Below are 121075 nucleotides of genomic sequence, written 5' to 3' on the forward strand. Positions count from 1 at the left end.
GAACTGGGCGACTCAAACATTTTCCTTCATGTTTTGCATTTTTATTTTGTAGTTTTCTTAGATTTCTATCTTGTACTCTTTCTACTCTACTCTATCTTTTAATACAATGCAATTTTCATTCATTTTTGTTGCTTTGTTATTCGTTTCTATGTCCGAGTAGTGTAGTAAAGTTTCTAGGGATGGGATAGATGATTTTGTGTTCTTGATCGGTTAGGATGCCTTAGTTGATTGTAAATGATTGATAGATTTCCTTCTAGGTTGGTGTTCTTAATGCTGTCAACGGACCGAGAGGTTGAGATTAGATCTAGGGCGTTTACAAATGCTACAGGCCGAAAGGAGTAGATAAAATGCTTGATTTATCCAATGCTAGAGGTTTACTTGACTCTGAGTAAGAAATTAGATGAGTTTAAGTTTACTGACAATAATGAATCGTTCTTAATGCTTGCTTGTTCATATCGCTAGTGCGACAGTGTGGTAATGTGTTCAAGGTTGATTGTTGTTAGTGTGAGAGTGTGTTGACAAGGTTTTAGAGGTTCATTGTCTAGGAAATAGTTCCTTGAGGCATGTAAGGCATCCGTACTGGTCTAGAATACTTAGGATTCGATTACCCCCATCCTTAGGAACTTTCGTATTTTATTTGTTTACATTTTCTTTAACTTACTCGACTACCTACCCGATCAGGTACACGATAACCTGCATCGAGTAATACCTCGAGCTGTTCATATCTCACTTGCATACTCGATCCTGTACTCGATTGCTTGCATCGAGTGCTTAGGTCGTGTGGTTTCCTTGTTTATATTCTTTTCTTTTAATTATTTTAGGATTGTTAGAATCAAAAATCTATCTGCTTGGCTTGACTTGTATTGTACTGATCATATCCTTCCTGCTAGCAATAGACAACCATTTGGATTGATAACCCTTTGTACTACAACTGCATAGGGAATTGATACCCTAGGTGAAAACCTGTCTATCACGGCGTCAGACATGCTCTCCTGTGTTTTGCTTGTTTGTTTCTTTTTCGTTAGTTCCGGCTTGTTTAAAGAACCGAACCTCCTTTTTGTTTCAATTTTGGCTTAGCGTAGCAAGAGAGGGTTCACCGGGTTAATTTCTAGGCTCTCCTTGATAGCCCCTGCTGCAGAGCCTCTTTCGGTACTTCCTGGAAGTTTCTTCTATCAATTTTTTATTTGGCTCTCAGCCTCTGTTGTTGTGGCTATCATTTCTCCAGAAACTTCTGGTATTTCTTCCTCAGAAGTTTCGTCACTGTTTCCAATAGATCTGTGTAGGATCGTGGTGAGTCCATCCAGAATTTTGGAGTCTCTCTCGGTGAATTTGAATTTCTTCACCTCCTCCATTTCACCCTGCCAAAGATTGTATTTTTATCGATCTGATGTTCATCGTCGGGGATTTTCTTGATGCGCGCCAGTTTAGAAGGCTCGACACCTCGGTCTTCCTTCTCGGCATGTGTTTTGCATGTGTCGTTCCAGATCTCCCTTCTCACGCTTTTAGCAAGGTCCTCCCTTCTCAACAGTCATATCTCCTGAAGTTCAGGGTGCCCCTAATGAAGCTATCAGCTTCGATCGAAAGTTTCCGGCACTGTCACGCCCAATCGAAAGTTTCCGGAGATGATGGACGTTGCATCGGTCGATGCAAGGAGTGCATCGGTCGATGCAAGGAGTGCATTGGTCGATGCAAGGAGTGCATCGGTCAACACAGGAGGCGTTGCATCGGTCGACACAGGAGGCGTTGCATCGGTCGACGCAGCTAGGGATTTAGAGGTTGCATCGATCGACGAAAGGAGTGCTTGCTTTTGTGTTGTTTGTCTTTGTTTTTTTTCTTGTATGTATAGCCTAATAGATGGGAGGATCGCCTCACTAAGTATATGTGATAATACTCATGCATCTCAACTGTTGTTTGTGGTTTACAGGTATGTGTCGTGGAGTCATGGCGATGAGGAGGAGGATGATCTAGGGTCTTGGTTATGTGTTGTTAGTCTTGATTATATTATTAATATTGAAACCTCTTATAGAAGCATGCTAGGTTGTTGGATATAATGGTTAGGAATGATATTGTGTTGATGATATATATTGGAGATGAGTATGGTTATATGTATTACACTGTGCATGTTATTGGTATTATGGATGGTTAGTGATGTTCATGTTGTTAGTTTAATAAGTAGTATGAGATGCTTAATTATATATTATAAAAAATAGATCGATTTGTTTTATATATATATATATATATAGATATATAATGATTAAAAATAAAAACAAATTTCTAATGCACCAATAAGGTGAGAGACAAAATTCAACATAGGAGAGCTGCATCGCTAAAACTACATTTAATGACTGAAAACTTAACAGCAACAAAAGATACTTTAGAGAAGTAAATTGTCGGTGCTGCCAGTGTCGCTGAAAAAAAAAGAATAGTGACAATTATAGTAGTTTCTACGACTATTTTTACGAAAACGCTGAGTTACTTTCCACATACCTCACGAACCCAATTATGAACACGAAAATTTTGCTGGCCTCCAGTAAATAGTTTTTTAACTGTTGCATTATCTCCTTTGAAGGTTACTCTCACATATCCGCGTATCCAAGCTTTTTGCATTGCAATGATCAGGGCCTGAAGTTCTACTTCCAAAGCACTATCACATAACTTGTCTTTGTTGTGTCCAGATGTTGCGTAGAATCCTTCCGAGTCTCTAATTATCCAACCTGCTTGTGGTGTAGTATCCTGTCGAAATTGGCTATCATAATTACATTTAACATAATTATCTTGAGCTCTTGTCCATTGGGAATGTTGTGGTCGTTGTTGTCGATGGCTCTGGGCAGTTTCTGTATCATTAGACCAGCAGTTAACCCACTCTTTTGCTTCATTGACCGCTTTGAAAATATCTTGGTGCCAAGTACTTTCCTTCTTTTGGTAAACTAAGAGTTTTCTACTCTTCCATATTCGCCATAAGGTCCATATAGGTAGTTGTCATTCAAGCGTGGTGAGATTCTGGTTGTTGTAGCAATACACTATACCTTGAAATTTATCCTCAAACCTAGTTAACAAACTGGTGATGTTTCTGTTAAGATTTTGACTTCCTCTTCAAATCGATTGGACATAGTGGCAGTTGAAAAATAAGTGTTCTGTTGCCTCTTCATATTGACAACATCTCTTGCATTGATAATCTGAAGTTATCCTTCTATGCCTTAACTCTGTACCTGTTGGTAATGCCCTTGAGAGCATTCACCATAAAAAATGTCTTAGTTTTGGAGCTATTCCCAGTTTCCAAATGGCTGTTTTGAAACTTTGGAGGCCTGGAGGTGGACGTAATTCCTCATCTTCATGCATATGTGTAGCAAAACCAGTAACTAGATTTTACTGTATACAGGCCTGAATCATTGTACTGCCAACCAAGAAGATCTGGAGAAGGTAAAGGGCTCAAATGAATTCTATGTATAAGTGCTACATATTCATCAACGATAACGCTTCGTATTAGATCCATGTTCCAGGTTCTCCGCTCCAGCGTGATAAGGTCTTTAACCTGCAAATAAGTCATGTCTATCCCTTCTGTACCTGTTGGTAATGCCCTGGTTGGTAACCAGGGATCTACCCAGACATTAGTACTAGCACCATCTCCATTCAAAAAGCGCATACCCTGTTAAATCATATCTCGACCCTCTAGCAAAGATTTCCAAATAAACAATGGGTGATTACCAGATCCAGCAATAAATATATTACCATTCTGATAATATAATATCTTGCTTTGAGGAATCAAGTAAGAAGACTTGTTGGAGCCTGTAGTATTCGCCATATCTGTTTGATTAAATTTTTCTAGATCTCAAAATCCTAATCCTCCTTCCTTCTTTGGTAATAACAATCTCTCCCAAGAAACCCAATGCATCGATCGTTTGCCTGGAGTTTTACTCCACCAATAGTTTGCCAAAATACTATTTATCTCTTAACAAATGCTTTTAGGGAGTTTAAAGCAATTTACTGTATAGACCGGGAGAGCCATTACCACTGTTTTTAGGAGAATTTCTTTACCTGCTTCGGATAGATAACGATGTGACCATCTTTGAGTTCTTTGTTTGACCTTGTCTATTACATATTGGAAGATTTCCTTCTTTTCCTGCCTATATGTTCTGGCAAACCCAAATATTTACCACAACCCCCATCATTGAGCGCCAAAAGTGATAGCTGATTTTGAGAGATTGACAGCTTGCCCCTAAGTTATTTTTATTTGGACTTTTAATACTTAATTGTTTTAGATTGAAATAAAAATACACCAAATAATAAAAATGTGTCATTTAAAACCCAAAACAGTTAGTGTTGTTATTTTCATACCCACGATTTTTCAAAAAAAACAAAAATTCCTATTTTACCCTAGTTATCCAATTAATTATTAATTTTAATATAAAATTTTTGGTTTTCTGTTAACCATATCAAACCGGGAATGAACCCTGGTTTACTTCTTCCTCTCTTCTTCATCCTCCTCTCTCTAATCGTCGTCGCTCCTCCTATGCTACGCCTACCCTCGATATTAGATGAGAGAGATTACTAAGATCAAAACATTGCAAGATGAATATACATAATGGCTTTAATCAAGTGTTACAAATTTCCCCAAATTTTCTTATAAACTCGTCAATTTAATACCTAAAGTACTAAAGCAACAACGAAAAAGGGAAAAAAAAACCCAAACAGCAAATTTTATCAGAACAGCAAAAGCAGTATTGTTAAAAGAAGGAGGGTAGAGGTATATCGTTGGGTTAGTGTCAATGCTGGGAAGTAGTTACTTTGTTTCGTTTTTCATCAGAACTCAAAACAAATCGTTTTTTTTTTAAGAAAAATGTATGTCTGAATTTTGTTTTTATCTTTAAAGTTTCTGATATTTTGTTGGTAGGAACTCGGAAGAGTTAAGTTGGGTTAGTTTGATTGGAATAAAGGACTCGTTGGTGAATTTTTGTTTTCTTACACTTTGATTTTGACTTTTTTATTTCGGCGATGCCAACGTTGGTTATCACGGCGAGAGAATGCTTGACTGAGGAAGCTGTTTGTGCCTTAGACAATGTTGTTACTGTAATGCCCCACACCAAGACTATGCCCGGACAATCAAACTGGCGCGGAAATGTTCGACCCGACTCTAGTACAGTTAGCATCAAGGAGTCCAGCCACCCTTCAGTCAAGTTTCCAAGCGTGACTGGTGACTTAGGCCATCCTAGGGTAAATAGAATTAGATTTTGACCGTTAGATTTAGGATCAGTTTGTTAAGGATCGGAAAGGTACGTTCGATGGTCGGAAAATCATTTGGTCCGGCCGTGTACCGTGTACGGTCAAGATGGACGGCTATGGTACGGCCAAGTAAGCTGCTTAAGGGGATAAATCGCCCTACCTTGTGGATAAGGACGGCCCTTTGGCTGTGTCCGGTCGTGATTGGTCCGTGCCATGAAGCTTATCCATCCGCCCATGCTTATCCGATCATTGTTCTTATCTTATCCATCCGCCCAAGCTTATCCTGTCCCAAAACGACCCTATATAAACCCCCTACCCACGTCCCTCATTCTTCATCCAACACCCAAAAACCTCTAGAGCCCCCTAGGAGCATTAGCCCGCGAAGGAAGCTCTTGGAGAACCTTTAGCCGCCCGCCTTAGCTTTGTGAGTATGGTCGCGTGTGATAGCACGCGAATAGGTTTTTAGTTTATTATTTTATTATTATAATATTTGTTTATTTTATTACTTATTTTTAGTTAAGTTATTTAATTATTTACTCATTTATTTAATTATATAATTAGCTTGAGGTTAGGTAGTATTACTTAGGATTATTTAGTAGTATTCCTATAGTGATAGGAGTATTATTCTTGGGTTATTATTATTGATTGCTTGCATTATTGTTATGCTGCTTGAGTGATTATTTGTTATAGCGGCGCGATAGTATAGCCGTGATGATGGACGGTTAGTCGCATTACCGTTATGCCGTCCGATTGCTTGCTTGCATATTAGTTACTATAGTTTAGGTAACTAGGATTAGCCAAATCATGAGGATCCCGCCGTCTGCTGTGCGTTGCGTGTAACTCTGCAACGTGATGGCTTACGAAGGTTTCAGAGCGGGTCATGCCCGGCCGGACGCTACATGACGATGTAGTATGAAGGAATGTATCTTTTTTAGACTTTGTGTCTAGGGGTGGGAGACATTGCCTTGGGAGATCATGGATTCGTAGATGGTCATACTAGGATTATTAAGAGTCTAGCTAGTAGTATTTATTTATTGTTCTTTTGCTTGTTGTTTAACGCTGCCTTATTGCGTTATTTATATTGCTTGTGTTTGGGGAATTGGGGTTAAGGTATACTAATATTAGAGATCCCGGACTCACTGAATAATCTTAGATTACTCATGATGCTACCGTATTTGTTATTGCAAGTGACCAGTAGAGGGTTGTTTTAGAGGGAAGCTGGACGTTAGGAAAGCCAGTGTAGGTTTTCTGCCTTTTTGTAAAATATGTTTTCAAGTATATGTATGAATAATTTTTTGGGGATTAGCTCCGATCAAATAAAACATACGTCTTTTGGTAATCTGTTTATGCTGTATCTGATATATTATGTATAATAAAGATGTTTTATATTTGGAGTTGGCTCTTAATGATTATGGTCTAGTCCGGACCGTCCAAACATTCACTCATGGTAAGGGTTGGCAAGCCTGGACCCATGTTCGAGTGGGATGGCCTCGCGGTATGGATGACTAGGGAGACTGAATTCGTTTCGGTAGCCTCGGTTGTCCGTCTGCGAGTGTCATCACGTAGCATCTTTGGTCGTCCTATATATAGAACGGTTTGGGGGTGTTACAGTTACTGTGGCTCATCGTAGGAGCCATCACGCTGTTTCTGCTCTTTTAGCTATGCCTTCCTCGATTCTCCAGGAAGTCTGCGTCTCACGCGCCGCTAGAAGCACTCCTTACGCGATGATTAGAGAGAGGAAGAGGAAGAAGAGATAAAGAAGTAGATATATGGTTAACAGAAAACCGAGAATTTTAGAGGGGGTTATTGGTTCTATGATTTTAATGGATTTGGAAATCCAGACAAAAATCATGTGTTATTCAATCATTGAATTTAAAATACTTATCAAAATGATGTGTTATTGGTTCCATGATTTACAAATACTTGTTAAAATCCCATGTTATTCATTCAATGATTTGTTTTTGGATTTCAAAATCCACATTATGTTTTAAATGGATTTGAATGGATTTGAAAGTGTAAAATAGAAGGATTCAAATCCAAGGATAAAACATGTTATTTCAAAATCCATGTATTTTGATTTCTAGAATTTACAATTCCATATGGATTTATAAATTACCTCTCCAATAACACCCCCTTATATTAAAATTAATAATTAATTAGATAACCGAGGTAAAAACTGGAATTTTGATTTTGTTAAAAAATCGTGGGTATGAAAATAACAACATTAATTGTTTTTGGTTTTAAATGACATGTTTTTATTATTGGTGTATTTTTATTCTAATCCAAAAGCATTGGGTATTAAACGTTCAAATAAAAATAATTTTGGGTTTTTTTTGGCATTTTTCTCAAAGAAAATATCCTAAAGTAACATTTTTCTCAAATCGTGTATAACAACTCATTATCTAGATTATTACATATAAGATATTAGATTTTTTTCCCACAAATTGAAAATATATTGACTTTAAGGAAAATCATTACAAAGAGTATCAAGGAGCCAAATGTGCAACACTGTTACATTATTTCTTTGTAAAAGTAAAGGTAGCATGATGCAATTTTGATGCCCAAAATATTATTTCTTGTAGAAGATTTGGTAGTGAGGCGTTCAAGTGTAACCCATTAGCCATTTTGATTAAAGTCTCACAATGACCCTCAAAAACAATAGATGTATATCCTCTGATCCAAGCCTGTTGTATAGCTACCAAGAGTCCTTTAGTTTCCGCCTCTAGTGGGGATCCTGCATAATTTATTCTACCACTCCCTACATAAGTGGATCACCTTGATGGTTTCTAAAGATCCATCCGCATGTTGCTTGTCAGTATGATTGTCATAACCTGCATCAAAGTTGCACTTCAGAGTCGGATGTATTGGGGTTGGGGCTGACCAAGAGTTTGCATTCATGTTTGAGATGAGATTCAGAATTGGTCATTTAGGTGTCAAAGTAGTGATCCATTCTTTAGTTTCAGAATTTTCCATTAAAACAGTCTTTGTTGCACTTTCACGAAAGTTATTAAAAATCAGGTTGTTTATGGCCTTCCAAACTCGTCATAACAGCCAAAAAGGTAAGAGGGAATCAAAGGTATTTGTGTGTTGTGTTGAAAGGGTTATGATTTCCTCAGCATCAGAGGATAGTTGGTTTAAATTTAATAGAGTTGTGTTTGATAACCTCCATACCATTTGAGCGAAAGGACATGTAAAGAGAGCATCTTGTATTGTTTCATCTGTTTTGTGACATCTTGGACATATATAATCAATGATCATACCCCTTATGTGTAGCCTATTTGTTGTCGGTAGAGATCTTGAGACAATACGCCAGAAAAAATGTTTAATCATTGGTAGAATCCGCAGTTTCCAAATCTTATTCTTGAGTTCCACAGAGACATGAGGTAAATCAGGTACCAAACCAAGGTCAAATGGATAATGAGTTAAAAACCAATATCTAGATTTTACATTGTAGTCACCGGAACAAATATAGTTCCAAATTAGTTTATCTTATTTTTCTACTAGATAGAGTTTTGGAGAAGCTCCTGCTCTGCTTGTGGTACCATTGTGGAAATTTTATGAATGTCCCATGAACGAACATTACCATGTTTGGAGATTAGATTATTAGCATATTTTCCTCTATCTCTATCACATGGCATTCTACTGTCTTCTTTTTTTTTTTTTTTTGCCTTTAAACACTTTTTGAAAATTTTTGTCTATCTATTTAATGAACCAAATATATATCTATAGTTTTTCATTCCACCATGTTTTCTTTTTAAAAAAAAAATTTGTCAACTTCATTCCGCCATGTTTCATAACGAGATTTGTTAATTTTCTGAAAATTGGTTTTAATTTGGTGAAAATAGACCAGATTGACACAAAATTGAAAAAATATTGCTAGATTGACACCCTCCCTTAGAGCAAAACTAGATTGACACAATGTTATGTTTAAATTACCAAAAGGAAAACTAAAACTGAAATAGGAAATAAAAAATATCAAATTAAATACTAAATAAAATCTAATAATACAAAAAAACATAAAAACAAAACCCGACCCTCAATTATTTTTTTCCTTTGTTACCACCGAGAACTTGTTTCTTCCGCCGGCAAAGAAACAGTTTTACAGTCAAGATAAAAAAAATTCGGCCACTTTGGATGATTGATTTTCGGATTCGGTGGTTGTTGATATTCAGATTCGGTGGGTGGTTGATTCTAGGGAGTAGTTGGCTCTCGTTTTCCGCCGGCGAAATAAGAACCGTTTTCGGTTCCTGTTGCGTTCGATTTTGTCCAGCGGTAAGTTTTGTGTTTTTTTCTTTATAGAATCGATTACTCAGTTGATTGCAATTGTAGATTAACCTTGATTTTTTTTTGGGTCTTGCTATTCAATAGTTTTGGTTTCCACTTCAAGCTCGTTTTTTGAAGTCTGATTTGATTTTGTCGTGGAACCAATAGCTTTGGTCGGTGGTTCTTCATAAATCCAGCGATTTTGCACTGTAATCACCAGTGTTCTCTGCTCCAGCCAGATACAGACGCCGGCGGTGAGTTGGATCGTTTATCCCGGCGGCGAACCAAGAACCGTAGTGGCTTCGGTGGTGGCTGAAAAATCTGCGGCGGTGAGTTTTTAATTGAATTATTAGAATAATTAACAGAATTATTACTTGCAATTATCGATTAACTCTGTTTTTGTTTTTGTTTTGGGTCTTGATCTTTAATAGCTTTGGTGGATCCTCAAAAGCATTGGTGGGAAGGATTAGGCTTCTTGTTTTGGGACTTGATCCTCAATAGCTTCATAAATCCGGTTAGTCTTTAAGATTACATTTTTCTGGAATCATCCCTGTTTTTATTTTCGGTCTTTAGTTATTGAAGAATTTGGTCTCGAATTTTATGTATTTTTGTGTCGATTTGTTGATTTTTGATATATTGCTTATCGGATTCTCTTTCACACCTATTACCTTCTTGATTTGAATTTTTTTTTTGGATTAGAAGTATAATCAGTTTGTGAAGAAACAGTTTGTGAAGTTTGTCAATCCGATACAGTTTGTGAAAGAGAATCTGTATCGGATTTCACTGTATACAAATTCTCTTTCACAAACTGTATCGGATTGGCAAACTGTATCAAATCCGATACAGAGAATCCTTTTAAAACTGTATCGGATTTGTCCTTCAAGATACTACTAACCTGTATCGGATTCTCTTTCACACCTATTACCTAAATGAGAGATTTGTTTCATCGATGCTTTGAAGTATTTGTTTCAATTACAATTTTGTGTTATCTCACATGTTTGCTACAGCTATTCAATCAAGTATTTATCATCTTGTTTGCTACATTTTCTTATCATTTGATTCTGATGCAGGAGAAGGTTCTGAAACCTAATCCATTCTAGCTTACAAGTTATTTCTAGATATTTTCCTGTTTTCTCTTTCTATTAGGATTCTAGTAACTTTACTTATTTTCTGGGAATTTCCTATTCTATGTTTTAGCTTTCTCTATATAAAGAACCTTAGGTGATATGTTTTAGACACAATATTATTATCATTCTTAGCAATCAAAGTTTTAGAGTTTATCTCTTTATCTTTCTGGTGGATTCCAGAGCTTTCTATCAAGATCAACGCTTGTGATCTTGATTTTCAATCTAGAGTTAACGCTTGTTAACCTAGTTCATTCCGACTGCGTCAAGTGGTATCAGAGCAGGTCTTCTCCTACTCTTTTTGAAGCTTTATCGGCCATGGGTGATCAACCATCAACCAAAGCAGATATTGAGGCTTTGGGAGCTTTGCTGACAGCGTTGACTAATCAAGTTGCGGCTTTACCCCAACAGATTGCTAACGCAATGCAAGGAGGAGGAGAACGAAGGGAACCAAATCCAAACCAACAGGTTGGAAACAATCCGGTCATTGAGGAACCAGCCCGAGTCCAGCAAGGTGGAAACAACCGCCAGCAAGGTGTAAAAAATAGACAACAAGGCAGGCAAAATCGTGTTGTTGTTGTTGACAATTCCAGCTCGGAGGAGGACTTGGAAGAAGAAGATGAAGAACAAGGGAATCGAAACAATCATGATTACCGAGTGAAAGCAGATATTCCATTGTTCTATGGGACTATGGGAGTAGAGGAATTTCTGGACTGGCAAATTGATGTTGATCGGTTCTTTGATGTTATGGGTGTCCCGGAGATTAAGCAAGTCAAGATGGTGACAATCAGATTGAAGAAGACTGCTGCTGTATGGTGGGATAAACTAGTTCTCCAAAGACAAAAACAGAGGAAGGGTCCAGTTAGAACATGGCATCGAATGAAACAACTGATGATGGAGCGTTTCTTACCGGAAGATTACGAACAGATTCTCTACAAGATGTACATTGATTGTGTTCAAGGAAACAGATCAGTGACAGATTATACGGCTGAATTCTTACGTTTCTCTGAACGTAATGACTTGAATGAATCAGAAAATCAGAAGGTGGCTAGATACATCAGTGGTTTAAAGGGGTCTATTCAAGGAAAGATAGGGTTACAGACTGTATGGACGGTGCAAGAAGCCTCAAGTCTAGCTTTGAAAGCAGAATTGATGGAGAAATCATCTCGGGGATTCTCAACCTTCAGGAAGCCCTTGGTTCAGAACAGTTTCGAACCAACTGGAGAGAGAGACAAGGATTCAAACACGGGCAACAAAGGAGCTAACAGGGATCCAAACACTAGCAACAAAGGAGCTGGAAGTTCTAACAATGGTCCTAATAAAGCTCATCAAAATAAAACACCAATCCAAAAGCAGAGTAACACTTATGCGAGACCATCCATCGACAAGTGTTTCCGTTGTCAAGGACAAGGTCACAAATCAAATGTTTGTCCGAGTAGGAGGACTACAGCTTTAATGGAAGAGGAGGATGACGACTTCGCAGGGAATGAGGAGTATGAGGGGGTCGAGTTTGCTGAAGAGGAATCTGAAGAGAGGATAAGTATTGTACTCCAGCGACTCTTGCTATCATCCAAAGAAGAGGGACAACACAAGAATCTGTTTAGAACGCAATGTTCTATTCAAAACAAATTGTGCAACGTGATTGTCGATAACGGTAGTTCTGAGAATTTAGTTTCTCAAAAGCTGGTGGAATATTTGAAGCTACCCACAACTCGTCATGCAAAGCCGTATGGTCTTGGTTGGGTCAAGAAAGGCTCCCAAGTGAGGGTTAGCGAGACTTGCAAGATTCCCTTATCTATAGGAAAACACTACAAAGAAGAGATAATTTGTGATGTTCTTGACATGGATGTTGGTCATATTCTCCTTGGGCGTCCCTGGCAGAATGATAACGACATCACGTATCGAGGACGAGACAACGTGATCATGTTTACGTGGGGAACTCATAAAATTGCTATGGCTCCTGTTCAGGATTTTGGTAACAAAGCGAAGGAAAAGAAGTCAAGTTTCTTGATCTTAACGGAGAGCGACAAAGAGCTTGATGAAGCTGTTAAAGAGACAAATTGTTTCTATCCAGTGGTGGTCAAAGGGTTGATGAGTGCTATAACAGAAGAAACTACAACTCCACAGGAAGTGTTAGAGATTCTAGAAGACTTCAAGGAGTTGACTGCAGATGAGCTACCTAATGATCTACCTCCTATGCGTGATATTCAGCATCACATTGACTTGATTCCGGGTTCGAGTCTACCAAATCTTCCCCACTATCGATTGAGTCCTAAGGAAAACGAAATTGTAAGGGAACAGATTGAAGATTTGTTAAGGAAAGGGTTAATCCGTGAGAGCATGAGCCCTTGTGCTGTACCGGTTCTTCTCGTTCCAAAGAAGGGTAACCAGTGGCGAATGTGTGTTGATTCTAGGGCCATCAACAAGATAACAATCAAATATCGATTTCCTATCCCTCGATTGGAAGACATGCTTGATGAGCTGAACGGATCAAAGGTGTTTTCAAAAATCGATCTTCGAAGTGGGTACCATCAAATTCGAATCAGGCCTGGAGATGAATGGAAGACTGCTTTTAAGAGCAAAGATGGATTATACGAGTGGTTGGTGATGCCTTTCGGGTTGTCAAATGCTCCTAGTACTTTCATGAGACTAATGAACCAAATTCTCCGTCCTTTCATTGGGTCATTTGTGGTGGTTTACTTCGATGATATTCTGATCTATAGCAAAACTAAGGATGATCATTTGGAGCATTTAAAACAGGTTTTGCAGGTTCTACAAGAAAACCAGTTGTACATCAACTTAAAGAAGTGTAAATTCAGTGCCAATAAGCTGTTATTTCTGGGTTTTGTCATTGGTGAAGAAGGAATTCAAGTTGATGACGCCAAGGTGAGTGCCATAAAGGATTGGCCTGTCCCTAAATCAGTAACTGAGGTATGAAGTTTTTATGGTCTAGCTACTTTCTATAGAAGATTTGTGAGAGACTTCAGTACCATTACAGCGCCTATTACTGAATGTTTGAAGAAAAGGAAGTTTCAATGGGGTCCAGATCAAGACAAGAGTTTTGCATTAATTAAGGAGAAGCTTTGTACTGCTCCAGTATTAGCATTGCCGGATTTTGATAAAGTGTTTCAGGTAGAGTGTGATGCAAGTGGCGTGGAAATAGGGGCTGTACTGTCACAAGAGAAGCGACTTGTAGCTTTCTTTAGTGAAAAAATAAGTGAAGCACGTAAGAAATGGAGTACTTATGATCAGGAGTTCTATGCTGTGTTTCGAGCCCTAAGACAATGGGAGCAGTATCTGGTTCAACGTGAGTTTGTTCTTTTCACGGACCATCAAGCTCTCAAGTTCCTTCACAGCCAGAAGATGGTCAATAAGATGCATGCTCGTTGGGTAACTTACAGAAGTTCCCATTTATCATCCAGCACAAACCGGGAACGCTTAATAAGGTTGTGGATGCCTTAAGTAGAAGGGCTTCTCTACTCACTACTTTAGCACAGGAGGTTGTCGGTTTCGAGTTTTTGAGGGAGTTGTATGGACAAGATGTTGAGTTCCAGGAACTATGGATCAAGTGCAGTCAGCAGCATCCTTCGGCAGATTTTCATATCCGAGAAGGTTACCTCTTTAAAGGAGATAGGCTATGCATTCCATGTTCTTCCTTACGGGAGAAGTTGATTCGAGAATTGCATGGAGGAGGCCTTAGTGGTCATTTGGGACGGGATAAGACTATTGCAAGCTTGGAGGAAAGGTACTATTGGCCGCATCTTCGGAGAGACGCTGGAGCTATTGTTCGAAGGTGTTATATATGTCAGGTTTCAAAGGGTCAAGCTCAGAATACAGGTCTTTACATGCTGTTATCTGTTCCTGAAGACATCTGGCAGGATCTATCCATGGAGTTTGTGTTGGGATTACCAAGAACACAACGAGGTGTGGATTCTGTGTTTGTTGTTGTTGACAGGTTCTCTAAAATGACACACTTTATTGCTTGTAGGAAGACTGCAGACGCAAGCAACATAGCCAAATTGTTCTTCCGTGAAGTTGTACGTCTCCATGGGGTTCCTAAATCCATAGTTTCAAACAGAGATACCAAGTTTCTAAGTCACTTCTGGATAACATTATGGAGGATGTTTGGAACAAGTTTAAAACAAAGCTCTACAGCTCATCCCCAGAGTGATGGACAAACCGAGGTGACAAAGAGGACGCTGGGTAACATGATCAGAAGTGTATGTGGTGATAAACCGAAGCAGTGGGATTTAGCTCTACCACAGGTTGAATTCGCTTACAATAGTGCTGTACATTCCGCAACAGGGAAATCACCATTCTCTTTGGTGTATACCTCTGTCCCGAAGCATGTGGTCGATTTAGTTCCATTGCCAAAAGCTCCCGGAGTTAGTGCATCAGCTGAGGCTTTGGCTGAAGACATTTTGGAAACTAAAGAAGCAGTCCGAGCTAGATTGGAAGCAGTTGGACAAAAGAATAAAAGAGCAGCAGATAAACACCGACGGCTCAAGGTTTTCAAAGAAGGAGATGAAGTGATGGTGTTTCTCAGGAAAGAAAGGTTTCCCATTGGTACTTATCGCAAGCTTCAGCCTCGCAAGTATGGTCCATTCAAGATTCTGCAGAAGCTCAATGACAATGCTTATGTGGTGGATCTTCCAGACAACATGAACATCTCTCATACGTTTAATGTGGCTGACATCTATGAGTATCATGGGGATGGTGTTCTTTATCCAAATGAGAACTCAGGGTCGAGTTCTTTGGAGGTGGAGGAGACTGATGCAGGAGAAGGTTCTGAAACCTAATCCATTCTAGCTTACAAGTTATTTCTAGATATTTTCCTGTTTTCTCTTTCTATTAGGATTCTAGTAACTTTACTTATTTTCTGGGAATTGCCTATTCTATGTTTTAGCTTTCTCTATATAAAGAACCTTAGGTGATATGTTTTAGACACAATATTATTATCATTCTTATCAATCAAAGTTTTAGAGTTCTCTTTATCTTTCTGGTGGATTCCAGAGCTTTCTATCAAGATCAACGCTTGTGATCTTGATTTTCAATCTAGAGTTAACGCTTGTTAACCTAGTTCATTCCGACTGCGTCAGATTCTTTCTTTTTTTGTATGATAAACTGAAGGAATCATCTCTTGAAGTGTTTATAAAGTTTGCTGAATTGGAATACACATGGGCTGCGCAGAGAGTTCATTTTATATTCACACATCAGCTGAGAATCAACAACATTCATGAGGTTTGGTCTTTGATCGATGATAGGCCTATTAGATTTTCTTTAAATGAGTTTGCGGAGATAACAAGCTTAAATTGTGATGCATTTGACCCTTTAGACAACTTTGATGTTGATCACCATGATTTCTGGAAAGAAATGAAAATACCAACAACCCTTGATGGTCCTATGTGGAGTGAGTTGGTAAAGGTGATTGATTTTAACAAAACATGGGATTTTGATAAGAGGATGATGGTTGGTAGGTTATGTATGTTGTCAGTATGCGTACATGTAATTCATCATACATCTAGAATCCCGTTGGCGACCGCTAAGAGAGTTTTAGATCCAGTTGCTTTTGAAAAACATCCATGGGGTCGGGTGGCTTTTAGTAGTCTAGTGAATTCTGTTAAGATGGTTGACTATGACAGAGATTCGTACACCATACACGGCTATGTTCATGCTATGTTGATTTTGCTGTATGAGAGTGTTACTGGAATTAGAGAAAGTTATGGGTTTAGAAGGACATAATCGAGTGGTGTTCCACTTCTTGATTGGCGATCATCACGAAAACGTATCAACTTCACAGACTTCATCAAAAAAGAGAAGGATTTGCACGGACAGGTTAGTAGTTTGTTACTCTTTTTTTTAAAAACTATTTTTTGACATGAACAAATAATTTGTGTGAATTTAAACTTACTTTATTCATTGCTTGTAGGTTCGTGTTAGGCATATGATTCATGTTTCAGAGGAAGACATGTATCCTCTATGGTCTGACTCAGATGAGCATACGGATCCACACCTAGACGAGCTAATTAAAGATCTCATTCATAACCGTTTGTCTCTAGATGCTTGGAGTTGTGGCAAGACAGTTGGTATAAGTTCAAAAAAGAAGAAAAGAAGTGTTAAAGCTGATAAGGTGAATGACAACAGAGGGTGCAATCCTAAGAAAAAAAGATGGACAGATAGTGATCCTAAATGTGAACAAGGAGAAAATGTAACCAACATGGAGGTAAGGTTTCGTTTTCCTTTACCGTAATTGATTAACATTTTTTGTCTTCTCTATTATGATATTAATGAAAATGTTATTGTAGGATGGTAAGGATGACAAGTCAATTTCTTTGGACATTTGGACGGCGATTGAGAAAATGACTGAGACTATTTCTGACTTGGGCAAAACACTCAACAGTCAAATAGATGCTTTGGAGAGTAAATTTGAAACATTCGTTGTAAAAAATGACGGTGTTCAAAGAGGAAATGGGTGAGATGATTAAAGCATTGGAGAAAGAAAGAATAGAGCCAAAAGACGCTGATGTACGGAATGATTCCACTTCGCACACCATTAACGATGATGAGGGAACAAGTAAAGCACCTGTAAGTTACATTTTCCTTTACTTCTCATGTTCTGTTGTTGTCTAAAAACTTCTCATGTTCTATTTTTAAAAAAGCTTACCACGTCGTTTTATTCTTTTACTTCTCATTTTCTGTTTTGTTAAAACTTCTCATGTTCTGTTTTTTTAAAACCTTATCATTTTTTTTTTACATGTTCTGTTCTTTTAAAGCTTCTCATGTTCTGAATTTTTAAAACTTCTCATGTTCTGTTTTTTTAAAGCTTCTCATGTTCTGAATTTTTAAAACTTCTCATGTTCTGTTTTTTTTAAACTTCTCATGTTCTGTTTTTTTTTATTTCTCATGTTCTGTTTGTTAAAGCTTATCATGTTTCATTACTTCCCATGTTCTTTTTTTTTTTTGTTTTAAACTTATACGCTTCTCATCTTAATATCAAACCTCTCATGTTCTGTTTTTTTTTCTTAAACATATCCTTTCTCAATTTTCTTACCTCCTTCTTTGAATGTTCTGTTTGGTTGCAGTCATGGATTGTTGAGATGAAGCAGACATCACAAGATGAATTTCCAGTTCAAAGGGTGGTGAGGAAGGTTTACACTATAAAGAATAAGAAGAAAGAAGAAGATGAGATATCAGAGAAACTTCCTCTCTTTGAAAAGAAGGAATCTGTGAAGGTTGAGAAGAAGGAAACTTCCAAGAAAAAGAAGATAACTGGTCTTGCTTCTGACGATGTTGAGGATATTACTACCCAAGTTCAGAAAGCTAAATTGAAAATAGCTTCCAGTTCTGAAGATACATGGTCCAACAAGGAGGATCAGTTGGTACATAAAAAACTTGAGGTGACACTAAACCACCTTGGAGAGGCTTTGACGAAGTTGGATGGACCTGGACCTTCGAAGACTTCTAGACGTGTGCCCCAGTTGGCAGAATCGCAGAAGTATCCTTACCTTGGTAACTCGACAGTCAAGCAGATCATTACAGAGGGTGATAATGTGTTAGGCGATCATCTTGAGCCTGCAGATGATGAGAAACATCAGAGACTTTTGGATTTTCTCAGCCTTGATAAGTATACATCAACAACTCTGAATAGTTTATAAAAGTTACTATCATTATCTATATATGTACTAACTCTTTCTTATATTCATAGGGAAGAGCCACTTAGCACCAGCAACGCAGCTGTGAGATTCTATTGGAAAATTATGACTCCAAGGAAACATTGGCCAAGCTTTGACTATGGATGGTTGACAGACCATGTAAGTTTATTTTTGATAATTTAGTATAGGCGTTTATTCAATACTATATTTTCGCTTATTCTAGTTTTTATTTTTTGAATGTAGCACATGGGTTGTGCAATGGCTATGTTCCGGCGAAGATATATGCGTGAGCCTTGTCCGTATCATAAACAACGCATAGCTTTGTGACACCAAGATCTAATCACTACATGGAAGAATGACTACATGCAGTTTGATATGGGGCCTAAGAATTTTGTGTTTCGGGATTTCTATGTGAAACACGTTTTTGGTGAATATCCTAAGTCAGCTACGAACAAGAAGTGGTGGATTGATGTGGATAACTTATACACTGGTCTTTTTGTCAATGAGAACCATTGGGTGGCTTTGGATATTGACTTGCGGGGTAAGAAGATTCACATCTATGATAGCATTTCAACCATGGTGAGTGATGATCAAATGGCCATTGACTGTTTGCCTTTAAGGCGAATGATTCCAGCGATGTTAAGTAACATGATTCCTGAGACGATCTGTAAGAAGAGTAGAGCAATGTTGGAATTGAGAAGGGTGAAGAAAAATGTTCCTCGGAATGAAAATCCAGGTGATTGTGGTGTGTATGCTCTTAAGTACATTGAATGTTTAGCTCTTCGGAAAACATTTGATGGGATTTGCGATGAGAACATGTTGGCTCTTCGGATTAAGCTTGCAGCGGAATTATACGACGAAGTCAGAGAATTAGCCATACCAGCTAATATGACTGATTCATATCCTCGAGCTAAAGCTATTATCATCCCTTCCTTAGTTGATGAGTCCTTGTAGACTATTTTGTTTCATTGCCTTACGTTTTGTAATAACATTATCATTGTAGACTATTCTTCTTTTGCATGTGAATTTGAACGTGAATGATGATAATATAACTTGTAGACTATTTCTCTTATTTTTCCCATGAGTAAAGCATATACTCATTTTAAATTTTAAATTGTTACAAACAAAAGAAGTGGAGAATATAAAAGAACTTTGAACTAAAAAGAGTTCTATGTCAATGAAAGCATCGTCATTTTCAACAAAAATATAAAGAGAACTTGGGAAGATAACAAAAACTAGGAAATTATAGAGTACATGTCTTGCGATTATGTCCTACTTGGTTGTAATTACCACATGTGTATTGTTTTCCTGGCTTCTTCTTTTCCATTGCAATTTCCAATGCCGATTTGATTCTTGAATTCTTTGGTCTACCTGGTTGTTGTTTGGAATCGGTGGTCTACATACCTTCGTTATCACATGTCCAGGAACAGATTTATCAAGCTCCCTTGGCATGATGGCATTCTCGTAGGAAGCGTGAATGTAGTGTTTCCGATAATAAGGATGACTCATTGAAATGCGAGAAATGTTTCTGAATTCACCGGCCACAATTGCATGTGCACAAGGGAGTTTCTCCAAGTCAAACTTGCGACACGTACACTTTTTATCTTTCAAATTGACAACATGCAGAGATGTTCCACTTGCTAAGAAAGGATGAAAACGAACAGACCTGGAGAATTTTCTCTACACCACGAGTCAAGTCTGTTGTCATCTTCAATGCATCAGTCCTTCTATCTGAAAACCACCTAGTCATCATGGACCTTATTTCTTCCAATAGTTGTACAATAGGAAATCTCCTATCATGTGACATGACCTTATTCATTGATTCTGCAATGTTGCTTGTAAGCAAAGTTGTACCTATCACCTGGGAAATGTACACGAGGTACTCATGTAGTGTTGGATTCATGGCTTCTATCTGATCAAATGTGGTTTGAAAGTTGATCAGTCTAAAAGCATTTGCCGCCTTTTTAACCAAAGCAAATTCTGCTCGACCTTTAAACCGAACCAAAATATTCTTGTACATATGGTATGTGCATATTCCCCTACTAGACTTCGGATAAACCTTTTTAATAGCTTTCCCAATTGATTTGTGCCTATCAGAAATAATGGAAAGGCTTTCATCATCAGGTATCACACAGCTGAGTTGCTTGAAAAGGCATTCCCATGATTCATCATTCTATGTATCAACCACGGCGAAAGCAATAGGAAAAATCTGAAAATTGCCATCTTGAGCTGTTGCTGTCAATAGTGTCCCTAAGTATTTTCCTTGTAAAAAAGTACCATCCACAACAACCACTTTCCTCAAAAACGGAAATCCATGTATGCTTGCACCAAATGCTAGAAAACAGTACTTAAATCTTTTAGCTTCATTAACATCGAGCTGTGTAAAAGTTCCAGGATTTGCCCTTTTTATCATATACAAATATGTAGGAAGCTGCTCATAACCACTCTCTGGACTACCCCTGACCAACTCGCGAGCATGCCTTAACGTTTGATATGCTTTCCAATAATCCATCTATCATCAACAAATATTTTTTTTCATTGTTGTGAAAAAAAAAACAGAATAATGCTAATGCTAAACAAAATAATCGAAATAATGCTAACTAAATGGAAAAATTATACCTTGATTCGAAAGCATTTATTTAACGCTTCAGCAACATGCATTGGCAGTACTTTGGGACCAACTCCACCAACAAAGTCTTTGTACAACTCTCCTACAATATGATGATCTGCTTGTCGGGCACGTGTAGAGCACTCTGTTACAGAACATGTATATGCTGAAATAAACACACGCACCTCAAACTTTGGAAAGTGATTTAATGTTGCAGCTCTTACCCTCCACTTGCATCCTTTAACCCAACACTTGACAATCAATAGTGTTGGTCTCGATTTGTAAACAAAATAATCAAACCTTTGTACCAAGGTTAGTATCTTCAACCGTGTTTCTAGGTGCTCCTTTGTATCATAGATTTGCCCAACAGCCAAATTCACAGAAGACAAGTCTACTTTTGAGACGTCAACAGGTTCCTTATTTTCTTCAATATAAAAAGATGAACTCCTTTTCTTCATTGGCAATTTATGATCCTCTTCTTCTGGTGGAATTCCATACAAGGTAAACTTCTCATCTTCAGAATCTGTTCCGTCAGAATCATCACAATAATCAAATCTACTATCATCTTCATCCATCTCTTCTTCATTTGTGTTGCTGGCCATATCAAGATACTCTTCTCCAACCTGATCATTTTCATCTCTTCCTCGTTTCGTACCTTTGTGATTCAAATCAGTCTGTATTTTCTTCTTCACTTCAACACAAAGTCGACCTGTAACCCTTTCCAATTGTCCCAGAAAAGTGTGCAACTGACGAGAATTATCAATAATAACTGGTGGTGTATCACCGGGTAAATTCTGCAATAACCTCTTCGAGATCTTGTAACTCAAGACAACATCAAATACCTTGTTATCCAGCCTATAATCCTCATATACCATTCCAATGCAATCATCAAATCTGCTTTGATCATTACATTGTAGAATTTGTGAACCCCTTTCATTATCAACAACAAACAACCATTTGTTGTTGTCAAAGATCCAATTACCACAAAGAATCACCTGCTTCATATTCTCTTGGTTGTGTAACGATCACTCTTAAACGTGAAGGAAGGGATGAAAAAAAAACCACCTTAAAAGGAAAATAATAGAGAAGTCGATTATGAACCCCAAAAGGAAAGAAAGCATGATTAAATCCACATTGGAGAGGAGGAAGAAGGAATTTATGGAAAAATAAGATGAACCCAAAAGAGAAAAAAATTTCAGTCGATATAGGGGGAGGGGAGGCACGATACAAATGAGAAAAAATAAGGTAAACCCTAGATTCTCGCCATATATGGCAACTGCTACAAAATTATGTCGCTTAACTTAAAAAAAAAATATGTCACAAAAGGCACTAATAAATCTGTCATTACCCTGAAAAAAAACCTGTTATAAAAAAATCTGTTATCAAACTCGAAATAATAGATTTGTCATTACAGATAACAAATTTGCTGTCACTATATCAACAAAAAACAAATCTGTTATCATTGTATTTATATATAATAAATCTGTTATCAAGCAGCAGATTTTTTAGTAGGAAAAAAAAAACTGTCATAACATAAGAAAATCTACCATAACGTACATTGTGCATGTGGGTCAATATAGCAATTTTAAAAAGACTTTCGAAAATCTGTTATCAAACAACATATTTTCCTTCAATCCAAAAATCAGTCATAACTTTAAAATAATCTATCACCACTAGATGTCAAACTAGCAATTATTTTTACGTTTATAAATCTATCGCAATGTGACAGATTTTTTAAGTGAAAAATAAAACTGTTACAACAATCATAAAAAAACTGCCACAAAATTCTAAGAAATTTGACTAAAACAATGAAAATCTGTCATGACTTTATAAATAAGTCTGTCGCGTTACAAAAATCTGCTGTTCATAAAAAATTTGTCGTTACACACTTCAAATATATCTGCCATAGAAAACAAATCTGCCGTCAAACTCTGCAAATTAATCTGCCATCTAAAATAAGTCTATCAAAAAAAAACTGCCATCGACAATAAATCTGCCACTTACAAATTAATCTGCCATTATTTGTATGGCAGACTTTTATAAAAAAAAAAAAAAAAAAAAAAAAACGAAATTGCAGGAATTTTTAACCAAGGGTGATGTGATCGCAGGACGCGACCTCGGCCAAGAAGACCAAGACGCGCCGGATGCGACCAGGGCAACCTCTTCAGACGCGGCCAAGGCTCCAACAATCCTTCCCGGAGCCACCACACGTTCCAAGAGCTCAGCAAAGGTGGCCAAGCAGCAGCTCAACCTATTTGTCCGAACTTTCATCCAACTTCAGCCATCCCATGAAGACTCCGAAGGCTCAGTCCGCTTAGTCTTCACTCTTACCCAAGGGTGAAGACGATTAAGTCGTTAAGCAAGGAAGTGTACTCTATTTCCTCACTCCGGGTTTGTCCCAATGGGTTTACCGGAGAAGGATTTAACGAGGCATGGAGCTAAACGCAAAACGCCTAGAGGCTAAGTTGCTTCACGTGCAAGGCCAAGGCGGTTATCTCTCTTTCCCTCTATTTTTGGTTTAATTTTGAACTTGAGAATATTCTCTTTTGATCCTTATGAACGTTGGAGAGTGTTTGTAGCTAAGTGTGTTAGTCAAAAGGTGGCGATGTGTTCTCTTTGTAAAAGGGACACGTCAAAAGGACGATGTGTGGATCAAGATGAATCCGCGTGTCCTTAAGCTCCTATCTAGACCTAGCCCTTGTTCCTTCTTTAGACTTGTATGAAATTAAAACTTTTCTTCAAGAGAGATTCTTGAAACTTATCTCACTCTTCTCTTTCTTCAATCCGGGATTGAATCTTGAGAAAATCCTAACAAGCCTCGAACCGGGTTCGGCCTTGTTAGAGACCGTATCAAGAGGAGAGCCAAACCTCTTGTGTCGTCTCTCGATCCATTTGTATTTCTCCCTCACTTCGTTTTCCCATTTTTTCCCCTTCGCAACCTCGAGTCCTCTTTCATAAGTTCTCAAGTTCTCCACTAAATCATTTCAACTCGTCTCCACCATCGTTCCATCGCAACCGCTCTCTCGCTCGTTCCGCATCCGTACCATCCGATCGTTCCGTCCGTGGCTCCTCGACGTATCTCCCTAACGGCCCGTTTGAATTCCTTCAAACTCTGTTTCCCTCGCTTGATTCTTTCCTAGATCCGAAGCCTAGGACCTTTGCCGAGGAAAGTTCTTCCGTTTAAAAGTTGGCCGAGAGCTCAAGCCACGACCGTACCGCAACCGTAACGTGACCGCGTCTCCGGGTCACATCAGCTTGGTATCAGAGCTTCAAAGCTCCTACGAGGTTGTTTCTTTCCAGAACTCTCTTATTTCCAGAGCTTTGAGTTTTTAATAGCAAAGTTTGCGTCTTTTAGTTCCATAGGACTCGTTGTTTGTTTGGTTTAAATTGGTGTATGTTTGGGGTTGTTCTTCGTTTTACTAGGTTGTTAGATTGCGAGTTTGTTCTTCGTGTTCATATCTCTATTCGTTCTTGTTCTTGTGAGACTACTTTTAGATCGATAAAGTTAGGAGCGTGTTCTTGTTTACGTGTTTTTTTTCCGGCCATAAAGTAGTCTTGTCGTCTTGCACTTTTACTTATACTTTTGCTTTATTTGTTTTAGTCATAGGTTTGAATGTGTCATAGCTGTTTTCAATCATTGTTGGTGAAACAAAGTTTTGTGTGGTCCTCTTGAACGAGTTAGACTCACGTGTGTTTACTTTTGTGATTATTCTTTTTGCAAGGTTTAAATTCAAAGTTTCACCGCAAAGCCGCACCACGTCACCAACGACCAGTCCGTACGATGGCCGAAGAAGTTCCACCAGCGCCTCTAGAGATTGGCGTCACCCTCGTCGCATTACGCACCGGTCTAGAGCAACTTGCCAACCGTCTCCCGCTAGGCAACCATGACGAGAGCCGGCGAGCGATCAATCCGATGAGGACTTTGAACCGAGGCCTAGACGATGACACGCTATGATGATCAAGACGATGAAGCTCCAAGATGCCACGAGCCGAACCACAAGATGATTCCACCCACGTTCGCGGGCAAGTCAGACCCCGAGGCCTATCTTGAATGGGAGAACCGTATGGATCACTTATACTCGTGTCATGCCTATCCGGAGCTGCGAAAGGTCCAATACGCGGTGGCACAATTCACTGATCACGCTCTTACCTGGTGGGATCGACTCGAGGCTGAGAAACGATGCAACCGCGACTGACCTATCACTGTTTAGGAGTTCTTGAAAGCGGAAATGCGAAGGCGCTACTTGCCTCCATACCATCACCGCGAGCTCCAGAAGAAGTTTCAGCGACTTACGCAAGGCACACGAAACGTGGAGGAGTATTACGAAGAGTTTGAACACTTGCGCAACTGATTGCAAGTCGATGACTCCGAAGAATCACTCATGGCTCAGTTCTTGGATGGATTGCAAGAACGCATTGTGCGCAAGGTCGAGCGCCAACCCTATCTTTCCTTTGAAGAGTTTTTGCATCTCTCGGTGCAAATTGAGACTCAAATCAAGAAGAAGAGCGCCTCTGCGCCTCGTGGCCGAACTCAAGGAGTTACGAATTGGACTCCTAACGCATCGCCATCGAACCGATTGCTAGAGAAGCCAAAGGCGACTATTGCGGACTCGAGATTTAAACCAAGGGAGCCGGCCACCAATGAGCGCCAAGATCCGCGACGCAACACCACCGACGTCCGGAGCCGTGACATTATGTGTTTCAAGTGTCAAGGGAGAGGCCACTACGCTCGTGACTGTCCGAACGCACGGACGATGATACTGACCGAGGCCAGCGAGATCGAGTCCGACGATGAGGCCACTGAGGTGAATGTGCGAGGAGAAGCCGAGCTGGAAGAAGCTATTGCGGAGCCCCAGGTTGGAGAACTGCTAATGATACGCTGCATCTTGAACGCCAGCGTAGCGACTGACGACGCCAACCAACACGACAACATCTTCCACATGAGATGCACTGTAAGTGGTCGCGTTTGTGGCTTGATAATAGACGGAGGTTCTTGCACTAACGTGGCAAGTTCCAGTCTTGTCAAGAAACTTTCTCTTGAAACCACAAACCACCCCCGTCCTTACCGCTTGAGATGGTTAAATGATAAGACCGTGATCCATGTAAAGGAACATGTCACGGTCCCAATCAGTGTCAGCCCATATAAGGATCAAGTCCTATGTGATGTAGTGCCAATGCAAGCTAGCCACCTCCTATTGGGGCGTCCATGGCAGTTTGATAAACGCACCACGCATTGCGGACACTCTAACCAATACTTTTTCGTTCATGATAACAAACGTATTTGCTTGAAACCCTTGAGCCCCACGCAAGTTCATGAAATGCAAGACAAGTTGTCTAAAGATTCGAACGACAAAAAGAATTTCCTATGTCAGTATGGTGATGTTAGAAAGTCCCTTAAGGACTCAGCCCAAGTGTTATTGATGGTATTTCGAGATGTGTTGCTTTCAGGTCTCGAAGGTTCACTAGATGCCTTACCGGAGGTGATCCGCGACGTCCTCAAACGCTACGCCGACATGTTCCCGGAGGAGCTTCCAGAAGGCTTACCACCGATCAGAGGCATTGAGCACCAGATTGACCTCATTCCAGGCGCATAGCTTCCCAACCGACCAGCCTACCGTGTCAACCCCGAAGAGGCGAAGGAGCTTGAACGACAAGTCAAGTAGCTCATGGCGCAAGGCTACGTTCGAGAGAGCTTGAGCCCGTGTGCCGTTCCAGTGCTCCTAGTCCCGAAGAAAGATGGATCATGGAGAATGTGCGTTGACTGTCGAGCCGTCAACAACATCACCATCAAATACCGCCACCCCATCCCACGCCTCGATGACATGCTAGACGAGCTTAGTGGCGCCAGCATCTTCTCGAAGATCAACTTGAAGAGCGGCTACCATCAAGTTCGTATGAAAGAGGGCGACGAGTGGAAGACGGCCTTCAAAACAAAACAGGGTTTGTACGAATGGCTGGTAATGCCAATCGGTCTTTCTAACGCCCCCTCTATTTTTATGCGTCTTATGAATCATGTGTTAAGGTCGTTTATTAACAAGTTCGTAGTTGTTTACTTTGATGACATACTTGTCTATAGTTCGAACTTATCCGAGCATGTTGAGCATTTGAATTCGGTGTTGTTTACTCTCCGCGAAGAGCAACTCTACGCAAACTTGAAAAAGTGCGTGTTCGCTGCTGATCAGTTGGTCTTCCTAGGCTTTGTTGTTTCCTCGCAGGGTCTTAAGGTGGACGAGGAGAAGGTTCGCGCGATCGAGGAATGGCCTACACCAACGAACATCACTCAAATCCGATCGTTCCACGGCCTAGCGAGTTTCTACCAGCGGTTCGTGAAAGACTTCAGCACCGTGGCTGCGCCTCTTACCTCGGTGATCAAGAAGAACAGCGAGTTCCACTGGGTCGAGGAACAAGACAAGGCGTTCGCTGAACTTAAGAAACGTCTCACTAACGCACCATTGCTTACCCTGCCCAACTTCAACAAAACTTTTGAAGTTGAGTGCGATGCATCGGGAGTCGGGGTCGGAGCTGTCTTGACTCAAGGAGGCAAACCGGTGGCATATTTTAGTGAGAAGCTTAGTGGAGCTACGCTTAACTACCCTACGTATGACAAGGAGTTATACGCCCTCGTTTGTGCCATGGAGGTTTGGCAACACTATCTATTGGCAAGAGAGTTCGTGATTCATACTGATCACGAAACTCTAAAGCATCTCCGCGGTCAGACAAACCTCAAGAGACGTCATGCGAAGTGGTTGGAGTTCATTGAGTCGTTCCCCTACATCATTAAATACAATAAAGGCAAGGAGAACGTAGTCGCCGACGCCTTATCAAGGCGGCACGCACTGATCACCACAATGGACACACGAGTGTTGGGTTTTGAAAGCATCAAGGATGCCTATGCGGGAGATGCTGAATTTGGAGATTGCTTCCAGAACCATGGGAAGGGAATCTACACCGAGTTCTACCTTCACGAGGGGTTCCTGTTCAGAGGTCGACGGCTGTGCATACCAAATGGATCTATCCGGGAGTTGCTTGTTCGAGAAGCTCATAGTGGAGGTTTAGCGGGCATTTTGGCATCACCAAGACCTTGGCCGTGCTCAAGGAGCATTTTTCCTGGCCAAAGATGCAAAGTATGGTGGAGAAGCACGTCGGCCGTTGCACTGTTTGTCGCACCTCCAAGTCGACAACTCACCCGCATGGCCTTTACATGCCCTTGCCCGTGTCCACCGCGCCATGGATCGATCCCTCCATGGATTTCATCCTCGGCCTACCCCTTTTGGTGCATAGAGATAGTATCATGGTGGTTGTTGATAGGTTCTCGAAGATGGCTCACTTCATCCCATGCCACAAGAACAATGATGCTGTGCAATTGGCGAATTTTTTCTTTAGTCAGGCCATAAGGCTTCATGGCGTTCCGCGGACCATCATATCCGATCGGGATCCCAAGTTTCTTGGCCACTTCTGGCGCACTATTTGGCAATAGCTCGGGACGAAGCTCCTCTACTCCACCGCGGCTCACCCTCAGACCGACGGCCAAACGGAGGTCGTCAACAGATCAATAGGCGCCTTACTCCGCACAGCTATCGCAAGCAATAAAGACTCCTGGCTCGAGTGCATCCCGATCATCGAGTTCGCGTACAATCAAGCGGTGCATTCGGCCACGAAAAGGTCTCTGTTCGAGGTCGCATACGGGTTCAAGCCATTGACGCCACTAGATCTCCTCCCTATACCACCAAACAAAGCCGAGAATCAAGACGGAGCTGCGAGAGCCGAAATGGTCAAGGCATTACACGAGGAGGTTCAAGCCAATATAGAACGAAGGAACAAGCTGTACGCGCTCTTTCTCAACTGGGGACATAAACCGATGTTGTTCAAGCCTGGTGATTGGGTCTGGTTACACTTAAGGCCGGAGAGGTTCCAGCAAAAACGCAAGGACAAGCTCAGCCCGCGAGGAGACGGCCCATTCCGAGTCATCGAGAGGATCAACGACAACGCCTACCGACTCGAGCTTCCAGGTGAGTTTGGTACGTCTACCTCTTTAATGTCACTGACCTCGTTCCGTTTGATGTAGGTGAAGACGAAGATGTTTTGGGGACAAAACCTTTTCAAGGGGGAGGGAATGATGTGATCGCAGGACGCGACCTCGGCCAAGAAGACCAAGACACGCCAGAGGCGACCAGGGCAACCTCTTTAGACGCGGCCAAAGCTCCAACAATCCTTCCCGGAGCCACCACACGTTTCAAGAGCTCAGCAAAGGCGGCCAAGCAGCGGCTCAACCTATTTGTCCGAACTTTCGTCCAACTTCAGCCATCCCATGAAGACTCCGAAGGCTCAGTCTGCTTAGTCTTCACTCTTACCCAAGAGTGAAGACGATCAAGTCGTTAAGCAAGGAAGTGTACTCTTTTTCCTCACTCCAGGTTTGTCCCAATGGGTTTACCGGAGAAGGTTTTAACGAGGCATGGAGCTAAACGAAAAATGCCTAAAGGCTAAGTTTCTTCACGCGCAAGGCCAAGGCGGTTATCTCTCTTTCCCTCTATTTTTGGTTTAATTTTGAACTTGAGAATATTCTCTTTTGATCCTTATGAACGTTGGAGAGTGTTTGTGGCTAAGCGTGTTAGTCAAAAGGTGGCGATGTGTTCTCTTTGTAAAAGGGACACGTCAAAAGGACGATGTGCGGATCAAGATGAATCCGCGTGTCCTTAAGCTCCTATCTAGACCTAGCCCTTGTTCCTTCTTTAGACTTGTATGAAATTAAAACTTTTCTTCAAGAGACATTCTTGAAACTTGTCTCACTCTTCTCTTTCTTCAATCCGGGATTGAACCTTGAGAAAATCCTAACAAGCCTCGAACCGGGTTCGGCCTTGTTAGAGACCGTATCAAGAGGAGAGCCAAACCTCTTGTGTCGTCTCTCGATCCATTCGTATTTCCCCCTCACTTCGTTTTCCAATTTTTCCCCTTCGCAACCTCGAGTCCTCTTTCATAAGTTCTCGAGTTCTCCACTAAATCATTTCAACTCGTCTCCACCATCGTTCCATCGCAACCGCTCGCTCGCTCGTTCTGCATCAGTACCATCCGATCGTTCCGTCCGTGGCTCCTCGATGTATCTCCCTAACGTCCCGTTTGAATTCCTTCAAACTCTGTTTTCCTCGCTTGATTCTTTCCTAGATCTGAAGCCCAGGACCTTTGCCGAGGAAAGTTCTTCCGTTTGAAAGTTGGCCAAGAGCTCAAGCGGCGACCGTACCGTAACCGAACGTGACCGTGTCTCCGAGTCACATCAAAGGGTAATATTGACTTTTTCTAACAAAACAAAAAAGGGTATTTTCGGTATGAAACTAATCCAACTGACCCTCAAATTGGGTTAAAATCTGGAGAGCTCTCTACTCTCCAAAGATTAGTCTCATATACTCTTGTTATAAAAAATAATTTTGTTTTCATTTATTTTAAATTAGAAAATAAGTAAAAGACTCTGAAACCCTCTACAAATTATGTTTATTACTCATCGAGCCACACGACCTATGAGCCACAAACAACACCAAATTCTTCTTCTTCCTTCTATTTGGTACAATCACGAACAAGCCAAATTTTTGTAATTGAAATCAACTTATTCTTCTCGATTTTGTGTATAACTTTGAACAAATCCAATTTTCTGTAAGTTGAAATCGATTTCTTATTTTTGACTGTGTAGAATTCGATTGAAATAAGGGAAATTATGTAAATAATTTGACTGAAATTAGAAAATTTATGTATAGAATTTTTGTCAACTCTGTTCATTACAATTCTGTAGAATCCAAAGTGAATGGAAGTGCTAATCAATTTTGTTTGAAGGTTTGTGGAAGAGAGTAGTGACGAGAACAGAGAACCTAACTTAGGTGAAAAGTCGAATCAAACCCAATATAATTCTCTGAACCTGATAAATCATAGAGGATGGAGATGGAAAAGAAGGAGAAGATGTGGTGGCAAAAACTGATTAGTTATAAAACGTGAACAACTAAGTAAAATTTGGTATAACTATGCTGATGTTAGTTATAAAATTCAGAAACAAAAATGTACAACTTGGTACAAATTGGTATAACTTTATCTAAGAACACCATGCTCCAATCACGTGCGTGATTGCATAACTCCAATCACTTTAGAGAGGTTCTACTCGAGTTCAAACCTCCAGAGATGTGAATCAATTTTCCATGTTAATTTGATCTTCATAATCATGAACATGTTGAACAATTATACCAATTTGTACCAGTTGTACAAACTAGTGATGAATTGAATCTTAAAATCTAGAATCGAAAATTAAACTGAAATTTTATTAATCATAATAATTACCTAACCCATAAATCTTTTTCTCTCTCGTCCTCATTGTCTCTCGTAAATAGGAAATGATTCTTATTGTCAAAAAAAAAAATATGATTTTTTGTTTTAAATGAAATTTTAAAACTTAAATAATATGGGGGAGAGAGGAGGTCAAACCACATTTGGTCAAACTGTGCCATCATAAATTCCATATGGCGCCGCATAATAAGTACAATTGCCAGGTGGCGCCGCAAAAACAAACATAGTTATTCCAAGTTTTCAAGTTGTACTACCTTATACATAGTTGTACTTTTAGAGATTTTTGTGTATAAATCAGTTATACTTGTATTTAAACTAAATTTTTACAGTTGGACCAAAGCTTTTACTAATTTGTATAACATTCTCCATTTGTTCATGCAAACATATGTGTTAAGACTTTATTTTTGTGTGTTTTGCAATGCAATTGGGTTAATAATAAGAAAGTCATCGTAAAACTATAAGATATTTCTTGGATACAAATAAATTTAGTGAAGACTATCATTTTTTAATATGTTTTCTTAGTAACTTTTTCATACCAATTTCAGTTTATAAAGTGAATATGAAGATTTTTAACATTGTCTGACAAATTACAGTTAATAAAGTACATATGTAACTTTTTAAAAAATAGTCGTAGTTGTAATATTAGTTGTACCAAGTTTTACAAACGGAATGAGAGCAAATACATGTATAGTTGTACCATTACAAAACCAAATTTTACCCAGTTGTACAAAATCATAGAGTACAACTACATCGAAAATTACACTAATCTTGAATCTTATATTGGCTACCTCCCTCGCTCTGAAACTAACTATCCAAGTTTTCCCATGGCTTCTGTTTATGCGTTCGAAAGGTTGGTCACTGTTTTTTCCTAAGAAATTAGAATTAAAACTAAATTAGAACATAATAAAATACCAGTTGTACCTATAGGAATATTAGTTGTACCAGTTATATCAAAATTTCAGTTATACCATTTTTTCACAGTTATACTCAGTTTTCTAATTTTATTATGTTTGCAAACCCAGTAAATTTTCGAACCAAGAACACTAATTTACATACGATCAGCCACTACAGTCCATTCATATGTCTTAATCGAGCCATAATAGATGGTTCTCAACCCAATATGAAATCCATTAATTATCAACACAATTTTCAAATCTAAATGAAATCTCTCCAAATGCAACCCAAAATCGATTGAATACTCTATGGATATAAAGGGATTTAAGCTAAACGTAGTAGAAAAAAAGGATATCTGATTTGTAGATTTGATAGCTTGAGTTTCAATAATTGAAAACTGGATGCGAGAGAACGGAGAAGAAGCGACGATGGAGCCCAATTTTTTTTTATATATAATCAATTCAATTAAAAACTGGTTTAAAGAAATGGTTTCAATCGGTTTGGTAAGGGCAAATTTAGGAATTAAAACTTTCATTAAAAGTATGAGAGTAGAGGAGACTAATGAAGAGTATTCAGAATTTTTCTTTCTTAGAGTAGAGGAGACTAATGAAGAGTATTCAGAATTTTTCTTTCTTGGAGAGTAAAGAGCTCTCCAGATTTTAACCCCTCAAATTTTAGGAGCTAATCTAGCAATTAACTGCTCAATTTGGGTCAAACTAGTAATTTTCCCTTTAATTTGTGGGCAGAAAATGAAATTGTTGTTTCTTATTCGCTGTAGATTTGTAATGCTAAGTCGAGAATGTATTCACTCCTGGAGATTTAATGGTCCTCTCAATCCCCTATATAATAAAATAGAAGTATACATTTTTTTTTAATTATATAATTTTATAAGTTGGTGACAAAATAGGTTATACATTAAATATAGGTTGGTTACAAAAAAACGTTATAGATTAATTGGTTAATCCGTGGACTATATAAATACACACAGATTCATAAAAATATCTTCTAAAGAGAATATTCCAATGATTTATACAATTTCCTAAATAAAGTTTTTAGTGTTCCATGTATTGTTACAAAATATATACTGTTAGGCGTAATTATATATTCTTAGGCGTAAAAATGAATAAAATCTTGGCAATTTATCACACTTAATCGTGATTTCTGAGATCTAGAAAATTCTGGAAATTTATAAAATGTTAATTAGTGACATATCAAATTCCGATTGGATGTTTAAAATCCTATGTGGACGCTTTAACGAGCTTATAGGTTCTACTTTTATTTAGTATAGATTTGTAATCCATTCCCATCTACCATTGGGACAAAACAAAAATAATAATTTCACTATATGAATTTATAAATAAATATTTATTCGCCTGAAACCAGGGAAACCTATCAAGTAACAATTTCACTTACTAGTTAGGACTTGGGACTTAGGATTCGTAGCCTTTGAATTGATATATGAATATTTAAGTGTGGATTTAGGGTATTTGTTTTTATATTTCCCTAGTAAAAGGATACACAGATGCCCAAGTTTGGTAATTCGAATCAAAGGTCGAAGTAAAGAATAACTTATGAATCTATGTTAATTTCATCTTTGGCATATTAAGATGCTTGCTTGTTTGTCTCTAAAGAAAACTTCCTGCATAACTCTTGATTACTTCTGGATCTTGTATCAATACAATCAAGTAGCGACAGCAAAACTGTTTGTTCTTCCTCTCATGGTATTTGCCATAATCCAAACAGATGTCTACCCTGCATTAATTACCCAGTTCATGTCAGTAAGAAAGACTGCGTCTGCATATGCTACTTTTTAAGACTATTTTTATTTGATTCTGTGGATTCAACTTGCGAGTATAGCACTGTTTGATCTGATACTTATATCAAACATGTGGTTTATTCTGCATACCAAAATAATTTAGAAACAATCAATTGCAGGCATATCGCTTTCCCAAAAGATCGAATCTTATGTGACAGAGGACTCGGAGATTCTAATACAATGATCTAGGAGGTTTTATAGTAGTTCGTGAAGTGAAACCGTCATTCAGCAGAAGGGATAAAATTTCTACAAGTTATACTCTACATCTTAAACCAAAGACTACTATAAACATAAACTAGTTCCATGTCACGTTAATGTCATCTTTTCCCCTAGCCAAAGATGGCTTTTGTGGATTATTCTGTTCAAATAACCCTATTCCATACCAAAATTTAACCAAAAACTAGCAGAAGTAAAAGATAGCCAGGAAACTGCAGGAATTTAGGACACAGCTTTCATGAAACTGTAGGGTTTGACATGACATATAAGAAACATGGAAAAATTGCCTGAAGAGTCTTTGACCAACCATCCATCATATAAACCAGTGGATCAAAAAGTAAGCCACCCCAACTTCAACAACATGAGCCAGAGAACCCAATGAGTCGGTTCACAAGAGTTTCTATGATTACTCGGCTGTTCTGAAAAGAGATCTAAATTCTAGAGCAGCAACTTAGCTATAACGTTAAGCAACCTATTTCTGTATTTTATAAGTAACCTATAAAACATCAGAAATATATGTTGTTAGCATTTCATCGACTGAACTCTTCAGATTAAATTTATAATGCTCCATACTATTTTCTCATAGCAAACCCGGTTGAGTCTGCCTTTGGCCTAATTCTGTTCAACAATGACACCCCATTCCAAAATTTGACAAGACACTAGTAGACATAGTTTGCTCCAACAAAAAAAAATACTAGCAATGTTCATGGAGGTGTAAGTGAACCGATCGTTAGCCTAACAATAAATTTCTACAATGATAGACATCACTAACTGAAAAAAAAAAAAACTACGAACCTACAACAGTTCCATGCTAAGTCCTTGACTCTTTCCCCTTAGCCAAACCCATTAGACTATGCTTATTGTATTATTCTTTTCAAAGCATTACATTCCATCCTTTAATTTTGACCAGAAACTAACAGATCTAAAGGCAAGCCAGGGATTCATAGAAAAAATAGCACACACAGCTTTCATGAAAACCAATGGGGTCTTTTTAGCAACCGTAAATCATATAACCAGTGGATCAAAAAGCAAGCGACCCCAACGTCTAGAACATGAGGCAAGACCTTCATTTCTATGGTTCCTCACGTTACAAGCTACCTCTCCAGTTTCCAAAGAGTTCTGCTCAATTCTAGATCAACAAATATTTACCTATTATGCAACCCTAAATCATAAGTAACCTATGAAATATCAGCTAAAGAATATGTTATTATCAGTCTTTCATCAAGTCGATCTCTCCAGATAAAAAAATTTAACAACTTCCAGGTAACTCACATTAATGGAGATATCACTAAGCCTAGGAAGATTATACAATACAGCAACAAAGTAGCAATTACAATTAGGCTCTTATGGCTTCATGTTGTTTCATATAGTAAAGAGTAAAAGCTTATTCAATCAATTACCTCATTGGCTTCCTTCTCCTCTAGCTAATTGGCTGGAGTTTTGGAGCTCCTAAACCCTTTTTTAAGCTCAGTAACTCTCTTCATACAAGCTGCCTTGGTCTTCCCAGGTACAGCAGCTGCAATCTTCTCCCATCTCATAGCTGCTTCCTTAGGAAAAGCTTTCAGAGCATTGAGCAGTGCAATGTCTTCTCCATTACTCCAAGTTTCCTTATTAGCTTCATCATCATCATCACCACCAGCTCCAGAATCCTCGTCAACCAATCTAGGATCCGAAGCTTTCCTATTCTTCAGAAACTGAGCATAATCATCACTCTCATATATCTTCTTCTCTCCGATCTCTTTGGCTTTCTTGATCACATTCTCTGTCTTGTATCTTCCTCCGAACGCTGAAGCCACCACTTCCCATCTCCCAGGCTTACCAGCTGGATGCTTAATCAACTGCTTCTTCAAAAGCTCGATTTCTTCTTCACTCCAATCTTTGGTTTCATTCACAGATCCACTCTCCTTAGACTGCGGAGTCGCCACTTTTCTCGAAGCTTCCGTCACCGTAGAAGCATTCTCCGGCGTATTGTCTTGCTTCGTCGTCCCTTTAGATCGTTTATTCACAGACTTCCTCCTCGATTCGCGTTCGTTATCAGTCGATGACTCATCATGGATCTGCTCTGGCTCCAAGATCTGGCCATAACCGACGCGAATCTTACCACCGGTGATCGAGCTAGGAGCGAAAGGACCGACGAGGAAGGAGAGGGCAAGCCATAGGAGAAGCGATTTGGCAGGCTCGGATTCGAAGTAGAAGAAGGAGAGAGACAGTATGATGAGAGAAACAGCGACGGAGATTGATATAAAGATCTTGTTAGGGATTTTAGGTTCTTCTTCTTCCTCCGTCGTGTGAGAAGAAGAAGAAGGACGAGATTGGAAGACGAATCTAGGCCTGTCTTCGTCGAAGAAATCCATTGTTGCTGCCTCCGTACTGTTTAGAAGGAAGCTGATAACAAATTGAAATTTATAAATTATAAAACGTTAGAAGAAATATAAAAAAAATAAATCTCTGAAATGAGTTTTATTTGGGCTTTTGGGTACTGTAAAGCCCATATTAAGATTGGGTATTTCTGTAAAGCCCAATTGTTTATATTTTTTTTTAGTGAAGCAGAAGAGGGAACCTTAATTAATTAAATTTTAGTGGAAGCGTGTCAATTGACTTAAAAGCTTGGTAGATAGAGCCAACATCACACGTAAGATTATGCCACTAATCATGCTCTCGAGCCTTGTTGTGTTCAACTACGCAGCAATTGTAGAGAAATCACACGTTTGTATCTTTATGAACTTTTATATTTAGTTTATTTTATATTGAAATTATTATATACAATCAAAAACTGGTTATATTGTTGACCAACAAATGGAAATAATAGGAGCCAGAAAAAAGGAAAGGTAACATAACGAAAAAATAAAAATAAAAAAACTTGTAGGAAAAGTCAAGGCAAGTATTTATCTTCTGTTACAACTTTAGAATGGAAAGCTGAGAATAAGTTAACGTTAAGGAAAAAAAGCTACTTAAAGATTAAAATATACGATAATCATACGGTTCAGATTGAAGATGATGTCAGTAAAAACAATCCACGACTTTTATGTGAAGAAATACTGTAGACCGAGACGCAGGAGATTGTAGCTTAGCACTAACGAAACACGACCATAAATAAATGGGTGAATAATATATTATTTATTAGCTGAGATATTATAAAGTAGGGTTTATTATTTTTCTTGTTTTTTTTTTTGTTATCACGAGAACCACACACAAATACGCGGCAAAGAGAGAGAAAGAGAAAGGAGAGAGAGAGAGAGAGAGAGAGCGGTGGAGTTTGTGATAAGAGAGAAGCTCTGGATACAGTCTCTTCCCGTCGTCGGAGACGGAGTTTATGCCTCTTGGCTGTTGAGGTAAATATCGAGGTCGCCGTGTCTTTTTGTTGTTGTTGTTGTTTCTCGTGGTTTGACTGATGCGATTTTGATTCTCTTCTTAGTTCTATTGTTTTTGCGCTCAATCATATTGGTTTTGATTTGGTTTGGGTGTTGTTGTATGATTGGAGTCGCGTGAGATCTCGGATTTGAACGTGTACGAATTGTTTTTTAGATTGATTTTTTTAGGGTTACGCTTTTTTTTTTGGGTTTTTTTTTCCTGTTATGTTTCTTGTGTTGGATTGTAAAGCTTTCTTCTTTCATTCAGATCTGTGATAAATTGAGTCTATGGTTGGGCTGTTTTTTAATTTGGTGGTGTACTTAGGAGTTTAGACATTGTGAAATTTTCTCAGGTATCATGAATTGGGGTTTACTCTGTACTTATTGATTACAGTTTGGTTTCTTAGGGTTTCATGTAGATTTATTACTTTTGCTGGTACTGCTTGGAGTCTATTAGAACTGGATTTCATTGTTAATGTGTAGGACAAGTTCTAGATAAAACATATTTGGATGATACCTTGAATGGGCTTGCGTGCTTATTGGATTGTTTTTGTTCCTTTTCTATTCTGTACATAGCTCGTTGCACTTCTAATGTTGTTTTTTTTCTTCTTCTTTTGGTCAGGTTATATTAAGCTTCGTTTTTAGTGGATTTTCTTCTTTTGAGATATGGAACAAGACTACATCGGCTCAGGCTGCTACCAGTATCGTTTTTTTTCAATGCAAGAAGCACTCGATTGGCGGTTTCTTGCACGCACAGATTTCCTTATTGGCTCTTTCGTGAACTGCACCTAGTGGTCAGACCTTCTGCGATCTTTACGGAAGGTGTGATGCAAATTTCTGATTCAGGTATGTCTTTTTGGATTAAGCTGCTGACACTTGCATTTTAGCGTACACAGCTTTGAAGTTTGAATAGATTAGATGAGTTTTTCTGAGTTTACAAATTGTCTTTTTGTGAAGTATTTTGAAGGGACCTAGCGCTGTGGTAAAAGTAGAATATATTTTCCCTATCTTAATAGGGAAATAAGAGATTTGTCAGATTTCCTTAAGATTTTTTTGGAGTGTGAATATAAAATATGGAAATTTGGAGAAAATGAAAAAACTATTTCAAGAATTTATGAAAAACTCAAAAAGGAAACTTGAGGATAAGAGTTCAAAAGCACGTCAAATAAGTCAATACTTATGGTATCTTTCTTTGTTGGACAATTGGAACCTGATGTTTGTATGCTATCTTTGTTTCCTGCAGGGCTGATGTTTGCAAGTTATCTTACCTTCACATAGTCCTAGAGTGTCATCTAAATCTGTTCCTGCAGTCATAAACTAGTTAGTCCCTCTTCCATATCCTGTTCTTATTAGAGCTGGTTAAAGAAGGATGTTTCAGTTTTTCTTCAAGTTTTGACTTTTCATAGCTGTGCCTTTTCCTCGAGTCTCTGAACCCCTTGAGTGAAATGTTGTGAGCGTTGCTTTCGTCCTGTTACCCAGAACATTACTTTTTGTTGGTGCGTCTTCCAAGTTCTCAGTATGCTTTTTCCTTCTCTTTTAAAGTCTTTCGTTTGCCTTGATGGTCAACCCATTGATACCCAAAGTAAATAACGGTTGGTCTACCCTGCGGGAGAATTATTGATCTTGCTGCCATACAAACAACTGGAAAGTTTAGTTATAGACATATATATCAGAAGTTCCCCACAAATAAATAGTAGCGGCTACTTTGCTTTACCTAGTGACAATGGAGAGGTAAGTTCGATTTCTCTTATCTTTTCTCTAGTCTTTGGCTTCTGTCCCCTCGATTAATGGTTTGTGTTTACTTCTCGATGCCTTATGCAATTGTAGGTATACGTTACTCAAAGAAGTTGGTGACGGAACTTTTGGGAATGTTTGGCGAGCAATCAGTAAACAGACGGGTGAAGTTGTAAGTTTTTTTCCATTGGGAGATAAAGACTTGTTTAATATGTTCTTTTTTCTAGGATACTGAAGTTTTCTATGGACAGGTGGCAATTAAAAGAATGAAAAAGAAGTATTTCTCTTGGGAAGAATGTGTTAATCTAAGAGAAGTGAAGGTAATGTATCTCCTTCACTGAAATGTTTCTGTCTTTTTAACTGTATGTTCGCTGACTCCTCTCTTTTCTCATTTTAGTCGCTTAGCAGAATGAATCATCCAAACATTGTGAAGCTGAAGGAAGTTATCCGGGAAAATGATGTCCTATACTTTGTGTTCGAGTACATGGTATACTTCTGATTGCTTTATGTTTAATCTTATTGCCAACACTTTTCCTTTTCCATTGCTCTTAAGTTTTTTTTCCCTTATCTATCAGGAGTACAATCTTTACCAGCTTATGAAGGATCGCCCTAAGCATTTTGCCGAATCTGATATCCGAAATTGGTGCTTTCAAGTCTTCCAAGGCCTTTCTTATATGCATCAGCATGGATACTTCCACCGTGATCTTAAGCCAGGTAATTAATAGCCTTGAGTTGCCAATCAACATCAGCTCATGTGCTGTGGAGATTTGTATTAGTTTCAGGGCTTTTCATCGCAGTCAATTTTCATTAGTCCTGTCACTAAAACATTTGTAAATTTTTTCTATCTGATGCAGAAAATCTATTGGTCTCGAAAGATGTCATTAAGATTGCTGATCTTGGCCTGGCCCGGGAAATCAATTCAAGTCCACCATACACAGAATATGTCTCTACACGCTGGTAAGATTAACTTTCCTGATTGCTCTGTTCAATACTTCAGAAAATCAATGTAGGTGTAGTTCAGTGATCCCAATGCTGATAGTGACAGGCACATATGTGGATTTGTGCCATATCTCTTCTCTTCCTAATTCACCCTAATTCTGTTCTAAACTTCCCACAGGTACAGAGCACCTGAAGTACTACTACAGTCATATGTATACACGTCAAAAGTTGGTTAGTCTTCCCAATATACCAGTAACAGAAGTTTCTGTTTAATATATTGTAATCCAGTGCTTAACAATGGGGTAATTTATTTGTGTTTCAGATATGTGGGCGATGGGTGCTATTATGGCGGAGCTGTTGTCTCTTCGTCCTCTTTTTCCTGGAGCTAGGTATTTGTCAATGGTTGATTGAATTTGTCTGGATTAAACAATGTTGCATATTTGAATGCTGAACCACTGAGTTTAACTGTCACCTTTTTAATATATGCAGTGAAGCAGATGAGATATACAAAATCTGTAGTGTCATAGGCAGCCCAACTGAAGAGACATGGTTGGAGGGGCTGAATCTTGCCAGCGTTATCAATTACCAATTCCCTCAGGTATTTTTTTCTCTATCTCTAACATATCTAGGAAAGAAAGCGTCATTGATTTTACATTTAAGGTTACTAGTAACAATCTGTTTGTTTATCTTGCAGCTTCCCGGTGTACACCTATCAAGTCTGATGCCATATGCTAGTGCAGATGCGATTAACCTTATTGAGCGCCTTTGCTCGTGGGATCCCTGCAGTAGACCGACTACAGCAGAAGCTCTGCAGCATCCATTCTTCCAGAGTTGCTACTATGTTCCCCCATCTCTCCGGCCCAAGCCGTCTGTACCGAGAGGGTCTCTGGATCAGCAGCAGTCTGTGAAGCGGTTGCCAGCGGCTCCGACTTATAATGCTAATAAGCCGTTGAACACTTACGTTGCTCCAAAGACGAATGCTGCTTTGAGCAATGGTGGCAATAGTTATGTTGCTCCACAGATGAATGCTCTTTGTAGCAATGGTGTCAACAGTTATGTCGCTCCAAAGACGACTGCTCCTTTTGGCAATGGTGTCAACAGTTACGTTACTCCAAAGATGAATGCTGCATTTGACAATGGTGCCACCAAGTGGAAGTTGGATATGGCGAATAATAATAACCAGAACACCGCATGGAACAACAAACCTGTGAGAAGTTATAATGTTAAAGACGCAAAGTATAGACCACCTGGAAGGAAGAGTCCTCGTAAGTAACATCACGTCTTTTTTCATTTTTCTTTCATAAAGCTTGTTTATCATCTGAATGAATGAATCGAAATGATGCAGTTGCAGTATCTACAGACAAGAACTGGGTTTCTTCTCGTGGAGCATCAGAGACTGCAAAAGCAACAATGGAAGCAAGATGGACTCAAAGTCGTAAACAACAACCGGCAATGAAGGCAGGGTGGATGGGAGAAAGTGGTGACATGTTCCTCCGACCTACACAGCCTTCAAATCGCTACTCTAGGAGAATCGCTGGTTAAGCCCAAAGACTCTTACTTATGACTCGAATAAGTTACGAACCATAATCATCTCCATCATCACCATCATCATTTTGCTTTTGATTATCATCATCTACCCGAGAGTCCAATCTGAAGACTACTTATGTTGATTTTCCCTTCTTTTGTGTTTCGTTCTTTTAAATCTCTCTTGTTTGTTTGATAGAGCTTCCGTCTTCATGACGTGACTATTATGTATGGAGTATTATTTACCAGCTTGCAATAAAGCTCTCGACATTGCACCAAATTTTCGATGTTCTGGAATCACATGTTTATATATTGGTTTTGGATTTTTTTTTCAAGTGTTACAGATTCGTCATCTACTATTTAATTTGACTGCTTCGGAGTGTTCACTTTTTGCTTATCCTCTTATGCTACGAGTGCAGAGGGGACTTGTTTATCAGCTCTTCTATGCACTTTTTACCACTTAGGATTTTTCCCATTCGTTTGGAGCGCTGTTTCATATATCTTCCAGACACTGTGAGAATCAACTCAGGCTAAAGACGATGGATCTCATGTTCCTCTGGAACTGGCTCCGCCAGATTTTCTTCCCTTCCATTTCTCACCCTCCTTGACTTTCACATCGAGCTTCTCGTCTGTGTCATCCTCTCTTCTCCCATCTCACCAAACACAATCAGATACATTCCACCGCAGATTTGAGAGAAGTGCATAGAGCAGAGCAGAGCATTTTGGAGCATACAGAAGAAGGCTTAGAAGGGTAGATCCAAAATATATGGGATTGTGAGGAGAGGGTTTGAGAAAGGATGGTAAGAGTTTTGGCTCAACCAAAGCATCTTTGCTTTCTAAAAAGATGTGCATGAGAACGTAAGAGATCAAATTCAAGAATTACCAACGATGCAAATCAAAATACTTCTGAGTTATATATCCGTGGAAATACAACAGAATACAAATTCATGTTAGTTCTAATGGATGCTCATGACTTCCATGGACTAATGACTCAGAAATTGTGGCGCATGGTACATGTACGTAGCTTAAAATGACATAATTCTCTAGGACACATAGAAAAAAACCAGCTGTGCAAAACGAAGGACAGGCTGAACATTTATTCTCACCACTCATAACACCGTCTGACCGTCATACCCTGCTACTGAAGTGAGTAGATGTGGTTGTAACGGAAATCTTAGATCTCGCCAGAAAAGGCTGAGGTTTGACAGAAAGTGCTTCGAGGAAGAGGAACGACGATTATATGATACAAATTCAGTAATACTTCTTACAAACATAGCAATGACCATCAAGCGATGTTTCATCTCTAATCGCCTGAATCACGAATACATAATGTTGAACAAGATATAAAATGCAGTACACTGGAAAATAATTTGTGTCGACAATGCTTCTCAAGAGCAAATAGGTTGAGTGACGTATGAAAGTATTGGGGTAAAGCATCTACCTTGATACCGTAGTACAATCATGATGATCCAGGCATCGTGTATAAGTCCACCTCAAGCATGCATCCAGCATGTAAGGAAACACAACACTCATAGCAAATATAAAATCTTACGCCCTGCTCTATTTTTCTCTCACATTCTTCGCACCAATGAGTGATCCCGCCACTTATCTCCTTCCCATAAATGAGAACGTGCTTATCATACATATAAATTGCTCTCTGAGGTACAGTTGCACACTTGAAACACAAAGTAAAGTCACAGTCAATGCAGTTGAATGTTTCATTCGTGGAACAATGTCCGGACTCTTCGCAAACCGAACAAATTCTTTCCTCTTCTGGTTTGGATGTAAGGAATAATGGATGCATATGACTGTCATAGTATAATGGCTCAGACATTACAGCGCACTGCACATGTAGCCGGAAATCACATTCTTCTTCACTGCACTGATAGAAGTAACCAGCTGTATACGACCAAGGACAAGCTGAACACGGTTTTGTTGGGTTTATAACACTATCGTATCCTATCACTAGCGTGAGCAGATGTGGATGTATCGGGTGATGTATATTGCGAGAAAGATTTGCGCATGCTTCGTGGAGAAGGAAATGATCACATTGAAAACAAGAGTATATATTACCAGAAAAGGTTGGCCTGACGCATGCTTGGCAAATCATATTCTTGTCGTAACCTGTATACGTGTTGAAATCTAGTTTCAAATGATGATCTTGATGAATGAAATGTTGTATGATACCATCGCATATCCTCTCAAACGGTGCAACTTCTTTCTCTTCTTCTTCTAGCTCTCCCTCAAGTTCGACACCATCCCACACATTTCTCCGCGTCGCACATTTTGCGTGAGCCGCAAACAGACAATCTTCTTTGGTGCAAGAATAACCCCCATAGTCATTGTCCATCTTTCTGCGACAAACGCCACAAGACCAATCTCCTTGGTCAAAAGAAGGAGTAAAAGAGATACGATGATGATGGCGTGATATCCTTATGACATGTGGTAAGCTGGTACATTTTTTATGGATCGCAAAGCCACAAGGTGAACATATATAGAAAGGACTGCTTGAATCAGCCAAGGCGCAAACGTCGCAAGTTAAGGAAGTGTGTCAGTGTCTGTGTCTTGGAAACAGGGTAAGTGTATGCTCATGCCACTTTGGATGGTCTATAGATAAGACTGGTGGCTTCTCCACACAAGCAAGATTAATAGCCAAATCACAAGCTGAGCAATAATAAAATAGCTCGTTGAGATATTTATCACAACAATAACATTCCCTCGTCCTGCCATAGTGATGCGACAAGACAAGCTGAAGAGAATGTTTTGGATGAAGATTGTGTTTGACCTCAGGGGAAGCCTTGTCATATTCTTCATGGTTCTCACCATTGCACCCACGGCAGAAAAAAAGGGTAGCATCTTCTCCAACTAGCCTGAATTTCTCCCAGTTTAAAGGTAGACAGTTCCACTTGTCATTGCTGTTGCACGAGACTTGTTCAATCACATGAAACTTTCCATTTTCGAATCTTACTTGTATTTGAGGGCATAACGAAATAAACTTCGTTGACTTTGAATACATAGATATGACGAGGGAAAATATTTGATGGATGAGTGATTCAAGCTCGGGCTCCGGCTTGAGAGCCAGAGTTTGTCCAACCATTGTCATGAACTCTTCTGAATCATGGACCATCTTGTGCTGCGAATCGAGATTTTGAGAAATGAATGATATGAGCTTCCTTAGCGGTTCCGGCTGCAAATCCAAATCCATAGAGTTGAAGATGGAGACTGATTGAGTGATGAGTGACATGAGCTCTGACTCCGGCTTCGGCTGCGAATCCAAACCCATTGAGCTGACCAGAGAGATTATTTGAGTTATAACTGATATAATGACCTCCGGACCCGAATCTTCGAGAGAGGCTAGTTGAAAAAAGAGTGATATGAGCTTTAACTCATGCTCCGAATTCGAATCCATTGATTTGCCGAGAGAGATTATTTGAGTGAACAAGAGAGATATGAGATTTTTTTTTTTTTTTTTTTTTTTTTTTTTTTTTTTTTGACGTATGAGCAGAAAGCTAATTGTAAATACATACAAATATTTTCTATAACCACATCATAATATATTTGAAAAATAACTAATACATAAAAATCAAGAGACAATCTCATCAAGACAGGCTATCCGAATTCCAAAGTCAATGATCATCAATTTAGAGATTAAACAAATCAACAGTACTACTACATTATTATTAAAGTTGGTTCTACACTAATATAAAAAGTATTAAGCCTATGCAGCTTTCACATTTTCTTCAAATTTAAAAAATCAAGATCATTGAATGATCTTCCGTTTTGTTTTTGCCAACGCACTGAACAATCAGTTCTAAATTTTGATGGTGTGATGAAAATCGACCTTAATTAGTGCTCTCCCTCCACACATACACAGTACACTCGCATAACTGGATTAAGTAAGTCCAGATCATCCTATTAAGTGAAATTTCTTCGTTTTACAAAACTTAGATTTTTTGTACTAACTATTGTTTAATTTATTTGAACAAGACAACAATAGAAATAGTATAAAATTCGAATTACTTGTCTTCCTTTAGGAGACGTGGTAATATGTAACCTCCACGTGAGAGCAGATAAGAACAGCAATAACTCAGGATTATACTATTGCTAATTGCTTTATGTATTATTAAAATATAGTATGACTTAAGATTTATGAGACTACGAGAGCATTTTCGTTGCATACTTTTTAATGGATATTTTTATAGTTTTAAGCTAATTAAAAAAAGAATTAATAAAATTAATAATGGAAATGTTTTCCTATTACATGTAAAAAAAAGTGTCTTCATTTTTAATATTAATTGATATGGAAAATATTCATTTGAGGTTTAGGGATAACCGGATAAGAATGGTCTTTGTTTATTAATATTAATTGATATGAAAAAAAGTGTCTTTCTTTATTCAAAAAAATTGAAAAAAAAGAGAAATGAAGAATCGAGATGATTACTGAATTTCCAGACTTCCAGTTCCAGTCTTTGTTTATTCCAAAATAAATAGACCAACGTGCTCAAGTCGACGAAGACTTAAATGACACTTTTTTTTTTTTTGTTGGCAATAAACTTTGTATTAACAAAGATTAAGATACATTGTTCCATGATATTACACCTATTGAAATGGAAAAATGGAAGTTGAAGCTTTAAAATTGGCGGTTCTTCATGTTAGTTGATTGAGTTACAACAATGTTAAGTTTTGTGGAGATGCAGAAGTACTATACAAAAAGATAGGTCAGTTCTCCATTGATCATCAGCAACACCATCAAAGTGAGCATTTTCCTATAGCTATTCAGGTGCAGGACATTAAGTGGGGTGTATTCAACTTAACATTTTAAGTGATTTGGATAAATTTTACAAATTATCTGTTATGTAATCATGGATTTTAAAAGGTCTATTAAAATCCACTGTTATTGAACTAATGATTTAAAAATATACTTTAAAATCCACTGTTATTGAACTGATGATTTAAAATTTTAATTTAAAATCCACTATGGATTTGAATTTTAATGACTTTTAGGAATTCTGGAGGATTTGATAAGGCATTTGTTTAGTTAAAAATACAGAAATCTAAATCTCATAGTTTTAGGTGGGATTTAAAAAAATTTTACAAAATTTCATATCAATTTTTCTAAAATCATCAAAATCATTTAAAATCTCATGAAAAATCAAATCACTTGAAATATTAGATTGAATACACCCCCTAAGAGTATTGCCCAATCTTATAAAGGGATACATTTGTTAAGATACCACGTAATTTAAAAGACATTATAAATAGGGAATGTGATCTTTGTTATGAATTTTTATAAAGTAATAGTATAATTTTAAAGGATACGAAAATGATAATAAGACCGATAATTTAGAAACATTTTATACTTCAAGAAAGTTTTTTTTTCTTTAGTAAAATCATTCACCGAATTCAAATAATTAAGTTTTCAATCAAAAGTCAAAACCACGTTCTTTATAATTTCTTGATAAATAACTCATTCTTTTTTTTCCGTCAAATAAGATATTTATTTATGAATTTAAAAAATCATGATACAATTGGTCTGATAGCCACATAGGTGGTGAAAAACAGTCAGTATAAAATGAAGATAAAAACAACCATACTTTGCAAGTAGATGTGCTACTTTATTACAACTTCGTTTTGCAAAAACAAATTTAATGTGTTGAAATTTGGAGGCCCAAAACATGATATCCTGATAAATTCCACCGATAGATATATCATATGCCTTTCCATTTACAATGTTTGTGAGTTGTTCACAATCTCCTTCAAAGCAGATATCAGTTAGTCCCCTTATCCATGTTTGTTGTAAATGCCACAAGTAGAGCTTTACTCTCCGCTTCTAATGCAGTATGTGAAGATGTTAGAGATGTGGATCCCCATCCTAGCGATTCACGAGTTGTTATGTCAAACCTGGCATCGTAATTACACTTGGTGAAAGGTGGAGCAGGTCTTTTCTAATTTCCAGCTCTCATATCTCGCATGTTTGGATGTTGCTGGACTCTATCTTGTTGTATATGTTTGAGCCATTCTGCGACATCAGCTTGTGTTCGTAGTATTATAGAGATAGGACAATCAATGTTAGCATTGAAAATGAAATTATTTCTTGATTTCTAAATGTGCCATAGCAGCCAGATAGGTATTAACTTTTGAGTGTTATCATATGTACTATCTAGTTGGAAATCTAAAATTTTTGAGATATTCTCTTCGAAACAATTTGATGGTCTAATCAAACAGTTAAGAGGAATCTTTGCCCTTTGCCATATTACTTTAACCTTTGAACATTCGAAAAAGATATGATTGATTGTCTCATTTTCGTGGAAACAAAATGGACAGACAGGAATAACTCATTCAATACCTATTCATTACTCACTCCGTTTCAAAATATATGATGTAAAAACTAAAACACGTAGATTAAGAAATCTTTACTTTTAACAAGTTCAACCAATCAGAAACAATACTGCCTAATATAAAATACTAAACTAATGTAAAAGTTGCATAGAAACTTGAAAACATCCTATATTATGAAACAAAAAACTTCTCTAAAACATCTTATATTTTGAAACGGAAGGAGTATATAGGAATTTTGATGTCATGTATTTTTTAAACAAAGAGCTCAAACGCATAGCTAGCCTTCAACTACAGAAGCACCAAACTAAACATAAACCAACCAATTGTTTCAAGTATTGTAGTATTCATTTGTGCGTTTTAAGCAATTGAGAAACTCTTAAACGCTTAAGGTTCCTTCTCTTCCCCTCTGTATCTTCTATCTTTTTTTAGTTTAGTCTAAACGCGTAGACATTTTCTGCATATTGTATACTAGATTAAGACTTGTGCTCAACCACGGGTTGAAATTCATTTTATTTATATTGTAATTTTATATAAGATATAATTTTTATTTATATTGTAATTTTATATAAGATATAATTTATGTGATGGTTTGAAAAAACTAAAAAGACACTTATTTTGTTAATGATTCTAGATAAGTACTCGTGCTATAACACTGGTTAAATTTTATTTATACAAAATTTTTTCTATATTTTATATTTTAAAATATAAATTTAATATGTTGTATTAGTTTATATATGTGAAGTTATTTCAACAATGTATATTCTACATCATGACTTGAATATCATTATAATACATAATTTTGTAAATTTGGTTCAAAAAGCGAGTTATTATATTATGAGTAATTTAATATATTGTTATACTTTTTTTTTAATATACTTGGTTTCTTGAAATTCTTTCATATTATTGACATTGCTATAACAAATCAATTTAGAGTGTTTATAGTTTCTAACTTTTATATCAAGTTTCAATATTTTAAAAATATTTCAAAATAAATTATTTAAAGTTTATTATATTATATAAAACTATAAAATTCAACAAAAAAATATGAAATTGAATTTAAATAGTCAAATTTTGACCCATTACTCAGTAAAATTTTTAATTCAATAGATATTATTTTTAAAGAATAATATTACTAAATCTTGAATATTTTATAGATTGAACAATTTATATTTGTTTGAAAAAATTCAACTTACGGTATATCCAGAAATAAAACTATTTTTTTAATTATAATAAATAATATGATAATTTATTTGTTTCATAAAATAGACTCGTATATAAAAATGAGAGGTGCAGTATAATGATAATTAACAAATTAATATGTTAAGTTAGATATCAAAAGATTTTAATATGGATGAATAATTTTATAAATTAATATGGTAAGTTAGATATCAAATGATTTTTTAGAATATTCTCTTTAAGATTTTTGAAAATAAATTATAGTTGTACACACTATTTTAACTTGTAACCAATTAATTTATCAATAATTAATCTATAACCTATTTGTAACCAACTTATTAAAATTATATAGTCTACAAAATAGTGTTGTGTACTTCCGTTTTATTATAAAAGAGATTGTCTAATTCAGTTTTTTTTAAGACCACAATATAAACTAAGAAAATATGCAATTTTAAATAAAAACTGTAGAAAAAGGTTATTTTGTAACTTTATTTGAATTGTTCACCAAATGGTTTTTTAGCCAAAAAAAATGGCATATCCATCAACTCTCGTTAGTTTTTATTTATTTTAGTTAATACCAACAATGCCGGAAAATCCATTTTTAGTGTTGTTGATTTTCTTTGTTTCTTTCTTCTTTTCTGACGACTTTTTACACACTGGAACATGATTAACGAATAAATTATAAGAAGACAATCAGAACAAGACCTCCGTTAAAAAATAAGTCAAACCTGAGTGGAGACAAGGTGAACATGGGTGAGGCAATACCGAAGGAAGTGAAGGATCTGTGGGACAAATGGAACATACGTGGTCTGGTGATTCTCAGTCTTGCTCTTCAGACATTCCTGGTTCTTCTCTCACCAAACAGAAAACGAACTCACCGTCGTTTTTTCCGGTTGCTCATTTGGTCGGCTTACCTTCTAGCCAACTGGGCAGCAGAGTACGCCGTGGGACAGATCTCAGATAATCAAGGAAGCGAACCGCAACCAAAAAACACAGATCTCTTAGCTTTCTGGGCAACCTTCCTTCTCTTACACCTCGGTGGTCCTGACACTATCACAGCTCTTGCCATTGAAGACAATGACCTCTGGCTCAGGAGCTTGTTCGCTCTTGTTTGCCAAGCAGTCGTCACTCTGTATGTCTTTCTTCTCTCAATACCAAACAATCTTTTGGCACCCACATCGCTCATGCTCGTAGCCGGAGTCATCAAGTATGTAGAGAGGATACAAGCATTGCGTGGAGCGAGTCTTGAAACATTCAAGAACTCGATGCTCGAGGATCCTGATCCTGGACCGGATTACGCAAGGCTCATGGAGGAGTTTTCAGTTAGGAAGATGCTTAGAGAACCTACCCAAATAGTTAGGATCGAGGAGGTCGAGAAAGGTCAACGACCCAAGGTTTTAGTGAGACCACCTAACAAGCTGACCAATCTTGAGGCTGTCCAATACGCTTACAAGTACTTCAATATCTTCAAAGGTCTTGTGGTTGATCTCATGTTTAACTCTCAATCTGAGCAGTTGAACAACAGCAAAGAATTCTTCCTCTCATTAAAACCAAAGGAAGCTCTGAGGGTTTTAGAGGTGGAGCTTAGTTTCATCTATGGCACTTTTTACACCAAAGTTAACATTCTCCATACCTGGATTGGAATATCTTTCCGGTTCATGGCCTTAGCATCACTTCTGTCATCTCTCTGCATTTTCGCAACGGCGAAGAAATCTGATTATAACAGATTCGATGTAGACCTAACGTACGTCTTGCTCATCAGTGGAATAGCACTTGATTTGGTTGCAATATTCATCTTCTGTGTCTCTGATTGGACATTTGCAAGATTTAAGAAGCCAAAGGAGGATGAAGACGGAAACAGCACCCTGTTCGGTACAGTTTTCAACTGGATCCTCAGTTTCAGGAAGCTCAAGTGGAAGGCCTGCGATTGTTCCCACAGAGTAGGAGGCAGCAAATGTAAGGTTCTTGATAGAAAATTCATATTTCGCAGATGGTCTGAATACATATATACATATAACCTGATTGAGTACTCTCTTGGACTAAAATCTTCGACCATCCACAATACCGACGGATGGATCCACAGATTCTTTGACGCTTTCATTCAATCTTTGTGGATTGATGTTGCCGTCAGATATACCATCCGAGGGATCAGCTTCTGTTTCAGAAACATGAAACATGAGATTGATCTTGCTCGCAGTTGGTTGAATGAGCTCATTGTTCAATCTTACACGGACAACAGGAAGCTGTATTATGCTCTTTCCCCTTTGAAGCTGTTTTTGAGATTCTGGTTTGGTATCCCTGTTATCTACTATGTTTTGGACTTCTTCGGCATCTCTGATCAGCTCAACCGGGTGATTTATACATCAAGTGATCGTATAACCAAACAAATGTGGGAGTTCATATTTAAAGAGGTTAAGCGAAGATCCGAAGCTGCTGATAGGGCAGAGACTGCCAGTGATATATACTCTACAAGGGGTGAGTGGGTGCTGCATGACATACTTAATGAGACACTCCGCATGAAACTTCTGCGCTACGTCACTCAAGCAGACTATGATCAGAGCATTCTTATGTGGCATATTGCCACTGAGCTCTTATACAAAACAGAGAAAGCAACATCAGAGAATGAATGTAACCGGGAGTTCAGCAAAATCCTTTCAGATTACATGATGTACCTCTTATTCGTGCAGCCTGCTATGATGTCAACGGTTGCAGGAATCGATAAGGCAAGTTTCATGGAAGCTGTAGCAGAAGTTAAGAAGACTGGAGAAGCTAAAAAGTTCTTGAAGAGGAAGGACCGTGAAGATATAGACCTAGAGAATGTCTGCAATGGGATTTTATCTTCTCTTGGGGAGTCAAGGGAAAGAAAAGGGAGGAGACATCAACGCAGGAATGTGCTAGCTGATGCGAGTAGACTAGCAAATGCACTTAAGCAAATAAGTGGGAGCACGAAGTGGATGATAGTGAGCAATGTGTGGGTGGAGATGCTTTGCTATGGAGCAACTTACTGTGACCCCAAACAACATGTAGCCCAACTAAGCAAAGGAGGTGAATTCATCAGCTTTGTTTGGCTATTGATGGCTCATTTTGGCCTCGGAGACCAATTTCAGACCACAGAGGAGAATGCTAGAGCCAGACTCATTGTGGCCAAGTAAAAACTCTACTATGTTAATTCCTGTGTTGTTCCTTATTTTTTACCCTGTCGCGCAACTTCAGCCTTTGCAGTCATATTCTTCTCTAACCTGTCCAATGGGGGCAGTTGGTTTTGTTGCTGAATAATTTGCGGTGTCTGATGATCACTGTAACCAGTTTTCTTCAACTCCTAAAGATTTTAAACAGCAAAACTTGATCAAAGAAGATAGTGGGTGATGGTTGAGCTGTAATTGTATATTATATACTGTAGCTGTAGGATATTTTTTTCTGTAACTCTTCTAGCTATTGTAAATTATTGGTATTGGTACTCTATAACAAAAACATGATTAAGAATTGAATTGTGTTGATTATAGAAAATAAAAACTGGTTGTAAAGTTTGTTATACCAAATGTCAATAGCTCAACTTGTAAGTATCTCAGGCAAAAAAACCCAGAGTGGCTAGTTTGTGTGGAACTTGGGAGATGGAACCATATAATATGTTTTAGTCTCGGGTCTCATCAATTATATTAAATTAGAAGTGAAAACATCCCACATTCAATTTCAGCAAAATTTTACCATTATACCATTAATGAAATTGCCCTTCACGTTGAAATATTTTGCCCCTGCACGTAAAATTACCTATTTTTCGCATTAAAAATAAATCAAAAATCGGATTAGAAATAATCTAATTGCATAAAAAGTTAATTGCAAAAATAGAATTTGCTAAATTAATCCCTAAATTTCCTGGAAAACATCCTTTTACAACTATAGTTCTGTTTTATACTATAAATTCTACAGATTTGAGATAATTAATGGGCTTAGATTGTTTATAGATTAATGGGCTTCTGCAGGAAAAAAAACCCGTAGACAATACACCTCCTCACTGGAAACCCTAAAAATATAGGTCATTCACAACAATAAATATAATCAATTGCTTTCACCATAACTCAACAAAGAAAAAGAAAAAAACTCTCTTCTCTTGAATTTATAGTTTTATCAATTTCAATAATTCTTTAATCATGTTCTCAAATTTATATTTGTATTCCGATCTTGATTTTTTTATGATTCATCGACTGATCCTATTTATTTTCCTGTTCATATAGTGGTTTCTTAGAAAGCAAGATCCAATAATCATAACGCTTTGGTTGTTGTTGGTTCACCTTACAAAAAGGTATAATATTGTGCTTTTTTGGTTGAGGTTTTACGTTTAATTCTTTAATCATGTTCTAAAAAAAAAACTCTCTTCTATTGAATTTATATTTTTATCAATTTCAATAATTCTTTCATCATGTTCTCAAATTTATATTTGTATTCCGATCTTGCTGTTTTTTATGATTATCGATTGATCCTATTTATTTTTCTGTTCATATAGTGGTTTTTTGGAAAGCAAGATCCAAAAATCATAAAGCTTTGGTTGTTGTTGGTTCACCTTACAAAAATGTATAATATTGTGCTTTTTTGTTGAGGTTTTACGTTTAATTCTTTAATCATGTTCACAAAAAAATTTATTTGTATTCCGAATTTCTATTTTTATGATTAATCGACTGATTCTTTTTATTTTCATGTTCGTATAGTGGTTTCTTGGAAAGCAAGATAAATAAATCATAAAGCTTTGGTTGTTGTTGGTTCACCTTACAAAAAAGGTATAATATTGTGCTTTTTTTGTTGAGGTTTTACGTTTAATTATTTAATCATCTTCCCAACATTTTTTATTTGTATTCCGATTTTCTGTTTTTATGATTAATCGACTCATTCTTTTTATTTTTTTTGTTCGTATAGTGGTTTCTTGGAAAGCAAATCCATAAATCATAAAGCTTTAGTTGTTGTTGGTTCACCTTTCAAAAAAAGTATAATAAATATGCTTTTTGATGAGGTTATAAATTTAATTTTTTTTATTATGTTCTCAAAATTATAATAACATTCAAAAAAAAAAAATTTCTTCAATCGAATATTTATAATATATTCTTATATTTATCTTCCATCTTTTTTAAAAAATATATTGCATATGGATCTTATTATTCTTTTATTTTCCTGTTAATGTAACAGATAATATCGATAAATAAATTTGTTTCTAATTAATATCAGGTATTATTTTATATAATCGGAATGATTAACGTGTTAAATTATTTCTATTATATATAATTTCTTTTTCATAAGTTGATTACACTTGGATTGCCATATTTGCAGGATAACTTTGATCGTTAATAACCATGTATATTTTTGGGAATATAGAAACGAAATTGTTTAATTTTTATCTTTAGCTTAAATTTCATGTAGATTATTTAAATAATCATGTTATATGAGAATTGATAATAATTCTATGTTTTAATTATTACTTTTCTTTATAAAAAAAATATTGAACAGGTTAAACCTAAAGAATACTACAATGAGGATGGTCCTGAGGATGATGTTATGATTCCTTCGACGACTACAACAACTAAATTCTCAGATTGAATTATATTCAATACACAAGCTCTTCAAGCCAAAGAAATCGCTTATGCTGAAATTTCAAACCCATCTGTTTGGTATCATAAAGACATGATGTGGAAGCCAAGATCAAAGAGAAGACAATTTTTTCACCCTACAATATTCCTATAATATTTGTTTCTTTAATTTAATCTAATTTTTTAATTGTAACATTAAAGGTTATTTAATTTATTAACAATAGAATTATTTATTTTATGACTTTTGTATAATAGAATCTTAAATTTTTTAATAAAGCTTGGATTTATGAAAATATTTATTTATAAAGGTTTCTGAAAAAGTTCTAATTTATTCTATAATAGATTAATAAATTATACATAAATGAATGACGAAATAATCGTGTATATAACTTCAAATTTTTGAAATTTGGTAAATTTAAGACGATAAATATATGTAAGAAAGTTCAGTGTGCATGTGCACGTTGTTAGCCGAAAGGTATCCGGAGCTTACTCTTTGTTTTTTATTTCAAAAAAAAGTTTAGTGTGCACGTTGTTAGCCGAAAGGTATCCGGAGCTTTCAACAAGCACCAGACGCCCAATTAAATCTAAAGATCATAACTAATATAGTTTGGTCAGTTACATATACATATTAGACAACTCAAATAACTGTTATATACCTTTATTTGTAAAAATCATACTGGCAAAAGATAAAATTTACGATTCAAATAAAATTTACAAATTTGAAATGATAAAGATGGAAATAACTATTGTTGAAAAATAAAATTATCATATCTCAGAAAATATATATATATAAATATGTTATATATTATTACTTTAAATGGATGATTATTTGTATTTATTATAAACTTAAAGTGATAAAGATGGAAATAAATATATTTTGGTTAGTCTTTTATTTAGATTTTATATAATCGATAGATTAGGATGTAAGTAAGTATTGTTTAAATCAGTAAATTAACATATAGAAGAGATATATATGTTATATATTTACACATATCTATTATTATAAATACACAAATTTTATATATTTAGGAATATATAGCAATCTCTTAGGTTATATATATAGACGTCGGTCAGAGCTTATGATTGATTACAAATCTCAAATATTTTCCAAGGTTCTTAAAAAATTCTTCATTCAATGCGTTTTAAAATCTAAATTTGATTATAATTACTGGTTTCGTTTAGTGCAGGTTATAATATGGTCATGTATTCTCTAACTGATCGTGTTTCACGTTTGAATCCTTCAAAATACGAATGGAAAAATCTTATTGTGATGATTACTTGGTCGGTAGGTTACATTTGCTCCATATTTTAAAATCTCCTGTAATTAACTTCTAATGTACTATGTACTATTTTGATATGAGTTTACGTTATTGGAAAAGTAACCAATGTTGGGTAATTCAATACTTGGGATCATATAAAAGACTCCATGGTTCCAAATAACGGAAATAATTATGAGCTTAGATCACAAACTGATCATATTCGTCAGTTGGTAAAGATGTGTACAAGGAATTTAAAGATGCCTGCTTTGCATTGGGATTATTGGATGATGACAAAGAATATATTTTAGCTATAAAAGAGGAAAGTACATGATGTTTTAAGCCGTTTTTAAGGAAGTTGTTTGTCATACTATTTCTTTCAAAAGGTATTTCAGTGCCTCTCGATCTCTGGGTCGCTACAAAAAATATATTATGCAAAGATATTTTGTATTTGCAAAGGAATCGTACGAACAACCAAAGTACATATATAGTTATTTTATATAAATATATATAAGAAAATTTTATGATATATTGGTGTACACAGACGTTTACGATTATTATTCTGATCATAAATATGTCAACTAAAATCAAAATACTCTATAATGCAGGTCTAATGTTAAGTCAGGATCAGATAACAAACTTATGTTTAGCTGAGATTGAAATGATTATGCGGTCTAATGGAAGCTCTCTGTCAACTATTGTGAATCCTAAACTAGACCAATCTATGATGAATAATAATGAGAATAGGCTTCTCATAGATGAGAGGAACTATAAACATGCTGACCAAAGAGAGGATCAAAACAAGTTGTTACGTATGCCAACCGATGAGCAAAAAAGTGTCTTCCTAGAAATTATTGATGTGAATTGAAACAATAGAGGTATATTTTTTGTTCATGGATTTGGTGGCACTGGAATTATAAATTATAAATGTCTGTAGGTGCACCGTGTCTTGAAAACACTTTGGCCTCTTCGAAGATCTTCATAAAACCAGAGTTTGAAGGACTGGAGCATCACCAGACTATGTAAGATGTAATTATGTATATTAAAACAAGTTTTGTATGATGTTAAAGTAAAATTTCTTAAAACATTTTATATTTTTACAGGTCTAAATTTGCTGGACGTTATTACATAAACCATGTGATGAAGCAACAAGGTGAAAGCTTAGACACTCAAATGTAAAGAATGGGATGTTGGCCGTTTATTTTTACTCATTTTGAATGTCTAAAAAATTTAGTATGTTTGTATTAACCGCTACTTGAAATCCAACTTTGCATTACTCTCATCTTTATTTTGTAATTGAGATAATACATTATAATATTGAACTATTGGAAATTGCTTACGCTTTTAAAAATTTTGAATTTACTTATTGAATTTCAATATCTGTTTACTACAATTTAGTTGTTTATTTAAAAGACTCAATTAATATTTACATTGAGAGTATTATTTATTTTTAGTAAGATAAACCTTAATGTATATATGCAAACACAAAAAGTACTTAATAATCCAATAAAACATTTTAAACTTTTTCAAAAGATAAAATACTATGTTTAAATATGTCAATTATTACATGTTAAATCAGAAAATAACATATCATGAAGTAACAAAACTGTTGTTGTTAAAATCTTATTACCGCGCATAAAAGCGCGGGTACCTCCCTAGTAAGTTGTATAGAACTTGCCTAGAATTTTTTAGTTATTCGGAAAAAAAAAAAAAAAAACAGGTTTTAAAATTGTGGACAAATATATCTTAACAGAGATAGGGGACATTAAAAAGAGTGTCGGTAAGATGATGTTACAATGCCGACCAGGAGCGGATCCACCTTATAGGTAGGTTGGGCACGTGCCCCACACTGATTTTTAAAATTTTGCTACTAAGTATAGGCATAGCACATAAGACTCTTTGGCTTACTTGGATAATTAACACCTTATGCAACGTTTTGGTTGTAAGTTCGAATATGTCGTTGAACACTTGATCTTATTACATTCCGTATTTTCTTTATTTTTTCACTTTTTTCTTAAATAAAATTATAGGCTTCTGGCTATATTTTATTTTCCTATTTCCAGCTTAACTTTAACAAATTTAAATTCATATATTTATATTGTATAGGATACATATAGCTTACTGAAAACTGTAACATTTTATAGTGAATTGTAAGTTTGTAAATGTGTATTTTTATAGTTAATAAATTAAACTCGTTTGAGCTAATCTTGTATTCTGCTGGTATAATAATAAATTAAACATATTTATAGTATATGTAATTAAGTATATTTATAAACCAATTTAAACAATACTTTCAAAATTTTGGCTTATTTTCAGTTTAATATATTAAAATACAATATATATATATATATAGTTAAAAACTTACAATAATGTTATTAAAATATATATTATTTTGATATCAAAATATTTATTTATTTAATAGTATATAATATAAAATTAGTATTATTAATTATAAGGTGTTTTGTGCCCCATACATAAAATAATTCTGCATCCGCCACTGATGCCGACTGTCAATCAGCACACAAAGCTTCAGTCACACGGAGAACAAAGTATTCGAAAAATTAGATGGGACTATGAAGATGCATAGTACTGTGTATGAAGATCTAGCTCCAGCTACATATACGACCTTCACTCTTGTGATGATGATGCCACTTCGGGCTCAGTCCTGCAAATACACACGCAATGTAAATTGCTATGATCGATGAAGCTGAAATGAGACAAGCTTTGGTGCAAGACGACTTGCAAAAGAGATAAAAATATGATGCAATTGATTTTTGGCAGTTAGTGTTTGTAAGTGTTCATCTCCTGATGAGTTCTGAAGTGTGTGCTAAAACGTTAGAGATACAAAATATTGCTACAAAAATATTATTTTTCAGAAGAGAGGGATTAATGGTCCTAAATGTTTACTAAGAGAGGTGATATAGAGTAGAAAGTTGCAACTTACCGAGTCTTTGGAAAATCCCTCCAAGTTTGGGCAATTCTCGAATTTCAATGTCAGGTTGGTGAGACTTGACAGTTCGACTCGTTCAACAACTTTCTCCAGATTCTCACAATGCTTTACACTTAAGACTTCTAGGCCACTAGGCATCTCCGAGAAAATCGTTTTGATTTTCGGGCAGCAGTCTAAGCTTAGGTTCTTCAGATTCTCCAAGTTACCAACAGAACTTATAGTCTCCAATGATGCAAGGTTTGTAATCGACAAAGTCTCCAGTGATTTCAAATGTTCCTCATCCGCACCATAGAAAAGGTCTTTTATGTCAGTGCACATCCTTAGCCAGCAATGCTTAATGGATTTAGTCTTGTTAAAGATAGATGTGAACCTTGTAGGAGTACAGTCCACAAAAGACACAAACTCAGCAGTTGCTAGTGCATCCTCATCTAGCTCATTAGTTTCATTAATCTCCATGACTTCCTGCTGACTTGCGGAAGCAAAACGTTAGTAAATTTTTATATAAATCCCTGTCTATGGAGACTTGGAGAAGACGTTCCTTGCTTTCATCTCCCATCTCAGTACAATCACTGGCGCGAGGTTCATCTGATTGAATCTCTCTTATTTCTTCTGAGATTTCTTGGGATGTAACAACTGCATCACAGGAGCTGGCATTCTCACTTGACATTTTGTTCCTTACTTCGTTCCAATCCTTACCTTCAAAACGCTTTCCATCTGCCAGAATAATACTCTTTAGACAATAGATTCTAGTCTCTTTTGGCAAATCTGGTGTCTCCACTTTGGTTCCAAACAGATTCACTTCACGTAGGTAAGACATGTCCTCAAATGATCCCTCAATCTTCTCCAGCTTGGTACTGCCGGAAACATCAATGATTTCAAGATTTGTGAGTTTCTGGATGTTTGGAATATCATATAGGTTGATGCAATCCCGTAGGAGAAGTTCATTGAGACTAGACAGCTCCTCGATGGTGGTAGGCAGCTCTCTAAGATTAGTGCCTGACATATTAAGAATTCTGAGTTCCTACTTATCCTCAAAGCATACTTCCAACATTTTCACTAAGCTAGAAGTGCCAGAAAGATCAAGAATTCGGAGACCTGACAAGGGCTTCAGATTAGGCAATCTTCTCAATTTACTACAGTTTCTCAACAAGAGCCGAGTCAAGGAGTGCAGCTTTTCGGCCACCTCATTGTCCTGGAACATTGGTAGTCGCTCTATTTGGCACTCCGAGAAGTCAAGGAGCTGAAGTTTTTTAAGAAGATAAAAGTTTTTGTTTTTGCTTGTGTTTTTCCTGTCACCGTATGTGTTGTCGAAGCATGTTTGAAGCCCACGAGCACCAGAAATATCAACAACCTCAAGCTCTACTAGTTCTTGTATGTCTGGCAAATCTTCCAATAAAGGACAGTCCTTGATGATGAGACAGTGAAGCTTCTCCAGTTCAGAAATACTGGAAGGGGAAAATTTGATCTGAAGCCCGGAGAGATGAAGACTTTGAAGATCAGTCATTCCCTTAAAGAAGTCGTCAGAGATTTGCATCAGGGAGCTAGCACCAGAAACTTCAAGAGCAGTTAGCTTTGTAAGAGCCTTAAGATACTCTATATTTTGTAGTAGGTCACAGTCCCTGATCACAAGAACTCGAAGTTTCACTAACTTTGATAAAAGAGGGACAAAAGGTTCCACTGTGGGTTCAAAAAGGCCTAGTATCTCAACATCCTTTAGCTTTTCAAAGAAGTCTTTTGGAGTTTCACGACGCAAACGGTTTCTACTAATCAGAACTGTGGTAATTTTGTCTCCTTTCCTCGTTGTTTGGACTGCTTCCATGATGTCATCCAGCTGGTTGATTTTCCCAAGAGCTTGTGTCCTGTCACTACCACAAACTTTAGCAAGTGCGATACGAGATCTGCTTGACAGGCCACGACACCGAAGATCTATTAAATTCTTCATTGCAACCTCTGGCATAACTACATTGTCCTCATGTATCTTCAGAAAACCACGATCTAAAAGCTCCATCAATACCTCATGGCCTTCCATATAGGCCTCTGTTACAGATCTAACAGGATCGAAGTAGCCTTCAAGAATCCAGTGTGCGATCAACTCTTGGTAATAAACACACCCACAATGCTCAAAGAAGCTCAAGCTATGCCAGAAGCAGTCAACAATAGAACTCTTCACGGTGTCATCTGTTTGTAATAACTCATATGCGAGATGTAGAATAGGATTAGCTCTTTCACGTTCAGGATCAAAAGAGGAGAGAACTGCCAATAAAACCTCCTTTTGCTTTGGAGGAAGCTGATCAGAGAACTGAAGGTTCCGAGAAATGTAATTTAGAGACTTGGCTAGCACAACGACTGCAGCCGGCAAACCCATGCTCCTTTTCACAATATCAAGCTTCGAGAACCAACCATTCTCAAGGGATTCAAGTAAGTCATATTTGATCAGGGACTTGAGTAGTTCCATCAAATAACTATCTGTAAAGAAGTTGCATAAAATCTTTGACGCATCAAAGGTGTGGGGGTCAAGTAAATCCCGTTCCCCATCCGTTGCATGGGACTCGACCTCTTCATCAGATTCTACTTCTAGGGAATCGATCTCCCCATCAGACTTAGCATGTACCTCCTCTGTGGCATGAGAGTTCATCTTTTCATCAGAGTTTACTTCCAACTCCTCGGTGGTATCAGACTTAGTATCTAACTCATCAGTGGCATGGGGTTTCATCATCGCTATAGAGTCTCTTTCTCCTTTTCTTCTGGTGAGAAGAATCTTGAGAGGTCGGAAAGGTGCAAGAAAAACTTCAAGTTCCAATTCTTCCATCACTTTTTTTTCGTTGGTCACGCTTCCTACATCATCCAAAACCAAAAGGAGGTACTTCTTTCTTTCGCCGCCCTTGGCCTTCTTTTTCAAAAGATTCTTTGTTTCAGCCTTTTCCTTCTTTTTCCTAATTTTATCATGAATCTTGTCCTTCAACCTCCCCAAGTCTTGAGTATTCTGATCCTCTTCCTCATCTTCACTATCATCATCTTCACTCTCTTCCTTATCAAGAAATACCGAAAGCTGAGAAGCTATATCCTCGTAAAGGGACGACACTTCATCAAAATCTTTATTTAAATTCAACCAGAGAGAAGTGTAGCATGAGCATGACTCGTCTTTAGGTGCACGCTCGAATATCTTGCGAGCCATCCATGTCTTGCCTATTCCAGCTTCACCAACAAGTATGACTCTCGAAACATCATCATTTTCTAATGAATTCAAAATCTCTTTGCACGCACTATCTACTGCACCTTCCAAGTTAGCACTATGTGAAGAAGCCATCACATCACTGGTAAGCAAAACAAGGAAAATGAGATATGCAAAGTCAAAGTGGAAACATGATCAATGTATCGCTCTTTCCAAAGAAAAAAAAAAGTTCTCTAGTAAACCTAGAAAATAGAAACCGTAGATAATCCACAAACTCATCTGGAGAAGAAGATGAAAAGTCTAAAAGTATAACAGAAATTAATCAACATATAGTATGTGTTTGGTGTGCGAATACACACACGCATCGTCGGAGAAAGTGACGAACCTTGTTGAAGCAAACTGGACAATCGCCATTGTTTCTCTTAGTTGCCTTGATTTTGATCAGTCCTCCTCACATTTTACAGATTTTGAATTTTAGTTGAGCTTAGGAAGAAGTTTAACTCCCCTGATGTGCAATCAAAATTAATTTTAGGCTGATTGTAATATTATCTAATTTCCGAACAGAGTTAAAATAATTAAATTCGAGTATATATTTTTGGGTTGAATTAAACCATTTATTAAATTATTATCTATAATATTTATTTTTTTGTGAAAGAAGTGATCCTTGATAATTTAATATATTATTCATCACCATTTGCTCTTCTGAGTTGATTTATTATAGTTGTTAACAAAAAAAATAAAAAATAATCGGAAATACAGAACATGATAATAAAGTTTTATGTTATACAAAATTATAGATAAAGTTTGAGTGTAACACATAGATGTACACATTTATCTCAACTTCAAAATCAATTGTTTTTGGTAATCAAATTTTATAACATTTTTCAAGAAATCTTATTAATATTATAAAGTAATATATATATATATATATATATATATTTACTCATTTGAATTCTAGGAATTTTTTTTTGTCAACAAATTTATAAAATTTACTTAAACAAGTCAATTTTGAAGAACATTGTAAATATATAAACTTAAAAGCGGTTTGGTACGTATATTCCATATCAAATTATCCGCTTTGATATTAGTTTGAAGATGTATCAAAAAGTTTTAAAAAAAAAGTAGAGAATTCTAGGACAGTATAAATATATGATTTTAATAGATTTTTCGTTTCTGTTCGCAGCGATTTTATTTTTTTCTTAAATTTGAATATTAGAGAAATTATATAATTTTTTTATTGCATGAAACAGTTTTTGTATTATATTTTTGAACTGCAAATAATTTTTTGGAGATGCTAATTATATCTATACTCGCAAATCGCAATTGACTCCAACATTATTGTAGCATCTCTCTAATTTACATCATCAACATTAAGATAATAACCATAATTTATTGTAAACTTCAACTTCTGAACATATCATGTTGACAAGCAATAACTCCGGATTCACAGCTGCTAACAACATGTAAATATGGATTGGGATCATTTTATAAGGTCTACGGCCTCGAGTCTTTCTTTATTCGCCGGCAATCAGTAGAGAGCAGACAAGGACATCAATAACAATTGTTAATGGCATTAATATATCAATACATGACTTGAGATTTATTAGGTCTATGCTTTCGAGTCATTCTTTATTCATAAGAAACAAATTTTGAAAAAAAAAAAAAAATCGTGATGGTTAGCTGTTAGTGTTAGGTTTTGACTTTTGATTAAAAGAATTTGATTGACAAGTTTGAATAAAACAAAAAACATATTATGATTCCAGTACTGCTGGCGAATCTAGAACAATATTATATATGGGACATAATATTTAATTTTTATTAATTTGTACATGATCTAACTATTATATGCATATGAAAATATTTTTTGATTAAAAATAAATAAAATTGACATTTAAATAAATCATGCCAACTAAACAAAAAAAGAAGAAGATAATGTACCTAATTTAGTAAACTATTTGAAGAATAAATAGCAAATAAAAGGAAAAAGACACATATCCTCTCTCTTCTCTCTCTAAATTTTCCAGAGAGAGAAACTCTCAACTAAGGTTTCTTCCGGCGGCTGTTATGTTCCGACACGGTTGTCCGGTGGGTTAACCGTTTCATTCCGTCCAACACCGGTTCCTTCTGTGGGGGGTTGGATCGGATTTTGGCTCCATCATCGACCGTTTTCTCTAATGGTGGTGGACGGCTCTGTTTCCGGCATGCATCGGCCTCCGCGGCGATTTCATGTCCGGCTATGCTTCCGGCATGCATCGGCCTTTTTGGCGATGTCATGTCCGGCTTAGATTCCGGCGTGTGTTGGTCTTCACGACAGCGTTGTGTCCGGCGGCTACTTCTTTTTTTAAGTCTCTTTGTTTTCCTTTTGTTGTTGTGTTTTTAGGGTTTCTTTTGGTTTGTTTTTAGATCTACCCTCTTTGAAGATTGAAAGTTTTTTCCGAAGAAGAAGAGTAAGATTTGCTTCGATGGAGTCTTTTTCTCAGCTAATTGGAACTCGCCCTTTCCTGTGGGCGTAGATCGAGAGTTTTTTCTGTTGTTCGTCGGTGATTTCAGCCGGAAATGAAGTTTTCCGGCGATGCTTTCCGTTGCCGGTGACCAGAGACCTTCAGACTTCTACCTCTTCGTCTCGCAAGCTTCTCTTGTGACATGTGTTATGTGTTTCAGAGATTCTTTCTTCTCATAAGGGTTTTCTAATTGGGCCGGTGGGCTTTCGTTTTTAGTTTGTTTGCATCATAGACTTGTTTGTAGTTGGGCTTTCGTTTTTAGCTTTTTGACTGTAATTTTGGCCTGTTTACTTGGCTTAATAAAATAAAGACACTCTTGTGACAAAAAAAAAAAAAAGGAAAAAGACACAATTATATATTTATAAGTATAAACATAAACTATAATTCTTAAGTAGTTTATGCACTACCGTCTAAAGCATTTGTCTGCTCCTGATTATGAACAAGTATCAAAATGTGATACTACTATTTTGCGATTATTAGCGTCTAGCAATATTTACACACATTATTTATAACGATTTAGACTACTTCGAATTGCTAGATTTTCAACTCTTTTTCGCCAACGTTTGTGGTAGCAGATGGTTGCAAATGGTTCAATTTATGTTTAACTAGATTTGGACCCGCACATACGTGCGGGGTTGATTTTAAAAACTAAATTTACTAACACATTTATAATTTATTACGTACATGCGGATTATGTTTGTAAACATATTTTTAATAAATGTTATTAACATTCATAATCCAAACTTTTTTTGTATCAGTTTAGTATTTGATTTATTTTTAATTCGGTTTAGACAAAAAATGATCAAATTTGTTTTTGTTATCAGTAAAAACAATTATATTAAAAAATAGTAACAGAAAGATGGTATGTCTAATTTAGGACATAAAATCCATCATATCCTGTATATGTCTCATAACTATGGTTAATTTTTTTTTTAATCTATTATAGAGCATAGTTTAATATTTTTTCTTTTTCTTTTGAATATTTTTTTGACATTTTTGTGTTAGATAAATTGAAAAATATGTTACATAATATATTGGAAGCATTAATTTATTTTAATTCTAACATGATCCTGGATTTTGATTTTTGAAAATTTTTAATCTCATCTTATTCCTCCTTCCATCCCGTTTCCGTCCCATTATTCTTTTCTCATTTCCTCAAAATCATGTTCCTACATATTTAGCACACAAACACGTAATATTTTGATTCAAAACAAAATAAAGTATTTGATGAAGAAAAATAATTTCTTTGAAACATTCAGTTAATAGAATCACACATACATGCCGTGTCAGTTAACATTCTTTTATCTCTTGTTTTGTACATGCTTATGCTAGATAAGCTGAAGAAAAAAAAAACATATTTAAAATACTGTTGTTTTACTTTAGTTGTAACATGTTTTCGGATCCGCACATTTATGCATTGATAAAATGATAAGTTATAAGTAGTTTCAAACGTATGTATATCTTAATTCAGTATCCAAGATTTAAACATACTGTATATATGTAATACATATGTTTGAAATCATAATATAAAATCATAAATATTGTTTACAGATATCTCACAATATATAACCAAATTATATTTTTATACATATATACAATTTTGTATTTAATTGCTCGATTTTAATAGATACCAATTTAAATTATTTCTATAAACATTTAGATGATTTTGTATATTAGGTAACATCATAATTTCTTGTTTCCGGATATATCTCAAAATATAAAATCAAATTAAATAAGTTTACATATATACAATTTCGAAATTAATTGCCCAAATTAAACATATACATAAATATCAAAATTATTGTTTCCTTAAATTGTTTACGCAAAACTACTTATCTTTTTTGAATTTTATTGCAGATGCTTGTTTCGATTCTGTTTGGATACGAGAGTATGAAAAACAGCTCTGAACTGTTAATACATGATCCGAACAGAATTAATCCAGGGCATATAGGATCTATGCATTTTTATTATCAAATTTACTTTAATGTCCCTTTCGTATTGTATGCTTTTTAATTTATTCAAGGTCATTTTATGTCATATATTTCAGAATTCATTTTGCCTTGTAAATAATGCTTCCCTTTTAATAGTATAGATTATATTTACCTATAATAGTAATAAAAATTCATCTAAACAAAAATTTAATTCTCTTTAACACATATTATCATATCAAATTCTTAAATATTATATATCTATATATATAAAGTTATCTTTCCTCACTCCTGGTGCTGCCACATCAGCCACTCTCTTATTAAATTTTCCACACAACCCACTAAGCAATTCCTATTTCTTTAAAAACCCAGTTACATATTTCTTTAAAGCCCAGTTCATTAGTAATACATTTTTTATACGCTCGAAATAAAACTATTCTCCATGAACCTCCACTCCGCCGTCAAGAATACAAACGAGAGAACATAACTGGAAGTATAACAAGAATACAGACGATTGGAAAAAAAAAAGTCCACCACTTACCATGACAACAAAAACATAACATACAAAATCAACATATATTGAAGAAACTTCCCACAAACCATCTCAAAAACAGGTCTAAGAGTATTACGACCACCAGGAGATAGACATATGCAAAAAGGTCTTTAGCTTCAGGGACACCTAGATCATAAAAAGAAAAAACAACTCAAACGACAAAAAGACAAACACTTACAGAGGATCAGGGAAACATAACTGAAATTCAATTAACAGTAGTCGCCACAATTGAGAAAACCATTACCAAACAGAAAAAAATGTAAGAGATACATACACCATTAGTTGAAGGAAAAGAAGCTGAAATTTAAGTTCCACATTTTGTTCACACTAGACCTAAATTGAATGACTTACTAAACCAGACACAAAAATATACACCCAAAAATGTTTTTTTAAAAAGCATCATAGAGGCGAAAATTTAATTTTACAACACACAATTCACATCCAATCGAAACCCACACTATGCCGAAACAAAACTTAAAACTAAGATCTCAAAAACAATAGATAAATTAATTAGGAAATGAATGGAAGAAAACAATTTAAAAAAAAAACAACAGATTTCTGCACCAATTAACATTTAACTGGAATGAAAACATCAGAGGAGAACCAATTACCCCCTAGGATGCGAAGCGAAGAGGAAAATATCCAAATACACCAAATAAAAAATAAAGTTTGTGCATCGATGAAAGGGATGAATGAAGAAGGATTAGAAGCATCAAGGAAATAGTTTCAAAACTCTTACTGTCCTGTACATTGGAAAAATGACTTCTCTGCTATCCGTTCACGAGACATCATATTTTCAAAGGGAACAAAGCCATTCACACTTCAGTGACATGCCACTAAATACCCAACGGGCCAATACAACTTTAAGGCTTGCAGAAAATAAGTCCCAACGGCAGAAACACAAAAAAAAAAAAAAGAATGAAAACATAACTGTAAGTAATTGATATTTTTAAACATTTTTAATCAAAAACCACTAACTAATCACTACAAACACAAAAGCATTGACAAAAAACTACTTGCACAAGTTAGTAACTAAATAATAAAATAATTAAAAGATTATCTACAACCACATATAATAAAACCAAATAACAGTCAGACGACAAAACGACAAATAATTTTAATTAAGCACAACTAACGACTAAAGCGACACAACAACTATTACTATACAAACTTAACTTCTAATTCTATATTTTTTGAAAAGAAGAAAAAGATCATGTAAATTTATTTTTAAAAAAATGATTACATTATACTAGCTGAAAGTACATTAAAAAAAAGTAAACCAACAAAAGAGCAAAGGAAAACATACAAACAACATAACCAGATAGAAAAAGGAAAAATACATAACCATAAAACAAATTAACAAAACAACCGAGAAAAAAACACCCTCATCTAACTTCCGCGCGTAGCGCGGATCAAATGCTAGTATATATATATTTACATTTACTCATTTAGTAAACTAACGTATATTTACAACTAAAACTTTCTTTCTTGGTATATATACAATATGTTTTTGAAAATGTTTGATATTAAACCGCTACTGTAACTGTTGTCAACCAATTTATAAAGTTGTCACAAATGCATTTGTATTCAATTTTTAAACTAATCGCTAAAATCGTATAACAATAACAACATTTAAATCAATTTTTTTCTGAAAGTGGCCAAGAGATTGAATGTGTTGCTGTTGGTTCGGTTTGTACTGCATTTCTTGAGGAGGGGAAAAATTGTTTCTTCCCCTAACTATGCTAATCAACCAATAATGTGTACTCTTCTGTTTTGGAGGATCTCTGTTTACGAAGGTACTGTTCAATATTTAGTCTCATATACCACTCAAAATATCATTTTCACTTAAATTCTACTTTGTTAGGTATGAAATATCTGATGTCTCAGTTACGATGCTCAAAGGTCATTCTTGAAGATGAAATGGCTGGAATTAATACTGGCGATATGCTATAATTTCATTAATTTAATAAATTGAAAAATAGTATAATCAAAATTATGTGGGAAGTTTAATCTTGAATTATTCAATTTTTACAGACGTTGGCTAGACGTTGATTTCAGTGATGAAGACAATGAAGATGAAGATTGATTTTGTGGTTCGAGCAGCAAGCTATAGTTTGTTGAAACTTTGGACATGAAAATTCGTCTTAATTTATTTAACTATGTTTTGTAATGATTATTATTAATTTTATTAAGTATTTTACTAAAATAAAATATTTTTACAAGTAGTCTCACTTGATTCTAATTAAACTTTATTCTAAATTTTGACAAAGAGGAACGAAGGTTTTACTCTCTTCCTTTATAAACATGGCCAAACGAATTTAATCTACCAAGAGGCTTCCCAACGTCGAAAGCGCTTGTAGTCCATCTCTTTTGTGCAGCCTCTAATGCCTCCTGACACAATAATCACAAAGATATAATCCAATTCCCCTCTCAGAAAACAATTTAACAATCATAAGAAACCAATCTGTCTTGTATCACATCTCCAAATTGTAACCAAGTTTAAACGAAACAAGAATATTTATGAGATATCAAACAACCCAATCGACAATCCCAAACACAAACGAACAAGGAAGAAACACGAGAGATAGATAAAGAACAACACCCTAAAATTGAAACATATTCGGCTAAAGAACCAAACGAAAAAATAAGGAATCAATGAGATCAAGAATAAGCAATTGCGAGTACCTTTTCTAATTTGGCAGCTGTGGATCGAGTCGAAGATGAAGACGACGAGGCGAGATCCCTTTCTCAAGTTTATTCAGCGACCGATCTCGATAACATCTCATAAAGAAGAAGACGACGACGCGAAATCATTGATTCTGGAAAACGATCAAAGGTTCGCACAATTTTGATTTCGATTTCGTGTTTCATCCTTTTGATTGTATCGAAAGAGTTTTGATAGTGAGAAGCGAAGGAAAAGAAAAAAATATTAAAAAAAAAACAAAAACAAAACGTAACCAATAATTTAGTGACACGTGTGGTGTCTCTGAAGATCTAAAATGATCTGGGCAGAGATCTGTGTCTCTGTAATATTGAAATTAAAACTTTATTTTTTTATTATATTAGTAAATAAATCAAAGACATACTGAGAGTATGTGCATTGGGTTTGCTCTTATATGCTCTCCTAATAAATGTTGATTGGATGATAAAATTAAAAAAACTTCTTCATATGCTTTTCCAAGACCTAAATATGTAGCTTTTACTAACACATTAACACTAGTGCAAACTGGAGCTTAACCAAACATATTAAGTGATTTGTGTAAAAGTTACAAATCCTATGTTATTCATCATGAATTTTAAAAAGTCTCTTGAAATCCACTGTTATTGAAATGATGATTTTAAAATCTACTTTAAAATCCACTGTTATTCAAAACAGTTTGTGGATTTGGATTTTAATAAGTTGTAGGGATTTTGGAGGATTTGAGAGGATTTGTTTAGTTAAAAATACACAAATCCAAATCTCATGGTTTTAGGTGGGATTTCAAAAAATTTTACTATAAATCATATCAACTTCCCTAAAATCTATCAAAATTTCAAATTTTCTAAATCCCATCAAATTCTCCAAAATCATTATTTCAATACACCCCCTAAATGATTTCTCTTTCTACTAACTGAATAAAAAATTAGCTTTTAGAAAACAAGAAAATGCAAGTGCCACCGATCATTCTACCATAGGCACTTGACCTTCTCTTTATTTTTAGCCTCAAACATATATGACTTCGACTGAAAAGCCGTCCGATGTACTCTCGTCTCTCGGTAAGAGCTTCTTCTTTTGTCCCCCATCAAGCTTTGATTTGTGATGCAAATCGTTTTGGAAGGGTAATAAGATATGCTTTATAGAAATCACATGATCGATGATTTAGGTGATTAGAGTTGGGGAATGAAGAAACAATTTTTTGTTCACCTTACCAACTGTTTATGGTTTTTTGAACAATCTGTTTAAAATTGTTAGCATAAAAAAAACATGAATGAGAGCTGATAAAGGGAAATTACATTGACTTTTTGAATTACTGGAATGGTTCGTTTGCTTGGCTCTGCATTAAATTATATCTCTAACATTAATATTTGGGAATTTGGTTGTTTTTAAGGTTTGCTAGAGCTGATAAGGAGTCATGAGCCGCAAGGAGTTGAAGCGGTCAGCTACTAGTACTGTTGGAAGTACAATTGATTCGATCATCAACATTGTAAATAAACTACATTCAGCTATTCAACTTCAAGATACTAGTGATGAAGGAGTAAAAAGAGAACATACTCAAGAGCATGTGTTACCTTCCTCTAAGAGCATTGATGTTGAGATTCGAGGGGATCAAGAAGAAACCTTGGTGGAGACGACGCAGTAAAACAGTTTGGAAAGAAGCAAAAGCGCGCCTCCTCAGATTCCCCCGCCTGACGATCTTGTGAATCCGATTCGTAAGCTACAGATTTCTCTTCGTCGCTTAAAGCGTAAAGTAAAATACATGAGGAGACTTCAGTTAGATGTGGATGAACAGCTGGATATGCTTGACGATGAGGTTAGAAAAGTGGAACCCTCTGATAAGAGTTTAACCAGTAAAGACTTGACAGATATCACCGCCAAGGTTTTGAACTTGATAAGGAAGGTACCTATGTCTTCTGAGAGGCAGAAACAGAAGAAAGCAGCAACAGATGATCAAGAAGGCGACAAGAGTAAAAAACGCATTGTCTGCTTGCCCGGAATCCATGCAAACGAACAAGGTCTCAAAAGACTCGCGGTTTTCAGAGATGTAAAACGAAAATTCGAGGGTCTTAAAGATGATGAACAGAGGATTTGCCTGCTGAGCTTCGCTGTGTTCCCGGAGAATAAAGAGGTTGATAGAAAGATGCTGATGTACTGGTGGATGGGGGAGGGGATGCTGCCTGTTTTAAATGCCGAAGTTAAAGTGAAGGAGATTCTTGATGTTTTCAAGAAGGAAAACTTGATTGAACTTGTTGAAAACAGACGCAAACTGGAGTCAAGTAGTTATAAGATGACCCCTTTTGTGCATGCTTCAGTGGTTCTTATCTCCAAGAAGATAGGGCTTTTTGATATGTATGATGAAAAGGAGAAGCCAAACATGCAGAAATCAGACTTGAACAAGGTCTGCCTTGTGGAAGGGTCTTCACTCCAAGACGAAGCAAAAAGCTGAACCAAAATGAATCCAGAAAACATCGAAACAGTGTTCAATATTTCAGAGAGGTTTCCTGAGTTCACGCGCAAGTGGTTTACGCGTATGAAGAAGCTCAGAGTTCTTTATCTTGGTAGGTGGGAGAGAATCGACCCGGAGAATGAAATGGACAAGTGGGAGAGAACCGACCAAGAGATTGAAATGGATAGCCGTAGAGTTATGAAAGATTTGAGTTCCTTGACGAGGTTAAGGTTTTTGAGTTTCCAAGGTATCTCAACCATTAAAAGCCTTAGCCGTTCTGCTTGCAAGCTTAACAAGCTGATCATCTTGGACCTCAGGCATTGCTATAACATGGAGCAGCTTCCAGATGACATACATAAGCTCAAGAGTCTAGTCTACTTGGATTTGACTGGCTGTGAGGCCTTAGAGAGCATTCCCGTTGGATTATCTAGGCTAGACAATCTAGAGGTCCTCAAGGGCTTTGTGCTCGGTGATGTTGATACAGCAAAAACTTGTAAACTGGCTGCTCTGAAGCGCTTAGCAAAACTTAGAAAGCTTAGTGTTACGGTACACCGAGAGGCTTATCCTTTAGATAAGTTGATTGATGATATAAAAGAATTCAAAGTACTTGAAAACCTGAACGTGCGGTGGGGAAGCAAAGTTATCCTAAAGAAGAAGCATTTAAACAAAGATGAGACAGAAGAGCAGGAGGAGTATGAGCGAAGTTGGCGTGATATTAAGGAACTTCCAAAACAATTAAGGAAGCTGGACCTGGAGCGTTTTCCTGATAAGGAACTTCCAGAGTGGCTTTGGCCTCAGAAACTTCTTTACCTGGAAAAGCTCCGCCTTGGAAGCTCAAAACGAAACAAAGGATTCGGTGCTGTACCTGCAGGAGAGCCAACAAAATGTGGTGTTAAGGTTTTACGTCTCACGTCCCTAATAAAGCTAAAAGTGGAATGGAGAGAGCTGAATAAACTCTTCCCAAATCTGAGATTGTTGGAGAGCTATGAGTGTCCCAGAGTAACATTCTGCCCCTGTGATCGAAACGGAATCTGGAGATCTGAGAAGATCGATGACTCAACTACAACTCTTTTGAATATCTGATGTCCAAAACTCTCATATTGATTCTTGTTTTAAGAAGACTTACTTTGTGTGTGATTGTGTTGGTTCCCCATTTTTTATAACTTTTCAGTTTGCTGCTGTAATTCGTTGTTTTGATTAAAATGGTTGGTTTGTTTGAAATGCATTCAGCTAATCCTGTAGACTTGTTCAAGACTGGGAGGTTGCTTATGTTATGATGCATTAGAGCATGGTGTGAGAGACTCCCACTACTGAACATGCTCTTAGTATTTTGAGGGAAGACGAAGTAAACGACAAACCAGATTACCAAATGATAAAGACATTACCCATTTTTATAATCACAGATATGGGTTTTGAATTTGAAGTTTTGTTGGAAGAAAGGAAATAAAAAAAAATAAAGACCAGAGGACTTAAAGAAAGTCAACGACCAAATGTTTTAGTAAATCTCAGTCTCTCTGAATCAAAACATTCACCACAATCATTAAACAGAAGAAGAAGATGGTACAGGTGATTCCCACACATATCAAAGATGTCTGGGACGAATGGAACATCAGAGGAATTGTTATTCTCAGTCTCACGATTCAGACAATTCTCATCATCTTAGCACCATTGAGGAAACGAACATCCAACAGGTTCCTGGCTTTAATCCTTTGGTTGTCTTACCTCTTAGCAGATTGGTCTGCAAACTTTGTGATTGGACTTATTGCAAAGAATCAAGGGAAAGACTTAGAGCCAGATGATCCTCCTCAAGATAAGAAGCTCTTGGCTTTGTGGGCACCGTTCTTGCTCTTACATCTTGGTGGACCAGACACAATCACTGCATACTCTCTCGAGGACAATGCTATTTGGCACAGACACTTCCTTGGCTTGGCTTTACAGGCTGTATCAGGTGCCTACGTGGTTATCCAGTCTCTACCTAATTCTCTTTGGGTGATCATACTGCTTTTGTTCATTTCTGGGACTTTCAAGTACCTGGAGAGGACGATCGCCTTGTATCTCGCGAGCTCAGACAAGTTCAGAGGTTCAATGCTTGAGAATCCTGATTCAGATTCTAATGAGACCCGCCGCCCGAGAAAGGAAGACGACTTGATGCCTACTGAAAACTACACGCAGTATGGTACACAAAAGAGACCATTAAGGCTAGAAAACCCCGGTAACTTGACACACCTCGAGATCCTTCAGTTTGCTTTCTGGTTTTTCAATAACTTCAAGAGTCTTGTGGTCAATAACATCTTTAGCTCTGAGCAACGAGACGAGAGCAGAGAATTCTTCAAGAATCTAGAAGACGAAGAAGCTTTGAGGATTTTGGAGGTGGAGCTCGGTTTTATCTATGAAGGTTTATACACAAAAGTCTCGGTTCTTCATACTTGGATTGGAGCTTTGACTCGAACCATAGCATTGGGATGTCTTCTGTCAGCATTTGGTATCTTTCATTACAGAACCAAGAAGAGACATGAGTTTCACGGAGCTGATATCGTGATCACCTACACTTTGTTCTTAGTTGGAATAGCTCTTGATCTTGTATCTCTCCTCATGATTCTCCCCTCAGACTGGACATTTGCTTTCATCAGTAGGATAAACGAAGACGAAGTAGACAGCGGCTCATGGATAGACCCTGCACTCAAGTGGTTCCTCGGTTTGAAGAAGCTGCACTGGAAGAAGCAAAAATGCTGCGGAGGAGTCGAACATGAGGTGCTTAACACGCCGTTTCTAATCCAAAGATGGGCAGGAAGCATGAAGATGTTTAACTTCATCACATACTCTGTGAAAGCAGATATAAAAAGGATACATGACGTCAAAGGTAGAAAACGTCGGCTTGTGTGGAAGACTATACTTTACCCTTTCATTTTCATTACCAAAATCTTCAAGAAACTGTTCAAAAGGATCGCCAATTGGAATGATGATCTTCACCAGTATATCAAAGATGTCATTGGTCAGTGGTCGGAAGAAAATCCATTAGCTCATTACGTTTTCATTATTGTAGAGTTCTGGTTCATGATACCTCACTGCTTCACTTTTCTTGGCAACTACATCACCAACTTACTTGGCATCAATGATCTGGTAGACGAGATTAGTATGATAAGATCTGTACACAGTGAACCATTGACAAAAGAGCTGTGGGGTTTCATATTTGATCAGCTTAAATCCAGACTCAAGCGTCGTCCACGCCACGAGAGAAGGAAAACGAAAGCCGGAAGGAAAGGATGGGATTCTGGCAACATTGAATTATATATGGCGGATCCAGAACGGTTGATGCGTTATATAGCAGATGTTGATTTCGACCGGAGCCTTATGCTGTGGCATATAGCAACTGAGCTGTGTTACCAAGAAGAAGCACCCACTATGACTAACTGTGATAAAGACCGTGAGTTCAGCAAAGTCCTCTCAGACTACATGATGTATCTCTTGATTATGCAGCCAAAGCTGATGTCAGAGGTTGCGGGGATAGGGAAGATCAGGTTTAGAGACACGTTAGCCGAAGCTGAAAAGTTTTATAAGAGGTGGCATATTGAGAACTTGAGGGATGTGCAAAGAGCAAGCAGTAAGATTCTTTCGGTGGGGATAGAGATTCATCCGAGGGATGTCAAAGGAAACCAAAGCAAATCTGTACTGTTCGAGGCTAGGGCGCTGGCGAAACAACTCAACAAGATTAAGAAGCAAAGTGTGGATGGAGATGAAGAAAACATGTGGAGTGTGGTAAGCAAAGTGTGGATGGAGTTGCTATTCCACGCAGCGTGCAATTGTGATGCTGCAGCGCGTATGGAGCAGCTTAGCAGAGGAGGAGAGTTACTCATTTTTGTTTGGCTAGCATTGGCTCACCTCGGCCTTGGAGGTCAGTTGAGTTCATCAGCAAACGAGGAAAATTGATTTGAGTTGAAACGTATCCATCTTTCCTTCTGTTTTGATTAGACATTGTGCACAATCTGAAGAAGTAGTCTGACTTGGAACACTGAAAGAAAATTTCACTTATTTTTTTTGTAGCGACCTTAGTCAGTACTGAGATGTGCAAACTTAAACACAAAATCTAGCATATATGCTAAAACTTGAGCCAAATAAAAATCTACATAGAACATTCAGAATAACAAACTAATAAGTATAACTTTTTCAGTTAATTAATGATATGTTATAGATGACAAATCAACATCAACACCAATAACAATGTATGATCTCTCACCAAGAATTTGAAAGAAAAAAAAAATGTCATAGATTTAGAATGAGCAGTATGAGTGTATATGACCATCAAAGCGATGCAAATTCAGTATCAGACTCAATTTCACTGTACGACCATCAAAGGAGCTGTAAATTCAAAATCTATGATTACGGATTACTGATACAACAGAAAGAACAACAGACAAAAAAAATACACACACAATGGAAAAGGGTTCTTAAATATCTCAAGCCTTCTGAGGTGGCATAGTTCCCATCTCTTCTGGTGTTGTATTGTTGGCTGGTTCGGTAGTTCCATTTGTGGAACCGTTCTGGTCAGCTTTTTCATCATCAAGAAACACGGGAACAAGCGTGGCCAACAGCCTAGCAGCTAAAGGAAGACCACGAGACTTGTTCATTAGCTCATCTATGCATTTCTTGTCGTTCCTTGGAAGCGTTTCCTCATTATCTTCCAGAGCTTCTTTATATATGTTCCAAACACTTCCAGTATCAGTCAGAGGCCAAAGAGGATGTATCTCATGTTCCTCTACAACTAGCTTCTTTTCCAGTGTCTCTTTCTCATCCCTTGTCGTGTATATGACTCTTCCACCAGATCCTTTAGGGAATCCATCTGACAGATACTTTCCCCATTTCTTATCCTTGTTGAGTTTCTCCTCGTCGTCCTGAAGAATCTCGTTCCAGTTGTCCTCATCTCGCACATCATCAAAGACAATCAGATACTTCTTCCACCTCAGATTCAAGTGAAGTGCATAGAGCAGAGCAGAGAGCTCCTTCTCTATAGCGGTCTCTAAATCAATTCTTCCAGCTTCTTGACTGCCTGCATATTCCTGATTCTCCTTAGCTTCTTGTTTTGCATCTTTGGAGATAGTTTCGAAGATCGAATCTTCAACTCCAAGACCCTTCAAGATCTTCTTCAACACACATATCTTCCCATTAATTCCCTCCTAGATTCATTGCTATGCATAGAAACCCAAATCCTCGGGGCGTAAACACTCTTCACATCATAATCATTAAAGATCACCTTGCATAATGTTGTCTTCCCAACACCATATTCTCCAACAATCACAAGACTCTTGAACTCCTTGTAAACCTTTTGATCCAACAAGAAGTGCTTCAATGACTTGATCTCGTTCTCGAACCCATGGATATAATGGCCCGGAGGTGAAGAGTCGGTTTCCACACGATCCTCTTCGTCATTCTCTTCCCCCTTCTTCGAAGCTCCTGCACAAAGATGATTAATTTTGGTACTCCTGCTGTTTTCTTCGGTGCGAGGATTGAGCCATTTTTCATATTGGTCATGGAAGTGTTTTGTGAAGGTTCCTTTGGCTTCTCCTTGCCTTGACATTTCTGGAGCCATAATTCAAGCAAAGCTAAAACAAAACAAAAAGAAAAGGAGAGAAATCCAGTGGAAAGAAGAATCAAAGAAAATTTAGGAAATGGAATGGAGAGAGAGAGAGGTGCGAGTTGAGAGACTCAAAAATAAAATTAATTAAGAATCACTTCCATTACAGCTTATCTTATTTGGTGTATTTTAATTTAAGACCAGGCTCTGTAATTTTGGAGTTATGAAGAATTAAATATTAATATTTTTATATAATTAAATTCTGGTTAAAAATAAAAAATCAAACCACTCACATACAAATGTTTTAAGTCTAACTAAAATGAAAAACTTTAGAGACAGTTTCTAAGACCATGTGCACTGGTTTAGACTCACATAGTTTTTCATTCAAAAAAAATTAATAAAATATAAAATAATAATTTTTATTGTAAAAGTTTCTTAAAACAAAAGAGAAAGTTTCACAAAGATTCTCATTTGAGAATCGCTCTCACATTTTATGAGAAACTTTTATAATAAAAAAAATATTATACTATATTTTATTATTTCCTTTTTAAGTGAGAAACTTTTGTGAGAAAACTCCTATGCACAAGCTCGAACTTTGCTCTCCCACTTATTTATTTGTCTAACTAATACTTCTCAATTGCTTAAAATAATAAAAACTGGTTTTTTATATGGTAAAATATCTGGTTCTATTTTTTCGGATGTGAGATTACAAATTTACAATATACAAATCCGACAATCTTAAATATCCAAATTTTAAAAGTGAATAGGATTGTGTCTTTCGGACACATGTGTCCTAAACAAAGCTACTAGTTGGAAAATTAATATCTCAAAAGCAATTTGACAAAGGCTCTTTTAAACTTTGTTTTTGACCAAATTTACTCTATCTTTTTCAAAATATAAGATGTTATAACTAAAAACATACATATTAAAAAATATATACTTTTAAAAAGTTCAACTACTCGTAAACAAGATTGCATAATACAATAATAACAAAATTATAAATTATGAAATAAAAAAATTCTCTAAAACATCGTATAGTACGAAATGGATAGAGTACTATTATACTCTTTTTCTCTTTTTTTTTTTAATTGGCATTAAATTTACTATTGTATTATCAAACTACATAATCTTTAATCTTGATGAACTTTGGCAAAAAAAAAAATCATTTGCCAATTTACAAAAAAGAAATTCTCGTAAATACCACTAAAATGAATGTTTTTTTCCAAAAATATTACTTTGAGTTATTTTCCAGAAATATCACTAAAATGTATTTATTCCAAAAATAACACAAAATTGAACTAAAGTTTTTATATTAATAATCCATAAATCCTAAACACTAAACCTTACCCCTAAAAAGTATACTCTAAATTTAAATTTATCAATCCAAACCTAAAAAAAAGTTTTTACCCATTGAAAAATCAGTTTTGTTTATGGTGTTTTTGGAAAAAAAAAATCTTTTGTAGTATTTTTGGAAAAAAAAACAAAATAGTATTTTAGAAAAAAAAAACTGAAAATGTGTTATTTTGTGAAATTTCTCTTTACAAAATACATAATATGTAATTTCCCCACAAAATATCTCAAAGGAAGAAGAAGAAAAAAAAGACACTTTATTCAAATTTATCAAAGTTGAAAGGTATATAAATTACCCGAATGTATTTATTCTATTGTTCGCAATTGCCAAAAGGATTAAAAGCAAAACCCTAAAAAAACAAAATGTAATTCTGAAATCGAAATTGAAAAGAATGCAGAAGGATTGATCCATCCATGGAATAGAAAAATCAGAGTCGGAAAATAAGAGAAGCTTTTTCTTCACTACGATTGAGTTTTGTTTGCGAGATTCAATGTGCGTTTGGGGTTTTGATTTCATTTGGATTTGAATTTGATTGTGTATCGAAAGGTCAATTAGAGTGAAAATGTACGTCTGCAATTGAAATTGAATCGAAGACTAGAAGGGAGAAAGGATTGATCCAGTAGTCATGGAAACATTTAGGGTTTCGATTTCACTGGATATGAATGTGTGTATCCTGCTGTGGTTTCTTCATTTGAAGATATTGATTCGACTTTATTGTTGTTGGATCCAATGGAGGCAAACAAAAAAAAGCTTTCTTCTTGCGGCTTCTACAGATTTCTTCAGTTTTGGTTGGTCAAAACCTCCATTGGTTAAGGTACTCTTCTTTCTCAGCTAGGATGATCTCATACAAGTCATAACCCTTGTTCCGAAATATGAAAACTATTTTGGGATATTTCAATCACAAAAGCATACAAATGTCTGTCGTCATCTCTATGCAGGAAGGAATTCATTGTTTTGAGCTGAAAAAAGTAGAAAGAAGTACAAATGCAGAGTTGGATTTTGTTCACTCACTTGCCTATTATGAGTTTGGCTCTGGCATCTCCTTTGTTGATCTGGAACTGATCTGTTAGTCCAAAGTGAGCCATTAGAAGCCACACGAAGTTTATGAGCTCAGCGCCTCTGCTTAGTTGCTCCACGTGAGCCGTGGCGTCGCAGTGACAAGCTGCATAACAGAGAAGTTCCACCCACACTTTGCTCAGTATCTCCCATTTGTCTTTTTTGTGTGTCTTCTCCATCTCTGTAAGGTCTTTGGCTAGCCTGCTCGCGTCAAACAACACAGACTTGCTTCGATCTCCCTTCACGCTCATTGGGTCAGTTTCACTGTTGACGTTCAGAATGTTTTCGGTGGCTATCTTCACGCTTCTCTTGTCCTCGATATGCCTCCTCTCGAAAAACTTGTCAGCTTCAGCCAATGTGTCTCTGAATCTTATCTTCCCAATTCCAGCTACCTCGGACATCAGACTGGGTTGCAAGATCAGTAGATACATCATGTAGTCTGAGATGATTTTGCTGAACTCGCGGTTACTGTAATGCTCCTTTTTTTCATCATCACCCTTTGGGATAGTCTCATCCTCGTGTTGTTGGTAACAGAGCTCGGTTGCAATGTGCCACATCAAAAGACTCTGATCATAATCAACCTTTGTGACATAACGTACCAGTTTTTCACGTTCAGCATCCGCTGGCAGGTTCTCTCTTAAAGTCCATTCTCCTCGAGCCAAAGATATCCTCTTGGCATTTTCAGGACTGTCTCCATACTTTGATTTGTTTCTCAGCTCTTTGAATATGAACTCCCACAATTCTTTCGTCAAGGGCTCTCCGTGTACAAATAGCGTCTTATGGACCATATCAAGTGTATCCGAGATGTCGAAGAACTCGCTGAGGATATCCCACACAGATTTGATGAAATGTGGGATGCGGGCTATGAACTCGAAATAGATAGGGTGGATAGTACTACGAGCCCATGGACGGCTTCTTGAAAACGCATTGACTTTGTGACTGATCCATCTGTGCACATCATTGATCACGTCGGCAATCCATCCAACAACTTTCTGGATAACCCAGTTAATTTTTATAAATAGGAAAGATATGATCACCCATGAGATGCGGCGGAAATCACCTCTGGCATCGTGGATCCTCACTACCTCTGCTTTTGTGGCAAAAGCTATAAAGTTGAATACGTTGATGCTTCCACACCACCTCCGGAGAAAGAATGTCGTCGTGAGCACTTGATGCGTCTGTTCTATTGAACACTTACCATTACCTTCCTTTTTGTTTTGGTAGGACTTACCATTAGGTTCCGTGATACAGGGTTTCTTACCTTCTGTGGTACACTTATGCGTGCACACTTGCTCCGTCCAATGTAGCTTTCTTAAACCAAGTAACTTGTCGAAAGTTCTATCTTTGAATGATAGAGGCTCTTCTGGATCGTCCTTCAAGCTACTATGTGTAGCACATGTCCAGTCTGAGAACAGAAACAAGAGGATGGATATGAAATCCAAAAGTAGGCCAACTGCAAACAGCGTGTAGGTAACCTTAACATCAGCTGGACGAAATTCTGTGCCTTTGTTATCTTTCTTAAGAAAGATAATGAATGCAGCCACAAGGGTACCAGAAGCAACAACCCGAGAGAAAGTTGGAACTTTTGGAGAGTTGTCTTTTTGGTTGTATAGAAGAGTATAATATCACAGGAATCAACCAAGCTTAGATAAATGAATGTAGCATAGACAGAATTAGGAAGATAGGAGAGTTACACAATGCAGATGATCAAAGAACAGATAGGATGATATGAAAGCTGCAAACTGTTCCTTTGACACACAATGGAAGCAAATTGGAGGGGAAAGCTAATGTTACTTTTGTTACTTGTTCGATCACTTGCCTATAATCAGTTTGGCTCTGGCATCTCCTTGGTTGATCTGGAACTGGTCTCCTAAACCGAAATGAGCCATCAATAGCCAAACAAAGGTTATGAGTTCTCCTCCTTTGCTTAGCTGAGCTGCGTGTTCTATTGCGCCACACTTTGTCGCTGCATAACAAAGCAACTCAACCCACACTTGGCTCATTATTTTCCACATCTCTGTGTCGTCCTCCTTGTTCTTGCTTAAACCCTTTAGCTCTTTAGCAAGCATGGCCCCGTCAAACAGGACGGACTTGCTTCTGTCACCTTTCACGTCGATTGGCTCAGCTTTCGCTGGAACCGCCACTGATAAAATCGCGTCGCTGGCTACTTTTACAATGTCTTTCTTCTTCTTGGATTTGCCCGGGATATGTCTCCTGTCGAAGAACCTCTGAGCCTCTTCGCAAGTGTCTCTGAATCTTATCTTTCCAATACCAACAACAGCTGACATCAGAGTTGGTTGCATCATTAGGAGGTAAATCATGTAGTCTGAAAGGATTTTACTGAACTCACGGGCGCTGTGATACTCTTCACTAAATTCCTTTGTTTCGTCTGTTTGGTATAAGAGCTCAGTGGCAATATGCCACACCAGAAGGCTCTGATCATAATCCATCTCCATCACATAGCGTAGAAGTTTCTCACGTTTTTTTTCTGTTGCTTTGTCACCTTGTATGTCACGTAGCGTCCAGTCTCCTCTAGCTGAAGATACCCTCATGGCGCTTTCAGAGTCATCAGCAAAACGGGATTTGGCTTTAACCTCTCCGAATATGTGTACCCACAGATCCAGGGTGAGACGATCACTGGACGTGTAGATCACCTCATCTAGCTGAGCTTCGATGCCAAAGAAGTCTATAAAACTTTTGATTGCGCGTCCAGGTAGACTAGGAATGTAAAATAAGCAGAAGAAGCACAACCTAATGTACTCTTCATTCAATCTATTGTATTTCTTGCACGCATCACTTATGTTGCCGTCAATCCACTTGAAAATCTCATGACTTGTCTTTTTTATTCCTGTATAACAGGATGCAATGACTCTTCCAATTGTTTCGAATATGAGTCCAATGTAAAGGGCGTTGATAACCGCGTCAAAGGCGAGGTGTATCCGACCCTTGGTATGGTGGATTCGCTCCGGTTTCAAACATAAGCAGTATTCGATCAGGTTGTGTGCATGTACATACTCTGACCACCTGCGATATATGAAACTCGTGTCGAGCACATCATGACACGGTTTTTTCTTGGTACTCTTCTCAGACAATTCCTGACCTGGTGTTTCTCCGGTACTCTTGTCGAGAACTGCTGTTTTCTCGGTACTCTTGTCAGACTTCTCATGACCTGGTGTTTTGTTGGTAACCTTGCCGGGTGTTTTCTTGAAGCATTTATCATAGTCCTCCGTCTTCAAATCCCTGACCCCGAGGATCTTGTTAAGAATCCAGTTAAGAATGTGGTCGATCCGGGTGTCCTCTTCGTCCACCTCATCCTTCATCTTCCTCAATCTGACAAACGTCCAGTCAGATGCACAGAACATGATAAGAGCGATGCAGTCCAGAGCTATTCCTCCTACCAGCAATGCGTAAGTAAGGCCAACATCAAATTCACTATAATCTTTCTTGTTCTTGTATTGAAAGATGCGTAGAGCTGCTATGAGGCATCCCAGGGCGATGAACCTGAAGAGGAACCCTATCCAATTATGCAAGATCTCGGCTTTCGTGTACAGAGCTTCATAGATAAAGTTGAGCTCAACCTCTAAGATTCTTAAAGCTTCGTTTGCGTCCAGAGAGTTAAAGAATCTCTTGCTCTCAGCTCGTTCTTGAAACGTAAAGATGAGATCAACCACAAGACCTTTGAAGATATTGAAGTACTTATAAGCATACTGGAGAATATTGAGTGGAGTGAGCTCCCTTGGAGGCCTAACCTGAGCAGTGGCTTTTGGATCTTTCTCAGGCTCTCCAATCTTGATAATCTGTGTAGGCATCTTCATATCTTTCTTGGCTGCGTATTCCTCCATGAGCTTCGCGTAGTTTGGTCCAGGATCAGGCCGCTGAATCATGGAATCTTTGAATTTGTCAAGACTCGCCAGGTACAAAGATAATGTCCTCTCGACATACTTGATAACCCCGGCCGAAAACACCAGCAAAATGGGTTTCCAAAGAGCATTGGGTAACGATTGCAAAAGCACGTAAACGGTTGCAACAGATTGAAAGAAGAGACCCAACAAGTGCCTGAGCCATAGCTCGTTATCTTCAAGGGCCAGGGCAGTGATTGTATCCGGACCACCGAGATGCAAGAGCAAGAAAGGAACCCAGAAAGCAAACAGTTCGGGGCTCTTTATCGGGTCTCCGGGTTCTGGATCATCTCCTTGACTATCTGAGATTTGTCCGGCGGCGAAGTTGGCTGACCAATCAGCAAGAAGGTAAGCTGACCAAATGAGAGAGAGCCAAACCTTATTGGAAGAGCGTTTTCTTTGGGGTGCAACGAAAATGAGAAATGTTTGAAGACTGAGACTGAAGATTAAGGTACTCCGGATACTCCATTTGTCCCATATGTCCTTGATAGGCTCTGGGATTGGGTTCCCCATCTTCAAACCGATTTATTGAACGAAACGAACAAGGACTGAAGATGTGTTTGGCTTTTTCTTTTTTTTTTTGGTGTGAAGGTTTGAGTTATTCTGGGTGGACAGCCATTGAAGGCTTCTTGGAGACCTTGAGGTTAGTCAAACATGTTCATAGAGCTCTTAAGTCTTTTTCTTTCTTTCTTTTAGAAGTTTTTTTTTATACGATATAATTTGAATTTATCTTTCTTGTCTGCTGTTATATAAATTATTTACTTTATACTTATTACCTGATTCAAAACAAAACAAAAATAAATAATTATCCCACTGGACGAAGGGAATAAAATATATGCTAGTATATTTTATTATCTTATCCTTTTTGCTATATATTTTTTTTTTTTTTGGCAAACATCCTTTTTGCTATATAATGTATCTATTTTTGCGAGAATTGTTTTGGAAAAGTACTTTTAAAATTTAATCAGTTTTTAAAAACCTTGATTTAAAATTTTGATCTCTTTATCCTTTCGTCTTCTTAAAAATCAAATGGTTACAGAATCAAATATGTTTAATTAAAACTAATGTGTACGAGGTGATTTCAAATGGCCTTAGAAAATTGGAATGAGCGACAAGACAACAAAGTTTGCACATGTGAATACTTTTGTTACTTCTCCAAGAAACTTGTTAAAGAAATTAAAGTAAGATTTCTTTTTTACTATCTAGAACTTGTTTTCTAGTTATCATACATTTATGATTTATCTACAAATCTTTATACAGGTTCGTATTTAAGTAAAAAGACAGCAGTTGACTAATAAATCGTAATTTGTTTTTGGGCAACCAAAAAATGGAATTTTAATACTATGGGATTTTTTGTGAACCCCACTTCTTGCTTCGTCAATTTCTAATGAAAATCACGTTTTCTTGTGGAACCTACTCGGTAGCTATTATTTACCAGCCAGTAATTAAATAATACAAGTAGGATTTGATTTGTCAACATTTCTCGTAGATATAAATTGGTTTTAAAGCACATCTTTTTTTTCAAAAAAAAAAAGAAAAAAAAAACAATTTGAGTTTACTAACCAAAATAAATATTTTCCCACGTCTTGTCTCATGTGATTGACAAAATTTTCGGGCAACGAGTTGGCATCATTCCTACAGCTGGACTGGATATATAATGCTAATAAAATGTTACACTTGGGTTGGATGTATTATAATTTTTAACCATGGTACAGTTGGGCATTTTATATTAGACGCTTTAAATATAGAGATATTTATATTACGACGACTTGTCTAACGATGACTTTTGGATGTGGGTCTTTTAATTTTGTTTTCTTTTCCTTTTTATTTTTTATGAAGACTTTAATTCGGGCTGCCAAAAGAAAAAAGAAAAAAAAAAGATTTTAGCTCTGTTTCCTATCAACGTGGGAACAGTGTATTTTTCAGTTAAATACTCCCTCCGTTCTAATTTAACTGTTTTCACACAAATTAAGGAAACTATTAAATTTTATGTTTTATCCTTCATTAATATATTTTATAATTTTTTCATTGGTTGAAACTTTAAAGCAGCAGGAATAAGATTGAAATATTCATCAAACATCAGCATTGAAAATCTAAAACGACAACTAATATGAAACAAAAATTAAATCCTAGAACGACAACTAAATTAGAACGGAGGGAGTAGATTTTACCATATACATTATATATAAAAAATTATGCACATTATTCATTGTGGTTGAAAAGTAGGTTTTGCATTTAATATAGAACTTTTTTTTTGTTGATTATAAATATTACATTCATTAAATAAAAACTAAAGGCATGTTGTCAAAAATAAAATACGTTAAGTCATTTTTAGTTAACTAATTTTTTTTTTAAACCCTTGCTCATTATTATTAGCTCAAAACTTGTCTCCTTTATATTTTTATTCTATTTTTTTGGGGGTCAACAGGCTTGTTTAGTTGTCTATATCCATATTGCATTATACTGCCTAAGCGTCTTTTATATAATAGTATGAATTAACGGAAAAAGAAAACTTGTTTATATTGATAATGAAAAAAGAGAAATACCCTAAAATAGCACCAAACCAAGTTTTATGGACAACTATAGCACACATCCCATAAATTTCGAAAAATAGCACTAATTAGCACATTAAATTATTTAAAATTAATTTTTAGAATTTGTTTTTTTATGTTTGGGTTCTCAATTTCATATTTAGGGTATAGTTTTGAGGGATAGGGTTTAGTATTTTGAATTTAGGATTTTATTTTAGAAAATTAATTAGTGCTATTTTTGAAATTTTAGAAATGTTGTGCTAAGTTTGGAACAAAAACTTAATTTGGTGCTATTTTTGAGAATCTCCCATGAAAAAATGACTTAGTTTTTATAAAAAATACTAGTGTTATACTTGAGTTATTCACATACCTCTCCCTCTCTCTCCTTTGCATATCCTTTTTATTTTCATTCTTCGTCTTCTTTCCTGCAGATTTCAACTCTTTTTTTTTTCTGAAGTTTTGCTTGAATATGCCTCCAGAAACAGTGCACGGAGGAGTCAAAAAAGAATTCTCAGTCCGCTTCCATGACCAATATAGAGACTGGCTCAATAGTCGCTACGAAAAAGATGTAGAAGATCCCAAACAAAAACAACATCTTTCTGCAGCAATTTTGAAGAAGAGGAAGGACAAGACTGAGGATATGCCCGCTGAGGAGGATCGTGTGGTAACCGACTCTTCACCTCCCGTTCCAACAATTCATGGGTTCGAGAACGAGATCAAGTCCCTGAAGCACTTCTTGTTGGATCAAAAGGTTAAAAAGGAGTTCAAGAGTCTTGTGATTGTCGGAGAGTATGGTGTTGGGAAGACAGCATTATGCAAGAAGATCTTCAATGACAAAGATGTGACGAGTGTTTATGCCCCGAGGATTTGGGTTTCCATGGACAGAAAGAAGGGTCAAAACAACAGCCCTGAAAAGGAGAGACTTGATGGGAAGATATATGTGTTGAAGAAGATCTTGACAGCTCTGGGAGTCAAAGATTCGATCCTCGAAACTATCCGTAGAGATGCTAATAATGAAGCTAAGGAGAATCAGGAAAATGCAAGCAATCAACAAGCTGGAGAAATTGATAGAGATACGGCGGATGAGAAGGAGCTCTCTGCTCTGCTCTATGCACTTCACTTGAGTCTGAGGTGGAAGAAGTATCTGATTGTCTTTGATGATGTGCGAGAAGAGGACCACTGGGACGAGATTCTTCAGGACGACGAGGAGAAACTCAAGAAGGAGAAGAAATGGGGAAAGTATCTGTCAGATGGATTCCCTAAAGGCTCTGGTGGAAGAGTCATATACACGACCAGGAATGAGGATGAGAAGGATGAGAAGGATACTCTAGCAAAGAAGCTAGTTGCAGAGGAACATGAGATACATCGTCTTTGGCCTCTGACCGATACTGGGAGTGTCTGGAACATATATGAAGAAGCCCTCATAAAGAATGGGGAAAAGCCTCCAAGGAATGACAAGAAATGCATAGATGAGCTGATGAACAAGTCTCGTGGTCTTCCTTTAGCTGCTAGTCTGTTGGCTGAGCTTCTTCCCGTGTTTCTTGACGATGAAAAAACTGAAGAGAACGATTCTGAAACTCCCGAATCAGACAGCAACACCGAGAATGCAGCTATTCCAGCTCAGCAGGCTTGAGAAGATTGAAGAGCCTTTTTCCATTGTGTTTTTATTTTTTCTGCTTTTGTTTGTCATGACTTATTGTTTGTGTTTCTCTGGTTTGTTGTTGTCTTTTTTTTTTCTACCCTTCTGTTGTATCAATAATCCATAATTTCCGACTAGAGCTTTCAGTGCCATACTATGTTTCTTTGTCTGAAAATGTTGCGCTTGCAACTGAAGAAGACACCAGACGCGATAGTTCCTTGTGTACCTTCTCTTGTGTCTGCAGTTTATCATAGTACAGTACACTTCTTCAGAACCACAAGTCTCACGGGATAAGCAAAACAAACACTCCAGACTCCTTTTATTTAAATGTTCACAAACAACAAAACTTAAAAGCATACCAGCAAGACATCAATGGGAAATGAGAAAGCAACACACACCAACAACAACAACAACAACAACAAAAACAGAAACAAGAAAAGGGAATGAAACAGCAGAAGAAAACTTGGGAAAACAGAGGAACTCTCAGTTCAGACTCAGAGTTTGATTAAGACTTAATCTTTCTTGCGCCAGATTCCGATGCCATCGGTGGGGCAGAAACTAACTTGAGGGCACTGATACTTGTCCAAGAACTCCAGCCTTGGGAAGTACAGTTGTAGGTCCCTCCACTCCACTTTGAGCCTGGGAAGAAACTTCAGACGTAAAACCTTGACTTGGCAAGCCGTTTCCTTCTTTGGTTGCTTTCCAAATCCAGTAAGATTGGTTCCTCCTTTGATGTAGAGTTTTTCCAGACCACCAAGCATATTGGGTTGAAGCCATGAGGGAAGATCCGAAATAGGAAAACACTGAAGGTCCAGTTTCTTCAACTTCAGGGGAAGGTGCACTGGATCTCTATCCAGCTTTGGAACCTTCTTTACAGGCTGGAGCTCTTGGAATGTTATCTGTCTTAAGATTTTTTTGAATCCGCTATTAGGATCCGCTGGCTTGTGGACATTAATACCTCCCCACGCCATTTTCAACTTTTCTAGACGGTCGAAATTCTCAATATCCACGAACAGTTTGGATACACTGACATCTTTGTTTATTGAGATACTTAGCTTTCTCAGATTCTTCAAGTGCTCCAGCTCAGCGAGCGTGCAGACCGTCTCCTCATCAGTAGCATCACTGACCACAAAGCCCTTTAGAACCTCCAAGTTATCAAGCCACGACAGCCTCTTGGGTATGCGGTCTATCATGTAGCAATCTGTAATGTCCAAGTAGGTAAGGGCCTTGAGTGAATCTATCTTGTCTGGAAGTTTCTCAAGATTGTAGCAAGCCCTGAGGTCCAAGATGATCAGATCATGAAGCTTACAGACAGCATCGTCAAGTCTTTCAATTCTTGAGATCCCTTGGAAACTCAGAAGCTTGAGTTTAGTCATATGCTTCAAGTTTTTCATAAGCTCTGTATTCTCTACCTCGATGTGGCGCTTGGCGGTTCTCTCCCATCTTCCTAGATAAAAAACCTTGAGCTCCTTATACGTAGTTGGTGATAGACGATTCAGCTTCCTTTTTCCTGATGTTTGATCCTTGGAGAACCACTTGAATGTGAAATCCGGGAACCGCTCAGAAACGTTGAAGACGGTTTCAATCTGATTTGCGTATAACATTTTGTTAGCTTTTGCTTCTGGTTGACTTGACGAAGCTTCCACAAGGCAGACCTTGTTCAGTTCTGATTTTTGCATGGTTGGCTTCTTCCCTTTTTGATAAATATTAAAAAGTTTCATCTCCATTGAGATTCGAACCAATGAAGCATGCACAAAAGGGGTCATCTTATAGCTGCTTGGCTCCACTTTTCGCTTGTTTTTAACAGGTTCAATCAACTTCATGTCCGCAAATTCCTTGAGAACCTTCTTGACGACATTTTCGGGTTTGTCTTCATCAGCCAGAACCATACCCTTTTTAGGTGGTGTGACTCTATAATCCAGGATGCCTTCCCCGATCCACCAGTACATGAGCATGGTTCGATTCACCTCTTGATTCTCGGGGAACACAGCAAAGGTCAGCAGGTAGATCTTCTTATCACCATCAAGTTGTTCGAATTTGGTTTGTACATCTCTAAAAACGGCAAGTCTTTTGAGCTCTTCTTCATTGGCATGGATCCCTGGCAAGCAAACAATGGGTTTCCCGTGATTATCCCCATTGCCATCGTCATCATCAAACCCTCTCTTGTTTTTAGGCTTGTTGGGCAACAAAGGTACTTGACACATCAAGTTAAAGATCTTCTTGTTGACCTTCTCCAGATCGTTCTTGTTTCCTTCGGTCAACGGCTTATTCGTTGAACCCACTTCCACTTGGTTGAGCAGGTTCTCAAGTGGACGGATTTGTCTCCTCACCTCTTCTGCAACCTCTATGTTAAGGTCTTGTAGCTTTGACACGTCCTCTTCAAGAAGACGGAGATTACGTTTCAGCTTAGGAATCGCATGCTCGGTTTGTCTCACGCTCGCAAAACCAGTTGTGTCACTTTGTTGTTTTTCCAAACCACCCGTGGTTGGCTGCTGGTTACTACCACTAGGATTAGTTCTGGCAGGGGCAGTTTCCGACCTTGACATCCTTTGTTGTTCTGGCTGTTGTGGAAAACGATTGTCCAATTTAGTCACGATTTTAAGAATCTTCCCGATTGATGTTTCTGGTTCATCTCCTGGTTTCTTCCCCACCTCCTGTGTTGATGATACTCCTGAATCATCTCCTGCCTTCTTCTCGACCTCCTCTGCATTTTGTCCCGTCTCCGTGCCCGGCGCGGTGTTCCCCGAGGCCATGACAAACACAATCTGCAAAAATCTTGAAAAGCGACCAGAAACAAGATTAACAACCAAAAATGTTACAACCCATGAATAAATTAATTCATCACACAACAACTCTATACATATAGTAAGATAGACCCAAACTCCTACTTCTCCTAAGTTAAGCTATCAAAACGAAAAAAAATGAAGGATTCTGGAGAAAAACAGATAAGTCATCAACCTAGAGGTACTTGGATCAGAAGGTACGAATCATTTATCCAGAAAAGGTTTTGCCTTTTTCCACAATTGATTTGATTAGAAAGGTCGAACCTTTTTTTTTTTTTTTTGTTCTTAGAGAAGGAGGAAGCGATTCGTACCTGTTTCTCCGGAGAAGAAGCGACTCTGCCTCTGGAGGGTCTTCTCCCCTTTACAACTTCAGTCAATTGCCAAATAGGCAAATTATGAATGAGACAAGAAGAAAAAAAAAAGTTCTACAGTTTTATAAGTTTGTGTGGTTTTTTTTTTTTTTTTTTTTCCTGGTAACAATAGTTTTTCAACAGATATTTTATTTATTTATTTGTTTGTGCAACAAAAATATATTTTAGCTAAACTGCATTTTATGTGGGTAATAAATTTAATAATTTCATTTTTTCACAAGTCTAACATTTTCATTCTTTCATACGTTTTTTTTTTTTGTCAAGCCATTCTTTCATACGTTTATATGATGAAAAGGATTTACTTTCTAGTTTTAGTCACTATACATATTTTATTTCTCATTATCTGATACTTGATCCGCTTGATATTTAGTGGTGTTTTAAAAAAAAAATCATTTGTTTCATTTGAAGTGTTGTTTTACATTTTTAATGCAAAATTTTTATTTTTAATGATTATATATATATATATATATATATATCTAGTAGTATAAGATATCTATATATATCCGTTGATATCTTATACTAATTCTCCAAAAACAATTCTGGTGAAAATCTAATAGGAAATGCACCTTTTTTTTTGTTTCACTTAAACATCCTTTTCTAATAATCTTCATTACTAATACAATAAAAATAGTGCTGATGTTGTTTTACCAACATTATTAGTTGACACGGGATGCACTACGTTGTCTTGGCTATTCAAGTAGTACTAGACTAGCACGGATTAAAATTCATTTTATTGTAATTTTTATATAAAATATAATTTATGTAATTTTTTTTAAAAGTTTTTTTGGATAATATATTATGCAATAAAACCATATAATAAAACAATATGCTAAATATGAAAGCTTAAAAAAAGACATATATTTTGTAAGTTTTACATTATTAATGATTCTAGATAAGTACCCATGTTATAACACTGGTTAAATTTTATTTCATAATCTATCTTGTAACCCACTATTTAACTTGTAACCAATCAATCTATCAATTTTATAATCTATCTTTGGTTAACGTTGTAGTCTATCGATAAAATCTGTAGAAAATAAATTTGTAATATTGTGTTTAAAGATCTTTGGAAACAACGTGATATAGGACTAAAATCATCCGAAAATACAGTTTGGAATATCTATGATTTTATTTGTTACCATTAATATATCAATTATCAATTTGGAATATCCCTAATATTTAGTGTAACCAATTAATATTAATATAAAGATTAATCTATAACCTATCTATAACCTATTTATAACCATTTGTAATCATTTATTAAAAATATAAAGTCTACAAAAATTATGTTGTGTACTTCTCTTTTATTAAAAAAGGGGTAGATTATTCAGCAAACATGAATTATTTAACACGACGTCATTAATACAGCTAATCTAAACTTTATATTTTGTTTCCATTGACCCAAATACGAACTATCGAGTTACTCTCTTTTTGGAAATGTTCAATCATATATGTATAGTTATTATTATGGACCCTACTGAAATATTTCTCTACGATAGAATTTGTCTTTAATCTATATAGTTATTGACTCAACGCTATCTATAAATTATTGGTTCACACTTGAAATTTTATATACGAAGATCCCTCTTAACCATAGTTAAGAACACTATGATATTAAATATATGAACTCATACAGGTGATACTGTATTACTGTATCACGTGTGAGATGGAAGACATGCGTAGACATAGTTAGCTAGATATTTTTATTTCTATGCTAATAATGCTATTGCACATGTAAGAGCTATGCTGACATTTACACATTACATGTCTCGATCATTGTATTTTATTACAGCTAACTAAAAAATACTTTAGAATTCACAGGTCGTTGTTTTCCCTCTCATTGGTCTTTCTTTATTGCACTCCCCACGTCTTCCCTGAAACTTGAAACTAAAAAAGTCACTCATTGTTTTTTCTTTTTCTTCATAGTTGTTGTGGCACATTTTAGTTAGTTTGGAATTAGATAATGATTTTAGATAGTCACTCATTTATGTATCCAAGCTTTTTTGGCAATTTTATAAAATTATTATCTAATTTTTTTTTTTTTTTTTTTTTTTGTCAACAAAAGATTAGCTCAAACGAGCCAATTTGGTGGAAAATTATTTACATACAAAACATGATGCGGAGAGGTACGCGCTTGGCGTGCCAGAGAGTCCGCACTTACATTTGCGTTTCTAGAAATAAAAGATAGGGAGAAAGTCGAGAATTCTGTCCTGTCTACCTTGATGTCGTCTAGGTACGCTGAGAAAGCTGGCCTAATAAAAATAATATAAAAATATAAAAATGATATTAACAAAATGATCAAATGTTTATTTTTAAATCTTCAGTTAATAATTAATATTAGCAAAATCATAATCACTATTAAAAAGCATGTTACTGTATTTACTGATTGGTGATTACTGGAGCATTTCATTTGCAAACGAGGTGTCTGGTTGCTCCTATATAATCAGATTATTAGCCATTAACTTGTGCGACTTTTTATTAGAATAATAAATTAATAATTAAAGACCTAATTGAAAGTACTAAAAATAAAGACCAATAAGTCGTTAGAGCTTATTAAAGTACCCTTTGTCATTATATAGCTTGGCAAAAAGAGCTATTTGAACCCCAAACAAAAGACAAGCTAATTAAAGTACCCACGTATATTTTTGATAATTATATCCTTAATTCGAGTACAAGCTATTTTAGCTGTATATTCGACATCCATTTGATAGCTGATAATATATTATAGTCATATTCCTTTTTGTCAACTGGAAGTACTTGATGCAATGCAATTACATGATGAACTAATAGCACAATACAAAGTTACAAAGTTACAATTAATATAAATATAAATATAATTTATAAAAAAATAAAAATAAAAAGTTACAAACACTTCTAAACTTACTAGACTAACAAGGTTAACAGCAACCGCTTTTAGGACATTATTATAAGGGGAACACTTTTGGGTGTTTTTAGAGTAAAAATATTATGAAAATAATGTAAGATCATTAGTTTAGATCTTTTGTTAAGAAGTTTGTTATTAAGAGAACATGTTTAAGATCATAAGATTTAATAATATAATAATCTTAAACATATTACATTTATAAAAACTTTAAAAATAACATTTAAATTACAAACTTATAAAACTTTTACTAAAATTCAAAATACAATACCAAATTTTTATGAAACAAAAAAAAATTAAAGATAAAAAAAAAACAAATAAACATATTACTTAATTAAAGCACACAAACATTTTATTTAATTAATACATAGTTTAATGTCCAAATTTATTCCATTTATTCTCAATCAAATCCTCTTTTAATTTGTGAAAAATTGTTTGCAAAAAATTGTATCCATTCACAGCTTGTCATGTCAGCGTAGAACTGAGCCAAGATCAATTCTACATCAAAAACTAAAAAAGTGTTTTAAACCCGTTATTCATTATTTTTCTATTTTTTTTTAGGTTTAGAACACCCTTAGTGTTCTCTCTATAATAATTGCTTTAGCTTGACTACATAAAGCCCTCAATCACTACACATAGCTGATAATAAATGATAGTCATATTCTTACCAACTTATTTTGATCGACTATTATTGAGTGGAAAGAAAAAATAAATTGACGATAAGACATGTAAATGCCAGCATGGCTTTTACATTTCAAATAATAAAATAAAACAGTAAGCATCTAGATTCAGTTGCAGAAAAAAAAGTCATGTCTTCCATGTCAGTGGAAATAAATATTACAAAAAATTATAGGTGTGAAAATTTATTTCGAGTTCATTAGTACAAGTAACATTGACTATATACTATATAGACATATTTTATCGTTGAGAATATAAAGATTTAACAGTGTCCATGACCCATGAGTAGGGATGTTAAAAGTGGGTAAAAACCCAGTGGATACCCGAAACCCATGCTTAAAACTGGGTTTTGGGACCTGTTTTTGCTCTAAGAAATTAAATGGGTTAAAAATGGGCAGGTGCCCAAAACTATAAAGTCTTACACGGGTTTACCCTATCAGTTATGGGTACCCATTGGGTTTTTTTTTTCTTTCTAATCACCTATACTTTTTTTTGTCAAGTCTAATCACCTACACTAAACCCGCAAAATCACATTTTCCTACCAAAATCACAAAACACGAAAACTCGTTTTTCTGCCAAAACCGCAAAATTACGTTTTCCCGCCAAAACAGCAAAATTGTATTTTCCCGTCAAACCGCAAAATCCGCAAAATCATGGGCCATGAGTAGTAACTGTTTATCAAAAATGTGTTTTCGTCAACTTTTTTTTCTTTGTCAACTTGAATTTTATTAAAACTTAAAACTTGGTTCAACAACCAAGAAAAGATTACAAACTCCCAAACGAGAAAAACTTAGCCTAAACAAGGGAAACTTAAACAGGCAGACAATTAGAAGTTTCCAGAAAAAAACGCTAGAGGAAAAAAAAAATTCCCTGGAAACTAAAGTTCTAACAAAGGGAGACAAAGTAAACTGAACAAGAAATACAAACAGATAAAATCAAACCAAAACGAAGGAGGACAACTCCTTACCCTATAGCAGAAATAACTAGGCAAACACCTTAAAAATGGTAGAACCAAACGAAACTGAGATTCCTTTTCTTCTGAAACATCTTCGCATGTGATTTATCACGGATGTCCTCGGCCAACCGTAGATAACAGCTACCTCCTCCTATCACATTGAGAGTCAATCTCTCGAGAACCAAGGACAACATAACCCGGCAAGCAAAGAGCACTCATAGAAGTACATAGAGACTCACACACACTCCCAGATGCGACGAGGACGACTGATGCGTCTCCTTACGTCTAACTAGAGTCCTACCAAAAAGCAATCATATCTAAACAGATCATGAACGCAGGGACAAGGAGCAAGGCAAAACTTCACTAAGTTAACACACACCATGAACACCAAGGATAGGAAATCTCTGTAAGATTTGAAGACTACCAACCAAACAATAAGCACGAAACTTCTGCTAAGAAAGGAGTCGAGCCTAAAGGGAACCACAGGCTAAAACAAGGAGACAAGGATTGGGAGAAAAGGCAATGGCTTAAGCTGACAAACCACTCCAAATCTGCGGCTTAGAAATGAAAATAGGCACAGGACCAGTAACAAGAACTGAGACAGGAACAAGCAAACCCCAATGGCAATTATTCTTCAAACCAACCGTTGATCTAAGATCCGGCATCATTAACTTTACTTGTAATCAGAAACCTACCCAGAGATGACTGCTCTAAACGCTTCCTCAACACAATCACAAATCAAACCATGAATCCTCCAACAAAGTTCCCCAAACGAAGGTTCAACAAGACTGCAAACGACACTAAACACCTACCCTAGCTAAAACGGTACAGAAGAAAGACGGGACAACCAGCTTACTCAAAACATGAGACAACAAAAATCCAAGCCACATAAACGAGAAGCATCACCTAAAAGACCAGGACAACACCGGATCTGACAAAGGCAAGAGAGGCTTCTCCTGAAACTGGCGGGAGAGGACGAACAACGCTCAAAGGCCGTCGAGCAAGCCTCACAGTGAAGACCATCTCCTTCGCTGAGCTAACAAACCACACCATCGATCCACCAGATCTAGCCGAGTCGACTCAAACAGAAGCAAAAACAAGAGAACAAACGAACTACAGAGCAGCGGGGGCCCTCTCACAGCTACGGCGAAGAGCACCGGTCACCGGAGAGGGCAAACGGAGATTTTGTTTTTTGGGCGACGGCTAGGACGAACTCACGGGAGAGAAAGGGTTGAGATCTTTTTTTTGATAAATCTATGGTGTTTTCGTCAACTAACAAAAGTTTTTTTTTTTGAGTATACAGAAATAAAAGTACTTATTTTTCCATATATAAATGTGAAATCTTTTTATATTATTTTTAAAATTTGTAACAAATGGTTACATATATAGTACACTCAATCATTTTTATCATGTAACTTATAATTAAGCTAACTGACTAACTGTATGGTTGACATCGATTTAAATAGGTAATGTGTTTAGTGATAATCTGCACTTGTGTAGCGTAGACCACGTAGTCTAACGTGGGTTATCCTCATCAACAACAATATTTTATTTATCATGTATCCTTCAATTAGGAAGAATTTTGAGTGCAGTCATTAAAAAAATGGCAATTGTTTTCAAACTTATTCTTGAGATGATTAATAAAAATAAAATTTTAAATAAACTACTCATTCTAATTATTTATATAATATTTTGAATCCTTTAATTGTCAAGTAATAATACTATACGGGAGAACTTCTCTTCATGAATCTTTATAAAAAAAAGAAATACACTATAACAAAATTGATAATATTAAATAATTGCATAGTAACATAAACTGCAAAATATATTTTTTTAAATAAAAATATAATTTTTTTTAAATTCTTATATTCCAATTTGGGCCACCAATCATGAAATTCTTTTTTAGTTATTGTTTAGTTGACAGAAAAAAATAAAATAAATGTATATTTATATTTGAAAAATCAGACTCTTTTTTTATTTTTAATATAATAATTTTCTAGTGATCTCATACTTACTAATAGCCTAACCACATTCAAACCAATTAGCAGAAATAATCAACTTTTTAACCAATGAATTAAATAACCAATAACGAATTAAACAATAACATCTATCCAACAATGTCAATAATATAAGACAAGTCACAGAACAATGAACCAGCAACCTAAACAACAATTTTAGACCCCTACATTCAATTCTAACAACCTAACAGCAACATATAACAAACAACCGGACCTCTAAAACATAATCCTTTTTATCGCCTTGATTCCACGATCACACTTTTTCATTTACATGCACCACAACACAAATGAAATGCATCAGTATTATCATAAATATTCTGTAAGGCGATTCTCCCATCTACTAAACTATACACACAAGCGAAACACAATCACAAACAATACACAAAGGAAAAAAGCAAACCAGAGACCTCTGAACACGTGCGTCGACTATTTGCAATTACGTCGACTGACACACTCCTTGTGTCGACCAATGCACTCCTTGCATCGACCGATGCACTCTTTGCGTCGACCGATGCAATTCCTCCAAATCCCTAGATGCATCGACCAACGCACTCGTTGCATCGCTGTCAAATCCCTAACTGAGTTGACCGATGCACTCCTTGCATCAATCGATGCAGTTGCACAAAGCGTCACCAAAAACAATCTCCTTTGTCTCCTCTTGGCTCGGTGAAGCCAGAAACGATCTCTAAAAGCCACAAAACTCATGATAAACACTTACACGAGAACACATAAGCGTTCAACAACCGAAATCACACAAAACAAGTATCTAATTGCTAGATCAACCATGGTCACACACTCACCTTTGAGAATGAGAAAAACTGATTCTAAACTCACGAAAAAGCAAGATTCTACCATGATACTAGCCTCAGATCTCCCCTCCACATGAAAGATCTCTCAATAACATGCACCAAAATCTTTAAAAACACTCAAGAACAGATTCTCTCTTTCTTTTCTCTCTGGAACGGCAATAGAGGCTGAAAACTCTAAAATTCATCGAGTATTCCTTTTTATACCCGAGTTTAGGGTTTCCTGAACCCAAAAACGCTACCAGATGAGCATTTAACTTAAGTTGTCTCGCAAACATGAACCTTGCATTGACTGACACAACTCTGCGTCGATCGATGCATCTTCCAAACCGGGATTCCGGTTCACGGGCGTTACAATTTCCCCCCACTAATATAGATTTATCCTCGAATCTCAAACAACCATCAGCCGAGGACTCTCGTGCAACCGTTTTCACGGCCCACACCTCCTCCGACCGATCTATGATGGTTACCTCAAGGTGATAAACTCACGTTTCAGACATTATTTGCTCCCGAGTTTTGAACTTTTCCTTACTCATAAGTCTCAACCTTGAGTTTTCATTGGCTCCTCATGAGGCCTTAGCCTGCATGCCATAATATCGGCTCCTCATCAAGCAAAGGCCCGCATGCCATAATATATATAAGGGAAATCCAATATTTGTCTCTCAGGTTGCCACCATACAGCGCGTCCCGGATCGTCATCCAAAGTTGATATACCAGCCATACTATCAAGTCATAAAGTCTTAGAATATGACGGTACTAAGAATCTAAAGCTCTCCAAAGAGTTGTTCATGACTAACTGTTCTTAGAGCAGACAATTATGAACACGTCTGAGTCCTATCCCTCACAAGGTCTCCCTCCCGTGGCTCGCATAAAACATCACAATGACCGTCACGAAGACCTCACATCCCGAAGAACCATCACGAAGACCACACATCCCAAAGGACCGAGATGAAGACCATACATCCCGAAAGATTGTCACGAAGACCACACATCCCGAAGGATCACCTAAACATGCCACATTGGCTAATCAGTCCGCCACAAAGGCCACATAATGTCTCAAAAGACCACCCCAAGGGCCACACTCTGACTCTAAAGTCCGCCACAAATGCCATAAACTCGCCACCAAGGCCCACAACCACTAAAAATGGACAAATTCTAACTCACATAAAACTTTCTATTTTAGAATTTTCTACTTTTGAAAACTTTCTGCTTTAAGAAACTTTCCACTTTTAGCACAACCGTCAGAGAATCATGTATCTCGTACACCAGCTCATCTTGGTACTTAGTCGCACAACCAACCACCCTTATGCGACCAAGTATAAAAATAGATGGGCATGAATACTCCATTTCGCTCAAGCCACAGATTACACCGCACCAACACCTACCACAACAACTAAAACCAAAACTATGCAAGTTCAAGCCTCGAACTGCTTCTCGAACCACTTCTTGAACCTTGTCTTCATCCTCACCTCTGACTCCCAAGTCTGCTCCTCAACACCATCACAGTCCCATAGGACTCTCATCAAAAGAATATTCTTCTTCCGAAGTTCCTTAACTCTCCTCTCGAGAACCCTCACTGGTCTCGCCTCCAAAGTCATGTTGAGCTAAAGATCCTCGGGAATCTTAGCGAATAATTGATCATACTCGCGAAGACACTTCCGCAACATTGACACATGGAAGACCTTTTCGAACACACACATAACATCAGGCAACTCCAGCCTATATGCTACCGGTCCCACCCGCTTGACCACTTTGAACGTACCATGTACTTCAGACTCAACTTAGTCTTTGACAATGACCTGTTCAGACCTTGCAACATAGCCATCTTGAGGTACACTCTTTCTCCAACCTGAAACTCAAGATCTTTCCTCCTCTTATCAGCATAGCTAGTCTACCGATCTTGAGCCTCCTTCATGTTCAGCTCCATAATCCGAATCTTCTTCGAGGTCTCCTGAACAAAACTCACACCATATATGCTTCTCTCCCCCACCTGAGTCCATAACGGTGTACGACATGGCCTCTCATACAACGCCTCATAAGGAGTCCTCCTGACTCACCTGGTAGCTGTTATTATAAGCAAACTCTACCTAGCTCAGGTACTCATATGCACCTTCGTTCCCATCTATGCATGAAACGCCCTCCAAAATACCGAAGTGGATTTGGAATCTCTATCAGACACGATACTCACCGGTACCCTGCGCAATCTGACTATCTCCTTCACATACTTCTTAGCCAAGACCGTTGTTCCATCAGTCTTCTTGATGGCCAGAAAATGTGCAGACTTAGTCAACTAACCGGTCCACTATGACCCAAATCGCTTCAAAAGGCCAAGACACTGACAATCCTACCACGAAGTCCATCGTGATCATGTCTCACTTCCACTCTGGAATGGGAAAAGTTTGCAACATGCCACTCGGAACCTCATGCTCAGCCTTCACTAGCTAGCAAACATCACACTTCCCCAACTAGCTACATCCTTCTTCATCCCGACCCAATAATAATAGCGCTTGAGGTCATGGTACATCTTGGTCGCTCCTGTATGAATAGAAAATATGCTAGCATGAGCCTCCCTAAGAATATCCTGCCTCAACACCTCATCCTTGGGCACACAGATCCGACCGTGCACAAGAATGGTACTATTGGCAGAAACCTAATACTCAGAATCAACATCTCTAGAGGCATTCAACAGCCACATATCCTTCCCCTCAGCCAACCGCACTCTTCTCAAAAGATTTACTCGATCAGCCGCCTCCAATCGCAACGGCTCCTGAGAAAAAGCACACAATATCAACGCACTAATTTCTCTAACTAGAGTCTCCATATCCAGCTCCTGAGTCGAAACCGCCCGCTTCTGACTCAGAGCATCTGCAACTGAATTAGCTTTACCAGGGTGGTAAAGTATCTCCAGATCATAGTCTATTACCAGATTTTTACACTGCCTATGCCTCAATTCATCTCAGGCTGAGTGAATATGTACTTCAAGCTCTTATGATCTGTAAACACCTTTACCTTTGCGCCATAAAGATATGACCTCCAAATCTTCAGGGCGAAAACCACAGCAGCCATCTCCAAGTCATGAGTAAGATAGTTGTCCTTATGCTTCTGCAACTACCGCAAAGCGTAGCCGATAACCTTCCCATGATGCATCAACACACACCCCAAGCCAACTCTGGATGCATCTGTGTAAACCACATAAGGCTCACCGTGCTCTGGCAATGCCAACACTGGAGTAGTAGTCAACATCTCTTTGGGCTTGCGAAACCCTCCTCACACTCTCGTGACAAATTAAATGGAACATCCTTCCCTGTCAACTTAGTCATTATGGATGCCTTACTCGCAAACCCCCTCAGAAACTTCTTGTAGTAACCCGCCAACCCAAGGAAACTCTTTATCTCCGTGGCATTCTGCGATCTAGGCCAATACCTGATAGCCTGAATCTTCTCTGGATCCATAGAGACTCCCTCCGCCGAAACAATGTGAACCAAAATCTCATCTTCCTCTGCCAGAAAGTGCACTTGCTCAACTTAACATACAACTTATCCTCCTGCAGCTTCTCTTGAGCTGCTCTAGGTTAACATCTCCACCAGGGGCTCCACCTATTGAGACCCCCGCACCGAAAATTCTAGCACCACCGGCCAACTGGGCAGCGAAACCGCCCACACCAGCTCCATCGGCACCACCACCAGCCACACTCACAGACCCCTCCTGGAATGCCTGCGACTCGCCGACACCCTCCACCATCACACTCTGATCCACGATGTCACTAACAACTGGGCATCTGCCCCTATGAAACAACCCGACCCTTTTTTTTTTTTTTCTTTTTAATAATTAAATACAAGATATAATTAAGTATCCCATACTACTTAAATAAACAAACCAACCCACACATGGTAACCAACCAATAATAAACCAACATCCAATTACATGCACAGCGGAAACATATCAATAATACAAAACCAATACAACAACACTTCTATCCATCCTATCCAGCAACCTAACATATCTCTATCCAAGGTTCCATCCTAAACAATATAACAAAGACCAACAACACACAAACGAGACCCTAGTTCATCCTCCTCCTCATCGCCATGATTCCGCGTCACATACCTGCACACCACAAACAACAATTGAGATGCGTAAGTATTATCACAAATACTTAGTGAGGCAATCCTCCCATCTACTAGGCTATACACACAAGCCACTGAGAAACCAATGCTTAACAAATAACAACCAAACACAAACAAACCAGGAAATCACATAACAAGCAACTTGGTGTCGACCGACACCAGAGAGGTGTCGATCGACACTGGCCAAACATGGTGTCGACCGACACCTAACTGGTGTCGATCGACACTCCCTTCGCAGACGCGAACTGTACAAATCCGAACGACGAACCTCCGTTTCCTATCATCTCCAATCCGTTCCAACCTCACCCAAAACCTTCAGGAACCTATAGGAACAATAACACAACCACCACAAGCAAGAACAACACCACTAAAACAACCAATCAAGCAAGAACAACACAACAAAGCACCACCAATCAAGCAAGAACAACAAAGGATTCTCAGGCTTAGATAAGCCATGGTCATGCACTCACCTTATCAACTGATTATAACAACCAACACAACCAGTTGAGACCCTCCTAATGTCTGAAACAGCCCAGAAACGCCCTACAACAAGCCACACAACCAAAAACGACTTATAGCAAAACTGCTCAGAAACATCAAGAAAGAACAGTCTCAAAGACGAAACCCTAAAAGAAAAACTAACCGTTAACTAACAAATCGCTCCGGTGACAAGCTACCCCTAGACGTCACGAAGCTTCCCTCAAAATTTCAGCACGATCAGGCACCACACGAGACCACGATCTCAGTTACAATCTCCGATGGTCCCAACTCGCGTCTGAGAAAACGTGTCTCACGAAACTGCCAATAACTCATCGAGTTTAAATCCAAATCTACTTCTGTAAAAAGGAGAATGACGATGAAAGACTTGGGAATAAAACCACTAAATTTAATTACCTTTGAGAACGATTTGATATGCCGAAACTGTTTCCTCCCAAACCCTAACGATTCTGATCTTTCTCCTTTGATCTCCTTCAACCACAATAGGCTCTCTCCTCTCTCTCTAACTCTGAAAACGGCGACCACACACCCTAAAACCCTTCATTTGTCGCTTCTCCACTTATATACTCGGTTTAGATAACTAAACCAAACCAACCAAACCAAAATTGCGAATTAAAACAAACCCGACGAACCCAGACAAAGGGGTGTCGATCGATGCCACAAGGGTGTCGATCGACACTCCTTCCAAAAATCACAGAATCTGGTTCGCGGATGTTACACCCTACCACGACCACGACCACGTCCACGACCAGCAACAACACCACCTCTAACCATCTGCACTACCATGAACAAAAGGCTAAGTAAACAATCTGACCTTATACACAAAAACACAACTTACCGTGGAATCACATTGAAGGATTTAAGAGGATGTTCTATGACTTCTTGCCTCACACAATTGACTAACTCACATATTCAATCAAAGCATGTAAATCCACAACATCAACAATACAAAGCCTAGTGAACCTGTACCTAGAATCGTAAGGACTCTGATACCAAACTGAAATGACGAACCTTTTTTTGAAATAATAATTCTCTAGTGATCTCATACTCACTAATAACATAACCACGTTCAAACCAAATAGCGGAAATAACCAATATTAAACCAATGAATTGAATAACCAATAACATCTATCCAACAATGCCAATAACATAAACAACGTCTCAGAACAATGAATCAGTAAGCTAAACAACCGTTCTAGACCCCTACATTCAATTCTAACAACCTATCAGCAACATAGAACAAACAATTGGGCCTCTAGAACATCCTCCTCTTTATAGCTTTGATTCCACGATCACACTTTTCCTTCATCTGCACCACAACACAAATGAGATGTGTTAGTATTATCATAAATACTCTATAAGGCGATCCTCCCATCTACTGGGCTATACACACAAGCGAAAAGACAAGCATAAAAAATACGCAAAGGAAAAACAAGCAAACCAGACATGTGCGTCGATTTGCACACTTGCATTGAGTGATGCAACATCCTCGCATCGACCGATGCAATTCCTCCTAAACCCTAGATGCATCGACCGACGCACTCCTTATATCGACGTCAAATCTCTAACTGCGTCGACCGATGCACTCCTTTCATCAATCGATGCAGTCGCCAAAAACAATCTCCTCCGTCTCTGCTTGGCTCGGTGAAGCCAGCTCCAAAAGCCACAAAACTCATGAAAAACACTCACAAACGAGCACACAAGCATTTAACAACCAAAATCACACAAAGCAAGCATCTAATCACTTAGATCAACCATGGTCACACACTCACTCACCTTTGAGAATGAGAAAAACTGATTCTAAACTCATGAAAAAACTTCCTAGCAAGCTTCTACTATGATACTAGCCTCAGATCTCCACTCCACAGGAAAGATCTCTCAATAACATGCACCAAAATCTTCAAAAACACTCAAGAACAGTTTTTCTCTTTCTTTTCTCTCTAAAAACATCAATAGAGGTTGAAAACTCTAAAAGTCATCGAGTATTCCTTTTTATACCCGAATTTAGGGTTTCCCGAACCCAAAAACGTTACCTATTTAATGTTTAATGTTTAATGTTTTAAGTTTATTAAAATGTCTTTACACAAAAAGAGTTTATTTAAATATATATATACAAATATATACTTTTTTAATTAATAAAAAATCAAAAATTAATTAATAACTAATATATATATATATATTAAAATAAAAAAAAAATTTTGTGTAAAAACATTTTAATAAACTCAAAACATTAAACAGTTGGCAAAAAGAAAATTATAGTCTTAACCATGTATGAATTGTTGTATCTAAAAGTAACTTGCTTTCTAGCTAAAGTTATTTACTTGCGCGACTTTTCATTGCAATTTAGAATCAAAAGACCAAAGGATAATATAACAAAGATCCATTGGTTCTTAAGTCGATCATTTTGATCTTTGTTCCCAACGAATTGGCTCGTTTGAGCTGATCTTTTTTCTTTTTTGACAACAAAAGATCAGCTCAAACGAGCCAATTGGTTGGGAAATCGTTTACCAAAAAAACTTGGTGCGGAGATGTACGCGCTTGGCGTGCCAAAGAATCTGCCCTTACATTAGCATTTCTAGAAATTAAAGACAAAGAGAAGGAAGAAAATTCCTCCCTATCAGTCTTGATGTCGTCAAGGTACGCCGAGAACGCTGGCCAGTCGGAAGGGGAAGACACCATCTTCACCAAGTCTGAGCAGTCGGTATAGAAAGCCACCTCTCTGAAGTCATGCCCGATCATGCAGCGCATCTCCCAAAGGAAAGCTTCAACTTCAGTATGTAATGGAGATAGACTTCGTCGGAAATTCTTTGCACCCAAAAACGGCAAACCTGTCTGGGCGGAGGTGCAACACCATCGAGCACCTGCATACAAATTCCCTGCTTTCCAAGATCCATCTATGAAGCATCGGTATCCCGAAAAAACCGAAGGAAGGGAGGTTGTAGCCACCCTAGCTGGAATCTCCGAAACTACTGGAATAGTGGGATATGTCACAAGATCATCCTCGACCTGAGCCTGCTGCCACGCTGCAGCTTCTCCCTCTGCTACCCTAACAATATCCTCCGGCCGCTCGACAATATTTTCAAAAACACGTGCATTCCGTGCTTTCCAAATAAACCACATAAGCCACGGGAACGCCGCAACATGGGTCCCAGGATTCTGCTGTCCTAAAAAGTGATCAACATTTGCATATACTGATTCCATCGGGAAAGAATTAGGTCCCACCGGTACATGAGCTAGAGCCCAAACCTGACGGGCTGGAGGACACACAAAGATTGCATGATTGATAGTCTCCAAATCCGCGCCACATCGTACGCACCGTAAATCGCAAGCAATACCTCGTCGTCTCAAATTTGCCGAAACCGAAATACACCCAGATAAGACCTGCCACATAAAATGTTGGATCTTAGGTGGGCAACGAGCCCTCCACACGCTAGCCAGTAGGGGGGTAATTTTCGGGCCAGAGCCAGTGGCCGCAAAAGTCCGAATCACGTCATGACGTGCAGTGTGATAGCCAGATTTGACGGTATACATCCCAGTTTTCGTGAAGTGCCAACCGAAAGGATCATCCTTTTGATTACCACCCAAAGGTATAGCCCTTATCAATGCAATATCAAGTGGATCAAAATGCTCATTAAGCATATCCATACGCCAAGTATTAGTTTGTCGATCAATTAATTGATTCATTTGAAGAGAAGGGTCCGTTAAAGGACCCTTACTTAAAGCTGGTCTCGGGAATTGAGCTGGAACCCAAGGGTCAGACCATATAGAAATGGTGTCCCCAGAGCCAACCCGTTTAATAAGCCCTTTATTAACCAGAGAGCGAGCAGAACATATACTCCTCCACCCATAGGAGGGAGAGTATGACCTAATCGGATCCAAAGGATGCGTATTCCTATAATACTTACTTTTAAAAACCCTGGCAAACAGCGACTCTGGAACTTCTATTAGACGCCATAGTTGCTTGGCCAGTAATGCCGAATTAAAGTCATCCACATTCCTAAAGCCAAGACCACCCAACTGTTTACTAACACATAATTTCTCCCAGGCAAGCCAATGCATGCCCCCTGTCTTACCACTGGTACTCCACCAAAAATTTGCCACTGCACTGGTAAGCTTGGATGTTATTGTTTTTGGTAAACGAAAACAAGACATCACAAAAGTTGGAATAGCAGTAGCCACAGATTTAATCATCACCTCCCTTCCCCCTTTTGAAAGTAAATTTGCCGTCCAACCATTCGTCCGACTCTGAATCCGCTCCCTAACAAAGGAGAAAACCTTAGTCTTAGCCCCACCTAAACTCTCAGGTAAACCCAGATATGATCCCATACCACCCAAGGTCGTGATCCCGAGAACGTCCTGGAGTTTGGTTTTTGTCTGCTCATCAATCTTGTGCCCAAACTGTACCGAGGATTTTGTGAAATTAATTTGTTGACCCGAGACAGATTCATACTGTTTTAGAATATCTAAAATAACCCAACATTGTCCTATATCCGCCTTACAGAAGAAAAGACTATCATCGGCAAACAACAAATGCGTAATATGCGGGCATTTATTTGCCACTTTGATCCCGGGAATAAGATTATCCCTCTCTGCTTTCCGTATATTAGCAATTAAAGCTTCTGTGCATAAGATAAACAAATAAAGAAACAAAGGATCACCTTGTCGTAACCCCCTCTGTGGAACAATCAAACCATTTGGCTGACCATTAATAAGAATCCTATACTCTACCGAAGTGACACAAAACATTATCCAGGAAACTCATGACTCGGCAAACCCCATCTTCTGTAACAGAGCTGCCACAAAATCCCACTCCACCCTATCATATGCCTTGCTCATGTCTGTTTTGATGGCCATAAAGTTTCCTTTACAAGACGGGTTTGTGCGCAAACCATGAAACATCTCTTGAGCGATAAGGATGTTATCTGAGATCAGCCGACCTGGTACGAAAGCCGATTGAGTCTCAGAGATAAGACCAGGTAAAACCCTCTTAAGACGCTGACATAAAATCTTTGAAATAATCTTATATACAACGTTACACAGACTAATCGGCCGTAATTCTGCCATTCTAGTTGGCTTGGCCACCTTTGGAATAAGGCAAATATGGGTTCGATTTAGGCCCTTGTCAAAAACTCCCTCCACTAAAAATCTATTAAACAAAGCTACAAGGTCCGTCTTAACTATACCCCATGCTCTTTGGAAAAACAAAGCTGTCATCCCGTCTGGGCCACGGGCTTTATCTGGGTGCATCATAAATAAAGCAGACTTGACCTCAGCCTCCGTAGCGGATGTTGTCAGCCGCTCATTATCCTCAGCTGTAATAACCGTATTGACCTCCCGTAGGACCTCCTCAAAGTTGTCCGGGTTTGTTGAAGTAAACAAATCCTCAAAATAAGAGACCACCGTATTACATATATCCACATCCTCGGTTGACCAGATGTCATCCTTATTAAACAAACCCGTGATCCGATTACGAGCCCGTCTTTGCTTTGTTAAGGCATGAAAATATTTGGAATTTTTATCCCCCAATCTCATCCATTTACTCCGACTCTTTTGATACCAGTAAATCTCTTAATCCACATACGCTTGGCGTAAACGACTTTGTAAATCTGAAATTGTAGCAGGAGGAATTGAATCATCCGCCAGAGCCACCTCCAACTGCCGCTTTAAATCCTCAATAGTTTCCCTACCATATGGGACTTGTGATTTACGCCACTGAGAAATCGCCTTCCGACATTCACAATTTTATGCACGAAAGCACCTAAATCCTGGTCCCTGTCCCCGGCCCACCCTGATGCAATCGCATCCATCAGCCCGCCTTTCCAATCCAGCGGCGGTCAAACATAAAACTCCTTTTCCCCTGCGGCCTTTTAGCCCCAATAGTAATCACTAGAGGCTTATGATCAGAGGCTATCATTGGTAAATACTCTGTTACCGTGTCCGGGAACAAATCATGCCAATCTTCATTCCCTAAGGCTCTATCCAGCCAACATTGAATGGGTTTCTTATCCCGCCAACCCCTCCAAGACAAACAATCACCAATATAAGGAAACTCCAAAAAACCACAATCCCGAATCATCCCATTAAAAGAAAGAAAAGAAAAAGGATGACGTAGCTTCCCTCCCCTTTTTTCATGATTCCCTGTCATCTCATTAAAATCCCCAACCAAAAACCAAGGAGTGGACCAATTAGAGCTAATTCTTAAAATCTGTTCCCACACCAGATCCCTATTTTTGGGGACAGGATCCCCATAAACGAAGGTTAAATGGATTATCCGCCCTTTGAAGACCGCTTTAATGTCGACTAATCTGTTAGACTCAAATAAAACCGAGACCTGAAAATCATCTTAATTATAAGAAAGAGTCATACCACCACTACAACCAATAGGATCTATTATTTTTAAATTTTTATACCCAAAATGAACAACAAACTTTTCTAGAATAGAGTAGGTTGTTTGGTTTCTAAAATAAAATACTCATTCGTTCGTTATTATATTGTTGGGACTTGGGATATAGAGCAGTTTTGTCTTTTTCCTATTTGACTAGTACAATATGTGTTTATAAATTAAAAAATAATATTTTTGAATACTTTTTAATAATATTAGTATTTTATGTAGTTAGAATTGTATTTAATAACTTTTTTAAAAAATTATTTAATAGTAATATTTTGAAGAATATTAAATAAAAAAATATCACGTATTCACGTCTTACATCCAACGGACTTGCAAGATCGTCTTATTATGATTTAAAGAAACCTCAATAGTACTACTTTTCACATGCCAGCTTTGAAATCTTGAATTGTTCAGATTATTTAATTTGTTAATTTGCACGACTTTTAATTGTAATTGGTACTACTAAAGATAAAGTTCGGAAAGGATGAAAATAAAAACATGGCCGATTTATTATTTAATGCCATTGTAACTAGAAGTTATGCCGATAATAATTTTTTTTTCTGGTGTGTGCAAAACGACGATAAGTTATTCTTTTTCTTTTTATATGTGTTGGAAATAGAAAATGTCGTCCTTGTTTCCTCGGACATTTGCACAAACATCAATAATGGAATCCCATGTGTTATGATAGTAGTGAAAGTATAAGGCCTCAGGCCCAACCCACAAAGCCTTCTCAATCCACAAAGCCTTCTCAAAGTCCATTTGACCACAAGTCATTATCTCCTCACAAGTCGTTATCTCCCCTGCATCAAGAACAGAGTAGTCCTTCTCTGCCACAGTGTCCTTCCCCGGAACATAGGCCGACAATCTCACAGCCGGTGCAGCGCATGACGATGGCTACTCCAACTAGCTGCTCACCCATAGTATTAGGTAACCGGTTCAACGGAATCTTGACTGAGGTGTGTGGCTAGATGTTAGACAAGTGGCAATAGATCCTATACTCTTGTAATACTCTAGAATGTTCCCTTGATTCTATATATGTAAACCCTATGGGTTCATTGTAAACTTGAGAGAGTTGATTACATAATAAAAGTATTATTCAGTTTCTTTCCTCCTCTGTTTTACGTTTGTTCACATGGTATCAGAGCTCTCTTAGACCTTAACCGGTGCTGTCATGGCAGAGTTTCCTGGTCCTTATCCGTTTCCGTCGTCTCTCCATGTTGCTAGCTCAGTCACAATAAAACTGAGTGATAGCAACTCTCTTCTCTGGAAAACTCAGTTTGAGTCTCTCCTTCGTTGTCAAAAACTTCTTGGTTTTGTGAATGGGTCTATCGCAAAACCTCCGGCGACTATTGTCACGAACGCCGTCGAAGCTCCAAACCCGGAGTATGAAGCTTGGATCTGTACAGACGAGCTCATAAAGTCATGGATCTTCGGTACTCTTACTGAAGAAGTCTTGGGGCTTGTTCATGCCCTGTCTACATCCCAAGATGTCTGGTTGTCCCTTGCTGGAAACTTCAACAAGAGCTCTGTTGCTCGTGAGTTCGACCTTCGCCGTCGACTACAGCTCCTGAACATCAAAGGCAAAAACTTCACCACCTACTGTCGCGAGTTTCGTACTGTGTGCGATAACTTAAGCTCCATTGGCAAACCCGTCGATGAGAACATGAAGATCTTCACCTTCATCAATGGACTAAGTCGTGAGTATGACTCTATAGCCACAGTTCTTCAAAGCTCGATGTCTCGCACTCCATCTCCAACGTTCAACGATGTTGTTCAGGAAATTTCTGGTTTTGATGCGAAACTGCTGTCGTATGAAACTCCACCTGATGTATCACCACACATTGCGTTTCAAACTCAGAGAGGTGGTTACCATGGCTCTGGACAGAGAGGTCATGGTGGTCATCGAGGAAGAGGAGGCTATTCAACCCGTGGTCGAGGATTCTCTCAGCAAGTTAACTCCTCCGGTTGGAATCAGAACCAGTCTGGTAACTCTTCTAATCCTCGCCCTGTATGTCAAATTTGTGGTCGTACCGGTCATGTTGCCCTTAAGTGTTGGAATCGGTTTGATGCTTCATACCAAAGTGAAGATGTGCCTCAAGCTCTTGCTGCATTGCAAGTCTCAGATAACGGTGGTAGAGAATGGCTGACTGATTCTGGAGCCACTGCTCACATCACTCCAACGACGGACTCTCTTCAATCTGTGACACCATACAATGGCGCTGAGAATGTGATGGTTGCTGATGGTACACATCAACCAATCACTCATGTTGGTTCTACCACTCTTGCTACAACCTCAGGTAGTATTCCCCTTTGTGATGTTCTTGTTTGTCCGTCAATGCACAAGTCGTTACTTTCAGTTTCAAAATTGTGTGATGACTACCCTTGCGGTGTCTTCTTTGACTCTAATGCCGTATATATCATTGATTTACACACTCAGAAGGTTGTGACAAGAGGGCCCCGTAGTGAAGGGTTATATGTGTTGAGGAATCCGGAGTTTGTAGCTTTTTATTCAAATCGACAGGTTGCTGCAAGTGACATGGTGTGGCATCAACGTCTTGGTCATGCAAACTTCCAGGTTCTTCAACTGTTTCAAATCAGCAAGGCAATCTCCATCAATAAGAGCAGCACTACTTCCGTTTGTGAACCTTGCCAAATGGGAAAGAGTTGTCAACTTCCTTTTTATTCTTCTACTTCAAATGTTATGAATCCTCTAGATCAACTACATTGTGATCTTTGGTGTCCTTCTCCGGTTGTATCAGTTCAGGGATTTCGTTATTATGTTGTCTTTGTGGACGAGTTCTCTCGATATTCATGGATTTTTCCTCTTAAAGAAAAGTCTGATTTCTGTGATGTGTTTATTGGTTTTCAAAAACAAGTTGAGAATCAGTTTAATCGCAAGGTTAAGGTTTTTCAAAGTGATGGTGGTGGTGAGTTTATAAGCAGTCGGTTTCGCACACACTTACAGAATCATGGTATTCGTCATCTCATTTCATGTCCAGCGACTTCACAACAAAATGGTATTGCAGAACGTAGACATCGCTATTTAACTGAGCTCGGTCTGTCAATGTTGTTTCACAGTAAAACACCTCTGAAATATTGGGTTGAGGCGTGTTACTCTGCTAACTTCATTGGTAATATGCTTCCTTCTAAGGTTTTAAATCAGCAGAGTCCACATGAAAAGCTATTTAACAAGAAACCAGACTACTCCTTTCTTCGTGTCTTTGGTGCTGCGTGTTACCCCTGTCTTCGTCCGTTTACTCAGCATAAGTTTGAGCCTCGCTCGCTTCAATGTGTTTTTCTCGGGTATCATCCTCAATACAAAAGCTACAGGTGCCTATATCCTCCAACTGGTCGGGTTTATATTAACCGGCATGTTATCTTTGATGAGTCTTGCTTCCCTTTTATGGATAAGTACAAGGAGCTTGTCACTCAGCATAAGACTGGCTTACTCGGAGCTTGGCAGTCTGCTGACACTCAGTTTCGAACCTTACCAATTATTCCACCACAAGCTACACCTAGCTCTCCGAGTAGTCCGCTGTCCCTTGTAGACATGGCTGAATATCCTCAAGATGACACTTTTTGTGCATCTCCGAGCTCTGCTCTGTCTCCCTCTGATGCTGATTTCACTCTCACCACTGAGACCACTTATCCGTCTCCATCGCCAGCTGTTGATGATCAAACCACTCGTACCGTCTCTACTCACCCGATGACAACTCGGTCTAGAGATGGCATTCACAAACCCAATCCACGGTATGCGCTTGTGGCCAGTAAAACCATTCCTACTCTTCCCACAAGTGTAGCCAAGGCACTAGCTCATCCAGGGTGGCGACAAGCTATGCTTGACGAACTTGACTCCATTTACAAGAATCATACCTGGTCTTTAACTCCTGCTACTGCTGACATGAATATCTTGGGGTGTCGATGGGTGTTCACCGTAAAACTTAATGCAGACGGAACGGTGAATAAACTTAAGGCCCGCCTTGTTGCTAAAGGCTTCAATCAGGAACCTGGCGTTGACTTCAATGAGACTTATAGCCCCGTGGTCAGAACCTCTACTATTCGCATTGTGCTCACTGTTGCGACTGCAAAGAACTGGAACATCACTCAACTTGATGTGAAGAACGCCTTTCTTCATGGTGATCTGCAGGAACAAGTTTATATGATCCAGCCGCCAGGATTCGAAGATGTTGCTTATCCCAATCGTGTTTGTTCGTTGAAGAAGGCTTTATATGGCCTTAAGCATGCTCCACGTGCCTGGTATGACAAGTTTAGTAACTATCTCTTGGAATTTGGTTTCACCTGCAGTTGAGCTGATCCGTCTTTGTTCACTTATCATCATCATGGCAACACTTTGGTCCTCTTATTGTATGTTGATGACATTTTGCTCACTGGATCTAATCCTACTCTGTTTAAATCTCTCATTACTGAGCTCAGCTCTCACTTTGCCATGAAAGATTTAGGGAACCTGCATTACTTCCTTGGGATCCAAGCGCAGGCTTATTCTCATGGTTTGTTTCTTCACCAGACCAAATACACCGAAGAGATTCTCCATCATGCCAACATGTCCTCCTGCAATCCTTGTCATACTCCGCTTCCACTACGCCTTGATCATGTGTTTCGTGATACTCGGTTGTTCTCTGAGCCATCCTATTTTCGTAGTCTTGCTGGGAAGCTACAATACTTGACCATCACGCGGCCTGATATTCAGTTTGCAGTTAACTTCATCTGTCAAAGAATGCATTCTCCTACGGTTTCCGACTTTGGTCTACTCAAACGCATTCTTTGTTATCTTCGTGGTACCTCTGCAATGGGTCTGCACTTGTCTAGACACACGAATCTCTCCCTGGTTTCCTATAGTGACAGTGATTATGCCGGCTGCAAGGACACACGTCGTTCCACTTCTGGCTCCTGTGTCTTGCTAGGTTCGAATGTTGTGTCTTGGTCTGCTAAACATCAACCGACAGTGTCCCGATCCTCGACTGAGGCTGAATATCGAGCACTTGCCTCTACTGCTTCTGAATTAACCTGGATTTCATCTGTTCTTCGCGATTTGGGAATCACACAGTCTCATCCTGCTGTTCTTCGTTGTGATAATCTCTCTGCCGTTTATCTAACTGCGAACCCGGTTCTTCATAATCGTTCCAAACACTTTGATGTGGATTATCATTATGTTCGGGAACGCGTTGCTCTCGGTGTTCTAGAAGTTCAACATATACCTGCTGAGCAACAGCTTGCTGATACGTTCACTAAATCCCTGGCTCGTCATCCCTTCCAAGCCTTGCGTGACAAACTGAATGTTCGAGTTCCTCCCACACTCAGTTTGAGGGGGAATGAAAGTATAAGGCCTCAGGCCCAACCCACAAAGCCTTCTCAATCCATAAAGCCTTCTCAAAGCCTATTTGACCACAAGTCATTATCTCCTCATAAGTCGTTATCTCCCCTGCATCAAGAACAGAGTAGTCCTTCTCTGCCACAGTGTCCTTCCCCGGAACATAGGCCGACAATCTCACAGCCGGTGCAGCGCATGACGATGGCTACTCCAACTAGCTGCTCACCCATAGTATTAGGTAACCGGTTCAACGGAATCTTGACTGAGGTGTGTGGCTAGATGTTAGACAAGTTGCAATAGATCCTATACTCTTGTAATACTCTAGAATGTTCCCTTGATTCTATATATGTAAACCCTATGGGTTCATTGTAAACTTGAGAGAGTTGATTACATAATAAAAGTATTATTCAGTTTCTTTCCTCCTCTGTTTTACGTTTGTTCACAAGTAGGAGTAATATATGATGATTTTGGTAAAAGCTTTGGGTTTTAAAAACTAATCATCTTTTTTAATACTAGCTTTAGCCAGCTAATTATGCAATCAAAACCAAATTCAAAACTTGTTAGCACCATGTTGGCCATGACATTATATCTAAGAATATAAAGATATTAAAAATATATATTGTATTTAGCGTAATTATACATTAGTTCCATTTTATCTGCATTATGGCAAAGGAGAGTATAATTAAAACTAGGATATATTCCGTGCTTAAAGCACAGGTCAACATTTAAAAAATAATAATAATATAATAATAAAAATTATTGTTTTTTTTTTTTTAAAGTTATTTTGTTTGAGATAATATTTATTTTAAATCGTTATGTAAATCTATTAGTCTATAATAATAATTATTTTAAAATATTATAGTATTTTATTTTTGACGTATTATTACAGTTTTATATTGTTTGTTTGTTGTATTTGCATCATTATTTTGTGAAATATAAAATAGTAATTTTAATATTATAATTGTGAGCAAATGAAAATTATTAATTTATCATTTATATAAATTTAGTTTTACCAACCTGCCAATATGGAAATTAAAACACACATTTTCATACAATGAGTAAATATATATTCGTTTTAAAAATTCAAATCACAACATATGCAGAAAAATATGCATTTTAAATTATAAATATTATATGAAAATCCCAAACAATTTGTAAATAAAGGTGATAGGAGAATCATAATTTGAAAACTTAACAAAATCTTCGAATTTAGTTATTAAAAATTGAAACGACTGACTTTTTTTTTTTAATAATAAATAATAAATATAATATAATAAAATAAACTACAGCTAGTGGTCCCATACCCACTAGCCACCTAACCACCACCACATTCAACAGCGGAATAACATAATCAATATCCAATAATAAACCAGTAATAACCAATAACAAACCAATATTATAGCAAAGACAATATCCCAATACCAAACAACAAGAAACAAGGAACCAGCAACCTACCAATGTTTCTAATGACCCAACTCTAGCAACCTAGCAATGCCAGACAACATCCAATCGAGTCCCTAGAACATCCTCCTCTTCATTGCCTTGATTCCACGATCACACTTTGCCTTTACCTGCATCACAAACACAAATTGAGATGCATGAGTATTTAATAAACACTCAGTGAGGCAATCCTCCCATCTACTGGGCTATACACACAAGCAATAAGATCTCTACATGCCACAATCAACAATCAATAAAACAAACCAGGCATTATACAAAGCATGCAACATCCGACGTAACTGAAAGAAGGTTGTCGACCGACACCAGATGGTGTCGATCGTCACTGACCGTCTGGTGTCGACCGACACCAAACTGGTGTCGACCGACACCCTGCCCGACACTCCCGAAAACCCTAGTTTGTGTCGACCGACACCTCCACATGGCATCGATCGACACTCGCCAAAGTCCCGAGCCGTCCTCGCGTTGGTGTCGACCGGCACCCCAATTGGTGTCGACCGACACCGATGCCGAGCAGCGATTTCCCTCGATCAGAAACTCCGAATCTCGCCTCCAATCTTCTCTAATCCGCTCCATGCACTCCCAGAAGCCAAATCCAGTCCAGACAGTGACAAAATACCATAGAGAACTCAAAGAAACAACCACATAAGCACCAAATCACATAGAATCTAGAGATCTTAGCTTAGATAAGCCATGGTCATGCACTCACCTCTTTCAAGAAGATTCTGACCAACAAGAACGAATTCCCTCACTCCTAGCAAGCTTCTAACACCTTCCCAGCCTTAGATATCCCAAGAACAGCCAGGAATCTCTCAATCTCTTCCCAAAAGCTCAAGAACACTCTCTCTTTTGATTTTCTCTCAAAAACGGCGAATAACACAAAATAACACGACCCTAGGTCGTTTCCTACCTCTAAAAACTCGATTTTAGGGATTCCCTAAACCAACCACGCAAACCGGACAATTAAAATTGAACCGACCAAACCGGCCACAGCTGGTGTAGATCGATGCCTCACTAGAAGGTGTCGATCGACACCCTTACCAAATTACCAAAAATTGGTTTGCGGGTGTTACAATTCTCCCCCACCAATCTAGATTCGTCCTCGAATCTCAAACAACCATCAGTCAAGGACTCCCGTGCAACCGTCTCCACGGCCCGCACTCCTCCGACCGAGCTACAGAAGGTCACCTCTAGGCGATAGACTCACGTTCTAGGCGTCATTTGCTCTTGACTTTTTGGACTTTCCTTTACTCCTAGGCCTAAACCTTGAGTTTTTATTGGCTCCTCATCAGACCTAAGTCTGCATGCCAAAATATATAAGGAAAAGTCCAAACTCGTCTCTCGGGTTGCCACCGTACAGCGCGCCCCCGGATCGTCATCCGAAGTCGATATACCAACCATACTCCCGAGCCACAAAGTCTCTGAATATGGCAGTACTAGGAGAACCTAAGTCCCCCAAGAGTCGCGAGCAAACGATTCTGAACACGTCTAAGTCCTATCCCTATCCAGGTTTCCTTCCCGTGGCTCGCGTAAAACATCTCAATGTCCTACCAACTACATATCCCCTCACCGGGATACCCCATGACCACACAAGGATCATATTCACGCCACAAAGGCCATCTGTCCCGAAGGACCGTCTGTCCCAAAGGACCATCAGTCCCGAAGGACCATCAGTCCCGAAAGACCGTCTGTCCCGAAGGACCATCAGCCCCGAAAGACTGTCTGTCCCGAAGGACCATCAGTCCCGAAAGACCGTCTGTCCCGAAGGACCATCAGTCCCGAAAGACCGTCTGTCCCGAAGGACCGCCTTAACAGGCACTCTGGCTAAACAGCCTGCCACAAAGGCCACAAAATAACAAAAGAAATACCGCCACACACTGCCACACTGACTCAAAAGTCCGCCACTAAGGCCACACAAGCCCCTCCAAGGCTCTCCACCGCTAAAATGGACAAATTCCAACTCCCGGAAAACTTTCCATTTTTGGAAACTTTCCACTTTTGGAAACTTCTATTTCAGGAAACTTTCTTCCAAAACCCCGCCTCACGGAAACTTTGTACCCCGAACACCACCTCATCTTGTTGCTGAGTCGCACAACCAACCACCCCAAGCGACCGAGTAACAAGAGAGATAGGCTGGAATATTCCATTCCCGCTCCAGCCATGGATTACAGATGGGACCAGGCTAAACAAGCTCAAGTCGCGGCTTGCTTCTCATACCACTTCTTGAACCTTGCCTTCATCCTTGCCTCAGGCTCCCAAGTCTGCTCTTCAACACCATCACAGTCCCACAGGACTCTCATCAAAGGAATCTTCTTCTTCCGAAGTTCCTTGATCCTCCTCTCGAGAACCCTCACTGGTCTCGCCTCCAAAGTCATGTTAGGCTGAAGATCCTCAGGAATCTTAGCCAACACCTCCTCTCCCTCACGGAGACACTTCCGCAACATAGACACATGGAAAACCTTATGGAATGCACGCATCACCTCAGGTAACTCCAATCTATAAGCCACTGGTCCAACCCGCTCAATCACTCTGAATGGACCCATATACCTTGGACTCAACTTAGTCTCTGACAATGACCTGTTCGGACCCTGCAACATGGCCATCTTGAGGTACACTCTGTCTCCTACCTAAAACTCAAGATCTCTCCTCCTCCTATCTGCATAACTCCTCTGCCTATCCTGAGCCTCCTTCATGTTCAGCTTGAGAACCCGAATCTTCTCTGAGGTCTCCTGAACAAAACTAGCACCAAACATGCTCCTCTCCCCCACCTGAGTCCAGCATAAAGGTGTACGACATGGCCTCCCATACAAAGCCTCATAAGGAGCCATCTTAATGCTCGCCTGATAGCTGTTGTTGTAAGCCAACTCTACCAGGTTCAGGTGATCTGCCCAATGGCCACCCAATCCAATACACACATCCTCAGCAAATCCTCCAGCGTCTGGATCGTCCTCTCTGACTGTCCATCAGTCTGGGGATGATAAGCTGTACTCATATGCACCTTAGTGCCCATCTCTGCCTGAAATGCCTTTCAGAACACCGAAGTGAACTTAGAATCCCTATCAGACACAATGCTCGCTGGCACCCCATGCAACCTGACTATCTCCCTCACATACTTCTTAGCCAAGACCGCTGCTCCATCAGTCTTCTTAATGGCCAGAAAATGTGCTGACTTAGTCAACCGGTCAACAATGACCCAGATAGCATCAAAGGTCCGTGACATTGGCAAGCCTACCACAAAATCCATGGTGATCATATCCCACTTCCACTCAGGAATGGGTAAACTCTTCAGTAACCCGCCAGGAAACTGATGCTCAGCCTTCACTAGCTGACACACATCACACCTCGAAACCCAACTAGCTACATCCTTCTTCATTCCGACCCAATGATAGTACCTCTTGAGATCACGGTACATCTTAGTCGCTCCTGGATGAATAGAAAACTTGCTCGCATGAGCCTCTCTCAGAATCTCCTGCCTCAACTCCTCATCCTTGGGCACACACACACGACCGTGCACCAAGATAGTACCATTATCTGAGACCTGATACTCTGAATCCACATCCTTAGAGGCATTCACCAGCCCCAAATCCTTCTCCTGAGCCAACCGCACTCTACTCAGAAGATCTGCTTTATCTACTGCTTCCAAACCCAACGGTTCCTGTGAAACAGCACACAAACTCAAAGCACTGATCTCCCCTACCAGAGACTCCATCTCCTGCTCTTGAGCCGAAGCTACCCTCTTCCGACTCAGAGCATCTGCAACCGTGTTAGCCTTACCAGGATGATAGGCTATCTCCAAATCATAATCTGCCACGAGCTCCATCCACCGCCTCTGTCTCAAATTCAGCTCAGGCTGAGTGAATATATACTTCAGGCTCTTATGATCTGTAAACACCTGTACCTTTGCACCATAAAGATAAGATCTCCAAATCTTCAGGGCAAAAACTACAGCACCCATCTCCAAATCATGAGTATGATAGTTGCTTTCATGCACCCGCAACTGCCGCGAAGCATAGGCAATCACCTTCCCATGCTGCATCAGAACAACCCAAACCAACTCTAGATGCATCTGTATAAACCACATAGGGTTCTCCCTGCTCAGGCAAAGCCAACACTGGCGCAGTAGTCAGCATCTCCTTCAGGCTTGCAAAGCCTTCCTCACACTCTTCTGACCAGACAAAAGGAACATCCTTCCCTGTCAACTTAGTCATAGGACGTGCTCTGCTTGCAAACCCCTGCACAAACCACCTGTAGTAACCTGCCAATCCAAGGAAACTTCTGATCTCTGTGGCATTCTGCGGTCAAGGCCAATCTCTGATAGCCTGAATCTTCTCTGAATCTACAGAAACCCCCTCTGCAGAAACAATGTGACCCAGAAAGCCCATCTCACGCTGCCAAAAACTACACTTGCTCAACTTGGCAAACAACTTCTGCTCCCGCAGCTTCTCCATAATTGCCCTCAAATGCACTGCATGCTCCTCAGGACTCT

At 37.8% G+C, this 121075-nt stretch overlaps 13 protein-coding genes, 1 long non-coding RNA gene and 3 pseudogenes across 20 annotated transcripts; 8 read left to right on the forward strand and 9 right to left on the reverse strand.

The window, feature by feature from the left end:
- Window positions 1-5554: 5554 nt before the first annotated feature.
- Window positions 5555-19329, forward strand: LOC104771766 (uncharacterized). Of its 2 annotated transcripts, XM_087504329.1 has the most exons (6): window positions 13972-16442; window positions 16537-16830; window positions 16913-17192; window positions 17690-18231; window positions 18313-18418; window positions 18503-19329. In XM_087504329.1, exons 3-6 carry the CDS (start codon window positions 17055-17057, stop codon window positions 18584-18586), a joined length of 870 nt encoding a protein of 289 aa, XP_087360455.1. In that variant the 5' UTR covers window positions 13972-16442; window positions 16537-16830; window positions 16913-17054; the 3' UTR covers window positions 18587-19329. The 2 variants fall into 2 exon arrangements, with proteins under 2 accessions (XP_087360454.1, XP_087360455.1); XM_087504328.1 differs by lacking the exons at window positions 16913-17192; window positions 17690-18231; window positions 18313-18418; window positions 18503-19329 and adding exons at window positions 5555-5644; window positions 9393-9492; window positions 9589-9812 and having other exon boundaries at window positions 9915-16442; window positions 16537-16717.
- LOC147919766 (uncharacterized) lies at window positions 18623-19213 on the forward strand. The gene has a single exon (XM_087504097.1). It carries the CDS (start codon window positions 18623-18625, stop codon window positions 19211-19213), a length of 591 nt encoding a protein of 196 aa, XP_087360223.1.
- An 87-nt stretch (window positions 19330-19416) lies between the features above and the next one.
- Window positions 19417-21871, reverse strand: LOC104772855 (uncharacterized). The gene is made up of 6 exons (XM_087504098.1): window positions 21523-21871; window positions 20879-21390; window positions 20550-20771; window positions 19926-20432; window positions 19664-19840; window positions 19417-19428 (listed from the first exon to the last, which is right to left on the reverse strand). The coding sequence occupies exons 1-6, from the start codon at window positions 21869-21871 to the stop codon at window positions 19417-19419; spliced, it is 1779 nt and encodes a 592-aa protein (XP_087360224.1).
- Window positions 21872-33558: 11687 nt separating this feature from the next.
- LOC104771767 (transcription factor MAMYB) lies at window positions 33559-36546 on the reverse strand. Its single transcript, XM_010496343.3, has 2 exons — window positions 35514-36546; window positions 33559-33833 (listed from the first exon to the last, which is right to left on the reverse strand). The coding sequence occupies exon 1, from the start codon at window positions 36465-36467 to the stop codon at window positions 35538-35540; it is 930 nt and encodes a 309-aa protein (XP_010494645.2). The 5' UTR covers window positions 36468-36546; the 3' UTR covers window positions 33559-33833; window positions 35514-35537.
- Window positions 36547-37037: 491 nt separating this feature from the next.
- On the forward strand, window positions 37038-41940 carry LOC104771768 (cyclin-dependent kinase F-4). Of its 2 annotated transcripts, none has more exons than XM_087506487.1 (13): window positions 37038-37445; window positions 38086-38309; window positions 38707-39194; window positions 39291-39369; window positions 39449-39517; window positions 39595-39684; window positions 39773-39911; window positions 40052-40154; window positions 40315-40367; window positions 40459-40525; window positions 40626-40734; window positions 40831-41401; window positions 41482-41940. In XM_087506487.1, exons 3-13 carry the CDS (start codon window positions 39187-39189, stop codon window positions 41676-41678), a joined length of 1485 nt encoding a protein of 494 aa, XP_087362613.1. In that variant the 5' UTR covers window positions 37038-37445; window positions 38086-38309; window positions 38707-39186; the 3' UTR covers window positions 41679-41940. The 2 variants fall into 2 exon arrangements, with proteins under 2 accessions (XP_087362613.1, XP_087362614.1); XM_087506488.1 differs by having other exon boundaries at window positions 41488-41940.
- Window positions 41941-42547: 607 nt separating this feature from the next.
- On the reverse strand, window positions 42548-45146 carry LOC104771770 (uncharacterized; annotated as a pseudogene). Its single transcript, XR_015593955.1, has 2 exons — window positions 43102-45146; window positions 42548-42971 (listed from the first exon to the last, which is right to left on the reverse strand). The product of XR_015593955.1 is annotated as an uncharacterized LOC104771770 (transcript).
- Window positions 45147-49890: 4744 nt separating this feature from the next.
- LOC104771771 (uncharacterized) lies at window positions 49891-52738 on the forward strand. Its single transcript, XM_010496347.2, has one exon. It carries the CDS (start codon window positions 49925-49927, stop codon window positions 52325-52327), a length of 2403 nt encoding a protein of 800 aa, XP_010494649.1. The 5' UTR covers window positions 49891-49924; the 3' UTR covers window positions 52328-52738.
- LOC104772858 (putative disease resistance protein At5g45510) lies at window positions 52360-62540 on the reverse strand (annotated as a pseudogene).
- A 9025-nt stretch (window positions 62541-71565) lies between these two features.
- Window positions 71566-72252, forward strand: LOC147919767 (uncharacterized). The gene has a single exon (XM_087506089.1). The coding sequence runs from the start codon at window positions 71566-71568 to the stop codon at window positions 72250-72252; it is 687 nt and encodes a 228-aa protein (XP_087362215.1).
- Window positions 72253-72258: 6 nt separating this feature from the next.
- Window positions 72259-73473, forward strand: LOC104771773 (disease resistance RPP13-like protein 4). Its single transcript, XM_019242037.2, has one exon. It carries the CDS (start codon window positions 72259-72261, stop codon window positions 73333-73335), a length of 1077 nt encoding a protein of 358 aa, XP_019097582.1. The 3' UTR covers window positions 73336-73473.
- Window positions 73474-73678: 205 nt separating this feature from the next.
- Window positions 73679-76290, forward strand: LOC104771774 (uncharacterized). The gene has a single exon (XM_010496349.3). It carries the CDS (start codon window positions 73810-73812, stop codon window positions 76177-76179), a length of 2370 nt encoding a protein of 789 aa, XP_010494651.1. The 5' UTR covers window positions 73679-73809; the 3' UTR covers window positions 76180-76290.
- A 315-nt stretch (window positions 76291-76605) lies between these two features.
- On the reverse strand, window positions 76606-77967 carry LOC104771775 (putative disease resistance protein At5g45440 pseudogene; annotated as a pseudogene).
- Window positions 77968-80043: 2076 nt separating this feature from the next.
- Window positions 80044-81016, reverse strand: LOC104771779 (uncharacterized). The gene has a single exon (XM_010496353.2). It carries the CDS (start codon window positions 81014-81016, stop codon window positions 80180-80182), a length of 837 nt encoding a protein of 278 aa, XP_010494655.2. The 3' UTR covers window positions 80044-80179.
- Window positions 81017-81853: 837 nt separating this feature from the next.
- Window positions 81854-85608, reverse strand: LOC104771778 (uncharacterized). Its single transcript, XM_010496352.2, has one exon. It carries the CDS (start codon window positions 84638-84640, stop codon window positions 82040-82042), a length of 2601 nt encoding a protein of 866 aa, XP_010494654.2. The 5' UTR covers window positions 84641-85608; the 3' UTR covers window positions 81854-82039.
- Window positions 84441-88449, forward strand: LOC104771776 (putative disease resistance protein At5g45490). Of its 3 annotated transcripts, XM_087506092.1 has the most exons (4): window positions 84441-84578; window positions 84719-84770; window positions 85223-85308; window positions 87138-88449. In XM_087506092.1, the coding sequence occupies exon 4, from the start codon at window positions 87299-87301 to the stop codon at window positions 88289-88291; it is 993 nt and encodes a 330-aa protein (XP_087362218.1). In that variant the 5' UTR covers window positions 84441-84578; window positions 84719-84770; window positions 85223-85308; window positions 87138-87298; the 3' UTR covers window positions 88292-88449. The 3 variants fall into 3 exon arrangements, with proteins under 3 accessions (XP_087362218.1, XP_087362219.1, XP_019097580.2); XM_087506093.1 differs by lacking the exon at window positions 85223-85308; XM_019242035.2 differs by lacking the exons at window positions 84441-84578; window positions 84719-84770; window positions 85223-85308 and having other exon boundaries at window positions 85890-88449.
- A 139-nt stretch (window positions 88450-88588) lies between these two features.
- Window positions 88589-91561, reverse strand: LOC104771781 (disease resistance RPP13-like protein 4). 2 transcript variants are annotated; one of them, XM_087506090.1, is made up of 2 exons: window positions 91392-91561; window positions 88589-91072 (listed from the first exon to the last, which is right to left on the reverse strand). In XM_087506090.1, the coding sequence occupies exon 2, from the start codon at window positions 91048-91050 to the stop codon at window positions 88810-88812; it is 2241 nt and encodes a 746-aa protein (XP_087362216.1). In that variant the 5' UTR covers window positions 91051-91072; window positions 91392-91561; the 3' UTR covers window positions 88589-88809. The 2 variants fall into 2 exon arrangements, with proteins under 2 accessions (XP_087362216.1, XP_087362217.1); XM_087506091.1 differs by having other exon boundaries at window positions 91256-91486.
- An 11115-nt stretch (window positions 91562-102676) lies between these two features.
- Window positions 102677-105374, reverse strand: LOC147919768 (uncharacterized). The gene is made up of 4 exons (XR_015592103.1): window positions 103811-105374; window positions 103560-103714; window positions 103387-103459; window positions 102677-102896 (listed from the first exon to the last, which is right to left on the reverse strand). It is a non-coding gene; the product is annotated as an uncharacterized LOC147919768 (long non-coding RNA).
- Window positions 105375-121075: the final 15701 nt, after the last annotated feature.

Source organism: Camelina sativa, chromosome 20 (genome assembly GCF_030686135.1).
Source record: "Camelina sativa cultivar CO46 ecotype springtype chromosome 20, ASM3068613v1".
In the NCBI taxonomy this organism is placed as follows: Eukaryota; Viridiplantae; Streptophyta; class Magnoliopsida; order Brassicales; family Brassicaceae; genus Camelina; species Camelina sativa.

Coding starts and splice junctions, on each gene's coding strand:
- LOC104771766 (XM_087504328.1), top strand. CDS start 10,926: ATGGGTGATCAACCATCAACCAAAGCAGATATTGAGGCTTTGGGAGCT.
- LOC147919766 (XM_087504097.1), top strand. CDS start 18,623: ATGCAGTTTGATATGGGGCCTAAGAATTTTGTGTTTCGGGATTTCTAT.
- LOC104772855 (XM_087504098.1), bottom strand. CDS start 21,871: ATGAAGCAGGTGATTCTTTGTGGTAATTGGATCTTTGACAACAACAAA. Junction 21,391..21,522: donor GACTGATTTGAATCACAAAG/GTACGAAACGAG, acceptor CTGACGGAACAG/ATTCTGAAGATGAGAAGTTT. Junction 20,772..20,878: donor ATAAATGCTTTCGAATCAAG/GTATAATTTTTC, acceptor TGTTGATGATAG/ATGGATTATTGGAAAGCATA.
- LOC104771767 (XM_010496343.3), bottom strand. CDS start 36,467: ATGGATTTCTTCGACGAAGACAGGCCTAGATTCGTCTTCCAATCTCGT.
- LOC104771768 (XM_087506487.1), top strand. Junction 40,526..40,625: donor CCTCTTTTTCCTGGAGCTAG/GTATTTGTCAAT, acceptor TAATATATGCAG/TGAAGCAGATGAGATATACA. Junction 41,402..41,481: donor ACCTGGAAGGAAGAGTCCTC/GTAAGTAACATC, acceptor GAAATGATGCAG/TTGCAGTATCTACAGACAAG.
- LOC104771771 (XM_010496347.2), top strand. CDS start 49,925: ATGGGTGAGGCAATACCGAAGGAAGTGAAGGATCTGTGGGACAAATGG.
- LOC147919767 (XM_087506089.1), top strand. CDS start 71,566: ATGAGGAGACTTCAGTTAGATGTGGATGAACAGCTGGATATGCTTGAC.
- LOC104771773 (XM_019242037.2), top strand. CDS start 72,259: ATGAATCCAGAAAACATCGAAACAGTGTTCAATATTTCAGAGAGGTTT.
- LOC104771774 (XM_010496349.3), top strand. CDS start 73,810: ATGGTACAGGTGATTCCCACACATATCAAAGATGTCTGGGACGAATGG.
- LOC104771779 (XM_010496353.2), bottom strand. CDS start 81,016: ATGGTCCATAAGACGCTATTTGTACACGGAGAGCCCTTGACGAAAGAA.
- LOC104771778 (XM_010496352.2), bottom strand. CDS start 84,640: ATGGGGAACCCAATCCCAGAGCCTATCAAGGACATATGGGACAAATGG.
- LOC104771776 (XM_019242035.2), top strand. CDS start 87,128: ATGCCTCCAGAAACAGTGCACGGAGGAGTCAAAAAAGAATTCTCAGTC.
- LOC104771781 (XM_087506090.1), bottom strand. CDS start 91,050: ATGGCCTCGGGGAACACCGCGCCGGGCACGGAGACGGGACAAAATGCA.